General features: G+C 41.3%; 2 protein-coding genes across 5 annotated transcripts in view; one reads left to right on the top strand and one right to left on the bottom strand.

The window, feature by feature from the left end:
* The first annotated feature begins 36341 nt into the window (after positions 1-36341).
* Positions 36342-78873, top strand: rspo4 (R-spondin 4). Its single transcript, XM_088337472.1, has 5 exons — positions 36342-36403; positions 50039-50227; positions 56720-56857; positions 59265-59450; positions 76623-78873. Exons 1-5 carry the CDS (start codon positions 36358-36360, stop codon positions 76724-76726), a joined length of 663 nt encoding a protein of 220 aa, XP_088193598.1. The 5' UTR covers positions 36342-36357; the 3' UTR covers positions 76727-78873.
* Positions 78874-97699: 18826 nt separating this feature from the next.
* The window catches only part of chd6 (chromodomain helicase DNA binding protein 6), a 137533-nt gene continuing 91053 nt past the window's right edge, over positions 97700-144179 (bottom strand). For 2 of the 4 annotated variants that reach the window (XM_088337463.1, XM_088337466.1), the window contains 13 exons: positions 138755-138852; positions 138457-138681; positions 135712-136167; positions 130909-131139; positions 127898-128132; positions 121366-121998; positions 116622-116770; positions 112177-112431; positions 110836-111390; positions 107978-108232; positions 106042-106182; positions 105070-105174; positions 97700-104985 (listed from right to left, as the gene is read on the bottom strand). In XM_088337463.1, the coding sequence (XP_088193589.1) occupies positions 103939-104985; positions 105070-105174; positions 106042-106182; positions 107978-108232; positions 110836-111390; positions 112177-112431; positions 116622-116770; positions 121366-121998; positions 127898-128132; positions 130909-131139; positions 135712-136167; positions 138457-138681; positions 138755-138852 (4385 nt within the window). In that variant the 3' untranslated portion in view covers positions 97700-103938. The remainder of the gene's footprint in view (positions 104986-105069; positions 105175-106041; positions 106183-107977; positions 108233-110835; positions 111391-112176; positions 112432-116621; positions 116771-121365; positions 121999-127897; positions 128133-130908; positions 131140-135711; positions 136168-138456; positions 138682-138754; positions 138853-144179) is intronic. The other 2 variants (XM_088337464.1, XM_088337467.1) reach the window with 2 other exon arrangements.

Raw genomic sequence — 144179 nt, 5'->3', positions numbered from 1 at the left:
TACCACATGCTGTTCTGAATTCTCTGCCAATCAAGCTCTGTATTTAAGGCCCAGCCTTACAGCCTACCTGCGTCAGATCATCTGCAAAACTACGACCAGACCCTGTCTGCGCTCGCCATCCTTGTGGCTCGGTTTCCTCTTCGTTCCATCTTTCAAGCCATCTTTGTTAAAGGTTGTCCCAAATCTCCACTTCAAGATTTCTCTCCAATCAATTTCCCTATCCCTGAATAAACTTTCTTAACGTGACGCAATTGTGGTCCTCGTCTGTCTGATCTGTGGCAGTATCCAAATTAAAATGCAGACCGGACTCCAATTGAAAGGCTGTACAAACAACAACTTCCCAAAATTGTGGATGTCAATTGCGTGTTAACAAGGTGTTTAGTGAGACTTACTCAGTAGCCACATAAATGTGCACAAGCTTGTGTTCCATTACTCATCTGTTTAAATCAGGACAAACAAGCAATGTGTTAAAGTGGGAGCAATTCAATACCCACTTTCATATGGTGCATTTGTGTGTACAGTTTTCTTGCATGAATTTACGTTTGTGTGCTTGTGTGTGTCATGAGGATCCTCACCCAGCCTTTAAGTAGTGTGGAAATTGTACGTAGTTATTAACAACCGTGAAAGGGTCACAAAGTGTGAATGAATCGAATGTCTTGTTTGACGTGGCCCGACTTGCTTTGTTGTCAGCTCCATCTCAGCTAGTGGGCCTCAGCACGTGTCAGAGCCCAGACCTAAATTGCTTGGATGTGACGCACTGGATGTTCTACATTCCCTCAATCCACATGCTTAAATGAGCACACACGCACATGGTGGAAATGGTCATCCAATGGGGAAAAAAAAATGACACACTCCCTCTCAGACTTACAGGAAATTAAATTTTTAGCAATTATGTCTGAGGTACAATAAAGACAGTATGTAGTAGTCACCAACCTTTTGAAACTGTAAGCTACTTTTTGTTACTAAAAGGGCTATATTTTTATATACTGCAGGGGTGTCTAAACTTTTCAGAGAGCGGGTCGGATTTGGTTTGCTAAAGGTGTGTGAGGGCCGACTATTCAGACTGGCAGTTTTTAATTTTTTTTTATAATTCACCCTAGATGAAAGGGTTGCAGTGCTTGGCAATCACCGTCGCCATCTCGTAGGGTTATATTTTTGGACTTCTCCAGTGCCTTCAATACCATACAGCCTCTGTTACTGAGTAGAAAACTGACAGAGATGGGAGTTAGCTCACACCTTGTAGAATGGATTACGGACTACCTGACAGGCAGACCCCAGTATGTGAAACGGGGGGGCTGTACATCGAACACTGTGGTTAGCAGCACAGGATCTCCACAGGGGACCGTGCTCTCTCCGTTCCTATTCACTCTGTATACATCGGACTTTAAGTACAACTCTGAGTCCTGCCACGTGCAAAAGTTTGCTGATGACACTGCGATCCTGGGATGTATCAGAAGTGGGCAGGAGGAGGAGTACAGGAAATTGATTCAGGACTTTGTCCAACGGAGCGACGCAAACCACCTGCACCTGAACACCACCAAGACCGGGGAGATCGTGGTGGACTTCAGGAGAACTAAAACTCACCCGGTTCCTGTAACCATCAAAGGAGAATGTGTAGAATTTATTCTATGAGACAGTTGTGGCAAGCGCCCTCTTCTATGCGGCAGCGTGTTGGGGAGGCAGCGTCATGAAGAAGGATGCCTCTCGTCTTAATAAACTGGCGAGGAAAGCGAGCTCTGTTGTGGGCACAGAGCGGGACAGCCTGACAACAGTAGCTGAGAGACGGGCACTGAAAAAGCTGCAGTCAATCATGGACAATTCATCATATCCACTACACAGCATTACATCCAGACAGAAGAGCAGCTTCAGCGACAGACTGAAGAGGTTTTTTCTTCCTCATGCCATGAGGCTCTTTAACTCCAAAGTAAAGGCCCACATTAAACCACACCCCCTACATTGCATATTACCGTACTTTTATTGCAGTGTGTATTTTATGTAGCACTATTTAAATACTCTACACGACACGCTACAGTGGGTATTAGCATGTCACATTGGGTATTTGTATATTGTATTCCTTTTGCTTTATTCTTGTATTGTTCTCAGCGAAGGGATGCTGCTGGAAATGTGAATTTCCCTGCGGGGATGAATAAAGTATCTATCTAGATAAGAGTCAAAAGCACCTTTTAAATGGACAAATGGACAGTGTGTATTTTTTGACCGATAGAAGTCGCTTTATGGTGGAGTGCCAAATTACGTTTAATGCAATAAAATAATTTTGGGCCTAGGTGTGTCGAGAACTGACTCGGGTGGTGTTTGTGAAAAGTGCAGAAAAACAGATTAGTACAACAAGGGAGAATACAAACTAGAGACTAAAAGTGACCAAACTGCAACATTTTACTTTTCTCTTTTTTGCCCAGTTTCTTTTTAGGTTTTTGGGTAACGGTAGCAGCAAGATGTCGGACAAATATGTCAGCTCCTCTAGGTGAGGCTGATGGTATGTAAAATAAATGCAAATTTCTCTACCTACATTTTAACATTTTTCTTTTCATTTTTTTCTTTCACAAGCTTTTGGTGTTCTTTTTTGGGTACCCTTAGCAGATTAATCAACCTACGAATGTTTGAAAAAGACATTTATGTTGCTTATTATTTAAACCAATATTGATTTTGTTTTTATAATGAATTAACTTGTTTTGTTACCTTATAGGAGGCACTAAATAAAACAAACTGTGAACTCTAAATTTTGAAGAGAATCTTATTACTTGACGTTATTTTCGTTTTGCTGGTCATTTTGTTTTCTAAAAACATATTTACTATCTCTGGTTTGAACTGAAAAATGGTTTCTCTTCAGATGAGGATTTGTTTTTATTTGGGTCGCTGCTTGTAATGAGGGTGTGTAGTGAAGTTAAAACAGTTGAGAACGCTGCCACACCATCGAATTTGGCCCTTACCTTTGGAACACTTAACAAACCGCTGCCAGAGGATCTCAGGAACCACAAGGGCTGATATGATGAAAGCAGATTCGACAGATAAGATGGCCCACGACATTTAAAAATTAGTAAAAGCATCTTAAAAATTATCCTGAAACGCACGGACCCAGTGCAACGATTTTAAAACTGGTGTAATGTAATCACTCCCTTGGGCCCCGTGAATTTTGCATTCATTTGCAGGTAAATTGTACCCGTTTTTATACTCATTATCAAGGAGGCAATATTCTGGGGGAGGGAGATCAGAAACCAGGGCATTACAGTAATGTAAACAAGAAAATATAAAAGCATGCACCAGCAACTCTTTGTTGGTCTAAAAGAGAAATGGGTGGCTATATTATTAAGATGATAAAACTCAATTGTAGTTATATGTTTTAAATGTGGCATAAAAATAAGCTCAGTGTCAGAAACAACGCCCTGTTTTTAACACAATTTGAAGGTCTTACATTTTTGGAATAAAAGTTTTTCTCCAACTTCAGGACCGATGACTAAAAAAACCTGTTTTGTCCTGCTTCAGCTGTAGGAAGTTCTCTGCCATCCATGATTTAGTATCTAAAATGCATTTTAAAAGGCTATCTATTGGTCTTGTGTAAATCAGGGGACACGGCAATGTGATCGTCTGCGTAACTATTGAAACTGACCCTTTATCTCCCGATGACATTCCCAAGGGAAGGCATACAGATTAAAAAGTACAGGACCCAAAGTTGAACTTTGGGAACCCCACATTTAACTTCTTGTGGTCTGGAGAAATTTGCATCCATATTTACCAAAATTTTAGGTCTGTGAGATAGGAATAAAACGAGTTCAAAACAACCAAAGCAAAACCTTTCAGTGATTCCTCAGGTAAAACTGATTGTCCAGGTATTTTGAACGTTTCATTATGCCAGGCTAAAATGACGGACCTGAATCAAGTAATTTGAATCCTGGAGTGGTCAGCAAAGACCTTGCAGAGAAAAATTTTCAGCTCCAGTGAGGACTTTTAAAATCAGCTTTAGTAAAAATGTCAAAGGTTCTGTTTTTTGGTTGTTGTTTGCAATAAGATTTGAGAAGTATACTGTCCTTGTCTGTTTAAGAGTTTTATTGTAGGTTTTAACTTATTGAGGGAATGTTCCCAGTTTACTGATCCCTTAACCACGAGGGTCGTAGGGGCACCATTTCCTGTGGTGTGTCTTGGGGAATTAAGCCTGGCAGCACCCAATCCTCTCCAGGCTGTTTTATTTGGTAGTTATGATTTTCGCCCCCGACAAAAAAAAGAACTTGTTTCCCCGGTTGCCAGAGGAGCCTCCTAAACTAATTTAGATACAGCACCTTCATCATCTGGTCACTGTTGCTTTTTGGTGTAAAGCATCATTCTGCTTTTCAGAGATGAGCCAGACATTGGCATTGACAGGCAGCAGTGTCTGACAACAATGAAACAAGATCCTAAATCACAGGTGTAAAACTGTTTTGTTCTGAAGTTTGGAATATCAAACTTTACACATTGTGTCACTTGATGGTCTCAAATTTCTATTGTAAAACAAACTTCTCTTGGTGTACTGGATGATAATTTTTTTTCTTAATAGTCAAAAAAATGAATCGGTATCCTATGCATTCTCCCTTATCGGTGTCTAATATTAAAAACAGAATAGCCTTTATCAATGACCCTCTCATTTGTGTCTCATTTTTAATCCTAATCCTCACCTATTTTTTTCTCTGCTACTGCTGTTGTTGTTGTTGTTAGATTGCTTCAAGTCGTCTAAAGATGATCTTTAGGAACGACATGGAACGCTTCGGTTGTGTTACGAGTTCCGCGAATTGGCCGCTCCGAAAGCGGATGAGGTCAGCTTTGGGTAACTTGTACCGAAGCCTCTGCTACTGCTGGATCAGTTGCCCACACTTTTGTACCCAGAGCTACTGTCTCCAAGCATGTATCATTACGGGCTTCATTGCTGTCTCATAAACCTTTCCTTTCAGCCTGTCTGACTCTCTCCTATAAAACAGCACACTTGCCTCTTTCCTTCAGCTCGTCCTGCCCTGTCTTCACTTTATAAATTCTCCAACAACCTACACTGTTGACGCTAGGTACTTGAAGTCTTTCACTTTTTTTCATCTATTCCCTGTAACTCCATCATTCCCCCTGGGATCTTTCCAGACATCCTGTATGTCTCAATTTACTGCTCCACTTCTCTTTTACCAGCTCCCTGTTCATACCGCATATCACAAAGTAATCTGCAAAATACATTCCAGTGTTTTTAACTCGCATAGTCTGCCAGTCTATTCCTCATCAGGGCAAACAAAATGGGACTTAAAGCTGACCCCAGTGCAATCCCACCTTAACACCAAACTCCTCTGTCACTCTGACTGCATATCTCAGTGCTGTTCTGCATACGTCATGTGTGTCCTGGACTCTGATGACATGGATCTACAAAGACAGGATAGAGTTTTTTTATGACCCACACTGTACTTTACTAGCTGAAATGCCAACAGTACATCTGTGATATTTTTCCTTGGCATGAAGCCTTACTGCTTCTTACAAACGCATACATCGGTTTTTAATAGAGCCTCAACCAACTTCTCCCAAACATTTATCTTCCTTCCAGCATCACGATCAAATCTACCATAACGTCACCTCTCAACTTTTTGTAATTATTAAATCCTGTCCATAGCTATTCATCTAAACACCCAGTAAGGCGCAACCAATAAACCATTGGAAGCGACTGCTAGTATTTCCAATGATCACATGACTTTGATTAATTTTCAGATAATGTGCAGTTTGACAAGATAAACCACATGTATCAAACTCATGGCCCGCAGGCCAAGTGTGCCACATCATTTTATGTGGCCCGCCTTTTTGTAACATGTCTGAGCGTCTTAAATTAAAAGGGTCAAGAGTGCTTTGACCAAGACTTCTGTAGCGACTTTTTTCAAATGTAAGTGCAGTCTCTGAAACTAGTGACAAAAAGTTACCGGACACCAGGGCAGACATCTCTGAAAAGTTGCCTGCACCATTTTTCCCAACTTGAAACACAAGTTGACTAATCGCAAAAAAAAAAAAAAAACACCGTTGCAAACTATTAAGGATTGACAATCAGAATATATAACAGAACACTTTGAAATTAAGTTTATTATAAGTCTACTTGGGCAGCACGGCGGCGCAGTGGTTAGCGCGTGTGCGGCATAGTTCTGAGGTCGTGGGAACCTCCTGAGTGGGTTCAAATGCAGCTCCCGGCCTTACTGTGCGGAGTTTGTATGTTCTCGTGCTTGCGTGGGTTTCCTCCGGGCACTCCGGTTTCCTCCCACATTCCAAAGACATGCATTTCAGGTGAATTGGCCGGTCCAAATTGTCCCTAGGTGTGACTGAGCGAGTGAGTTGTCTGTCCCCGTGTGCCCTGCGATTGGCTGGCAACCAGTCCAGGGTGTCCTCTGCCCACTGCCCGATGATTGCTGGGATGGGCTCCAGCATCCCCGCAACCCTACTGAGGATAAGCGGTGCAGCTGATGAGATGAGATAAATCTACTTATAACAATCATTGTATGTATATGACATTGCTGTTTTCCATCTACCATCAGTATGTACCTGGATTTACTCATCTTGATTCATGCAATATTTGCATTGCGTCGTCTGCTACAAGCCACATGAACTCCTCTTTCCACGATGCATTTAATGTATGTTTACGTTTTGTGGCGTAAAAAATGTTGCTTTGAATCCTTTTTCTGGGGCTGAGGCTTAATTCCTAACCACTTCTCCGTTTTTCTTGTGTTCTCTGTGGTTCAACTTTGGAAAATGATATGCAAATGCTCAACTTTATAACGCTTGGGAAAGTCCGGAAGCACAAAGTTTTTCGACGCGAGCTTCTGATTGGCTGCCGAGTATACAAATTGCTAAACGAACCAAAATTCCGAAATTTCCGAACCGAACGAATATTTCGAAATCGGAATGAAGCAAACGTTTGATTTGAAAAAAAAAATTTCATTGTTTTTCTTTTTTTTTTTTTCTTGAAAAAGTTGTCGGCCACCCGGGCGGAGACGTTGTGTAAGTTGTACGCCCAACGTAACAGATGCACACCCCGGGCGTCCGGGCAGACATTATTTCAAAAACTGGTAAGTGACTTGAAAAAATAGTAAATTCAGAGATATTTTACATAAAGTAGTATTTACATTTATTTTCACATACCATTAGTTTTTGTAAGTATCTGGTAAGCCGACCAGGTTTGGAACAGGGCACAAGTGTGTCCAATCATCACACAACTTAATTATCCTCACCCTTCATAAGGGCATTTTGTGGGGAAAAGAAAGCCCTTGTCCAGGCCTGGTTTCCTGTATTGGCGGCGACTAAAAAGCCCCTCGGCTGCACCTTGGTCCTGTCTCTGCGGCAAGGAGAAAGCTTCACCGCTGCACCTGCTTCCAGTCTCGGCAGCGAGGTTAGAGCCCCTAAGCCCTGCCTGGTTTCTGTCTTGGTGGCGAGGCGCAAAGACATTCAAAATTCAAGTTCCGGCTTCTCCCCATATGGGTGCACCCATAAAACACATTTATATTTATTTATGAATTATATTACATGTGACCCTCTGTAAAAATTAGCTTGACACCTCTAGCTTAAGCGTTTCATGCATGACGTGTACAGTCACAACATACACAAAAGCTGACTGTCAGCTGACTTGCATCAATCATCTGCATATGAATTAATTTCTACTTTCTGTCTTGTGACATCATAATTGTGGTGTGCTATTTATCTAATATATTTCAAACCTTAAATAATGGTCCGACAATAGACAATAAAAATCTGTAGGTGGGTTGAGACAAGTGTTGGGTCTAACGCGTTACAAAGCGGTAACAAGTACTGTCAAGCATTATTATTGGAATGTATCTCCTGTTGTTACTATGTGGTTCCTATTTTGCTCCACTATCTGTAAAAGGCAGATCATAAATTGCACTATAATCAATTCTCTGTAAATACTCGTACCTAAACTGTATTTACAACTATAAAATAAATAACTGAAATTGTGGAGTCAGTTTATATGCGCATATTGGTTGTGTATCACCAGTAGCGAATAGTAGGCAGCGAATGGGAAGACCTGCATGACTTATACAGGAACACTTTTTATTTGTAAAATTATATTTACAATACAGCATGCCTGGAGGAAAAAGGAAAACGTCTTGGACAGTACCCAGAAGTGGGAACGATTTTCGAGCGGCTTATTGTAACCTAGAATATTTAACAAAAAGAAAGGGCTCAAGGCAGGATCATTAGAACAGGTCATTCATCATTAAAATCTCTTATCTGGGGTTTGGCTTCTCTTCCTGTTCTGCAAGCAAGTTCAAAAGCCATTGATCTACCTTGGTCCTTTCATACTTGACATAATGTGGGGAATTGTGGGGAAACATTCAATTACAGTGGAACCATTGGTCACAGTATAAATATGAGCACTGTGTATAACTCACAAGGCTGGGTATCTGGATCCTACGCATGAGCTGTTCCTGCAGTCTAAGTTGCTCAAATTTTAGGACCTTGTCAAATACAAGACTGTCAGAGCCAGAACAGATGGTAGACCCATTGTAAAGTAAGCTACTTTTAGTTAAAATACTACCATGGAAATACTTCAAAATTAAGTCTACAGTAACACTATTTCATTAACACTATAAGTCTTAGAGATGGCGCCAGATAACAATGAAATGTGGCTCTTGTCTCATTTAGAATAGAATATATAGAATGAAACAGAATATACCTTTATTGTCATTCGTACAAAATGGGTTAACATATTGTGACAACGAAATTGGGCTTGACACTCCAGTTTTACACATTCACAGTGAGGTATGAGCCAAGAAGATAAAGGAACAGAAGATAAGGTTATAAAACAAGGGGGGTAAGGCTATAGTTATAATTCACATTGTATTTACACAAAAAATGTCGGCATGTGGGATGTTACATACGGTTGTTATCGTGATACCGTTGGTATCGTAAGGGTTGTGCAATATTGCATTTGGTGCAAAGTCATCATAGTGCAAAAAAATAGTCAGCATATGCATTGGTGCAAACATAGACATCATAGTGCAGAAAAAAGAAATGGTCAGACATTGTGCAAGGTGAGCAGTAAACGTAGTGCAGGCGACATGTGCAAAAGAACATAGACATGAGTACCATTACAGGGAGTGCAGAATTATTAGGCAAGTTGTATTTTTGAGGATTAATTTTATTATTGAACAACAACCATGTTCTTAATGAACCCAAAAGTCTCATTAATATCAAAGCTGAATATTTTGGAAGTTGGAGTGGGGCTTTTTTAGTTTTAGCTATTTTAGGAGGATATCTGTGTGTGCAGGTGACTATTACTGTGCATAATTATTAGGCAACTTAACAAAAAACAAATGTATACCCATTTCAATTATTTATTTTCATCAGGGAAACCATATAACAGCTCAACATTCACAAATATACATTTCTGACATTCAAAAACAAAACAAAAACAAATCAGTGACCAATATAGCCACCTTTCTTTGCAAGGACACTCAAAAGCCTGCCATCCATGGATTCTGTCAGTGCTTTGATCTGTTCACGATCAACATTGCGTGCAGCAGCAACCATAGCCTCCCAGACACTGCTCAGAGAGGTGTACTGTTTTCCCTCCTTGTAAATCTCACATTTGATGAGGGACCACAGGTTCTCTATGGGGTTCAGATCAGGTGAACAAGGAGGCCATGTCATTAGTTTTTCTTCTTTTAGACCCTTTCTTGCCAGCCACGCTGTGGAGTACTTGGATGCGTGTGATGGAGCGTTGTCCTGCATGAAAATCATGTTTTTCTTGAAGGATGCGGACTTCTTCCTGTACCACTGCTTGAAGAAGGTGTCTTCCAGAAACTGGCAGTAGGACTGGGAGTTGAGCTTGAGTCCATCCTCAACCCGAAAAGGCCCCACAAGCTTATCTTTGATGATACCAGCCCATACCAGTACCCCACCTCCACCTTGCTGGCGTCTGTGGCGGACTGGAGCTCTCTGCCCTTTACCGATCCAGCCACGGGCCCATCCATCTGGAAAGACATGGCGGCGCATGGATACATGCTTGCGGCTCGTTCTCCAGCTAATCTTCTATTTATTGCCGTTCTCTTGCCTTTTTTGCTTTCACTTTTGGACACATGTGTGGCCAAAAATACTTACAGTAGGGACGAACTTATTCGGTTGGGTGGGCGTCTAAATTTCGACTTTTCGGGCACTTTTTATACCGCCTATGATATACCGAGCGAACTTCAAAGAGACCCGGCATCCTTGTGGACGGCTATTCCGCTTAATAAACGACGTCAACGGCGCCGTAAGGACAGAAAACAGAAGCGTGGTTGCCGTGCAGGTAGATGTGTGAAGCGTGCGAAGTCTAAGCAGCAAGATGGACGCGAGGAAGGACGCGAGGATGTAACTAATTCCACCATTCATCCCTCGCCGGACAACCCACACGAAAAGCCACAAGAGCGGCAGCTTTTGAAGATTTCGACAAAGACTACAAAGAGTTCAGCTAAGTCAAATGATTCAGCAAAGCTGAAATTTGGTCTGTTAAATATTAGATCGCTTGCTCCAAAAGCTTTACTTGTTGATAACATTATTCGTGATTATAAACTTAACTGTATGGGTCTGTGTGAAACTTGGTTACGCCCGGATGAGTACTTAGCGCTAAATTATGCTTCTCCCCCAGACTACGAGAGTAGACATATAGCACGCACGTTGAAAAGGGGTGGTGGTGTTGCGCTAATTTCTGAAAAATCGCTCAAATTTAATCCACGTACCTCTAATAATTACAAGGCGTTTGAGGCTCTTGTGATGCGGTCCTCTCTATTGTCAATTTATGTAATAACTATCTATCGTGCACCTGGGCCATACACAACTTTCTTAGACGAATTTGCTGAACTTTTGTCTGAACTAGTAACCTTTGCAGACAAAATTATAATTATGGGAGACTTTAACATTCATATGAACTCCCCACTCAATTCACTTACTATTGCGTTTAGGTCTCTAATTGATGCATTTGGCTTTAGTCAACTGGTTGATTTGCCAACCCATAAAAATGGAAACACGCTAGACTTGATTCTGACTCGAGGAGTTTTAACCTCAAACATAGTGTTAAAAAAGCTGAAGTATTTAGCGGACGCAATATAAGCACTGGCACAGTTTCTGAGCTCTTTTAACTCCTTCCTGGAGCAGTTGCGTCCTTTCCTACATACAATGGCTCGATTGACTCACTCATGAATGAGTTCAATACCACCCTGACTAGTGTGCTGGATTCAATAGCGCCCATAAAACTAAAATCACGTCCTAAAAGACGCACGCCTTGGTTTACTGATGAAACTAAAACCCTTAAACAAGAATGCAGGAAATTGGAAAGAAAATGGCGCGCTACCAAGCTTGAGGTTTTCCATCAAACCTGGTGTGACAGCTTGTTAAAGTATAAAGCGGCCCTTGCCTCTGCAAAATCGGCCTAACTTTCGAAGGTGATTGCGTCTCAAAAGAACAACCCCAAAGCCCTTTTTGACACTGTAGCATCGCTTACAAGGCAACAGACTATCGCAGATAGTTCGACACACTCTGCTCTGGACTTAATGGTCTTCTTTACTAAGAAGATTCAATGCATACAGGAAGAAATTGCTAAAGAAATTATTAATACCACACATATTAAAAGACTGAAATTTACAGATGCACGACAGGGTGGCTGCCTTGGGAAAATGGCCGGTTTTAGTGAACTGTCACTTGATGATCTCAAACAGGTGGTAAATGCGGCCAAACCGACAACTTGCCAGTTCGACCCGCTCCCAGGTTCACTTATTAAAAGTCTTTTTGGCGTCCTTGGACCTTCAGTTCTAAATATTATAAACATATCACTCTCCTCAGGTGTAGTTCCAGCAGCTTTTAAGTCCGCCGTTATTAAACCCACACTGAAACGACCCAACCTTGATCCAGAAATATTAAGTAATTACAGACCTGTGTCAAACCTACCTTTCCTCTCTAAAGTACTCGAAAAAGTAGTGGCACAGCAGCTGAATGCTTTCATATCCGAGAATAACCTTTTTGAATCCATGCAATCAGGATTCAGGGCTAACCACTCTACTGAGACAGTTCTGATCAAGGTAACAAATGATCTCCTAATGTCAATGGATTCTGGCGCTTCATCACTTTTGCTGCTGCTGGATCTTAGTGCTGCTTTTGACACAGTGCACCACAATATCCTACTAGAACGGTTGGAAAAATGGATTGGTCTCTCAGGAACCGTCCTCTCGTGGTTCAGATCCTACCTCTCAGATAGGACGCACTGTGTTAAATATGGTGAAATGACATCTGAGCCCTTTAATGTTACCTGCGGTGTTCCGCAGGGTTCAGTGCTTGGCCCCCTTCTTTTCAACATTTACATGCTTCCATTAGGTGACATTATTCGCAAGTACAATATCAGCTTCCACTGCTACGCAGACGACACTCAACTCTATCTTCCGTTGGAGGAATCTTCCACACTAAACTGTGGAAATTTGGAGGCCTGCCTCACTGAGATAAAAGAGTGGATGTCACTCAATTTCTTGCGTCTTAACTCTGAAAAGACCGAAATGTTAGTCATTGGTCCATCTAAATGCCGTGACTTATTCTCAAAAACTGCTGTGAACATTGACAAATGTCACATCACACAGAGTGACTCAGTTAAAAATTTAGGTGTCATATTTGACCCTGATCTAACCTTTGAGATGCATGTAACGAAAATTACTAGAACCGCTTTCTTCCATCTTCGTAATATTGCCAAAATCCGTACAATACTGTCTCAGTCTGATGCGGAAACTATAATTCATGCATTTGTTACCTCCCGTCTCGATTACTGTAATGCACTACTCTCCGGTCTCCCGAAGTCCAGAATCAAGTCTCTTCAGCTAGTACAAAATGCCGCAGCGAGGCTTTTAACTAGGACAAAAAAGTACGATCACATAACACCGATTTTGGCTAACTTGCACTGGCTCCCAGTTAGCCAAAGATGTGACTTCAAGGTTCTCTTAGTATTGTACAAAATCATACATGGACCTGCTCCCTCTTATCTTTCAGATCTGATCTGCCCCTATGTCCCGGTCCGAAGCCTACGATCTGAGAGTGCCGGTCTTCTGGTGATCCCGAGAGCAAAGAAGTGTTCTGCTGGTTCGAGAGCGTTCTCCATTCGGGCACCGGTGCTGTGGAATGCTCTTCCCCCTGAGATCCGATCTGCAACCTCAGTGGAAATGTTTAAATCTAAACTTAAAACTCACTTCTACTCCATTGCATATGAATAATAACCTACTCTTCTTGTCGGCTGAAAAATAGTCTGTGTAACATAGTGTACTAATCTGTGAAGCCCTTAGAGACTTATTGTGATTAAGGGCTATACAAATAAAAATGACTTGACTTGACTTGCTACGACCACTCGGGAGTGTTTATTAGCCACGACCTGCTATGTCAACAAGACCCAGCGAAGCAGAGTGGCAAGACAGCAGCGTGACTGGATGAGGAAGCGAGGTTGTTGGGCCGGGCTAACAGCTAGGCTAAAGGCTAAACCCTTCAAAACGCCTCTCCCATCCATTTTCCTCTCCAACGTTCGCTCTCTGGACAATAAACTGGACCATTTAACAACTGGAAGTGGCATCGAACCGCGAGATGACGAACTGCTGCGCTAAAATTCTGACGAAGACATGGTTAATCTTATCTATCCCGGCTGACGCTCAAGGAAACTGTGCGGGTCAGATGTATCGACATTTCATTCTGTATACACGTGTACACGAATGACAATAAAGTAAATCTGAATATATAAATAAATGAATTAGTTGTTTTTCAGGTTAAATTGAGCCATAAGGAAAAAATGTCTTAACAGGGGGGATAAAGGACATCTAATTAATATAACCTATTTTAGAAAAAAAAAATTGTAGGATCTCTCTCCCTATCCCTCTCATCCACACAGGAGACGGTGACCCCTGGTGATCTGATACTGGTAAAATGAAAAACCTAATCCAGTCCACGCTGGGACAGCCCTTACAAGGTTCTTCTCATCGCCCCCCACGGCTGTCAAAATACCTGGATTCACCAGGGCCACTGGGGGATGAAAACGAGACAATCATCGTTGCCCTAGCCGCCATGAAGAACCTCAGGAACACAATGGCCAAAGAAAAAGACGTTCAACAGGGATTGCTCGATTGGCTCTACTCTGGCAACTAGTCTCAGGTGCTGATGAAGATCCTGTCGCCATTTGCCTGTGTTTTGGTAATTTTCCTTCTCCTGTGTGGCGTATGTTCCTGCTGCGTCATGCCCGCAACTAAAAGGATGATGTCAAGAATGTTTGTTGCTCATATGTACCATTACAAATTGATTCCCGACCCACAAGACTCTGATGACGATACTGACCCAGACAGCGTTGTCTAAATGACTTATCCCTACAAGCTAAAGGGAACCCCCCTCACTGTACACACCACTGACACACGAAGATCCGAGCGGGTAAGGCCAGTCGGGCCCCTGCTTACATTGCCGCCGGCAGACGGCCAACAAAGTCACCCATTGACCACCGGGCAGGCGAAGTTCATTTTTGTAGTTTTGTTTAATTTTTAAGTTTTAATTCTTGCGGTCTCTATCAATGACCCTTATAGTTAACCATTGCTTACTACTTTGTGTTCGAAGAGATTTGTTTTTATTTTTGAGAAGAATGAACTACACTGAATTTTTTTTTTTTTTTTTTTGGTCGTTTTAGTTGTCCAATTTTTTGTCTGTTTTTTTTTTTGTTTTTGTTTCTGTTTTATCCCCTGTTTTTCCAGAAAAAGACATGCCTGGGAGGAGAGAATTTTTTTCCTTTTTGAGGGTTTTCAACTTTTCACCTTCCCATGAAATTACAGATCTGATGTTTTTTTTTAATGATGTTTAATTTGAAACCGCTGGTAATATTTTTATTGATATTCTTTGAAATTCACAACAGGGGGGAAATGTAAAGTAAGCTACTTTTAGTTATTGTGTATGAAATTAACTTGTATAGTAAGAATAGAAGGCAGCACGGCGGCGCAGTGGTTAGCGCTTGTGCGGCACAGTTCATGTCATGGGAACCTGTCATGGGTTCAAATCCAGCTCCAGACTTCCTGTGCGGAGTTTGTATGTTCTCCCCGTGCTTGCGTGGGTTTCCTCCGGGCACTCCGGTTTCCTCCCACGTTCCAAAAACATGCATTTCAGGTGAATTGGCCGGTCCAAATTGTCCCTAGGTGTGAATGAGCGAATGAGTTTTCTGTCCCCGTGTGCCCTGCGATTGGCTGGCAACCAGTTCAGGGTGTCCCCTGCCCACTGCCTGGAGATGGCTGGGATGGGCTCCAGCCCCCCCGCGACCCTAATGAGGATAAGCGGTACGGCTAATGAGAGAGAGAGAGTAAGAATAGAAAAACAGGTTAAACCAGTAATCATCACACACACACACACACACATCGTCATGTTTCAAAGATCCGTGTTTTCAGTCTATTTCCATTGTTTGTAATGTAACATGCTTGCGCGACTCCATTCATTTACTGCGCATGCGTGACCTTTCAAAAAATACGCCTACAGAACGGGATGTGGTCAGAAAGATCCGGTCAGCTGAACAAGCCTGCTGGCGGGTCGATCTCCTACATGCGCAATAGTAAAAACCCTATTTTTCCTGCCTCTACCTGAATTCTTTAGTCAGCAATGGGTTTACAGTGGGACCTTGCTACTTCGCGCTTTGACATTTGCGGATTCAGAGCTTCGCGGGCCTAAAAAAAAAATAATAATGAAATGAAATAATTATTTTTTTTTTTTTTTTTTTTTTTAAAGCATTTTTGAAGGGGCGTCGCTACTTCGCATATTTTCACTTTTCGCGGGTGGTTTTGGTCCCCATTAACCGGGTCTAAAAAAATAATAATAAAATATATAATAATAATAATAAATATTTTTTTTAAAGGTGCGCCGCTACTTCGCGGATTTTCACTTATTGAGGGTGGTTTTGGTCCCCATCAACCGTGATAACCGAGGTCCCACTGTATATCTTTATAGACTCGACACCCATACGCGTAACGTTTCACACAAAAGCCTATTGGGATATCGATGAAGTCAGGTGCGGGGAAACAAACGCCAGTGATCTGGTGCTCTCTGGACAGGGGGAGCAAGCAGCTCACGGGATCAGAGCTTGATCGGAATGCAGGAGTGAGTGGATTTTCCGGGGCTTGAGATCGGAGCATTGTCAATGGGCTAAACGGATCGATAGTCAGAGCGAAAGATAAGAGCTTGGTCGACGGGCAAAAACTGCTCACTAGCCGGAGCGGGAGATCAGAGTGTGTCGAAGGAAGGGAAAAATCAGGGAGCTGGAGATGATCGGGAAATCAGGAGCAGACGAGCTGGATATGAATGAGGACAGGACAGACGGGAGCCAGAGTCAAATTGCTTGCCTTGCGCATGCGCAGGTACGCTGACTGACTGACTGACGAGGAGTGACTGGAGTACTGAGTTCAAATAGGAGGGAAATCAATCAGTCAACGAGCAGCAGCTGGCGCCAAACGAGCAGGCACAGGTGAGGGAAATGGGTAATCATGACAAATACAGCTGTAATCTTATTTCAAATTTTTAACAAAATTTTCCCCAAAAATTTACCGAAAATTCTGAAATTCAAGAAAAGACTCATGATTTGAGAGGATATGGAGAATTTAAAATACCTAGAATCTAAACATTGCTTGACGTTTTTTGTGTGTCTGTAGGTGCCGTAAAACTTAGTTTTAGTTAAGAATTAAAACAATGCAAAAATATTCACTTGTTTAAACTAATCTGCAAACAATTGGTCTGGTCACAGTATGCACTGTAAGGGTTTTAGTGGCTTCTGTAATGTATGTTCTCTTACCATTGTTGGTATTTTGTCCTTCGCATTGTTGGTACTTATACTTCCCATTGTTGGTATATTATTGTGTTGAAATTGTAAGTTTGAATGTTAATTTTTCTTTATTGGGAGCGGTGCTGTGTTATGGTACTGTCTTCCCTGTAAGAAAGCCCTTAACATCCCCTGGCTGTCATCAAATGTGTTGAATGTCCGCAAAAAATGGCTTTGTTAGATCCAGGACAATTCAGAAAATTCAACCGTGTAAAATATTACCTCCAAAAGATGAGAAAAAATCTGCCGATGTCACGATTACCCATTGCCCTCAACTGTGCCCGCTCGTTTGGCGACAGCTGCTGCTCGTTGCCTGATTGGTTCCCCTTCTATTTAAACTTAGTGCTCTCATTCACTCCTGGCCAGTCCGTCAATGAACCTCTGCACTTGCAAGGCAAGCATTTTGACTCTGCCCCGTCCTTTCCGGTATCCTGCTCGTGTATCCGGTATCGATCCCGTCTGTCCAGTCCTTTCAGGTATCCTGCTCGTGTATCCAGTATCCGGTATCGATCCAGTCTGTCCCGTCCTTTCCGGTATGTTGCTAGTGCATCCAGTATCCGGTATCGATCCCGTCCTCACCGATATCTTGCTCGTGTATCCGGTATCGGTCTCACCTGTCCCGTCCTCACCTGTATCCTGCTCGTGTATCCAGTATTCGGTATCGATCCCGTCCGTCGCGTCCTGTCCGGTATCTTGCTCGTGTATCTGGTATCCGGTATCGATCCCGCCTGTTCCGTCCTCACCTGTATCTTGCATCCCGTATCAATCTTGTCTGTCCCGTCCTGTCCGGTATCCTATATCCAATATTGGTCGCATCTGTCCCGTCCTGTCCGGTATCCTGCTCGTCTGCCCCTGGCTTCCTGTTTTCCCACGCCTGACTTCTCTGCCCTGCTTCTTCTGCCTAGCGATTGCTGAATCGCTGGCATTTGTGTTCCCGCGCATGACTTCCCCACTGCAGTAAATAAAGCTTGGTGTGAAAACGCTACGCGTTTGGGTCTACCATCTTTTTGTTTCTGACAGCCTGGACCTATTTCAGCTTTGTTGGACGTGCTTAGTAGTAATCCGTTCGTTTCGCTCAAACTCCCCTTTAAAAATAAACAGACTCAGAAAATTATTCCCAGTATGGTCGTTGGCCTCTAATCTTTCGATTGACACCGCTCTCGGCTAATAGCAGGCTTTTTTTTCAGTCCACAGCCCGCATGAGCCTATACGGGCCTGTTTGATAAAATGGATATCCCAGTTGTAGCTCTGAATATCTTCAGCCAGTAGTAACTTATTCCAATAATGATTGACATATGAGTTCGCCAATGAAATTTCCAAAATATCCATCCATCCATGATCTGCACCGCTTATCCTCAGTAGGGTCAAGGTGGTGCTGGTTATTTCCAGGAGTGTAGACCAATCAGAGCCCAAATTAGACATGCTCAAAGCATTTAGTGATTAAATGTTACGCACCATTATTGCACGCAAGTGTGCACAATAATTTCTTTGACTTCTAGAAAAAGAAGTCAAACATTTACAGCTCTTTGACAATGTCCAAAAATGGCCAAAGTAAAATACCAATTCGCAAAGGTTTTAGTGGTCTAAACTGGCGGTCTCCAAAAAGCCACTTTTGGAAACACCAAAATCTACCCATAGATAAATGTGTAAAATACAATGTTTAGTTTTTCAGATTTTGATCAAATTTGACAAGGTACCAGGTAAGGCGAGATTGAAAACCTTCTCTTTCTGTGTGTTCTAACTTCAATTACTCAAAGTTAGTAGCACAGTGATGATTTCAGTTTGGGACAAAACGTCAGAGTGCTATCTTTCAAAACAGACCAAAGCCGCCCATATTCTCCAAATGGTTCAACAACAGTCACTTTACTTTGGGTACGTCTAAAATTTTTAGGCACATTTTACAGGAATGATAAGTTGTTAAAAGTTTCAGCTTCGGCCTACTCACTTTGGGCACATGTTTATGTATTATATTATTGTATCATACACATGTTTTTTGCAAATATTATGTACTTTCCTTATGATAATTTGATTGTTTTTTGCTTTCCCTAAATGCAGCCCCAATCAATTCATCAATCAATCAACGTCTTCTCTCCTTATTTTGAGTGTCTAATAAACTTAGCAATTAGAAAAATTAGAATGACCACAAAACACTGGTGATGCCAGGGCAAAAAACACAAACAAAAGAAGCTGGCAAAAAGTCAGGAAGAAAAACAACCCCAAAGGTCTTGCGAAAATAGCAAATTAGATAAAGTCCAACAGACGTGGAAAAGTAATACAAAGGGTGATGGCTAAAATTATTCTCACGCAAGGACTAATAAAACAAGCCGGGCAGAAGGATGACAGGATGAGGGCAAAAATTTATTGGCAGGGTCGAAGGAAATCAAATTGATTTGGAAAAATAACTTTTCAGAAATGAAACTCACTGTGCTGCATAAAAATATGTTAATCAAGATACTCTACACGTACATCACAACAAAGCTCAGGAAACAGGAAAGAAATATATAAGGAAGGCAAAACATACTGTATAAAACTGTATATATCGAAAATGGCGGATCACACTGACGTAGCGGCTCTTAGGTCTCCCATTCAGTCCTTTTTAGTGAACCGAATATGTGTTCTTCTTTGGACTGTCCACACATATTACACCACTACACCCGACAGGAGCATGCGGATATCGGCTAACGCTCCAATACAAAATCCCAGATGAATTGAGGAAACCACCGGGTGCTCTGGGGATTTCCGGCGTAAAGCAAAAGTGGGGCCGCCAGTCCGGCTTACTGTTGACTCAACTCTCACAAACAACCCAAGCTGTATCTCAAGCGCCAACTCCTTGGCCCATAAAATGGATAACGTGGAGCTACAACTCGTGGGAAACCACAACATTCATGATGAATGTATTTTAATCATCACAGAGACCAGGCTACTTAAGGATATCAGATGTTAGCGTGCAGCCAGCCAGCAGCTATCTACATCGCTTCTTGCACTGAAAAGAGAACCCTCTAATTTTGTTTTGTACAGAGACAATAACAAATATTCAGTCATCTGCAATTCTGTGTTTTTATCCGTAGACCTATAATTGTTATTATGTTATTGTACAGTCATATACTCTCAGTCAGTAAGGACGTCATCTCGAGGTAAGTTTGACGCTTGGGGGCTTGTATGAGGGGGTGTCACTTCTTTGCAATTTTCACTTTTCGCAGGGGTTTTGGTCCCCATTAATTGCAATTACCAAGGGATTACTGTACATCCAATATGGTCTCGCAGTGTCTCCAGGCTTGTGCACCTACTATGTTTTTTTTTTTAATCTCCACACATATTACACTTTTGAATACGATAAGAGCTTGTGGATATTGGCTACCGACATCGATTTAACATCGCCCATGAGTTGGCAAACTACCAGGTGCGCTGTGGTTGTAATCTGGGCCGGGAAGAGACTGAGGCGGCGTTAGGAAATGAAGCAAAAGCGGGACTGCCTGTCTGGCCTACTGCTGCGGCTATGTAGCAACTCTCACAAGCCACCCCTGCCGAACCTGTACCTCACCAACGTCAGATCCATTACCCATAAAACTGATGACCTGGAGCTACAACTAGTTGGAAACTGCTACCTTTGTGATGGTGGTATTCTAATCATCATAAAAACCAGGCTCCTTGAGGATCCTGATTGCTAGCGTGCAGCTAGCCGGCAAATCTCTACATTGCTTCTCGTACTCAAATGAGAAGCCCCCCAATTTCCTTGAACTATTATATCATGACAAAAAAGACCATTCATTAATTTATACCTGATATGTATCTATATTCATTGGACAATGTTTTTCTTTTGTTTGTCCCCCTACATAAGCCGAGTCATTTTCCATTAGCAAAGATTTTTTTTTTAAAGCACCAGGAAGCCACTACAGAGTGACGAAGAGCCACATGAGACTCTAGAGCCGCTTGTTGCTGACCCCCGTGCTAAGTAAATGAGACGTTCATCAGTTAATCTTTATTCATATTTATAAATGAGCACATAATATTGGTGGGGACAAAACAATGATTGGTTAATATTGGTGGGAAGACGACACCTTCGTACATGCCAAATCTACGCCCATGCCCAGGCATCCCTTATTGGTGGTAAGTGGATCAATCCACAAATCGATATCATAGCTACTAAGTAAGTACTTGGATCACATCGGTTCTATTGTCCTAAGATCAATACTTTACTCTTCCACCAACTTTCTCAACTTCTTTATATCGATAGCGCAGCCCTTCTCTCTCTCACCCAGCGCCACTCTTTAAGTTTATGCATGAGTGTGTGACTGACAGGCACACTTTCTGCACCTCTCCTGATCTGGCCTGCTACTGTATGCTGCCTGCGAGGCAAAAGAGAGGTTCAAATCTATGCGCCTTCCCCTAGGAATAGGTAAAAACAACAGCGGTTAGGACTTGTTACGACTACAGAAAAGGACAAAGCCAGGTGTCATTTGTGTGTTAAAGTGGTCTGCTATTGTGGCACTGAAAATTTACATGAAAACGTGACAGACCAAAGACCTGCAACCAAAATGTAAACATGTTACTGTTCTTAAACAAAACCTGTAGATCCCTTGTCACTATGGCCAATGAAAAACCATTGATATTTTATTTGCATTACTGACTTAACTTTTAAAATATTGTGCCATGGAATGCACTTAAGTTGTTTTGTTGACATCGTTATACAGTATTTGTATTTTGATCACATTTTTTGACTCTCTTGGCAGTTGGAATGGAAAATTTGCAATTTATGTATTTAGGCCTAAAAACTGTGCTGTGTTTATTGAAATTATAAATTAACACAATGTCAGAGACCAGAACAAGCACTCGGATCCAATAGCGCCAGTTTTATAATTTATTTGGACAAGGGTCGGTGGAGCAGGCTTGGAACGTCGGCTCTTGGTGGCAGAAAGTCTCTTTGGACGGAATGGCAACTCCGTGGTGAAACGCGTGACGAGTAACGTAGCAGGTAAGTCGGTGGCCGGGGCGGGAGAGTAGGTCGTAAACTTGTAACAGAAAAGGGTCAGGCAACGAGAAGCAGGCTTGGAATACACAAAGGGATCGTGGGTACCTTGAATGTTGGAGGCTCACTCATGGAAACGAGGAGTACACTCGAACGTCCATCTCTGGACGCTGACAGCTTAAGTAGAAAGCTTCCACCAATCAGGAAAGCGCGTTCAAGCACTCCAGCTGATTACCTCAGGTGGCTCCAGTTAGGTAATCACGACAGAACCCCCCCCCTCAAGGGACGGCTCCAGAAGTCCCCCAGGGAAAAAAAAAATAATAATCCAAAACACGTCACATGGAAACACCGGTAATCCAAGGGAACAAAAAGTCACAGGCCAGTTACGAATAATCCCCCAAAACCCAAAATACATCACCAATAATCCAAAATAGAGGGTCCAGAGGTCGTTCGATGAACCCCAGAAGGTCATCATCACACCAGCGATCCCCGGGGACGGATAATAAATCCGTTAGCAGCCCACAAAAAAAAATCCACAGGTAAACTGAGAACAAATAGCACAGTACCCCAGAATTCTTCCGAATGGATAGACACCCCTTCGTCCGCATCTGAAGGGGCGGTAGCGGGTGGGTCCGCAGGTGGAAGAGTAGCAGCGCCGGACCCACGACGACGACCACGGCGCGGCGCTGGTTGGTCTGGATGTAGTCGATGGAACTCTGCCACAAGAGACCTGTCCAGGATCTGCCTGCTGGGAACCCATGATCTCTCCTCCGGACCATATCCCTCCCAATCGACCAAATACTGGAAGCCCCGACCCCTGCGTCGGGAGCGGAGCAGGCGGCGCACTGTATAGATAGGCTCCCCGTCCAAGGAGCGTGGAGCCGGGGGAGGAGGTGGAATGGGTGCCAACGGGCTCTGGCTGACGGGCTTGATCCGGGAGACATGAAAAGTGGGGTGCACTCTCATAGATCTTGGTAGACGGAGACGGACTGCTGAGGAGTTGATAATTCTTACAATAGGAAACGGGCCAAGATACCGAGGAGCCAGTTTCCTCGACTCAACCTTCAGTGGTAGATCAGCGGATGCAAGCCACACCTTCTGGCCCACCTGGTAATTCGGAGCAGGGCTCCTCCGTCGATTAGCCCCGACTGAATGAGCCTTGCCTGCCCGAAGGAGTGTGGCCCGAGCACGAGCCCAGGTTCGCCGACAGCGGCGTGCGTTCGCCGTAGCTGACGGGCAGTTAACTTCCTCTTCTTGACTAGGGAACATAGGGGGTTGGTAGCCATATACGCACTGGAAGGGGGACATTCCCGTGGAGGAGCTAACCAAGGAATTGTGAGCATACTCCACCCATGCCAATTGCCGAGCCCAAGACAACGGTTCACTAGAGACCATACAACGAAGTGCCGTTTCCAGATCTTGGTTCACTCGCTCAGACTGACCGTTGGATTGAGGGTGGAAGCCCGATGAGAGGCTGACCGAGGCACCGAACAGACGACAGAACTCCTTCCAAAACGTGGACGAGAATTGGGGGCCCCGGTCAGAAACAATGTCCAGAGGGATGCCATGGAGGCGGAACACGTGTTGCTGGACTATCAATGCAGTTTCCTTGGCGGAGGGGAGCTTCGGTAGTGCCACGAAATGGACCATCTTACTGAACCGGTCCACGATAGTGAGTACAGTCGTCATCCCTCGGATACTGGCAACCCCGTCACAAAGTCCAAGGAGATGTGGGACCATGGCCGGCGGGGAACCGGGAGTGGATGTAACAGACCGGCCGGACGTTGGTGGGATGCTTTGTTCTGGGCGCACACTTGACAGGCGGAGACATATTCCCGAACGTCCTTGGCCATGGAAGGCCACCAGAAGCGTCGGGACAAGAAACTGTGAGTCCGAGCCGACCCCGGATGGCAAGAAAAGTGAGAATTGTGCCCCCATTGGAGGACCTCGGACCGTAAGGGTTCGGAGACGAGTAGTCGACCCTCGGGACAGGAGCTGGGACCCGCCTGATCGGGTAATGCCTCTCTGACTCGGGATTCGATATCCCAGGAAACTGCCGCCACCATACGGGAAGCCGGAAGGACCGTTGCGGGACCCTGAGGTATTTCATTGGAATTCTGGAATTGCCGGGAGAGCGCGTCGGGCTTCACATTACGAGATCCGGGTCTGTAGGACAGAGTAAAGTTAAAGCGGGTGAAAAACAGGGCCCAACGTGACTGGCGAGGGTTGAGCCGCTTGGCCGATCTAATATATTCTAAATTCTTGTGGTCAGTCCAAACTATGAACGGCACAGTTACCCCCTCCAACCAATGCCGCCATTCTTCCAGGGCTAGCTTGACGGCCAACAACTCACGATCCCCCACGTCGTAGTTGCGTTCGGCCGGGGACAACCGTCGGGAAAAGAAGGCGCATGGGTGCATCTTCTGGTCCTTGTCAGACCGCTGGGACAAGACGGCACCCACTCCCACATCTGAGGCGTCCACCTCCACTACCAGTTGGCGTGCGGGGTCAGGTACCTGGAGTATGGGGGCCGTAGAGAAATGATTCTTTAAACAGTTAAAAGCTGCATTAGCCTCGGAGGACCACCGGAATGGCTCTTTGGGGCTGGTGAGAAACGTGAGGGGAGCTGCCACCGAACTGTAGTTCCTGATGAACCTCCGGCAGAAGTTGGCAAAACCAAGGAATTGTTGGAGTTTTTTGCGAGACTCAGGGACAGGCCAAGAGGTGACTGCTGATACCTTGGCAGGATCCATCTGAAGGGTCCCCTCCGCCACGATGTAGCCCAGGAACGAAACTGTCTTGGCATGAAACTTGCACTTATCTGCTTTAACAAATAAAGAGTTCTCTAGGAGACGACGGAGATCCAGCTGGACATGTTTTCGGTGTTCCTCGAGGGACTTTGAGAAAATTAAAATATCGTCCAGATACACAAAAACAAAACGATTAAGCACATCTCGTAAAATGTCATTTATCAAAGATTGGAAAACGGCTGGAGCATTGGTTAATCCGAACGGCATTACCAGGTACTCGTAGTGACCGGTGGGTGTGTTGAATGCTGTCTTCCACTCATCCCCCTCCCGGATACGGACTAAGTGGTAGGCGTTGCGCAGATCAAGCTTAGTGAAGATCGTGGCCCCCTGTAGAAGTTCAAATGCAGAGGCAAGGGATAGCGATTTTTAACCGTGATTTCATTAAGGCCCCGATAATCTATACAGGGCCGGAGTGACCCGTCCTTCTTTCCCACAAAGAAGAACCCCGCCCCCGCTGGAGAAGAGGAGGGTCGAATGATACCAGCCGCCAAGGCAGGGGTGGGCAATTGATTTTTATCAGGGGCCGCATGAGAAACCTGAATTGTGTCAGAGGGCCACCAACTTTCTTTCATTGTAAAATGCTCAAATTAAATATTTTGAATAGCTGATGCTGATAATCAGAAGAATATAGCACTCTGTAAATATGTATATTGGGCTATGTGAAATTGTGGTGTATTGGTTAAATAAGAAAAACAATCATTGAACCAGTGCAATTTATTTTTAACTTGTTAATTTCCACAAACAATAACTTGTAATGTTCTCCACCTCATGTTACCTCTTCAGTGAGAATAATCCAGTCTGTTCTGGGCTTGAACAAGGGCATTGAAATCTGGCGGAATGTCTGAAGTGGCTATGCGAAGGACAGCTGAGAGGTGGTCATCAGTCATAGAGGATCTATGTTTGGATTTATTAAAATTCATAACTGAGAATGTCTGTTCACAATGATAGGTAGATCCAAAGAGGACTAGGATCCTCTGAGCATGCTTCCTCCGGTGTGGAAAGTTCTCCTCTTTGAGGGAGGAGTAAAAATCCAGCAGTGAGACTGACTTGAAGTGATCTGCCAGAAGTGTGTCAGACTGCAGATCTATGAGTTCCATCTGCACTTCACTTGGCGCATCATCCACACTGCAGTTGAAGGGAGAAGAGACCATGTGCATTTCACTCTCAAGAGTTTTGAAATCTTGAAATCGCCTTGAAAACTCTGCATGCAATGTTTCTAACATGGTTGAGTACTTTTGGAGGTGATCGCCTGATCTTTTGGCTTCCTTAAGTGTTGGCAAGTGGGTCAGAATGTTGTCCTTCACTTGGCTGGAGAGAAGCTGCAGTTTTCTCATAAAAGCCTTCACTGCACTGTACATCTCATTCACAAAAAGGCCCTTGCTCTGCAGTTTGACATTAAGTTCGTTCATTAGTGCAGTCACATCCACAGTGAATCCAAGGTCTGCCAACCAGTCTTCATCTGAAAGTTCTGAGACGTCATGACCTTTCTGAACACAGAACTCCTGAATCTGGTCTCTCATGTCCCAGACACTTTTCAGAATTTTGCCAAGGCTGAGCCACCTAACAGTGCAGTGATAGCTTATGTCACCATGTTCAGCCTCATTTTCCTCCAACAAAGCAACAAACTGTCTGTGATTTAAAGCTCTCGCTCTGATGAAGTTAACTATTTTAGTGACAGAATCAACAACATTTTTCATTTTTAACACTGTCTTACACAACACTTCCTGATGTATGATACAATGCAAAAATGTCAATTTCTGATCAGGGTTCATTTCTGTCACTTTATCCTGCATTCTCTTTAAAAGTCCAACATTTTTCCCGACAAGATTTGGACAACCATCTGTTGTCACACCTGCAAGCTTGTTCCATTTCAGTCCTAACATGTCCATACATGCATTTACCTCTCTGAACAAGTCATTACCTGTGGTTGTCCCTTTTATTGACTGCATGGCTGCCAACTCCTCCGTGATTTGAAAGTCTGCGGTTATCCCACGTAAGAAGATGAGCAGCTGGGCGGTGTCACGTACATCGCAGCTCTCATCCAAAGCCAGAGAAAAAAACTCAAAGTCGGCCGCTCTTTTCTTCAGCTGAAGCTCTAAATTTCCCGCGATGTCCTCAATCCGCCTCGTTACAGTGCGTCGGGAGAGTGAAACGTTCTCAAACGCACCCTTTTTTTCTGGGCACATCAGCTCAGCAGAGTCCAATAAACACTCCTTAATAAACTCTCCGTCGGAAAATGCCTTACTTTTTCTGGCGATTTTATGAGAAATTACATAACTTGTCCTGACGGCTGCATCTCTGGAAGTGTGAAGTTTAGTGAAAAAACCTTGTTGGGTTTGTAGTTTTGCAAGCAATGCATCAGACTCCCTTGCACGCTCTTCACCAGACAGGTTTCTGTATTCATCTTCATGCTTGGTCGTGTAGTGGCGATTCAAATTATATTCTTTAAACACAGCAACCTGTGTACCACAGACTAAGCACACTGCTTTACCTTTAATTTCTGTAAAGAAATATTTGGCAGTCCATGTCTTGTTGAAAATACGGCATTCGTTATCAACTTTTCTTTTCTTGGGGTGTGCCGACATCTTGAGGGTACCCTGGCGAACAGTATCACCTTCACTCACTCAAGTGTATACGCGCGTGAAGGCGCTACGTCTATGACGTGTATATGTAGTCAAAATAAAATTTCAAAATAAAAGTTTAAAAAAAATGTTTAATTTATGGTGTTTATGATTGGTCTTACACGGGCCGGACAGGGACGTACAAAGGGCCGGATGTGGCCCGCGGGCCGTAATTTGCCCAGGTCTGCGCCAAGGCATCGGAAATGTACTCCTCCATGGCCTTCCTCTCGGGAATGGACAGGGAGTAGAGGCGGCCCCGAGGAGGAACGGACCCTGGCAGAAGATCAATCGCGCAGTCATAAGGTCTATGAGGGGGCAGGGAAGAGGCCTTAGCTTTACTGAAGACCTCCCGTAGGTGGTGGTAACAGGCTGGGACCTTGGACAGATTGGGTGGGACCCTCGTGGAAACAGGATGATCCGGGTAAGGAGCGGCTCACAGACAGGTTTGGTGACAGTCCATGCCCCATTCTAGTATCGACCCAGTGCGCCAGTCGAAATGGGGGTTGTGTTGCACCAACCACGGATGACCCAGAACAAGGGGTTGGTTAGGGGAGTGAAGTAAATGGAATCGGATCTTCTCTCTGTGATTTCCAGACAACTGTAGTTCTATGGGTTCAGTTATTTGGGATACGGTGCCTAACAGGTGACCATCCAAAGCCCGAGCTGATACCGGATTAGGAAGGGTTTTAACAGGTATCCCCATCTGGTGTGCGAGTGACAAATCCAGGATATTTGCTTCGGCGCCAGAATCGATCAGGGCATGTAAGGGCTGAGATGAACCGGAAAGAATGAGATTTGCCCGGAGAACAGGTCTATCAGTCTTGGGGAACGAAACTAAAGCCGAGCTCATTCGGACGTCCCCTATGTCCGACGAGCGTTGGCTTTTAACGGGCAATTGACCACCCTATGTCAATGGCCGCCGCAGTAAAAACATAGCCGTTCGGAACGCCTTCGCTGGCGCTCTTCGACGGAGAGAGAGGTGCGGTCCACCTCCATCATCTCATGAGGTGTGGTAGAAGTGGTTGGGGGGGTTCGGTACCTTACTCTCGTCTTGACTTTGCCTGGTGATGAATTGGCTGGGATCTTCTCTCTCTCGGCGTCTTGCCTGGACCCTACGGTCGATCCGGGCGGTCAATTCGATAGCGTCGTCAAGGGTTACCGGAGGAGCGTGGGATACCAATTCATCCTTGAGATAACCGGACAAGCTATGGAGGTAGGCGTCGACCAGCGCCTCTTCGTTCCAGTGACTCTGGGCTGCTAGTGTGCGGAAGTCAATGGCATAGTCGGCAATGGAGCGTCTCCCCTGGCGGATGTTCAAGATTGAACGGGCAGCATCAACCGATGAGGAACCAGAATCAAATACTTTAATCATTTCCTGGCTTAGCAAACTAAAAGAGGTGCATGCTGTCGCCCCTCTTTCGTATTCTGCCGTTCCCCAAAGGCGGGCTCTTCCAGTCAAATGATTTATTACATAAGCCACCTTCGTCTTTTCGTTCACAAAGGTGCGCGGCTGTAGATCAAAAATTAGTCGGCAATTTATGAGGAAGGGGCGGATCTGGGCGGGCTCTCCACTGAATTTCTCTGGCGAACCTACTCGTGGTTCAACACTGCCGGTGCCGGCCTGATCGGAAAGAGGCGGAGCCGGATCTTGTAGTCGGGCTGCCAGGGAAGTGTCGCACTGTTGCTCGAAAAATTGTTGGTGACGTTGTACTTGCCGAACCAGTGTGGATACGTCATGGGCCATCTGTTGTACCACGCCTTCGGTGTGTAGTAAGCGCTGTAGCGCAAATTCCTGCTCGGCATTTCCGCATTTCTCGGAGGTGGGAAAAAACGTCGCTGGATCCATCTTTTGGTTCGAGTGTTCTGTCAGAGACCAGAACAAGCACTCGGATCCAATAGCGTCAGTTTTATAATTTATTTGGACAAGGGTCGGTGGAGCAGGCTTGGAACGTCGGCTCTTGGTGGCAGAAAGTCTCTTTGGATGGAATGGCAACTCCGTGGTGAAACGCGTGACGAGTAACGTAGCAGGTAAGTCGGTGGCCGGGGCGGGAGAGTAGGTCGTAAACTTGTAACAGAAAAGGGTCAGGCAACGAGAAGCAGGCTTGGAATACACAAAGGGATCGTGGGTACCTTGAATGTTGGAGGCTCACTCATGGAAACGAGGAGTACACTCGAACGTCCATCTCTGGACGCTGACAGCTTAAGTAGAAAGCTTCCACCAATCAGGAAAGCGCGTTCCAGCACTCCAGCTGATTACCTCAGGTGGCTCCAGTTAGGTAATCACGACACACAAGCGAGACAGGTTCAACTATTCAATGATCATGACCAATGTTCCCTCTAAGCTACAGCGTGCGCTGTCACGCACTGCCCACACATTTTCAGCGCACAAGAAAATCTATCCAGCGCAATGTTCCCTCTAAGCTGCGTGTGTCCGCAATTGCGCACTACCCAGAGCTTTTCTACTCACAAGAAAATTTAGCCAGCTCACAAAAATCAGGGCTCGAAATTGCAAATTAGGAAGCGAATTAAGTCAGTTACAGTGCATGAAGGTAAAAATACAAGGGTTCCCCTGACGTTGTGTTCTAAATGCGGTATTTGGAAGTCAAGGTCAAAGTAGAACGAAGTTGAGTAAAGTCAGAAGAGTTTTTCGAGAACTGGCTTCTTCGGCTCGGCTCACTAAAAGGAACCCGGCTCTTCAGGTTGTTTTTGCTTCTTTCATCCCTATATGACCAAATATTATGTAAGATTATGCCCAAAATTACTTGAAGGAAGGGGGAATAGAAAAAAAAATACCAAAATGAAAAAGTAGTGAAAAGCTGAGAAAAAAAGGAAGGAAAAATTCAGAAAAAAAGAAAAAGAAACAAAGGAAAAAATAAATAGAGAAAAAAGAAAAAAGTAACAGCTTGGGAAAAAAAACAATGAGATTTTTTTAAAGAAATTTTAAAAAATAGAGAAAAAATGGGAAAAAGAAGAAAAAGTTTGTGTTGCATTCAAATAATTTCAAATTATACCATGTCAATCTTCTTGCCAACATTGTACTTCCACTAAAAAATAATGTGATTAAATAAAGTTGTGTATCGTGAAACCGACTAAATAGACCCCAAAAATGTTAGTATTATGCGACAAAAGATACCAGGAAAAAAAAGGAAATAGAAATCTTGTGAAATAATTGTTATTAAAACAAATGACGTTTGCAGGCCATACAACCTTTGCAATAATACTTTAGTCAATTCGTTCAAAAGTGAAATTTTTTTTTGCATTGCCGGAAACTCAGCAAAATGTAACATGATGTCAAGTTTTGGACATGTTTGATAATGATTTAGTTGACACACTTGGGGTTGCTGTTGCTCACTGTTTCAAACATTGCTCACCAACTTTGTGTGAATGCTCAGACCCGTGGGAAATTAGAGGGAACATTGATCATGACATTTCCAAACAAAAGTATCAATATCGGATCTGTGTTGACCGATACTTTCCTGTATTTACTTAGATCGGATTGATACTTAACCTCCCAGAACAGTTGTCACAATCACCCGGATCGAGAACACCTGTGTTCAGGATTTGGCGCCAACAGCCAGGACAGCTGATTGGCGCTCCCTATACATTTAAATCCCCAGCTTCCGGTAACACTTTGTCCGATTGTACTCACGCTACCTGTTGCCTTCAGCTCAGTAAGCCCGTACCTCTGAATCTTTGCCTGCTCCCTGTTTTCTTCTGATTAATCTCCGTTGCCGACCCGTTTCTGTAATTGCCTACGACCTGCCCTGCCCGTCTGACTCCTGAACTCTTTTCCGAATACTACGACGCCCTTCTTCTCCAGGCCCGGCCAACAACACTACGATTACGCCTGTCCGCGACCATTCCTGCCAAGCCTTCACCCGCCTGTGAAGTTCCGTCAATCCGCCAACCAACGGATCGAAGAATCCCACCTTGTCATTTCCTTCCTTTCAATAAAACCAAGAAACGAGCGCAAGTGATCTCAGTCTTCCTCTCGTCCTGTCTGACAACATTATCATCCAACTTTATCTCTCACAGCCTGGTCACACCCAATTGTTTTTTTCCTCGCCAATATACATGTTTACACCAGAGTTAATTCTGAATTGCACTAAAAGTGCCGATGAACGGTGATAAAATAAACTTGGTTTCACACTCAGTTACTTAAAAGGCTTTTTGAAGTTTCATGTGAATGGAATCACTTATTAATGGAAAAAAAGCTCACACACAAACAAAAAACACATTTGTAACATTTTCATACCCAAAAACATCAAAATCAAAAGAGTTAAAACATGCCACAGATGTTTCACAGGCAAAAGCTTGTTTACCTTTGTAGGAACTCCTACAGATAAGGCCTGGTTTACACAGCAGAGAATTTGTCCAAATTGGCCCAAAATCTATTAAAATGGGAAGGACAATGCCAACATAAAAAATATTATCTTCAGAGATTCTCTACCAAGAGGTGTCAGACCGAAATCCAGGACACTGGGAGATGAAAGCAAGAGATTCAAACAAACCGCAACAGGGGGCATCTATTTACCAACAACAATCAAAAACCTTAGCAAGTTTAGCAGTTCAAGATATCAAACTTTGCTTTGGCCGTGGCTGCCGGTCCTTTTTTTGTGTCCAAAGCGTTTTGTTGACATGTTTGTTTTTAGAGAAACTCTAAATCATCAAAGATTTTAGCATACCTCACTGTTTTACGTGTACAACTCAGCAAGGCCATTAAAGCACAGGCAAACACAAGCAGAAAAGTGGCTGGGCGACTGTTTGACCAATCAGAACGCAGAATACAATGCATTAAGAATATCCGAAAAGTAGCGAAGCCGCGCTAAGTAAACCACGATACAGCAAGCAGATGTGATTTAATGAGCGTTCGAGTAGAAGCTAATAAGGCTATAGCCCAGAGGTCAGGAACCTTTTTTGACTTAAGCCATAATAGCAATTTATTTTGATTTTTTTTGGGGAGAGAGAGACAGGCATACAATATATTTGAAACAAAATTGCCATTTTATTTCACCTTTCAACAAATATACTACTTTAAACTTGTCTCCCTCCAGCAAATCGTTCGGGCCCATTTTGACCTTAATTTTGTTTGTAAATAATTGTTTCAAAACAAAGTACAAGCAGTTCGTTTGTAAAAATATCACTGTTAAAATATACTGTAGACAAAAAGGTTATGAATGTATTCTCCTTCAGCGCAGTGACGCGAGTAAGAGAGAGGGGAGCGTGCTATCCGTGCAGAGATCCGCCCATCCCTACCACTCACCCAATCAAATTGTTTAGTTTACTTGGCTGGTGTTTGTTCTGTAGGTTTTTATCATTAGGTGTCTCAACACTGAACATACATATTTTAATATAAATTTCATATAAAGGATTCCTTAGCCATGTACAGCCAAAACGTGGTCTGTTGGTGTGAGACCTTCACTGTAAATTGTAGTTAAATATGTACTTTTCATATACTTGACGGAACCAATAGTAATATTGGTGCTTCTTCATCTATGCCTGCACCGAACTTGATATGCATTTATCGGAATTATAATGCTACAAAGTACATTTGCACTTATAGCATCTTATTTCTGAGCCAGGTATATGGCTAGCAAGCCATACATTCCCGACCTTTGCTATAGTCCAACAGTGGCAACGGTTCCGTTTTCTATACCTGTTTTGGGACCTGCCGTGCTCCATCCACACATCATGCAAACTTTAAGCAGGTTTTTCTATAGCTTTATTTAATGCGCAACCATGCTTGGAAAAAATAATTGCAGCAGAGTACTTTGACAAAAAAGGGGCCAGCACACATCACAGCAGCTGTACTTTTCCGGTGAAGTGATTTTTGCCAGATGTTGTGAAATTGTCAGCTGCCATCAGGTTGCACAAGTTTGATATCGAGCATGGGCATGAGGAATCTTTTATTTTTGTGGTTTCGGACAGCTTCTTTGTCAGGTTAACAGGCGTGACATCATAAATTTGTTATTTATTTCTTGACCTGAATGAGTAGGCATGCTCTTTGCCAACAACAGGGCCTGAGGGAATGTGTATATGGGAAGGCAGGATAATAGGTCTTTGTAACTGAGGCACCCTGTGCATGGTGGGATTCCTCGAATAGAAAGGCTCATTCCTGTATTTATATAACCCCCAAACAGAAACAGAAGTGAGGACGTTTTCAGCATCTCATCATTGGCTTTTTTTATTGACACGATACTAGGCACTGTATGTATGATGATGTCTGCGTCGCTGCAAAGCATCCTGATGGCGTGGCAGCTTCCCCAAATAGGTGATCATGGTGTAAGTTCACAATGGAGTCTTGCAACAATAACATTTAGGGCTGTGGTTATTGACCTGTGTCCAATCATTTGTCAAACTCAATGGATGAATACTACATTTCCCATGAAGCACGTGTTTGCACACACGGGGACAAAGAACATGAGTTTGAAGTACATTTGTCCATCAATATGATTGGCCAGCTATTTCCTGCACTGCGTATATGTAGGTTTCTCGAAGTTTGTTGTTATTATTGTTAAGGAAAACTAGATCTTTATTTACAGTGTCTGATCACATTGTAATACATTTTATTAGTTTTTGGAGGCTTCCTTTCGGTTTACTAGGTTAAATGGATATTTATATTTTAGTTGAAATTTATGTTTCAATGAAGATTAGATCTGGCCTTCCGTTAATTTGACTTTGACACATGTGTCCTAAGGGTTCAGTCATTATAAGGTGAAGAGAGAGATGTATACAAAAATGAATAAAAAGATTGAGTCCTTTCTCTGGCACTCTGGAAGATGTCACCCTTGGAAAGCGTTTTGGGCTTCTGGCAAAAGCCAGCTAGAAGAAGCATAGATGATGAAAAAGCCTAATAGAACTGACAAAGACATAAAAGAAAACCACAAGGAGACACATGGAGCAATGGAGGGATAGATTTCGATTTTTTCTTTTTACATTTTATTTGGTATTTTTAGATTATGCTGTGGCATGGTTGGATCTTTACCAATGGATGCTTAAGTGGGGTCAAAAATGACACAATGGGTTTTTATTCTTCAAAATCTGTGAAAAATGTAAATAAAAAGTGAAAAATGAACATGTTAAAAATAAAATTACTCTTTTTTTTTGGAGAATGTATAATATCTAACCAAAATCAAAGAAATGTCTCAACTAAATTGCAAAAATGCATTGATTTGAATAGAAGAGTATGTACTGGTACATACACATCCAAGGGTGAGCCCTCTTGCTGCCCTTGTATTAAAATGACTCTGTTGTTTAAAACTCGGAAAAAAATCCCCTAAATCACTGTTTTGCAACTGTTGAGCCAGTGGGTTGTGGACCTGTTTTTCGTGGGTCGGGGGTATTTGCTCTTTCAAAAAAATAATTAGAAAAACAAAAAACAGAGGGTCGATTACGCTCCTTAAAAAGAGATGGTAATGATAACCTGCTCGATTTCTATTCTTCCTGTTCAGTCAATCGGCACGTTTGAGAGGGACCACATCTCATTTAAATGTGAATTTGTTGGTTTTATTTATTTTTTCTGCCCATTGAAATGGGTCCAAAGAAAGTTTGTGATAAGAAGAAAGAAAACCGGAAGACAGTGACAACAAAGGTCGCGTTGAAGAAGGAGTTTAAGCGGTGCTGGAAGGTACAGTGAATGGTTTAAAAATCTTATATTTTTTGCTTTTTACCAGAATTTCCATTTTTTTAAAGAGTTGATTAAATAATTATTGATGTTTGGGTATGGGCTTTATTAATATTTTGAATTATTTTTAGTAACCTTAACCCTATTTCCAACCCAGGAAAGCAAGATTTATGATTCTAGCATGCATGGTTCAAAAGTTATTGTCATTAATAAATGATGCCTTTTTTGAGCGTTTCAGGCGGACATAAGCTCAAAAAAGCCCTTTTCAGCCTGCAAGTCACACTTGTATGAAGGTTTGCATAACTCAAAAAGTTGAACTTTTTTCACCATCTCATCTCATCTCATTAGCCGTACCGCTTATCCTCATATCTGCACTATTTCAAATATATTTTAGGAGGTCACCTATATGCGATTGTAGGCTTACATGTTGGTAGAGATGGTACTTGAAGGAATTTTTTATTTTGAAAAAAAAAATCAATGTGTTATATTATCTCTGCCTTAAATGGCACAATCTTTTGTTTAGATTGTTTATTTTTGTTGCACTTCAAGCGTAGGACAAATCTGTTGTTGGTCAAATGCAATAAATATTACAAGGTTTTATAACACAACTACCTGTTAGTTCTTCTCTATTCAAATTACTTGGATATCCTTCCAAAAAAATTCAAATTATTTGACATACAACAACTTATTTTTATAGTAACAAAAAGACTTTCACCTTAGAGGAATTCAGTTACTAACTCAGATACTCAGTCTTTGAAAGAAGTAGTGAGTAACTGTAACTGTTTTATTTATTTATTTTTTTCCCCCCCAAAAAAACGTGCCCAACACTAGTGACAATACATTCTGCAATCCCACCTTTGGGCTCTTTGTTTTTGCCACAGACTTCATCACATCTGAGCCTGTTTGTGCTGTGCCTCATAGTAAGACCCTGTGAATTTCATTGTCCCCTTCGAGGTGTACAACTCATAGGAAATAGAATTCCAAACTACAGATAAGTACGAGTCCTCTGTTTTGGGATGCAGGAAGAATAATAAAAGTTATCTACCATGAGAAGACAATTAGGGCATTTAGTCAAGGAATTCTGCACAAATGTAACAGTAGGAGGAGGCAGAGTAGGAGGAGGCAGCCAGAGATCACGCTGAAAATATGGAAACACTTACAGGTCAGGAAAGTGTTAAAGATGAGAGGATAAAAGGGGCTTGTTTACAGAGAAAGCTGTCAGAGCTGTTGAGTTGTGAGGTTTCCCTCGCAGCGTCCGCAGAGAGGAAACCTCCATCGAGCTCCTCTCAGCGTTTACTTCTCTGGTGACTTCCAGTAAACCGACGGAAAGCCTGATCCTCTCTTCTCTGGACTTTCTCTACTCGTCTATCTTCTTCTTTGTTTAACGTACATGGTCAGAAGGTTTGGACTTTCTCTGCCGATGAGGGCATCCCGACTCTAAAGGCAAGCGCCCGCCAGGAGCCCAAATGCGTTTGGCACTTGTCACCATTGCCATGTCTTTGCTTTGCGATGCCATCAGGAGCGAGGGTCAGCTGAATGGTGAGTGTGTGAATGCATTGAATATTAATGATGCATTATTATATAAAGTATCTATCTATCTATCTATCTAAATATATGTTTTCCCTGTACCAACTCAAATATATAATTTGTATATAAAAAGAAAAAATTAACATTTATCTGCTTAAAAGGTTTGCCAGGACCTCAGCCTGGGTCATTTATCTTGAATGCTCGCTATATTAGAAATAAGAACCAGAGGACTGCATATTCTCTTTTCTCTATTTACTAGATGCCAATGCCAGACAGAATAAATACATAGCTGTGGAGACTTTTTCAGCATGACGCGGAGGAAGTCTGTTTTATCAAAGATAGTCTTATACTGTCTTGACTTATTCCCATGGGTGGGGGGGAGACTAAGACAGCCTTTCCCATGTACCTATGTGAGACTCAATGGGCGTAACGGTTCAAACTGGATGTGTGCAATGGGCAAGCATTCGTAAAATGCAGATTTTTCGTCCTATCTTATGTGTCTTTGAAAACGAGATACATTCAGTTGAAAGCGGTGAGTACCTACCATTTTTGTTCTTATTTGTCTTTCAGTACATAAAAATACTATTTTCTGATGTAGTTTTTAAGCACGGCGTGCTTGTTTGGGTTTCTTCCGGGCACTCCAGTTTCCTCCCACAGGTTATTTGACCGGTTCAAATTGTCCCTAGGTGTGAATGGGCGAGTGAGTTGTCTGTCTCTGTGTGCCCTGCAACTGGCTGGCAACCGGTTCAGGTTGTCCCCTGCCCACTGCCTGAAGATTGTTGGGATGGGCTCCAGCACCCTGCGACCCTACTGAGGATAAGCGGTGCAAATAATGGATGGATAATGGATGGACTTAGTTTTAAGCCTGGCCTGTATCTTGGTCGAAGCTTTGCAGATTTAGAGCAGAAATTTGAGTTGCACAGGCAGTCGTCCTCCAACAAAAACTATTAATGCAAACAAACGTATTATTTGAATGACCGTAACATTTTTATTTGATCTACCATACAATTTGGATCATAATTAGAACTCAATCTGCAAGACCAAGGCTAGTTGGGGACAATCCATTTTGTACTCAATGATGAAATCAAAAAGTTCAGAGCATCCCCCTTTGAAGAGACTCTGTGTGATATTTGTCCACTAGAGGTCACCAACTGAAAAAGAATGTTACACAGCACTAGGAAGAATAGAAACTACAGACTCAAAGTAAACTCATGTCTATTTGTCACAAGAAGTTTCAGAGGGCTGTAGAGACTACAGACAATTAGGATAGTAGAATGTCCTTCTGGAAAACTAAAAATGCTAAGTCAGCTTTTGGGGGGCAGTTTTCTAGGGTAAGCCAAATGACTAACAATAAAAGATGGTGTCGATAATCAATGTTGTTCTGGCCTGAGAAAGTGGAACTAATTTCTGGGGGAAAATGCTGAGTCAACAATACTAAAAGTGCTATGTCATCTTTTTGTGACGCTTTTCAAATCCGGGCTACCCCCCTGACCACCTATAAAAGATAGTATTGGTATTCAATGTTGTTCTGGTCTAGGACAGTGGAATGTCTTTCCGTGAAAAACCTCATTGAACCAAACGAAAAGTGCTGAGTCAGTTTCTTTAGGACATTTTTTACATTTGGGGAAACCTACCTGACTTCGTGTTATAGTTGGTGGTCATATCTTAATTCCCTACCCCTTGTCTTCATACAGACACACAAATAAACAGACATATATAAATGTACATTTGCCCGCAGGTGATAAATCATGTGAATCCGTCAAGGTGAGCCTCATATTATGGTGTGTTTTATCGTTATCATGAAATAACTCAAGCAGGGAGGTTTTCAATTATTCAATGATCATGAGATTTCGAAGCAAAAAATTATCGGTATAGTATCAAATCGATCTATTTGTTATCCTGTGTTAACTTGGAATGGACCAAGACCAAAATTCCCGGTATCGCCCAACCTAATTTCTGGCAACATTGTTTCCTAACATTTAATTCAGTGACAATGTACCAAATAAGATTCTGCGAAGCAAAATTTTTAACTGAACATTATGATCTGTAACAGGAAAACTAATTTCATGCTCTGTTGTTAAGGCTTCCGGATCAATTTCGTGCACGTTACACTTTGGCGCCTTAAAACGAATGTAAAAACTTCTTCATTGTCTGCTTTTACTTCTTAATAGGGTCGGGTGATTTTTTTTTTCAATGAAATACCTACATTGCAACGTCTAACAGTATAAAAAAAAATATTTCCACTATAGCCGTTTCAGAAAAAGCCAAGAGCAGGGGTGTTCAATCTTTAAAAACAGCCACAGTCTCTTGAAAAATTAGGCAGATTTTTACTTGTCCTTTGAAATGGCGGCCTTCTCAGTCAACTTTCCTTTTTTTCATTTACAGTCCCCGTGTTGTAAATGTGCTGGCCTGAGATTCGCACAGAAAGCCATGGGCAAGATTGCCAAAGGGCTACTGCCATCATCTGGTGAAATGGTGAATTTATTTTATACTGCGGTCAACATTATTTGCAGGCCACGTACTATCATTTTTTATGGCCGGAGGCCAGTAAAAATTGCATCATGGCCCCCGGGCCGGACTTTGGCATGCCTGGCCAAAAGAGTCAAACCAAAAAAGTAACAATGTAACGAAAATACAAATACTGTAAAACAATGTCTAAAGCAATAGTCGGCAACCACCGGTACCGGTCCGGGGGTTGTTTGGAACTTGGTACAGAAAGAAAAAAAAGCATTTGTTTTCGTATCGCACCAAATGAATTTGCGCTTCCTATTTGCCTCTGTCATTTTTAGCTTCTGCTAGGTGTGGATACATAAATTTGGCCCTCTTTTCTGCCTGGCAGGCAGGTTACAGCAGCAGGTCAGGTAGGAAGAGCTGCTAAAATTATGTCTTTTAGTAAAACTAAGGCATAAACTTAGATAATGGCAAAGGGCATGTGAGAGAGAAGGGCTGCACTACTTACAGTACATAGGGAAGAACCGCTTTGAGAAAATTGGTGGAGGAACAGAGAGGGTGGATTTTAGGTTGAGAGCTTTGGGGTTGCTGAGCATTCAGATCGGAGGTAGGCAAACTACGGCCCGCCAAAAAGATGGTCAAAACATATGAAGATGTAAATGTAATAGTAAATATAGTACTAGTAATAAAAAAGGGTTTTTTGGTGCCAACTTTGTCCCCTGTCTTCCCTTTGTGTGTCTGCAAAAATATACTACAAAAGTACTACAAAACTAAATGTGTCAAAACTTAATGCTTAAAACAGGGCCTAACATATTGTTTTGTCTTCATTCTTATTGGAAAAAATACTAAAGAAATACTACAAAACTACTACTGCAGTAATACTATGATACAAAAATACTATTACAGCAATACTACAACAGAAAGACCACAAAAACAGTATTAAAGTAATATAAAACCGTATTCAAAACTACCAATATACTAATATGGAAAACTGGAGATACTTTTCATAAATACTACAAAAATACCACTACAGTAACACTATATTACAAAAATACCTCTACATAAATATTATGACAGAAATACTACAAAAATATATACTTTGGAATACTACAACAATAGTACTTTAGAAATACCACCAAATCCTATAAAAGAAAAGTACAGAAATACTGTAAAATACAGAAATACGACAAGAATATACCTCAAGTAATACTGCAAAAATACTGCAGATATACTACATAGATTCTACGATGGAAAAAAAATCTGAAATAGTACAAAAAAACTTACAAAATTAAACTACAGTAATACTACAGCAATAGTAAAAAAATATGACAACAGAAATAGAATTACAGTAAAACGACAGAAAATACTACTGCAGAAATACGACTATGCGGTTGTAGGAATGAAACTGGAAACAAGGCAGTGGAGTATTTCCGATGCGGTGTTGTTCACATTTTTGTTTCGTTTTATTTTTTTTAATCTAGCATTTTTCCTGTTCTTTATTAAGGACATTTTTTTAGAGTTTTAAAAATTGTAAAAATTTTGGGGGTGCTTGGTTTGGTTATGCCCATGGATCAGAATATCGACCCCGGGACTAGCATCCAGGAATCTTATTATCGATAATATTGATATTTGGATCGATCCATCCACACAGACTTTTCAAGTCCTTTACTTCTCCAACAACAAAATGCACACCTGCTTGTGTTTTAATCCTCTCGCGAATTTGAAGGTGCCCTGGTTATCTGTAATTAGGTTCGTAGGGTCCACCTCTGATGGTGTTGAGCACTGTTTCATATGTCACATGGGCTAAGTAGCTAATGCCTAGAGTCCATGAATTGCAATTGTGTTGCGTAGGAGTCGGATTTGGGCACAACACCGGCTCGGGAGCTTTTATACCCGTGGTCCACACGAGAAAATGACGCAGAAATGACGCGATGAGGAAGCGGAACAGTCGCCGGCGTCTGTTTTGCGGGCATACCACCGATGAACAGCGGGTTGGCCAATTTTGCGCATTTTCCATCGCGGGCAACCACGGGCAAAAAAAAAACGCAAAATTTTAGCCGTGATTCAGCCGCAAACGGCTGTGTGACCCTTACGCGAGTTAATTGCTGCATTCACTTCTCAGAGGGTAGGGAATACCACCAAGTCTCTGTGCCGCTCAAAAGACATTATAATGGAAAATAGTTGGAATATACCAATTGAATATATACAGACTTTTATTTTTTAACATTTTGCATGTTTTAGAATTTATGTATCCCCAAAAGGATCTCAGGGTCTCCCTGTGTTGTGTAGTTGTAGAGTTTGGAGCCATATTCGGTCTGTCTATTTATGATCTCCTATTCTTCAGTTATGTTATTCCCTGATTCATTTTGAATGCTGCTGACTGTTGCCCGTTTTGTTTGTGTGAGGCATTTTACAATCTGGAAGGTATTCTTTGAATTGTTTTTGTACAAGCACTGTTCTAACTCAGAGCATTTGTCTTAAATCAATTTTTCTCTTTGCTTCTCTCAAGCTTTTTCCAATTTTCTAGTCGGCTGCAAAACAACTGAAATACCTTTCATTGCACAGCCCTTTAAAATAAAGTCAACAGTACAAATAAAGCATATAAATAATTTAAACAAATTTGAAATTGTTATAATGTATGTATAATCTCACAGCCCACTAACAACATTATTCTAGTGAAAGTTAAAATGTAAATATATTATTGATCTCAAGACAATTGTCATGATCCAATCAGAGTACTCTATCAGTATCAATAATAACAATATTTGGATTGATCCGCCCACTCTTACTGTCCATATATTAGGTATCAGGTATTGACGCAAAGACGTGTGGTGGCAAGAGACAAACACTTTCCAGCCACTTCAGTTTTTCATCAACATTTCAGGCACTCCTTGCGCAACTGAAAACACGTTTTGTGAAAAAATCCCCCAAATCCTTGCGATTTCAGCATAAGTGCTCTTCGTTTGACTCCATCACCGACAGTTACTATGGAAACCGAGAGGTTTTTGTATTGGGGCACCTCCTGATACCTGCTGCTGGTTAGCAACCCGTCAATAGGGCAGATGTGTCGCATGTGTCACCATGAACACTACTTACAAATCTCCATGTGAGTGGACACAAACACACGCTCTAAGCATATATATATATATATATGTGCGTGTCAATTTACTCATTTGTGACACATGATTGCTAGTTTTTGGCCACTGTATAATGCAGTGGTGGGCCGTAAGGGCCTACAACGCATTCTGTGCTGGCCTTAAAAATAACTTGTTAAAGAATTTTGAATTGTCTGTTAGCTTTCTTTCTTTGGTTCCTCCTGGTTGCACTGCTTCAGGATGTATGCTTTCATATTTAAGCATTTAACCAGTCATATTTCAGCCATTAGCTGGAGGCCTTCACAAAAAAAAATCCTAAAGGCCGTGTACACTAATACCAGTCTTTGAGAAAGCTGTTGTTTTAGTCAATCAGATTCCAAGTTGGAGAGTAAGCGCCTGCTAGGCGGCCTTGGGAAATGGCATCGGTTTTCCAAACTATGATTTGGTAGGGGGCAGTAATCCACCAAAGCAATCGCACCAACGAAGTCGGCCGAAAACATCCCTCCTTCTTCCGTATACTCGATGATAAAATGTGAAAATTCAGATTCGCTTCGGGCTTGGTCCCTCAAATCAAAGTAATCAGTCGGGCTCGAGTTGATACGGCCTACAATACCCACGGGCCCAGGTCGGGTCGGGCTGGATATTTTTAGGCCCTATCGTACCTTTAGTCACATTCACCCACGGACAAATGCAATGTCGGAGCATTACTGAAAGACAGTTATTAGTTACAGTGACTAGTTACCTAATTTAAAAAGTAGTTCAGGGACCCCCCAGATTACTGAAAAGTAGCGCGGTACTCTAAGTAACTATTCAATTAAAAATTATCGTACATACTCACATAGAAGCAGAACCCCTAAAACTGTTTCAAAATAGCCACCAAATTAAATCAATTGAAGAAAATGTGCTTGTCTGCCATCTTGCTGCTAAAGGTACCTAAACAACGACAATTACCTTAATGTGTGAATAATGAAGTTTAATGTTTGTTGGTAATAAAATATAAAAAATAATGATAAATATTTAAGTGTGTAAATAATAAAGTTTAATGTGCTGGTAATAAAGATTAAAATAAAGCTTTTGCTGTACGTTTAAGCAGCACTCTTATAATGGTAAAAATGCAATAAAACACACCAAATCACAAAAAATGAGATGTGCTTCCTCAAACTCAATAGGAAGAGACAATATCGTCTAGTGTATTGCATGAAATTTTCCATTTAATCAGTGACATCCATTAGCATAGTAATTAATGGTTTTTTGTATCCAGTAGGTAGCAGCAGATCTTTATTTTTACAATGATCTGATGAGGAGGTAGTAAGCGTTAAAACTTTTGTGAAGTTTATTTGTAGATGACATATAAGGTTAAACTGACCCTTTCCCAAAACTGACTGTCATATTTTAAGTTTTTTTTTTTTTTTTTTTTAAATATTGTTGGATCAGAAAGACCCCTCAGGTACTTAACAGCAGAGCTCTGTTTGGCAATAATTTTAAACTTGTCACTCATATGGATAATATGGACATTTTTTTGTAGTCATTGTTGTTTGTTATTTGTTGATCTTTTTGTGATCTAACACCATCATTTTTGCCATGCTTCCTGCTTCCTGCGTTTGGGTCCGCCGCAATACACAACAAAAATTACAAAAGCAACCGACAATATTTGCGCTGCAGGGTTAGCTATAAATACTGACAGCAGACGAACGGTTCTGCTGCAAAAAGTCACTTTAAAGCAAAGGTTGGCATCCACCGGCCCGCTGACTGGTTTTGGGCCGCAGGTCATTTGCTACCGGGTGACACAGAAAGAAAAAAGAAACTCACAGTTTGGGTGTGTGTTCCACTGTGGCTTTATGTTAGTTGAGCAAAGATTGATCAGTTGCTCAAACATCGTTTGTTCAAATTTAATAGATCTGACAGAGAGTGCCAAGCCATAGTTATGATTTCAATGTATCACACACGGAGCAAATAGGGCGGCCGAAACAACAGCGAGCAACTCTTTATTCCTGGAAGCCCTATAATTTCTTCCTTATTATTCACTTATCTCAAAGGACAGTAGAAAAGGGTCTCAATTATTATATACAAAGTTATATTCATTGCAACAAGGTGTCCAAAGAAGCTAACCAATTGTAGTGTTGGCGATCTATGAGGAAGTCGTCAGCCCCGTATCTAAATCAGCAGCCATTTTTGGGTACTCTAAGCAATGGTGGACAATAATGTCAGATTCATCTAGGTGCGCCTCATATTATGTAAAATAATACAAATTTCTTGGCCTATGAGTTTTTAAAAAATGCAAGTTTATATAATATTTCATGTATTTTCGCTCGATATTCAATAAATGATGTATTCACCACAAAGAGGCGCTAAAAAATACCCAATGTCCCCTTAAAGCAGTTTTAAGGAGTCAGCTTATATGCAATTGAGGCTTATATATAAGCATATACTGTCATGTCCTGCACGGTTGTCATGGCATCCAGCTAGCCCCGCCCCTTGACACCGACTGAGACGCATTGAACTGATTGTTTGTGGAGTACTTAAACGCTCCTTTTGGGACAGCCCGTTACCAGACCATTGCTTACCTTGTTGAAGACTTGTTCATGCCTGTTTGTCCTGCGTAATGCCTAGTTTGTAATTTTGATTACCTTTGAACCTGTTTTGTTTTGTCCTTGGTCCATTTGTGTGTTGGTCAACTTTTATTTCCTAATTAAAGTGACAGATCGTCTACGCACATGAGTTCCGACTTCCTGCCTCTCGGTCCGTTTCCTGACATATACACCGTTGACTTTAAAATGTCACAAGTAACCAGAAGACCTTTGCTTTTGTTAAGGAAATCCAGATGACTCCATTTGGTTTTCCTTGTAAAAAATACAAAAAAAATCTTTCTCCTGTGTGTTACTTTGAGGCTTTTTTTGAAGATGGTTGCTTGGTTAAGACAGTGTCATTCTTGTGGCAAAGTTCATGCTGCGTTTTGTTTGTTAGAGTGAATTGCTTGTTCATACTCACCAACACTACTGTTTTAAGCATGAGACCACAGCCAGGAGCGATTTTAGGTTCAAAGATTTGAGGGTGCCTTGCACACAGACTGTCTGGCTGGTTAAAAACTTGCTTTTATTTCACTTAAAGTGATATACCATCTAAAACTCAATTATCATAACATTTTCATTAAAATCTTTTTGCTAAAGGCGTTTTGTTTTAAAAGGCCTTATTTATCAATTGAATGTTCATTTAAAGACAGTATTTATTAATTTGATGTTCCTTTTTTTTAATTGAATCATTGCACTCTTGGGCTTCCATAATATCATACTCTTACCGTCATACAATGTAGCCTCCACAAATTCGGCCGCTATACCCCAAGTGACTTTACCCGAGCAAAAGAGGAACGGTGCTAGGAATACAATGGACTGAACCATTTCAAGGCAGTGGAGTACTTCTGATTTTGGTTTTGGGCTCAATTTAGCTCTGTTTTACTTTTCTATATGTTAGCTTGCATTTTTGTCATTATGTTTTTCATTAAGAAAAGAGAGTTTTAAAAATCTTATGATTTTGGGGGGTGCTTGGGTTGGCTACACCCAAGTTCCCTGCCTATTCCCATATTCCCAAAATATAAAAATGAAATGTAAACAACAACAAAATATGATTTATCAAGTCTAGTATAAAATTCCTTTAAAAAAATCTCGTTGTGTTTATTTTTTCCGAGCTGTTACTTTTTTCTTTTTTTTTCTCTGTTTACTTTTTCCTACATTTCTTTCTTTTCTTTTTTTCTGGCTTATTTCTATATTTTTCCTCCTTTTTTTCTATTCCTTTTGATTCTTTTCTTCTCAGCTTTTCACAACTTTTTAATTTTGGTATTTTTTTCTTTTTTGTTCTATTCCCCCCCTTCTTTTAAGTCATTGTGTGCATAGTTTTACATTATATTTGGTCATGTTGGGATTAAAGAAGCAAAAACAACCTGAAGAGCCGTTTAGGACCCGAAAGAGCCGGTTCCTTTTAGTTGACCAACTCTACTAACTTTACTCAACTTCGTTCGACTTCAAAGTACCGCATTTTGGACACAACGTCAGGGGAACCCGTGTATTTTTACCTTCATGCAACTATGACTTGAGTCGCTTCTTAATTAGTAATTTTGAGTCCTCATTTTTGTGCGCCGGCTAGATTTTCTTGTGCGCAGAGAATGTGCGAGCAGTGCGCAATTGCGCACGCGCGCAGCTTAGAGGGAACACTGGTTATTGCACTAATTTTATGGCACTATTACTACAATGCACTATTTTTCTTCATTACATTATCAATATTATAACCAAGCCCAGTTTTTCTAACCACTATGTTGTGATTTATTTATATTTTGCCTAATCCCCCCTGTTTTCACGTGGCAGTTGCACCACCTGACAGGCAACAGAGGCCTTAATTCAGACATACAACCTCAATGCCCTAGTTTAAGATCAGTCTGAAACGTAGTAGTCGGTAAAACAACAATAGGTAAAAGAAAAACCAATAAACTTATTTTACTTTTTGTGTGGCCCGGTACTGGTCCGAGGCCGGGTGGCTGCAAACCAATGGTCCCATATAGGGGTCGAGAACCTATGGCTCTATTAATGAGTACACATGGCCCGTAGATAAAATGGAACTTAGGCAATTATTTAATATATTACAACTTGCAGAGCGGTTGTCAACCATGCGAAGATGAGAGTGTAATATCTTGATGAGGCGTAAAACTTTGTCTTGTCTCAGGATTTATTATTTCTGGAAGGACAGCGTTCGAACAGACCACGTTCATGTCATAATCCAACCTACAGGCCTTACGGCACTTCCTTTTAATACTGACAGGTACAGGTGCCTGTAAGGTACATTCACATGACCATACTTAATAGTCAATACATACATTATTTAAATTGTATACAAATATATGACATCCTCTTTTTAAAGTTTTTTTTCATATGCTGTACTTTTTTTTTCTTTTTCACATTTCCCTTAAAATCATCAACGTGTCCACAAGAAATAGAATAGGCAATAGTCCCCATTTAGTGCAGACGAGTATTAGTTCATGAAACATAAGTTAATTGTGCTTTCATTCAGTCAATAACCACATCTGATATGTGGTTTAACCTGTCTACCAAACCTTGTATAATAATGTTGTTCAGAATACTCACCAGGTATTCGGGAGTGGTCTACAACTACTGTGTGCTCTGGTCAATCTGCTAATGTTTCATTTTTATGTCACAGTCTTGTGTCTCTGAGGCCATGTCCAAATCCTGAGTGTGAGGAAAGGTCTCCTCACTTGTTTTCCATAAATGTTTTCTGTTCCTCCTGAACTGTGTCCCATCAGCCGTACTAACAAAAAAAGCCTACATTTAAACAGTTCCACTGAGGTTGCAGATTGAATCTCAGTGGGCAGAGCATTCCACAACACCGGGGCCTGAATGGAGAACGTTCTCTTCTTGGCTCTTGGGATCACGAGTAGACCTGCATTTTCAGAGCGAAGGCTCCGGACCAAAACACAGGGGGAAAGTAAATCTGAAAGATATGAGGGAGCAAGTCCATGCATGATTTTGTATAATACCAACAGAATGTTAAAATATCCATCCATCCATTATCTGCACCGCTTATCCTCAGTAGGGTCGCAGGGGTGCTGGAGCCCATCCCAGCTATCTGTGGGCAGGGGGCACCCTGAACTGGTTGCCAGCCAATTGCAGGGCACACAGGGACAGACAATTCGCTCACTCATTCATACCTAGGGACAATTTGGACCGGCCAATTCACCTGAAATGCATGTTTTTGGAACGTGGGAGGAAACCGGAGTGCCCGGAGGAAACCCACGCAAGCACGGGGAGAACATAAACTCCACACAGGAGGTTCGATCTCATGACCTCAGAACTTTGCCGCACACGCGCTTACCACTGCGCCGTGGTGCTGCCCCCCCTTAAAATATCATCTTAAGCTAACAGGGAGCCAATGCAGGTTAGCTAAAATCAGGGTAATGTGATCAAACTTTCTTGTCTTAGTTAAAAGCCTGGCTGCAGCATTTTGTACCAGCTGCAGGCTCTTGATTTTGGACTTCGGGAGACCGGAGAGTAGTACATTACAGTAATCAAGACGGAAAGTAACAAACGCATGAATTATAATCTCCGCATCAGACTGGGACAGCATAGGACAATTTTTAGCAATGTTGCGGATCTGGAAAAAAACTGTTCTAGTAATATTCTTAATTAGTGTTTGGAATGACAGATTGGGGTCAAAATATAATGCCTAAATTTTTGACTGAGTCACTGAGGATGATATTGCATTTGTCAATATTCAGAGCAGTTTTTGAGAACCGGTCACGGCATTTAGATGGACCAATAAGTAACATTTCGGTATTTTCAGGGTTGAGGCGCAAGAAGATGAGTGACATCCATCTTTTTATCTCAGTGAGGCACGCTCTCAAATTTACACAGTTTAGTGGGGCAGATTCCTCCATCAGAATATATAGTTGAGTTTCATCTGCGTAGCAATGCAAACTAATATCATACTTGCGAATAATATCAACTAATGGAAGCATGTAGTTACTGAAAAGAAGTACTAAACCCTGTGGAACACCACAGGTAACACTAAGTGGCTTATATGTCATTTTACCGTATTTAACTGTTAGGTTCAAGTATCCAACATTTATAATAAAACGCTCTGAAATAAAAGACAAAGAGAATCGGTCATGTAGAATTGGTTATTTTATTAATCATTATCATGAGAGCCGCGGAGACAAGGCTGTTACACATCTCCTCCTCGCTCGCTCTGAACAAGTCCCCGAACCCTCCCTTCTAATATTAAGGTTCTTGGAGAAAAACAACTTGAGTTATGGCATGCACAGGTCAGGGTGCACCCACTGGAATGTGAAAGAGACAGAAACAAAAAAACAACTCATGGCCTTGAGGAACAGCTTACGGCTGAAAACTATACAAAAAGGGCTGAGAACACTTATAACATATTACTGTCAACTGTAGGATAAATATATGTATATAACTCCAACATTAACACAATGTGTCCTATCTGAGAGGTAGGATCTGAACCATAAGAGGACGGCAATTAGTCGGTTTGGCCGTACTCACCACCTGTGCAAGATTATCAATTGACAGATCACTAAATCCAGAAAAAATCCCTGGACCGCCAGCATATCGAGCATCTATCATTTTCAGACATTTGACGTGTGCCGTATTTACATGGTCTTCAGAAATCTCTTCCCGTATATGTTGAATCTTCTTATTAAAGAAGATCATAAAGTCATGTGCTGAATGGGTAGAACTATCTGGAATGATCTGTTGCCTCGTTAGCTATACTACAGTGTCGAAGAGGATTTTGGGGTTATTATTTTGTGCCGCAATCACCTTCAAAACATAGGCTGATTTTGCAGAGGCATGGGCTGCTTTATATGTTAACAAGCTGTCACACCAAACTTAGTAGAGCGCCATTTTCATTCAGCTTTCCTGCAGTCTTGTTTAAGTGATCTAGTTTTTTTTTTTTCAGTAAACCAAGGCGTGCGTCTTTTGGGTCGTGATTTAATCCAGGAATCCAGGACACTAGCCATAGCAGCATTAAATTCAATCATGAGTGAGTCAATATTACCTTTGTGTAGCGGTTTTTCCTAGCTTCAATTTTGAAAATCGTTAGGATTGAAACGAATTATTCTTTACTGCAATCAGTAAATGAATTTGCCTCTAGGTGTTGCTGGCTATTTAGGACAATAATGACAATCAAAATTATTCTTAAGTAACTGCAGAAGGGAGATACATTTAAAGTGGTATATTGATATTGATATGGGACACAGGTTCTAGCATCAATATTAATAGATACAATTTATCAAATCATCAAATGTCACACAGTGAATTCAAATGTGCTGAAGAATTAGATTTTGTCTGGAGAGTGGGTTTGGTGGCCTTGCTTCAATTTGTCTTAAAATAGATGGTGTGGCTTTCTCCCAAAATATACATATATTTTTGCTTTGATGGTTTTGGGCTCAAAAAGGTTCCAAGCACCTGATGCAAGTTGCCTGAAATGTAGACATGGAAGGATGTGCTCAAATCACCGTCATACTCGTCATCTGAACACATCTTTGTACCTCTTTCTGTTTTCATGTTTGTGACGGGCCCAGTCGAGCGAGACTTTTTGGGGAACTGCACCAACTGCAAGGAGTGTTCTGTGGAGAACGGCTGCGTCCGCTGCGCCGATCGCCTTTTCCTGCTTCTGCGGCGATTCGGGACGTCCCAACGCGGAATCTGCCTGCATGCCTGCCCCAAAGGTTACTTCGGACAGAGGGGACGCCACGTCAACCGCTGCCTGAGTATGCATGTGTAGCAGTAACAATATTTTGGGGACAAATGTTAGCATTATCATAGGTTACACAACAAACTCAACAGTTCAGTTGGTCATAATGCGCCCACAAACAGATCGAAGAAAATAAATAGTCGGATTCAAAAAGTACTTCTGGCTGAGACATTTTTTTCCCCATCAGGTCCAATCCTTGACGTGAGCGGGGTTCATTCTAATACACTCAAAGCCAAAACAATGCTGAAATCTACCTTGGTACGGTCCACTACATATAGTAAATTTTTAACTACAGTTGTCAGGTCTCACACCAACAGACCCCGTTTTGGCTGTACGTAGCTAAGGAATCCCTTATGAGGAAGCTTATTAAATAATTCATGTGTACTGTACTGCTGAGACACTTTAGAATGAAAACCCACAGAGAAAATGTTAAATATTTAAAAACACCACTGAAAGCACACAAAAAATTTGATTGGGTGAGCAGTAGGAATGGGTGTAGCTATACAAAAAAACGTAAGCACTCCATTTTGTCTCTAGCGCAGTGCTGTCAGAGCCAAAGGTAAACACATCGTTTGCAGAATTTGGGGACATTTTTAGAAAATAACTTTGCTCGCACCTTGAAACTATTATTTATGACAAAACTGACGGTCAAAATGAGCCTTGAAACTCTTAAGTAACTACGTGAAGAAGACAAATTTTAAGTGCTATATTTACCGTATTTTCCGCACTATAAGGCGCACCGGGTTATAGGGCGCACCCCGAAAAAAACGTTTTTGGTCCTATTTTTAACATACATAAGACGCACCGGATTATAAGGCGCTACAATGGGAACGTCGACAAAACAGTCAGATAGTTCAGTCAAACTTATTACCCCCTTAACATTTCCAAAGCTTGCAAATACGTGTCGAGAACACGTGCAGATGCGGTGTCCGTACGATGTCACTCAAATGCATCGTTCCATCATTCGGAAGGTTAAAGTCTTGGGATTCAAGATGCCACACATTCCTTAGTTTCTATTTTCTTTTTCGCTCACAACTTTACCGTGCATATGACAATAAACACTTGGAATTGAGTTGAATTTAAAAATAGACACTCCATTCCATCCATTATCTGCACCGCTTATCACAGAAACATCGAGTTCAGTCTGAAACAAGATACAGGGACAATATAAAACCCGGAGTAGCTCACCGAATTCGTTGTGTTCATAATAATGTGCAGCCAATGTCCTCTTATATCCGTGAGTGCAGTAAATCCAGGAGAATAAAATATTTACGAATACAGAATAGAAAAAAATGCTTTCTGTGTGCCGTCAGCCACGTGCTATATGCATTCATCTTTTTCGGCAAATTGCAGGCTTTGTTTTGCTGTTTAAGCCAATGCCAGCCTGTAAATGATAAAAAGGATCCGCCCCTTGACCTCCGAATAACTTTAGCCAATAGTGATCGATTCAAATGATGATTGACACATTGGTTAGCCAATGAAACGCCGATAAATAAATCCCAGCATACACCGCGTACTACTTGGCGTTCGGGGGAAAATCTAGTCGGCGGCTGCAAGTTAGTTGGAAAACTTAATGTTGATCCATAAATAAGGCGCACTGTATTATAAGGCGCATGGTCAGCTTTTGAAAAAAATAAAGGCTTTTAGGTGCGCCTTATAGTGCGTAAAATACGGTAGTCAAAATCAAACAAATCAGGCCAAAAATAAAACAGGATCAAACGCAGGCAAATTCACAGAACTTAGTCACTTCACAGAGTTTAACAGGAGTCTTGCAGAAGTTTCACAGACGCTCAGACAACTAACGGCTCAAAGCACCGCGTTTAAGTACTCCCAAGGAGCAATCAGTCAACGCGTCTCAGCCGGTGTCCATGGGCAGGGCCAACTGGGCGCCATGGCAACCGTGACAGTTTTAGGGGGTCGCTTATATGTAATGTAGGCTTATAAGCGATTATATACGGTACTTGAATTTTGGATTTTTTCTAAGGTGAAAAAAAGGTGAATATATTATACTATCTCTGCTTAAACCTGCACTTTTTTTTGGATACATTTCCAAAATTTCTCTTTGATTTGGGTCGCAGCTTTTCATTTGGGTTGAATGTGATTAATGCTAGAATTAAACTCACTTTATATTGTTTATTATTGACTTTTGTTGTGGGGAAAATATTTTAAGTTCAGTTGCCAATGTCTACTTGACCAATTGTCTCGGGTTTTGGGAGTTAGATTTAATATTAAACTTGCTTTATATTATATACTTCTAACTATTATTTCATTATATTGTATACTGTTTTATGTTTTTGTTGCACTTCAAGCGTAGGATAAATGTCTTGCTGGTGAAGTGCAAAAAATACTAAGACTTGCCAATGCAATCCAATCTTTTTTCGTCATCTTCCCTTGCTGAAAACTGGAGACTAAAGCCAGAGCAGCTTATATAGTGCAAGGTGAAGTTGTGATTAAATAATTGTGTCATGTGTCAGGGCACATTCAGGGGCTAGTGGGAATGTGGGAAAAACACAATTGGGTATTTTAACCCTGGTTACACTCGTACGCCACAAATGCAAAACACAATTTGGCAGTATGAGTTGTTATTCCGTTTACAAAATAATTTATTTAATGAAATTAGAAGTCTATGGCTGTTATTTATCCATCCATCCATCCACTATCTGCATCGCTTATCCTCAGTAGGGTCACGCGGGTGCTGGAGCCCATCCCAGCTATCTTCGGGCAGGGGACACCCTGAACTGGTTGCCAGCCAATTGCAGGTCACACAGGGACATACAATTCGCTCGCTCATTCAACACCTAGGGACTGTCCAATTAACCTAACATGCATGTTTTGGGAATTTTGGAGGAGAACATGCAAAGTCTGCGCAGGAAGGTTCGATCTCATGACCTCAGAACTGTACCGCAAACGCCATAAGGCTGTTATTTATGTGACCTATAATTAAAGAAGTTTGTTTTGTTTCTTTAAAAGTACTAAGGATGTAAAATGCAATAATGTGACACTTTGACTTCAGTGGGATTATGGTTTGAATCAGTGCAGGCTTTTGTTGAATTTAGTGAATTTGCAGCAGCTTTTAAATTCAAATATATGTCACTGAGTTTGAGTTTACTGAATCCAGAAACGTATTCTTATCCCAAGCATGCTGATGTTTAAGTTCGGACCAACCGGCAGTGTTGGGCTTGTAAATGAAAAACTAATGAGTTACGGTTACTAGTTACTGCATTTAGAAAGTAATTCAGTACCCCGTCAGATTACTGAAAATTAAAAGTAGTTACTTTGAAACTAAGTAGTTAAAAAATATGAAATGTACTATACTGTATGTATTTGCATTGACGCTGACCCCCTAAAACTGCTATAAAATAGGCGCATAATAAAATGAATAGTAGACTGACCTGTGAAAAGCAGTGAAGCTTTCATATTTTTGGCTTTTACAATATTGCAAACGAACACATAGCCGAGAAACTCCATATCCATTTTGTCTCTCGGTTAACAACTTAGAGGTGTCCTTCTTCGTTCCTGGGTATTGTCCAAGACGTTTTCTTTTTTTCTCCAGGCATGGTGTATTTCAAAAAATAATTTTAAAAATAAGAAGACCAAAACTCAGCACACTTTTACAATGACACACAACCACATATTTGCATAGAGGCTGACTGCCTGATTTCAGTATTCTTTTCTATTGGATGTAAATGCGATCTGGATGCAAGTATGTACCATAGGAAGAATATCTGAATGAGGAGAAACTTGATATGGTGCGGCTATAACTGTATTTCCGTGTACTTTGTAGGTAAATCAAAACATGCCCACCCGTCAGAGAATGTTGCCAGTGGATCGAGGGTTGTGAGTGACAATGTAAATGGTGCAGGAGTTTTTAGCAGAGGACACTGTAATTCATGATCTGCATTTACAGAGGAACAGCGAAACGCACAATGTAGTGGCAACGGTAGAGTTGCAAGATTCTTAAAGTAACAAATTCCTATGTAACGCGTAAGTCCCAACACTGCCAATTGCATAGCTAGATTGTGCTAGGTGCATCTCTGCCCCCCCCCTCTCTTAAACATGTCAAGTGTTTACATACACGCGTGTGAAATGCTTCGACACACATCGGCTCAAAGTCTTCTGTACAAGCCATTTGTGTTTATACAAACGAGAGCGATAGCTAAAAGCATTGCTTCCTAACTCAAATTCTGGAAAGGAAACTCACTGTGTTTAGACTAGTAGAGGCGAATACAATATCATTTTGTTGGGAGATTCTTCTGTTAACAGATTTTGTAGGGATGACCCTATTTTGTTCAACCTGCTTTATAATAGTGTCTGAAACTCATGACAAAAAGTTAGAAACCAGGGTAGACAACTCTGAAAAGTTGCTTGCCCAGCCATAAACTTTGCCTGCCCCATTTTTCACCACTTGAAACACAATAAGACGACTAATTGCAAAAACAAAAAACATTGTTGCAAAATATTTCAGATTGATAATCAGAAGATATAACAAAACAACACTTTAAAATTATTATAAATCTACTTATAACATTCATTGCATGTATATGACATCTCTGTTCCATCTGCCATCAGTATATACCTGTATTTACTCATCTTTTTTCATGCATATTTGTGTTGCGTCGTCTGCTACAAGCCACATAAACACTTTTCACGATGCTTTTAATGTACGTTTAAGTTTTGTAGCGTCATAAATTTTGTTAGCTTCTTTTGAATCTTCTGGGGCTGAGGTTTCGGTTTGATTCCTAACCACTTATCCATTTTTCTTGTGTTCTCTGTGCGTCTACTTTGGAAAATGATATGTAAATGCACGACTTGATAACGCACAGGAAAGTCCAGAAGCACGAAGTTATTCGATGCAGGCTTCTGATTGGCTGCAGAGTATGCAAATTGCCAAACGAAACGAAATTTCCTAACCGAACGAAGATTTCGAAATCGGAATAAAGCACGGTTGATTTGGGAAAAAAAACAAAAAAAAAACATTTTTTTTGTTTTTGTTTTTTTTTAATTGAAAAAGTTGTCGGCCAACCGGGCAGAGACGTTTTGTAAGTTGTACGCCCAACATAAAAGAAGCAGCGTCCGGACAGAAGTTATTTCAGACACTGTGTATAAGTAATAAGTTTTGATACATTTTAAATTATTTTATAGACATGGCAGCATGGCAGCTGAGTGGCTAACACGTCCGCGGCTCAGTTCCGAGGTTATGGGTTCAAATCCAGCTACCAGTCTCCCTGTGCAGAGTTTTCATGTTTTCCCCGTGCTTGCGTGAGTTTTCTCCGGGCACTCCGGTTTCCTTCCACATTCCAAAAACATGCATGTCAGGTTAATTGGCCAGTCTAAATTGTCCCTAGGTGTGAATGAGCGAGCGAATTTTCTGTCCCTGTGTTCCCTGCAACTGGCTGGCAACCAGTTCAGGGTGTCTCCTGCCAACTGCCTGAAGATAGCTGGGATGGGCTCCATCACCCCCCACGGCCCTACTGAGGATAAGCGGTGATGAAAATGGATGGATGGATATACAGACATGGACGGTTTTTCCTTTTCCTTCAAAACTCTTAAAAGGGATTCTCAACCTCAGTATTAGAGTCACTGCAAACAACTAATAAAAAACATTTGTAAATAATTATAGCCATAGTTAAAGATTTTGCCGAGTGTCAGAAAGTTGTTCTTGTCTCCTTTGATTTGTCCTCAATTTCCTTTTTTGTGGGGTGAAATTCAGTTTTCTTGATTTTATTTGGAATGTCTTCCCTGCAAGGAAAAAATAAATAGGAATGAGCACTTAAAAGCTTCACCCTACTCCAGTGGTGCCAAACATACGATCCGGGGGCCGGATCAGGCCTGCCATGGGATTTAATCCGGCTTGCAGAACAACGCTGTGAGATGCACAAGAGAAAAAAGACTTGAAGTTGGAAATATGTCCACTGGATGTCATCAAAGCCCACACTCACAAAGCAAATTGTAGTTCTTTGTCTCTCTGCTCTTTTTTGTCTCTCATTCTGTCTCTCTCCATTTCTTCTATTTTTCTCCCTCTCCTTCATTTTTTTCACTGTCCTTTTTTCTCTCTCTCTTGTCTATTTATGTCTCTCTCTGTCTTCCTCTCTCTCACTATGTCTATTTCTTTTGTTCATTCTTCCTTTTTCTCTTTCTCTTTCTACTAGTCTGGCCCCTGTGAAATTTATTTTTCTACCATGTGCCCCTCAAGCTCAAATAAGTTTGACACCCCTGGTATTCTCCCTTTGAGCTTATGTTTATGTATTATATTGTACAGCTGTTTTTGTGTGCATAGGTATTGTTGTTTCCTTTTGTTAATTAGTCTATTAAAATGTCAAACAGATCTACTATGTCAAAACAAATCCCACTCAATTGAACCAAATAAAATCTTTATTTTCAATGGAACTGTCCTGAAATCCATTCACAATTTACATATCAACAACAGTTTGAAATGGCCATTTGTGGAGCGATTCCAGAAACCTACACTGCAAGAAAATGGCATTGTGACCTGCTGTGTTTGTTGCAGAGTGTCGCTCTTCGAATTGTGAGCACTGCTTCGGTCGGGACTTTTGTACGCAATGCAAGTCGGGCTTTCGGCTCTACAACGGTAGCTGCATGAACGTCTGTCCCGCCGGAACTTTCACGCAAAACGACCAATGCCTCGGTGAGAAAGACGAACACTCATTACTGATTCAAAAAACATCTCTGCATTTGATGGATTACCAACAAATATTTTTTGCACTAGAAGGTGTACCGGATTATAAGGCGCACCCCCAAATATAATATTTTGTGATACTTTTTTCCATATCTAAGGTACACTTGACTAAAAGATGCATAGAATTAAAATAACTGCAATGGCTAGGGTTTCACTAGAAAAAAAGATAGTATCCGCGCTTTGATTGATCGACTGCAGTACATCACCTGATAACAATTGCCTACAACTTCATAGAATTGCATAACATTTTGGGATACAATGGGAATGCAAACAAGATTGTGGCGTGAAGTGGGCCAGATCCTGTCCACCAGGCTAATAGGTGTTAGGGTTTTGCAAGACAGGATCCACGTGCGGACACAAGTGGAGTTCTGGTGGGGAATGGAGGTTGAACATAAGGCGCTCAGAAGAGGAAGAAAGTAGGAAGCCAGTAGCAAAAAACAAAGTCTATTCAAGTCTATTGCAACGTCTTACATGCAACACAAGGCATTGCTAGTATTTCTTATATTAGGTGGACGCTAAATGTTTGTCACAGCTGCCTTTAAATACTCAATGAGCACAAGGTGTGCCCAATTAGCTAATCAGTACCATGGTTCCCTCTGGCTGGTATTGGTGTGCTGATACCTCACAATAGGGATACCAACAACAAACGAAAAGGCATTAAGTCATATTTCATCATCACACCATTTCTAGTCACAGTACCAAATACTTGTTGTCCTTATTAGCCACGAGAATATTGAGCGACATCAAACTGGTCTGTTGTACAGCTGACTCGCAAAGTCATGAAGAAGCCAGCAGATTCTGAACTGACTGATGATAAGGGCATTGTGGAAGTAATCCAGTCATTCTGAACTGGATGAAAAGAATGGCATAATGGAAAGTAATTCAGTAGTCCTGGAATATATAAATAAACGCATGGTCACACGTATTCAAAGAGTTTGCCCCTTTAGTGCTTAATTTGAGCTGAGAAAAAGTAAATATATATATTTATGTGTGTGTGTGTGTGTGATTAAATAATATGCGTATGCCTCTCATGTGACATTTGTATTTGTAGCTGTCTAGTGGATAGAATTTAGCGCTCCCCCCATCGCAATTCAGGTTTGATTTCCATTGCATTGTAGACAACCATACATAAACTGTTGTTAGAAATCCGTGCTCTTACCATTGCTGTCCAGTTTGTGCACCCTTCCTACCGTACCTAATATAAAGTGGAGTCAGCGATGATATTTAACTCTGATGTGACTGCACAAATAAGGTAGCGCGTTTCGAATTTCATTCGCATGTAAGACGCACCGGATTGTAATGTAGACGTTCAAATTTCTGGTCAACTTGGGGTTTTGGGTTTGCCTTGTAAACTGGAAAATGAAGAATTGTTAATAATTTGTAAATTGTGCGCAAGATTATATGATACTATCACAATATGACTGTGATCCCTATAGAATTAGTTTTTCAAAAGAATTTTTTTTTTGTTTGAAAATAAAACTTGTTTGAAAATAAATCAATCTGAAGGTACGTTTGTCAATTACAGCCAATTATAAGGACTAGCTTACCCAGTACTATATGTCTTTTGGATGTTGGGTTTGGGGTTTATCCTAATCAGGTCTGTTTTAAACTTTAGTTAAAAAAAGGACTCTTAAATTGTGTTTAGCTTGTCCATATGGTCATACCTTTGTCCTAAATAGTTGTTTTAAGATTTCTTCTCAGCTTTGCACATAGGATTTGGGTTTAAATCAAATTGGGTCTATTTCAAACTTTAGTCTCAAAATTAAATCGTGTTTAGCTGATCCAATTTGGTCCAAATTTTGTGCAAAAATCGTCATTGTCCTATTTACCTAATCCACTATGGTCCAAATTGATTTCCAAATACTTATTCTAAGACGTATTTTCAACTTTTCAATCAAATATAGACGTGTTAATGAAAAATAAAGCACTAATTCTTGACGCTTAAGGTATAATGCTACGTCCATTACTTACGATGTAAATTGTTAGAGTTAAAACAACAGACAAACATGTAAACTAAAGAGGTTATGTGTTGAAATGAGTCAGTGTGAACCACTCTTCTCGAATCCATTAACTGATCTGATGTGGGTAAAGCACACCTGTGAACAGATTTGTCTCAAAGGTTCCTACCCCAATGACAACACACTGCATCACGACCATTTCAACCATGCAGATAAATACATAAAACAATATAAATTGTTGACCTTTTCAAAATAGAATAATGTTCTCCCACTCATTCATGAGGGTATTACATTTTCAACATCCTTTTCACCAGATTTTGCTGGGTAGTCCTTTAGCCTCTTCGTTTGTTCTATGGCAAATCCCTAACGCAGACTAATCGCGATTACTGACGTTTCAGACGAGTGCCATCTGGCCCCACTGACCGAATGGAGCATATGGAGCATTTGTCTCCAAGGTGGCGCGCCCTGCGGCTTCAGGTGGGGAACGCAGAGTCGGACGCGGGGCAGCGCAGAGCCTGACCGGACTCCATGCCCCGTGCAAAGCGAGACCAGGAGGTGCAGGATGAAGAGGAGGTGTTCATTAGGTCAGATGTTTTCTCAATTACACTCCCATTCATTTACGGGGTATCAGCATCAGTGACTGTTTTTTTGTTGTTGGTTCCCGGTTAGCTTGTCTGCTCACTGCATGCTTTTTGGTTAGTCAACCTTGCAAATTTCTGCCAACGCTTTAGCCGTCTTTCGTTGATTGTTCCAGGTTAGCCCCTGTTAGCGCTATGTGTGTTTTTTCCCACCTAGTTCATTTTTGGCTGCTTGGCCTCTGTTGTACCATTACTGCATCAACCTGCGACACGACGCCTAGGAAGTTTCCTCAAAAATGACCAAGACTTTGCTTGAAACACGCGTAACCTTATCAACAAATTAACACTTGAACCATTATGGTGACTGGGTTAATAGGGTGCTGTTGTTCTTCACATGACGTTACTGCTCAGGAAGTCAAAGACGAGACTGGCTGTCTTCAAAATGCAATATATCGGAAAATAAATGGAATATACTGATAAATTGTATTATAACTGTTTTATAATTTGAAATCGTTTTGTAATTTGAGAATACATTTATCTTTTTTTTATATTTCCCTAATGCTGAGGTTTTGAGTTTTTCCTTGTCCTTATGCAGGATTAAGATCAGGGGATGGTCTAAAAATAGTCTGTAACGGTCTGTGGTCTGTGCAGCCCTTTGAGACTTCTTGTCTAAGGGCTATACAAACAAATATGTCTTGACCTGACTTTAAGAACAAATATGAAATTACAAAAAAATGAAACAAAGAATTTGGCATAGGCTGCACAGGCTTTTGTATTCCAGATGAACACAGCTGTGCTCATAAAACCATTCCAGAGTTGTGACAAAAGATCACGCGAGATTCCAAAGGAGCAACACGCGGGTTTCCACACTTAATAACAACGTGTGGAAATTCCCGCTGGTTCCTCAGCAGTCACATGACTTTTAGGCAATGGTCCTGTTCCACATCCTAGGGGCGCTTGTTGGAATGGCGACAATACGAGACAAAAACACGTGGGGCAAATTACTTGCCTTGTCTCGTACCAAACTAGAGCAGGCTCGTCACATTTTTCTCGATTTCACATTCAGCCAGTGAAACCAACAGTCCTCAATGGTACTTCATGTCTGAGATTTGGACTTGTCCATTACCAGTACATAATGAATGAATGAATGAAAACTTTATTCGAACATAAAATAAAAAACAGAACAAAACAATAACTCAAAAACAAAATAATGTTACGTAATATGTTCGAAAAGGGGTAAGAAGCAAATGCTTGTATTCCCTAACCCATCATCCTCCCTATTAAATACACCAATGATATAACAACAATAGTAATAATATCAATAATAACAGTTATGGTATAACAACAGCAACAATAACACAAAGTTAATTATAGTTCTAGACGCACTATTCCCAATCTCTCGTGTCACCCATTTTCTTCATCTCTGTATTCCGCCAGTAATGTTTTTTTTGTATTTAAATTTAAACACGTGAATATTTGGACATTGTTTGATCTTGTCTTGTAAATATGTCCAAAGATTGACTCCACACACAGACACACACATACTTTTCCTGGTGGTTCTCACCTTTGGGACTATGAATAATAATAGATGAATAGTTATGATTTCTTGCTTTTGTGTTAAATGACAACAAGGAAATGCCAAAAGCCAAGGAAGCATCAAACTCCAGGACAGGCTGGAAAGGTCAACACAGGGAATCGTGCTGTGACGGGCCGTGCATTTCACACCTAGGCTATCAGTAGTGCTGTGTCTGAATCAACCCAACCCTTAATAAAATGTTGATGGCTATTGAACATTTACTGCCGCTACAGCTGCTATATATTTGGGTGATTCTTAGTTTGCAGCAATAACTTGATGTAATGATTTTTGGAGAAAAAAAATCCTATGTTTCATTACAACACTAATATGTTTAACACTAAGCAATACATAGTGGCCAAGTTCAGGGATGGATGCGATTATGATATCAGCTTGTTTTCTTAAACAGTGTCTCTGAATATTTTCCACCCTGTTAAGGGCATTTACATGTAGACCACAAAAAATTAAACATGTAAATATTTATTTATAATGACTTTTTTTAAAAAGAAGGAGTATGTCCCTTTAGTAATGACAATATGTTTTATTCTTGAAACTGTAAAAGATTATTTGGTTAAGAAAAGCATATGTCTGTATTATAATATACTAAACCCAGCATAACAGAAAGCATGAAAAATAATGGCATTTTAAAACACTGGCATCAATGAGTGCATTTAATGTTCTTCTCTTCTCAACATGACACGAAACATATTTGCAGTTCAATGTTTTTGTTAATCTATATTCTAAAAATAAATCTTACCAAACAGAGTGGAGCTGACAATAACAGGGTTGAACAGACAAAAACAGGGTGGAAAATATTTTTTTCTGACGGCCTAATATAAATGAAAAGCACTGTTTTAACCAACTTATCAAGAGCAAGTGCATTAAAATGGGAAAATTGGTTGGGGCACAAAAACATCTCATTTCCCCATATTGTATATATTTTTGATCTTTTCAATTTGTTTACTGTGTATAACAATTTTTCGATGAGAAAATAATATTTGTTAAAATGTTTGTTTTTGTCAGACTGATCTTGTTTTGCCCATTTCGGCTCTAATCTGGATCGTCTCAGTCACTGATAGCAGTCGACAACATCATCGTAATTTGCTAATATCGTCGCGGTTTTCTATAATAGTGAGTCTTGCCAAGAGTAAATCGGTGCCGTGCTGTGTTTGTCAGGTTTTTTATCAGTTAATTATGGTAATTGCAATTGACAGGTTGACAGGTACGGTATGCAAACAGAATATAGGTAAGACCTTAAGCCCAACCTGTGTCCGAACCTGACAGGGATTTTGGTCTGGTTGGGCCCAAAATGTCAATCATTACATTCAGGTTGGGCAGGGCATCTCTTTCACTGATTTTTTTTTTTTCCTAGCTAAAAACAAAAGTGCGGTGTGTTGTTTGGAGGCCGTGAGTTGTTTGGGCCACAAGAGAATGTGCTCCACAAAAAAACAGAAGTCGTATCATGACAACATGTACTGTACTAAACTCTTGCAATGTCAATTCATAGTACTCCTCCCTGTTTCTAATCTACCTGACATTGTTATTTTTTGTGTCTTAATCTTTTACTCTCTTAGAGTGGTAGATTCTTAAGCACACACTGCTGTTGTGGGTTATGGCCCAATTTTTAACCTATCAAAATGAAAGACGACCTTAAAATGTTCCGGTCAAATTGTAATAAAAATCTTTCAATAATGGAAAATTGTCGGAACTCTGCAGAGAAAGAAATCTAAAAGATGCAAATGTTTATACGGTATGGTTTAACATTGATTTTGCTACAAAAGACGGGCTTACATTTTAAAAAATTTTTATTTCTGCATTGAAAGTGCTTTAACCAGTCACTGAGGACCTCCAAAGTGCTTTACAATGCACTTCACACTTAACCTATACACACACACTCACACATCGATAGTAGAGTCAGCCATGCAAGGCCCCTACCTCCATGTTAGAGGCAATAGGAGTTCCGTGTCTTGCCCAAGAACACTTCGACGTTTAACTCTGAAAAGCCAGGAATCGAACCTGCGAACTCTCTGGTTACTGCCGCCTTGTTATCATAAATCATCTTTACTCTTACCGAGTCCTTACAAATAAAATATGAAAGTTCAGGTTTGCTTTGGGTTTGGTCCTGCAAATCACGTTAATTTGTCGTGTTCAGGCTGAAAAAAGCAAAACGCAGGGGGAAAAGACGTAAAAAGTTAAGGAAAGGAGAAAGGGAAGTAAAGTATAATAAATAGGGAAACTAGAGAAAAAAAGAAGAAAGGCAAGAAAAAAAACAATATAAAGGCTAGGAAAAAGAAGAAAAAAATTTAAGAAGAAAGGGTGAAAAAAATGAAGAAGAAAAAAGGAAAAAGTACGTTTTGTGGGGTATCTTAAAAGTAATCTTAAAAATGACTTGACTTGACTTGACTTTGTAACGTTCAAATAGCTTGCAAATTATTTGAATGTAACTGTCAATGTTTTTGCCAACATTGTACTTCCACTAAAAAGTGTGATTAAATACAGTTTTGTTTAGTACAACCAATTAAATAAATCCATAAAACGTTAGTATTATTTTAAAAACTGAAATCTCATGTAATAGTTGTTGTAAAAACAACTGAAGTGCGTGGGCCATGAGACTTTTCAAGTCAACTCAAGTCATGTTCGTTTGTATAGCCCTTAATCACAAAGAGTCTCAAAGGGCTGCACAGACCACAGTATATTGCAAACTACAGACTATTATGACACCATCCGCTGATCTTAAACCTACATAAGGGTAAATAATACACAGATATTGTCACGATAAAAAATATGTTATTCACATGTTATAGAATAGAAGTGTGTTTTAAGCTTGGATTTAAGCATTTCCACTGATGTTGCAGATCGAATCTCAGGGGGAAGAGCATTCAACAGCACCGGGGCCCGAATGTAGAACGCTCTCGAACCTGCGGACCTCTTCTTGACTCTTGCGATCACTAGTAGACCAGCATTTTCAGAGCGAAGGCTCTGGACCGGAACATAGTGGGAAATTAAATCTGAAAAATATGAGGGAGCAAGTCTATGGACGATTTTGTATACGACCAACAGAACCTTAAAATCACATATTAAGCTAACAGGGAGCCAATGCAGGTTAGCTGAAATCGGGGTAATGTGATCAAACTTTCTTGTCTTAGTTAAAAGCCTCGCTGCAGCATTTTGTACCAGCTAAAGGCTCTTGATTTTGGACTTCGGGAGACCGGAGAGTAGTACATTACAGTAATCGAGGTGGGAGGTAACAAACGCATGAATTATAATCGCCGCATCCGACTGAGACAGCATGGGGCGAATTTTAGCAATGTTGCGAAGATGGAGAAAAGCTGTTCGAGTAATATTCTTAACGTGTGTTTGAAAGGACAGATCAGGGTCAAATATGAAACCTAATTTTTTGACTGAGTCACTGTGGGTGATATAATGTTCAGAGCAGGTTTTGAGAACAAGTCACTGCATTTAGATGGACCAATAACTAACATTTCGGTCTTTTCAGAGTTAAGGCGCAGGAAGTTGAGAGACAGCTATTCTTTTATCTCAGTGAGGCAGGCCTCCAAATCTCCACAGTTTAGTATGGCAGATTCCTCCATCGGAAGACATAGTTGAGTGTCATCTGCGTAGCAATGGAAATTGATATTATACTTGCGAATGATATAACCTAATGGAAGCATGTAAATGCTGAAAAGAAGGGGGTACTGAACTCTGCAGAACATCACAGGTAACAGTAAAAGGCTCAGATGTCATTTCACCATATTTAACACAGTGCGTCCTATCTGAGAGGTAGGATCTGAACCATAAGAGGACGGTTCCTAAGAGACCAATCCATTTTTCCGACCGTTCTAGTAAGATATTACGGTCCACAGCACTAAGGTCCAGCCGCAGCAAGAGTTACCAGTAGAAGATCATTGGTTACCTTAATCAGGGCTGTCTCAGGAGAGTGGTTAGCCCTTTTCCAATATTACATGAGTGAATTCATAAAAAAAATAAAAATAACTATTGTGCTGGAAAATCAGCAAATGTACAGTAACTTGATTTGAGGTCAGATTTTGGACATATTTGCTAATGATTTAGTGGCAACGTGCAGGGTTGATGTTGCTCAGACTTTGTGTGATTGCTCAGACTCGTGGAAGCTTACATGGGACATTGGTCATGGTCATAAAGTGCAATACGGATGAAATCAAATGTGCTTTCAAACGGGCATTCCAGGAACTGAGGGAGACAATCTATGACGCACAAGCAGCATCCTCGGTCTATGTGCCGTTTTGTAGCCGTATGAAAATCGCTGGTGTGGTTTTGTCTGCTCACAACCAGTCACGAAAAGAAGACATCTGGCACGCTTTGGCTTTTTTGAGGCCATTGAAGTTGCAGTGCGATGCTCCCACCCCCCAGGGAGAGGGACTTTGCCACGTATTTGCTTTGAATGCCCTTACAGAGGACATGTGAGGTCTGCTTGCCATCTTGGACTTTTTCCTTCAACAATTGAAGTTTAGCACTACCTGGAACAGTGTTGGGTAGTTTGTGACAGTTACTAGTCACTTCATTCAAAAATTAATTCAGTTACCTTCCAGGTTACTGGCACCAGAAAATTAGTGCATTTTCAGAAAGCTACTGTGATGTTTGCAAAGGCGGACCCAAATGCGTCAAAGCTTGAAAAGAGGCAGATGTGCTCAACAATGGATGTTTTTTTACTAGCAAAAACGGACACATAAAAAAACAAAAATAAACCAGACATACAATTAATCGATGCAACATTTTTTTAAAAAACACATTTTTTATTTTCTCCTCTTTATTCCAATATTGCAGTCAGGGCCCGGTCACACAGCCGTTTGCGTCTGTATCGCGAGTAAAATTTTGCGTTTTTTTTTTTTTGCCCGTGGTTGCCCGCGATGGAAAAAGCGCAAAATTGGCCAACCCGCTGTTCATCGGTGGTATGCCCGCAAAACAGACGCCGGCGACTGTTCCGCTTCCTCATCGCGTCATTTCCGCGTCATTTTCTCGTGTGGACCACGGGTATAAAAGCTGCCGAGCCGGCGTTATGCCGAGAAATGCATCCTTGCCGAGATTTGCATCCCCTCGCCACTACAACCACTTTTACCTCATTTTATCTCACTTTTATATCACTTTTAGGGAATTTAATGGCGAACATATAACCAAAACCACTTCGTTTTGCATTTGTTTTGAATGTAATACAACTTAAACCATTCCGTCTTTGTATTTGTTGTGAATGTAATCGAACGGTAATGCACGCCGTATACAAATCACTTTTGAGCAGGTAACATGTTTATTTTGCCTTTTTCTATTCAAATCGCTCGTATTGAAACTGTTATGCACTCTACCATAAAGCTTATTTCTGCATAATAAGCTTTACGGTAGAGTGCATAACAGTTCTCAAAAGTGATTTATATACGGTGTGCATTACCGTTCGATTACGTTCACAACAAAAACAAAGACGGAATGGTTTATGTTGTATTACATTCCCAACAAATGCAAGACGAAGTGGATTTGGTTATATGTTCACCATTACATTCCCTAAAAGTGAGATAAAACGAGGTAAAAGTGGTTGTAGTAGCGAGGGGATGCAAATCTCGGCAGGGATGCATTTCTTGGCATAACACCGGGCTGTAGAAATCATAACCGCTCAAGACACAGTCCCGTGAAGATCAAGATTTCAAGCTATGGCACCGAAGAAGCCAATATGTTATTATTGTAATAGTTTTTCATTTTTATTTTATTATCTTGTTATGAAATGAAAAGAAATGTCAAGAAATAAAAATGGATTAAGACGAGGTCACTACGTTGACGGGGATCCATGTCCACCCCTTGACGTCTCGAGCACAACGGACGTGTGCTCTGCAAATCGCGCTGTATATACGCGGAGAAAGGCGTTTGACCGTCACACGCGTAACACGCTAATTTCACGTAATAACGCCGCGATACAGGCGCAGAACATGCTATGACCGTGCTCCACCCACGATTACGCGCTGAAATTTCGCGTCCTACCCATGTGTAACCACGCCCTGGCCGCGGCCAGAGCACGTCGTTCCGCGTCATTTCCGCGTCATTACCTCGTGTGCCGCCCGCGGTTAACACGTGGTCTAAAGTTTTGAGCAGCGCAAAACTTTTTCGCGCGGCCAACCGCATGTGAATTTCCGACCGCGTGTAAAGCACTGCTGTATCTCGTCTATATGGCGATCTCAAAGCGTCCAACATCGTCTGCTTCACGGGCAGAAATTTCTGGCCGTGATTCAGCCTCGATACGCCCGTGAAAGGCTTGGTGACCGGGCCCTTAGGGACAGATGAGAAAATACTGCACAAAACAACAGAATATTCTATAATACAAAAAAATAAAAAAACAAGTGTTTGTTAAAAAAATTATAACAATAAACAAAAATAAATATGCTTGCAGACCTTCAAATATGTAAGATACCATTTTCCAACCAACTTATCCAGAGATCATATTAAATTTGGACTTATCATCCAAAGCAAAAACTAATAAATAAAAAAAAACTCTTCATTTCATTTTATGTGTAGCATGATTTTCATCTGCCAAAAATATCAAAAATGTATACCAACATCTTTACCAATTTTTTATTTTTATTTTTTTTGGGTCGAATCTTTAAATATAATGAACATTTCAAATGTGAAAATTATATACGTTTAAGAATCTGCCCCATGTGTCTAGTTAAACATGTCATCGTTCTTATTTCTTGTTTTAATTTATTTATTTTATTAGTTTATTTTCAGTTTTGCTATATGTATTTTTGCAGCACTTTCTGTTCCTTTAATAATTGTTAATTTTGTAGTTTATGACAAATTCTTGCCATTTTTGTTTTTAATGATCCAATGTACGATAAAAAAGATTTTCAAAAATGCAAGATACTTGTATACAACCCTGAGCGTCACTTTTGCATTGATTTAACATCTTAGAAGCTTATAAATCGCACGACACAATGAATCGATGAATAAATTAGTTGCCAAGGCTTTTAATAATCAATTTTAATCGATTGTATTGATTAGTTGTTGCAGCCCTGCATAAAACAATTCTGGATAGAAGTGGCCTGTGAATGGCAATAATCCCACCCAGTGTGCTGTCCAAACAGTCATTATAAAGACTATGGGTAATCCACGTCAGTCAAAGGGAAAATGGACACACACGTGCCCAGTGCCAAACCTGGTTGGAGCCCTCTGTGGGAAGGTGACGTGCCAAATCATTACAGTATTTTCTAGTTACAAAGCTGACCCCCTAAAACTGCTTTAAAATAGCCACATATTTAAAGAAATAGAATAATACGTGTACACCAACCTGTGGATACAGTGAAGCCTTCAAAATTCTTGGCTTGAGCAATTTTGAGAGCTTGCAATTGAACACTTAGCCGAGACACTCCATAGCCATTTTGTCTTCAAACCACTCGAATATTTCCTCTCCCTATCTGGGTACTGTCCACGACATTTTGTTTTCTCAAGGGTTGACATATTGTAAAAAATAAAATTACGGATAAAAAGACCAAATTTGAGGACACTTTTACCATAAATTATGTTGGAACGTTTGCCTCATATTTTTCCAGTTGGTTGGTTGTTCCTGTATAATCCACCCCCTCCTCCCCATGCATTGCCTAACATCCGCTACTGGTGACACACAACCGATTATGCGCATTTATACTGAACCCCTAATTTCAATATTTTATTTTATAGTTGTAAATATTGCTTGGATGCAAGTGTAAACGGTAAGGAGAATATCAATAGGGAGAAATTACATGATCTTGTTCTCTGTTCTAAAGACTGTTACTGTAACTGTGCTCAGTTGTATTTTGTAGGCAGATATAAACAGCCTTACCAAAATGATGTGTTTAACATTGTGCTGTTGCCGAATGACGGTTTTATGTTACTCAAGAGGAAAAAACTGCCAAGTTGCAGTAGACGTGATTTACGATCCTCTTTTTGTTAGTAACCATTAGAGAAAAGTATTCGAAGAAACACGTTACAAAAGAACACATTACTCCCAACACCGCTGAAAAGAAACTGTTAAAAGAGTTAAGAAGGGGAAAGAAATGAAATTAAAATGGACAGAGAATAACAAGTCAATAGAAAAACAAAATCAAAGACAAGGCGACATGAAAAGCAATAAAACAACAAAGAAATGGTGACGTCAAAATTAGAGGGAGCAGACAAAAGTCTCGAGTTCACATTCGAAACGCATCAGTGGGAGAGTAATTAGTAGTTAGCATTAATTACATTGTATTACTGCTTTGGTAGTTGATACTAGCTTGTATTTAATTGCATTGAATCGTCTTTATTGTTATTTGATAACAAGATAGTAAACGTAGTTTGCAATGAGATTAGACATGCCACTCCAGGATAAACACAAAATATTTACACAAAACAGAAAAATAAGATAAACCATAATGGCTGCGCGCTATTAGAGCATCACCTGCGTTGAGAAGCGAATTCATTTTTGGGTTGCATTTCCCCTTTTCGCTGGGTCACTCACCTCATGATTGATCTGATTGCTTGTAAAGGATTGTGATACTCGGCAAACCTGTTCTGGCCCGAGAAAGAAGAATGCCTTTCTTGGAAAGCTGCTGAGACAGCAAAAAACAAAAATGCTGAGTCAGCTTTTTTGTACAGTTTTTACGTATGGGATAAACTACCTTATTTTCCGCACTATAAGGCGCACCTAAAAGCCTTTATTTTTTTCAAAAGCTGACCATGCGCCTTATAGAACAGTGCGCCTTATTTATGGATCAACATTAAGTCGCAAAGTCTTCCAACTAACTTGCAGCCGCCGACTAGATTTTCCCCCGAACGCCAAGTAGTCCGCGGTGTATGCTGGGATTTATTTAACGGCGTTTCATTGGCTAACCAATGTGTCAATCATCATTTGAATCGATCACTATTGGCTAAAGTTTTTCGGAGGTCAAGGGGCGGATCCTTTTTATCATTTACAGGCTGGCATAGGCTTGAACGGCAAAACAAAGCCTGTAATTGGCCGAAAAGGATGTGTCAATCATCAGTTGAATCGATCACCATTGGCTAAAGTTATTCGGAGGTCAAGGGGCCGATCCTTTTTATCATTTACAGGCTGGCATAGGCTTAGACGGCAAAACAAAGCCTGCAATTGGCCGAAAAAGATGAATGTGTATAGCACGTGGTTGATGGCATACAGAATGCATTTTTTACTATTCTGTATTTTTAAATATTTTATTCTCCTGGATTTACTGCACTCACGGATATAAGAGGACATTGGCTGCACATTATTATGAACACAACGACTTCGGCTATTTATTATCCCTGTATCTTGTTTCAGACTGAACTCGATGTTTCTGTGATAAGCGGTGCAGATAATGGATGGAATGGAGTGTCTATTTTTAAATTAAACTCAATTCCAAGTGTTTATTGTCATATGCACAGTAAAGTTGCGAGCGAAAAAGAAAATAGAAACTAAGGAATGGTTGCCATTTCTTGAATCCCAAGACTTTAACCTTCCGAATGATGGAACGATGCATTTGAGTGACATCGTACGGACACCGCATCCGCACGTGTTCTCGACACGTATTTGCGTCTTTGCAAGCTTTCGAAATGTTAAGGGGGTAATAAATTTGACTGAACTATCTGACTGTTTTGTCGACGTTCCCATTGTAACGCCTTATAATCCGGTGCGTCTTATGTATGTCAAAAATAGGACCAAAAACTATTTTTTCGGGGTGCGCCCTATAACCCGGTGCGCCTTATATTGCGGAAAATACGGTAATTGATTGCCTGTAAAAGATGGCATTGTTATTCAATGTCATTCCTGAGAAAAAAATGCTGTGACCAAAAGCCTACCTAAATGTACTTTTTAGGCATTTTTCACATCAACCCTTCTAATTGTCTGCAAACACTGTGTTAAAATTGTGTGTAGTGTTAGCCTGTAAGAAGAAAACATCTTTTAGAAAAAACTGCTGAGTCAGTAAAGCCAAAAGTGCTGAGTCCATTTTTGGGGGGTATCTTTACCTGTAGAGTGACCTACCTGATTGCTTGTGATTGATTCCGATCCTGGCCAAAGTTGTTCTGGCCTGGGAGAATAGAGTGTTTTTATAGGAAAGCTCCTGAGTCCGAAAAACGAAAAATGCAGAGTCTACTTTTTAAGTTAGCCGGTATGTAAGGGTCCGACTTTGCCTACCGGGGTTTCCCCATTAATCTTTTAGCCGTCTTGATGGAAGACTCTGTTTCCCCATTGCTTTGGGGGTATGTGGGCGATGATCTTACATATTCAAATTCCCAAGACTGGCTGAATCTCTTAAACTCCTGTGAGCTATAGTGTGGGCCATTCTCTGAAAACATCACATCAGGCACTCCATGGCGAGCAAAATGTGCCTTTAATTTGTGGATGACTGTGGTGAACTTGGTATCGGACAGATAATCAACTTCCAAAAATTTGAGAAATAGTCCACAGTCACTAAATAGTCTTTATTATTAAAGGTGAAAATGTCAGTGCCCACTTTTGCCCATGGCCTCAATGGGAAGTCATGGCTCTGTAATGGTTCTTTCTGTTGTCGTCTGCCTGGAGGGCCTGGTCCCGTTCCGTCTCAGCTTGGATTTTCTGTCATCTCTCCTCTGAAATGGGTATCTTATTAATCATATCAACAATTACAATTTCAGCTTCAACAGAACTCAACTGCATATTCCGGTGGGTATGCTCTGCTAAGGGAATCTGCAACAAGCATCAGCCTGCCTTGAACAAACACTTCGTCCACGTCATATTCCTGAAGCCTCAATAGCATTCTTTGTAGCCTCTTTCTATTCTATTGGGTGGGCGTCTAAATTTCGACTCTTCGGGCACCTTTTATACCACCCATGATATCCCGAACGAGCTTCAAAGGGACTCAGGTTCTCCGTGGCTAGCCACTCTACCTATGAAAAGACGAAGACGGCGCAAAGACAGAAAGCAGAAGCGGGGCTGTCGTGGAGGGAAGCGCCGGTCTTCTGGTGATCCCAAGAGCCAAGAAGTGTTCCGCTGGTTCGAGAGCGTTCTCCATCCGCGCACCGGTGTTGTGGAATGCTCTTCCCCCTGAGATCCGATCTGCGACCTCAGTGGAAATGTTTAAATCTAAGCTTAAAACTCACTTCTACTCTATAGCATATAATTAACCTAAACTGCTCATGCGTAATAACCTGTGAAGCCCTTTGAGACTATTTGTGATTAAGGGCTATACGATAAAAATGACTTGACATGACTCTTTTTTGGGCATTAAGCAGAGGCTTCTCTGCGATGGTTTCAAGTGGTTTATGGTCAGAGTGTATCACTACCTTTCTGCCATATGTGTATTGGTGAAAATTTTCCATTCCAAATAGAATGGTGAGGCACTCCTTTTCTATTTGTGCATATCCTCTCTCTGTAGAAGTGAGTGACCTACTGGCGTACGCTATAGGTTGGCCTTCCTGCAAAAGTGCTGCGCCCAGCCCAGTTTTGGATGAATCACATTGGAGAGTGAGTTCCTCTGTAGGATTGTAATACTTCCATACTGGTACTGTGGCCATCATCTCTTTTATTGTCCCAAAGGCAGATTGCTGTGTGTTAGTCCATTCCCAGATCACATCTTTGTGTGTCAGTTTACTCAAGATCTCACAGATATCCGATAGGTGTGGGCAGAATTTTGCAAGATAGTTCACCATTCCGAGCAATCTCTGTTGGCCCTTGATGTTGATGAGTTTAGGCATTTCCTGTCCGGCGCGTACCTTCTCAGGGTCAATTTACAAGCCCTCAGATGTCACCCTGTGACCAATGTACGGCACCTATTACTGCCTCAGCTTCATTTTGTCAAAATTCAGTTTGATGTTGTATGTTCTTTTCAGTTTCTTGTCATGTCTCTTACTGCCATGTCCTGATTTTCTCCTTCGCCAATGATCAGGATATCGTTAGCTATTATGCGTGCCCCTGGTAGCCGCTCAAGCACCTGTTTCAGCCTGTGCTGAAACACCTCAGGAGCTGGGCTGATCCCCATTGGCCTTCTCCTCCACCTAAACCTTCTGAATGGCGTTGTAAATGTTGTCATGTAGCTAGAGCGCTCTGTCAGTTTTACATGCCTGAATCCATTTTTTACATCACAAACCTGAATACCCTGGCCAGGTCGGGCAGGACATCCTCAATGGTTGGTAATGGAAAGTGCTGTCTTTTCAGTGCTCTGTTTCGAGGTTTGGGATCAATACAGATCCTCGGCTTTCCTGATGGTTTCCTAACCAGGACCATGTTACTGATCCAATCTGTGCTCTTTTCACCTGGTGTAATTATCTCTTTTGCCACCAGGCTTGTCAGTTCCTTTGGCGGGTTCATCTGAGCCACTGGAACTCTCCGCTTTGGTAGTTTCACTGTTGCTATGCTTGGTTCCACTTCGAGCTCATATGTCCCAGACAAACAGCCATCACCCTCAAACACCTGTGGGTATAGCTCCCTGATCTGCTCTTTCTAGCGTGTTTGTCCTTTGCTGTCTGCTTGTTGAACGATGTCTTCAATGGCCATGGTATTTTCTTTCTGTATCCTCACTAGAACCATGCCCTGCACTGCCCTGTTCTCCAGCAATGGCACGGATGCCTGACCGTTAATCACCATGAAATCAAGTTTGTACAGTTTCCTGTTTCTCTGATTTCTTATTTTTATCCTGCATTTGCCCAAAGGCTTCAGAGTGCTTTTATTGTACATGACAAGGACCTGTTGCGTCTCCTCCAATTTCGTGTCAGGATTCAGCAGATGTGATGAAAGAATATCACAACTTGCCCCACAGTACAATTGAAACTTTATGAGACAGTTGTCTCCCCTGTGCGTTCGCCTGTCCCACTGCTTGAAGGCTCATAATTTCCTCATACTTCTTCTTGGTTTCTGGCACACTGTGTATTTGTTTAGTTTGTGTATCTGACGTTTTGCATTAGGAAGCAAAGTGGTTGGTTGTGTTTCTTGCATTTGCTGCAGATTTTCCCATAAGCAAGACAGGTCTCTTTATTCCACTCATGTTGTTTCCCACCGTACCTGCAGTTCTTAATTACCTTCGACCTCGCCCCCTGCGCTTCGGTCAATTTTTAACTGCATGCACCTCTTCGCCTACTTGTCCCTCGATTGTTTTCATATTTTCCTTAGATAGATCCGCTGTTCTGCATATTTTGATGCTTCTTTCCAATGTCAGATCTGCCTCGCGCAGCAAGCGCTCTCACGTGCGAATTGTGGATTACGTACACAAGTTTAGCCCTAATCAATGAGTCTTTTGCACTCCCAAATTTGCAAGTGTCCAGAAGTAGTCTTAAGTCAGTAAAATACTTGTCAATCGTTTCATTAGCGTTGTAGTTTCTGGAGAAAAACCTGTATAAAAAAAAAAAAATATATATATATATATATATATATATATATCTCATTAGCTGTACCGCTTATCCTTATTAGGGTTGCGGGGGGGGGGGCTGGAGCCCATCCCAGCTATCTCCGGGAAGTGGGCAGGGGACACCCTGAACTGGTTGCCAGCCAATCGCAGGGCACACGTGGACAGACAACTCACTCGCTCAGTCACACCTAGGGACAATTTGGACCGGCCAATTCACCTGAAATGCATGTCTTTCGAATGTGGGAGGAAGCCGGAGTGCCCGGAGGAAACCTACGCAAGCACGGGGAGAACATACAAACTCCGCACAGTAAGGCCGGTAGCTGGATTTGAACCCACGTAGGAAGTTCCCACGACCTCAGAACTGTGCCGCAAACGCGCTAACCACTGCGCTGCCGTGCTGCCCCCCATATATATATATATATATATATATATGGGGGGCAGCATACTTCCACCCGCAGGTACTTAAGAGTGTTGAAGCTAATTTTTGTCCTAAATAATGGTTTCAAAACAAGGTGCGAGCAAACAAATATTATTATTTTTTTTTAAACGTCAAGAAATAACTGCAAACAAGGATACCAACGTATATACCTTTAGTGCAGACAGTGCTGGGCACATGAGAAAGATTGTGTGCACCCTGTGTAAAGCTTTGCCCATTCCTACTGCTCACCCAATCTAATTGCTTTAGGTGCTTTGCTAGAGCTCTGGGTAAAACCTTTGTTTTTGGTTGAAGTTTGTTCTGTGGCTTTTCATGATAAAGTTTCTAAACAATGAACATGTATGGTTTAATGAGCTCCCATTTAAAGGATTGTTTAGCGGTTTACAAATAGGTACCCTGCCTGATATGTCGTAACAATATAATTCATCCATCCATCATCTGCACTGCTTACCCTCAGTAGGGTCGTGGGGGTGCTGGACACCATCCCAGCTATCTTCGGGCAGTGGGGAGGGGAGACCCTGGACCGGTTACCAGCCAGTCGCAGGGCATACAGGGACAGACAATTTGCTTGCTCATTCACATCTAGGGACAATTTGGACCGGCCAATTAGCCTAACATGCATGTTTTTGGAATGTGGGAGGAAACCGGAGTGTCCGGAGGAAACCCACACAAGCATGGGGATAACATGCAAACTCCATACAGGAGGTTCGATCTCATGACTTCAGAACTGTGCCGCACACGCGCTATCCACTGAGCCCGCCGCCGTGTTGCCCAACAATATAATTTAAAAATTCAAAACATTGAAAAACAGATGTAGAAAATAATAGCTGGCTAGGCTTGCTATCTTTGGGAATGACCGTTTAACATTCTAATGCCAAGGAGACAAATCTGTCTGGTTAGCCCATCATATTTCCGTCTCAGCGACTGTATATTAAAATAAGAAAAGGTGATTATGAGGGCCGTCGCTTCCAGGAGAGGTGGAAATTGGAGTCATTTTTTCTGAAAACAGAAACAACTGCCTAATTTGACATATGACTTTGGCTGTTTTCAAAGAATATGTTATCATGAGGCACTGTCAGACAAAATATGCTAAATACAACAAGCTAACTGGAAATGAATGCTATTAGAAGTTGAAGCTACTGGAAGCTGTTTTAAAGGCACAAAAGGACTTTTTCACAAATGAAAATGCTCAGTAGCCGAGATGGGAGGGCGCCGCTCCGAGACTGGCGGGTCGCTGGTTCAGGCCTCAGGCGAGTCATACCTAAGACTTACAACATTGGTACTCATTGCCTCCCTGCTTGGCGCTCAGCATTAGAGGTTGGAATTGGGGGGTTTGGTCACCTAATGACTCCCAACACAGCAATTGGATCTAAAATGGCGCCGCCCTGTTTGGCTGCAGCTGCATCGGCTCGTTACAGTTTAACTGTACGGGTCAAGTGTATCAACATTTTGTTCTGTGTGCATGGTTACAAAGAATGACAATAACAGTAAATTCTAATTCTGATTCTATTCAATGGTTAGCTATGAGGTTGCAACGTTGATCGCCAAGCACTATAATCTTTTCACGGAAAGGTAATTTAATACAGACTGTTCAAAGATACCATGCTGAATGTTCGGGCCTCACACATTTTTATTCTACCAAACGTGACCCACTTTCTGAAAAGTTTGGACTCCCCGGCCCTAAGGGGATCGATATGGTAAATCTAAATCTAATCTTTTCTATTCCCCTCATTTTGAGTGATTACTAAACGACATACTTATCAACCCACAAATGGATTTGATTAATTGTCTCTAAAAGGAGGATTTTTTTTATTTCTTGTCTCTAGGCAGCAGAAGGTCGAGAAAGCGAGAGCGGGGTCACAAGCTTCAGAAGAAACCGCTTTGGATGCTGGCCACCAGCAACACCAGCAACATCCGCAGCATCTTCTGAGGGCATACCCTGCTAATGGCATGCAACAATCGGCCAAGAGAGCCAACAAGGACCACCAAGTTCACACACATAATCATAAAAAAGATCAAAATCTCACCAAAATCAAAAACAACGTTAAGTCGAAATACTTGCCGGGCAAAGAAAATGGTTGAATCCCATGCAGCTCCCATTGCAGTATCCAATTGACATACATTTACAGAGTTTGAAGTTAACCCTCATTGTGACACGCTCATATTTTGGCATGCGTATGGCTACGCATAGCCTGCAAAAAATATACTGGGTGAGCTTCTGCAGGGGTTTGGAACCTATGGCTGTTCTTATCGGTAGTTATGGCTTGGAGATCAAATTCTTATCTTCTAAATTTATTCTCAAGCGTTCCAATTTTGATAAGCGTAGAGTTGACTTCGGGGTGTGCATAGCCGACGTAACACAAGTAATGTGTAGGGTTCAGCCCAGTATACCGTATTTTTACGACCTTAAAGCCCACATAAAAGTCCCAGATTTTCTTAAAATTGTGCGGTTTGTCCTATCGTGCGATGCGCCCTGTGTGTGCTGTTGAGCAACGGACGAGCTGCTGACACTATGAGGCTGCCGTTCACATTGCAGAGCTTAATGCTCAATTCCGATTTTTGGTTAAAATCCTGTTTTTGTGAGATCGTTCACATTTCTAACTAAATGTGACTTGTATGCGTCTGCTTTGTGAACGCAACAAGTGTCTTGCTTGCACAGAAAAGAACACGTGACGTCTCAGGCAATGCATCCATTGTTTGTTGAAGTACTCATGGATACTATCGCCGTAGCATATTTAGCATTTGGAAGTTATTGTACTACCTGAGGCTGAACAGAGTTTTTCCCCCAAAACATTAATTAAATTCAAAAGCTCACTTTCCCCCTATTTAAAGCTTTCCGTGTTTTCGGCAGCCATGTGTATTGATTTCAAGGCTACGCGGAGGAACATGGAAACAGAGTATCCACAAGACAATTGAAGTTTAATCAATCAATGGTTTGTAAGCGGAGGGAGCTGAACTCTGACAAGTTTTTTATCTGTGTCTTCTACTTCGTAATCAATACTTAATTAACCGCAACCAAATGCAGTTTTGCTCCGCTGCATTTTTAAATATGCATGCTTTGTATGCTTGTCTGTGTTGTCGTAAAGCGGCAGCAGCAGAAGGCACCCACCGAGTGTGTGTGTTAAATACAGTGGGACCTCGCTACTTCACGGTTCCACGTTCGCGGGTTCAGAGCTTTGCGGGTTTAAAAAATTCAATAATAATAAAATAAAATAATTTAAAAATATATATATATATTTTTTGGTTTGTTTTTTAAGCATTTTTGAAGGGGCGTCACTACTTTGTGGATTTTCACTTTTCGCGGGTGGTTTTGGACCCCATTAACCGCGATAACCGAGGGATTACTGTACAGAAATAGAACCAGCTACAAAGACTGGGCCTATTAACACAGTGCGCCTTATGTTTGTGAAAGTTTGGTATATAGGGCACATTTTTCACTACAGTTTACAGTCCAGGTGTCACACCAACACACCCCGTTTTGGTTGTACATGGCTAAGGAGTCCTTTGTATGTAAACTCATCGTAAAAAACATTTTCAAGGTTGATACACTTCATGATGAAAACTCACAGACCAAACTGTAAACACCCAGAACGACCAGCCAAGCACACAGATCAATTCAATTCCAACAAAAACAAATTTGCATACTTTTCTGTAAAAGCAATATTTAACGTTGTCAAATGTCTTCTTAAAACATTTTCAGTGCATTTATGTGTTTGTGCGCGTGATATATCTGCAAAGATGAAGTGAAAGTGCTGTGTTATTTAATATAATTATTTTGAAATGTAGATTGTACTTAATAAACGCCATTGCCTGAACAAATGACTTAAGGTTTTTTGACCAAGTAGAGCATACACCGGGGCTGGGCAATTTTTTTTAAGTCACACAATGTATTGGGTTAAAAAAAATTGCCGAAGGTCCGGTGGTAAATGATTGATTGATTCATAGTACTGACTGCTTGTGATACGGTAGCAGAGCAGTTAACATAACATAAAAGATTCATCCCTCCTGGCCACCACCTCTTTGACCTGTTCCGCTTTGGTAGTCGCTACAGGTTCCCTAAAACAAGGATGCTGAGACAGTTTTTCCCCAGGGCTATGACCACCCTAAACAAGCACGTAAGACTGTAAAAATAGACATTTTACGACTATGGGAATTGTTATTGCACCTTTTCATTCAAATATTGTCTCGATAGACTATTCTTCATTGAACATTTTTTACAACTTAGGCCAGTCTCCAGGCCGGCATTCGGTAACCCACAGCAAAGTGGCTCCCTGGCCCTTTTCAAAAAATGCTTAATGATTGAGAAAGATGGGGGAGTGAAATGTATTTTCTTTAAATGGTTTCTACTGTAGGACAAACATGACTCAAACACTTATAACGTTTCCAATTTTGTAATAAGAGGTAGAATACATACTACCTTTCAACTAGGGTTGTAAATATGAGGTGGTATGAACGCAGTTCTTCTTCGCTTTTTTTTCTTCTCCAATGTCCTTTATGTGAGAGCCGACCTTTTAAAGGGGCAGTGTCCTGTGTGTGATTTGCCATGGACCCCAAAGGTAAAAAGAGAAAAATAACTGCACATAAATCAAACTTAAACTGTACTTATGCGATTTTATTAACTTCACAGTTTTCAAAAGGTTGTTATTTTATTTGGGTGGCCAACCCCTGGGGTTGCTTTTTGTTCCTTCTACACAGCCCATTAAAAAAGTACTGAGGCTCTAAATGTGCTACTTGTGGTTAATTTATTTCTGTGATTTATAGTCCTTTAAATTTATCATTTTTTTTAAAGTACCCTAATTTACCTTGATTATTTTAATCTACTTTTTAATTAAATATAATTTATTGTTGATGAGTTTAATTAGATAATCTGATTAATTTGGTTGTTCTTTAAAAAACAAAAACAGTAACATTTTAATTTTACTGAAGTAATTATTTCAATGACTAGTTTTTACTTCGAATTGAGTTAAATTATTCTGAAGTTATAGTGATTTACTTGAATATCCTTTTGGGCTACTCTTCCCACCTCTGGAGTGGCCATACAAAAATCATTTCTTGGTAAAAGGAACATGGAAGCCTGACTGGAGTTGGGCAGGCCAAGCTATCAAAGAAGTGGTTTCAGGATAACTCAGTGTCCGTGATAGGCCCAGTAAGAGTACTGACTTGAATCTTTACAGAGATCGAAAAAAATCTGTGCAGCGACCAGATCCAACTAAGTGGCAACTTAAGCCCCAGTGGCTATTAGGGGCCCCCGAGGCCAGCTAACTTGTATAAATTTAAACATAAAAAAAAAAAAAAAATTCTCGTGTGTAAATGATGATTATTGAAATATTATCCTTCCATCCATCCATTATCTGCACCGCTTATCCTCAGTAGGGTCGCGGGGGGTTCTGGAGCCCGTCCCAGCTATCTTCGGGCAGTGGGCAGGGGACCCCCTGAACTGGTTGCCAGCCAGTCACAGGGCACACAAAGACAGACAACCATCCACTCGTTCATTCACACCTAGGGACAATTCGGGCCGGCCAATTAACCTGACATGCATGTTTTTGGAAACCGGAGTGCCCGGATGAAACCCACGCAAGCACGGGGAGAACATGCAAACTCCACACAGGGGGTTCGATCTCATGACCTCAGAACTGTGCCGCACAAGCGCTAACCACTGCTCCACCGTGCTGCCCATTGAAATATTAAATACTATCAATTATATCTTAATTTACAAAGAATAATGCCTGTTGTGGTCTAAACATTAAATCTTGTTTATTGGGGTTTCTTGCAGACCCTAAATTCACAGCTCTGGGCTAATTCAGACTTGGGAGCGCCCTGACACCAAACCTAGCAAAAACACTCTCAGAGGCCTAAAGTATAACTGTGTAAATTTTCACAAGAAATGCCTTCAGACATTGATCATTGGATTGAATCATTGGATCAGATATGCATCTTGCTGTTTTTGTTTTTAAAATAAAGTATAATAATAGACAAAAATTGAGTTCTCTTTATTCAACAGTTTCCACATTCAGAGAACAGCATATGGCATTAAGCCAAAATACGCTGGGCCTTTTTTGGGAATTCCTCTGATGTCTTTATAAATGTCTCTTTGTCACTCTCGCTAGAGAGGTTCCCAAGACCTTAGAACTGTGCCGCACACGCGCTAACCACAGCACCGCCGTTCTGCCATATATATATGTCAAATATAAAAAAATTGTGAATATGCTTGATGGCTGTGTTTTGCTGCTGTTGGTGTCAGTGGATTTGTTCATACCGAGGACAATCGACTTTGGCCTGGACGGATCTATTGACACTAACAAAGATGTTATATAATGAAATTGTGAATATGTTTGATTTTCGAGAAGGTTTGTTCAAACTTCACTTTGTGTTTGCTGTTAAAAACGTAATATTGGAATATAATATTGTGAATGTGCTTAATTGCTGTTGAGATTGTCATGATTGTTTTCTGTTTTTAGTGTCAATAAATTTGTTCAAACCAAAAAAAAAAAAATATATATATATATATATATATATATAGCCGGATGTGAAATTCCAACTGTTTCAGCAATACCATGATCATGAAGGTGGTTCATTTTATGTTGCTATGATGGTGGACGCATCAGGTTAGCACTGCTCGTTCTATGCGTTTATACTGTCATTGGCGTCGGTTTTAAGAGTATTGTTAATTATTAATTTTACAATTCTAACCATTTTAACATAGTTAGAAGTAAAGCAGCCGAGTCCTGCCATGGGCATTATACCGGCGGGCGGAGACGTATCTGCGTAAGATTCTTGCTCAAAGATGTTGTGGCAATTTCGGAGGGAATGTCAAGGCTGGATTTTATTAACAAGTTTGTTGAAAAGATTCTGAAGTTTACAAAGGAGAAGGTACATGCTGTCATAAAAATGCCTTCTGGCAAGGGCTTTGATGTAAGTTTTGAAATGGCGGCTCTTTATCAAGAGTTTTGGAATCGCTTTGAGGGGGTGAGGTCCCAGTTTTCTGGATTTACAGTGGAGAAGCTGACTGATAATGCTAACAAGATTGTCATTGTTAGAATGTTTAGTGAAATAATCAGTGCTGATGACGTCTGTTATTGGTTGAGTAGATACTGCTCAGTGAAAGGCCAGGCTATGAAGGTGAGGGGTGAGAAAGGCTATTGGACTGGTGCCTGAAATCATCAATTTCCGGTTCCGGGTTATCGAGTGGCGGGAATTTAGTGTTGCTCACGTCGTCGCGTCTACGAGATTGTTTCAGATTCCTACTATAGCAGAATTCTGGATTGAGACTTTTTATCTTGAACAGTTGAAAAGTTTCGGGTAAGCATCTCGGACGATTGGCGCAAGGTAAGTGCCGCGCACAATTGTTTTACAGTTGGAAGCTGCTGCTGATCGTTGTTGAAGGGCATCCCCTCCCACGGCTGCTAAGACGCTCTTTGGCATCCGATGCTTACAAGTGAGTATGGGTTGCTGTAAAGGTTGCCCCCGTGTCCGTAGGCAGGTAGCCCTTCTAGAGGGACGTGTCCGTGAGCTAGAGCAGTTTAAAAGGAAAATGTTAGGTGCCTCGGACACCACTGCTAGCGTGGGTTGTAGCGAACCTACTAGTCCGGTTAGCATTAGCCCTAAAAGGCCTGCTAATCGCGGTGAGCCAATTCAGACGCATAACAAGTTCAGCCCCCTAGCTAGTCCCACTCCACCCCGGTCTACTGGCTCCCGCACCCTAGTTATAGGTGACTCCATCACCCGTAACATAAAGCTTAGCACCCCAGCCACGGTTATGTGTATTTCTGGGGCCAGAGCACCCGACATTGAGGCTAATTTGAGGGAGCTGACGAGCAAACCTAGACACCAGGACAGGGCTAGCTACACCGATATAGTCATTCACGTCGGCTCGAATGATACTAGAATGAGACAATCTGAGATTACAAAGAAAAATATTGCTAGGACCTGTAATCTCGCCAGAAAGATGAGTCGGCATCGAGTAATTGTCTCTGGCCCCTTGCCTGCGAGAGGCAATGATGAGAGGTTTAGCAGACTAGTCTCGCTAAACCGGTGGCTGGCAAGTTTTTGCAATCAGAAGGGATTTAGGTTTGTGGATAACTGGCCTGCTTTCTGGGGCCGACCTGACCTGCTGAGGAGAGACAGCCTTCACCCTAACTGGGAAGGTGCTCTCACTCTTTCTAAAAATATAGATTACTGTTTAAGCCTTCCATGACAGGGTACACTAGTGCAGGCCAGGTCACAGGTGATTAGCGAACCTGTAACCATGGGTGTGGAGTCTGTAACGCTAGAGCTAACTAGCGCTATGCTAGATTCATGCAATTCACATAGTTTTTGTAGTTTAGAGCGTTCTACTGACTGCACCATACACCCTGATTTATACTCTTCTATAGCATCTTCTTCTGTGCTTCTTACCTCTGTTTCTCCCTTGTTAGGCGAGGAGGGAGAAGAAATAACATTATTTTCTACCAATAGTCATCCTGCTACTCCACCTGTCAACAATATTTCTGTGGTATGGAATTCGGGCCGCGTCTGCCGTCATGCAAGGCACAAGACCCGGGACCGGCAGTCTAATCCTGTGGTGGTTACCACTAAGGTTGCCATTAAGGTTCAAAATTCGCGAAAGGTTTCAGCTGAGTCCACAGTGCTGAAGCTTGGCCTTCTTAATATTAGATCACTAGCCTCCAAAGCTTTACTTGTCAATGATCTTATTAATGAACACAATCTTAACCTTATTGGCCTTTGTGAGACCTTGTTAAAACCAAATGAGTTTGTAGTGTTAAATGAGGCTTCTCCCCCTAACTTTGTGAGTTCGCACTTGGCACGACCATGCAAAAAAGGTGGAGGTGTTGCTCTTATATCGGAAGATAGGTTGAAATTTACTTCTAATACCCCTACTAGTTTTAAAACGTTTGAAGCACTTGTTATGAGGTCCTTAATGTCAACACCAATTTATTTAGTTGTTGTGTATCGCCCACCTGGACCATACTCAAATTTTTTGGAAGAATTTTCGGAACTGTTAACAGACTTAGTAACTTATGCGGACAATGTTGTAATTATTGGTGATTTTAATGTTCACATAAACTCCCCATCAAATTCACTTGCAATTGCATTTAAGTCACTGATTGATACATTTGGTTTCAATCCAATAGTTGATGTGCCCACTCATAAAGATGGGAACACTCTAGATCTCGTCCTGACCCGTGGCGTAGTAGCCTCAAATGTTACAGTGTTACCGTATCCTAATGCCATCTCTGATCACTATTTTGTTAAATGTGAGGTGCTGTTTAATGTTTACTGTGATAAGGAAAATTTAGGCTTTAGCAGTCGCAATATCAGCCCTAAAACGGTGTTAGCCTTAAAAGAATTATTACCTACGGTAACTGCAGCCTTCCCTTCGTACACTGGGTCTGTTGACTCACTTACAAACAACTTCAATACTGCTTTGGTTAATGTTCTTGATTCTGTGGCGCCCCTAAAGTATAAATTCCGACCCAAGAAGAATACACCTTGGTTTACTGAAGAAACTAGGTTACTCAAACAAAGTTGCAGAAAAATTGAACGAAAATGGCGCACTACTAAGCTGGAGGTTTTTCGACTGGCCTGGTGTGACAGTTTGCTGAAATATAAAGTAGCTCTTGCCTCAGCTAAAGCGTCGTATTTCTCTAAGATTATTGTTGAACATAAGAATAATCCGAAATTTTTGTTTGACACAGTGGCGAAACTTACCAGACAACAACTTAACCCAAATGGTTGCACTTATTCTGCTGAAGACATTATGGAATTTTTCAATAAAAAGATTCAACTAATCAGGAATGAAATTTTAAAAGAACGCTCTGTTTCCTCCTCCTATATCAAAGATATGGAGGTGTTAGGTATGGACTGTGTCAGCGGTTGTTCAGAAACATTCTCCAGTTTCAATGATTTGTCCCTTGATAATCTAACACAGATGGTCAGTAGGGCCAAACAAACTACGTGCCTGCTTGATCCGTTTCCAGCTTCACTGGTGAAGGATCTGTTTGGGATCTTAGGACTATCAGTTTTAAATATTATTAATATATCGCTATCCTCGGGTATTGTTCCTGTAGCCTTCAAGTCTGCCGTCATTAAACCCACGCTTAAGCGACCTAACCTTGACCCAGAAAGCCTAGGTAATTATAGGCCAGTGTCAAATCTGCCATTTTTTGCGAAATTACTTGAAAAGGTCGTTGCACAGCAGTTAAATGACTTCATGTCAGAAAATAACCTTTTTGAAACTGTCCAGTCAGCATTTAGGGTAAATCATTCTACTGAGACAGCCCTTGCTAAAGTAACCAATGATCTCCTTTTAACACCTTTTAACAATAGATTCTGGTGCCTCATCAATGTTACTGCTGCTGGATCTCAGCGCTGCTTTTGATACGGTCGACCACAACATATTATTGGTTCGTCTAGAACGCATTGGTATCTCAGGAACTGTACTCTCGTGGTTTAGGTCCTACCTGTCAGACAGGATGCAATGTGTTAACTATGGCAATCTGACCTCTAAACAATCTAATGTCCCTTGTGGTGTTCCTCAAGGCTCTGTACTTGGCCCCCTTCTTTTTAGTATTTATATGATCCCGCTTGGTGACATTATCCGGAAGTATAATATTAGCTTCCATTGCTATGCAGATGACACTCAACTGTATGTGCCACTGGAAAAAACTGGACATTTAAGTTTTAGAAATCTGGAGGCTTGCCTTACTGAGATTCAAAGATGGATGTCAAATAATTTTTTACGCCTTAACCCAGAAAAAAATGAAATGTTGATTATTGGTCCAGCTCACTGTCGTCAGTTGTTTTCAAACACTACCCTGAACCTAGACAAATGTAATATCACCCATAGTGACTCGGTCAAAAATCTAGGTGTTATATTTGATCCTAATCTGTCGTTTCAGTTACACGTGAAAAATATTACTAGAATAGCTTTCTACCACCTCTGTAATATTGCGAAGATTCGTTCGATGCTGTCCCAATCAGATGCAGAGATTTTAATTCATGCGTTTATTACTTCTCGGCTTGATTACTGTAATGTATTGCTCTCTGGTCTCCCGATGTCTAGCATTAAAAGTTTGCAGCTGGTTCAGAATGCGGCAGCTAGACTTTTGACTAGGACCAAAAAGTTTGAGCATATTACTCCTATATTGGCCAACTTGCACTGGCTCCCAGTCCACTTAAGATGTGACTTTAAGGTTCTCTTATTAACATATAAATGTTTGCATGGGCTTGCACCCTCTTATCTCTCCGATTTGATTTCCCCCTATGTTCCTGCACGGAGTCTGCGCTCGGAAAATGCCGGTCTACTCGTGACTCCGAGAGCCAAGAAGTCTGCGGGCTCGAGAGCATTCTCCATCCGGGCCCCGGTGTTATGGAACGCCCTGCCGCTGGAGATAAGATCTGCAACCTCAACGGAAGTTTTTAAATCGAGGCTTAAGACACACTACTATTCCAAAGCATATGATTGATGCCCACCTCATATTCTGTTTTGTCCTGTCTTTTTCCGACGCCTGCCTGGCTGATACGAAGGAGAAGGATGATTTGGGATGGGTCAGCGGACCGGCGTCTGACCTGCAGCATGTCAACTCCTACATTTACCAGCTGGCAGAGACGGGAGGCAGCGTCATGGCCGTCATAGACTTTCTGGACTGGTTTGCAGGCTGGGGGCGTCGTTGATGTCATGCACTTTCCGGACATTTTCAACATCTTACCTAATGTTTACTGTTATGTGTACAGTAATGCTAATTGTAATTCACCCTGGTCAATCCTGGAAGGGGGATTACCACATGTGAGGTCCTTTCTCAAGGTTTCTCTTTTCTCCTCACACTGAGGTTTTTGAGTTTTTCCTTGCCCGCATGCTGGTTTAAGATCAGGTAATTGTGTAATTTTGTAACTGTAATCCTGTGCAGTCCTTTGAGACATTTTTGTGATTAAGGGCTATATAAATAAATTTGACTTGACTTGACTACCCGTCCAACTACGGCAAGATCCTCGGGGCTTTCAGGGACTGAAACAACTCCCGTCGACTATATTCCTGGGGGAAAACCGTGGCCACTATCAAGGGCAACCGAAACTCTGTCGCAAATGTGGTGAGCAAGGGCATCTGGCTGAGGTATGTGATCGAATTTTTTGTGGAAAGTGCAGAACAATTGGACATTCCTTTGAGGAATGTATCAATAGCAGAAAATGCAATCTCTGTGGAGAAACGAATCACCTCTATAGAAACTGCCCGAATTCGTTTGCTAACAAATTGAAAGCTAGGAAGGCAGTTAACAAAGACAACAAAGACAATGAAATGATGTCAGACAACATAGATAATGAAATGAATAAAGATAACAAAGACAATGGAATGAATAAAGATAACAAAGACAATGAAATTAATAAAGTTATGGAAATACAAAATGAAAATGAACAAGAAATGAATGAAGTTATAGAAATACCCAATGAAGATGAACAGGAAATGAATAAGGTTATGGAAATACCCAATGAATTTGATCAAGAAATGCACAAAGAAATTGGACAAGACAAACAAATTGAAAATACAGATGTCCCTACCAAAACCCCTGGAGGAGAGACCAGAGAATCAAATTTGAATCAGGAAAGACCTGGAAATTCTAATTCGATTTCTCATAAAATACCTGAATTTGGACAAGACACACAAATAGAAAAGGCAACTGCCACTCCAAAAACATATATTAATCAGGAAGGGCCTGGAAGAGAGTCCAAATTAGCAAATTTGTTTGCTACGCCACTGCCGAGATTTGGAGAAGACAAACAAATCGAAAAGGCGAACGACTCTCCAAAAACCCATACGGACACTGGAAAGAGGGGTAAAAGTAAGACAAAATTGGGGGTGGTGAAAACACCGGAAACAAAGAGAAGAGATTTAGAAGAAAGACGATTGCCGATGAAAAAGCCCACAAGGGAACTGTATGAAGTTGAGCCGGAGGAAGTCGGGGAGGGAAAAAATCTGACCCTTTGTGGGCAGGGAAGTAAGAGACCCCTCGATAGGTCCTCTGGCTCACCCCCTAACCCAGAAAAAAGGGGAAGACCTGGAACCACAGACAGAGAGTCAGAGGATTCCAGAGTTTTCCCCGGTGAGTCTCCAAATGAGGTACTGCTCTTAAGTGATGTGTCTGACACAGGTGACACTCTCGATGATCACCAAAGAATGGACTCGGATGCCCCGGTTTTGTCTAAGTAGTTTAAATACTTTAACAACAATTATGAACATTACATTCTCTACTATCAATGTGAGAAATGTGAGATCAAAGGTTAAGGCTCACAGCGTTTTATCGTTCTTAAAATCTATCAGAACGGATGTGTTTTTACTACAAGAATGCTGCATCCCCTTTCTAAAAAATTATAAACAGTGGGAAGAGATTTGGCCATATCCGTCATTATGGAGTGGCTCGAATGAAAACCGTAACGATGGGGTAGCCATTTTAATAAACAACCCTCAACTCATCATAAAAGGGAGTACTGTGATGAGAGACAGACGCGCAATCTTAGCAAGACTTTCTTATATAGGGAATGATTTTAACCTCATTAACATATACGGCCATGCCGACAGACAACTCAGGTACGAACTCTTAGAGGACATCCAGTCGCATATGCTAGGCCATCAACCACTAATCATGGGAGGAGATTTTAATTGCATCCTAAGTAGGAAGGATAGAAAGAGGACCGATGAGGAGCTTAAAGTAGATAAAACATCAACTTTATTACGAGACATGTGCCGGACATTTAAACTGGAGGACTGTTTCAAATCTATGCATCCAGGAGAGGAGGGCTTCACCTGGTTCAGCAGTGACAATGCCAGAGCCTCTCGAATAGACTACATATTTACAAGGGGTTTAGCACTGATGCAAGATTAATTCCTGTTTATTTTTCGGATCACTTGCTACTGTCCTGCTCTCTCTCATTTCCTTCAGGTATGACTGTTGGGAAGGGTCTGTGGAAGTTAAACTGCTCCCTGCTGGAGGATGAGGCTCTAGCCGCACAATACAGGGAGCTATACAAAGACTGGGAGACCCTTCAAGACTCGTATGATTTACTAGCACAATGGTGGGAAATGACAAAGAAACGAACACAGACCTTTTTTAAAAATGAAGGGGAAAAACAAGAAACTTAAAGAGATGAAACACATGTCGGGACTACAAAGAAGACTCCAACGCTATTTCATCCTAACAGAAAAGGGGATGGACTTTAATGATGAAATCAAAGAGACCAAACAAGAACTAAACGCTTTGGCGGAAATAAAGAGCAAAGGCATCATAATAAGAAGCAGAGAAAGAGAAATAGAAGAAGGGGAAAAATGTACACGCTACTTTTTAAAAAAAATTATGAGCAAAAATGAGGGGCTTTTTAAACTTCAAAACGAAAACAGGTAAATAACAATGGAAAGTAGTGAAATAACCAAATTAGTTGAAGACTACTACAAAAAGTTATATGAAAAGAAAGAAACACATGAGAATGAAATGGGGCATGTATTAGATCATATTTAAAGATCAGTGCGTCAAGACCCCTTTTTAACATCGGACTTTACCCAAGACCAACTGAATGATTGCATAAAGACTATGAAAAAAGGCAAATCACCCGGGGAGGACAGGCTCAACCTCGAATTTTAGCGGACTTTTTGGGATATTTTAGCACCAGATCTGATTACTGTTTTTAATGAATTTTCCAGTCGAGACAACATGCCAGACAGTTTCAGAATAGGGATAGTTACTCTATTGCACAAAAAAGGAGACAAAATTGACTTAAAAAACTGGCGACCCATAACGCTTTTAAACGTGGACTGTAAAATTTTCAGCAAGCTTCTAGCAACCTGAATGTCTGTAGTCTTGGGAGACTTGGTTGATCCGGATCAAACCTGTGCCATCGTGGGAAGGAAGATCAGCGACAGTCTCATGCTGATCCGTGACACCATTTGTTATGCGAGAGACAGAAACATGCGACTAGCGGTCCTAAACCTAGACTTTGAAAAAGCCTTTGATCGAGTCTCGCACCAATACCTCTTCAGGGTATTGCAAAAATGGGGTTTTCCCCAAAAATACATCAAGTGGGTGGGACTGCTATACCGAGACATCTACAGCAAATTCATGATTAACTGGAATTTATCGGAAGCGATCGAGATCAACTGCGGTGTACGTCAAGGTTGCCCTAAGTCTCCCCTTCTCTATGTTCTTTGCATTGAACCTTTGGCACAAATGTTAAGAAAAGATAGATTTGTCGAAGGGATCAATATCCCAGGAAGTGGGGGCCAAATTACCAAGTGTGTTTTGTACATGGATGATTTTAATATTTTATGTACTGAACGCGCATCTGTTGGAAGAGCCCTTGACTTGACTGACCTGTTTGGGAGGGCGTCTGGGTCAAGGCTAAATAGAGAAAAATCACAAGTGAAGTTTTATGGCACGTGGAAAGAGACAGAAAAGGCAGGACTCCCACTGACAGTGTTAAAGACAGACCAGAAAATCCTAGGGATAATATTCAATGCGGATGGAGGAGGCGAGACCAACAGGGATGACGTGACAAGGAAAGTTAAGCAAAGACTTGTTTTTTGGTCACTAAGAAAACTGACAATAGAGGGGAAGGTCCTAATCATCAAAGCGATCATCCTCCCACTGCTTTTGTCAATCAGTTTAGTTTTTATGCCCAAAAGAAACGTGCTGTTACAACTGGACCGAGCCATCTTTCGCTTTGTCTGGGGCTCAAAGTGGGAAAGGATAAAAAGAGATACAATGAAAAAGAAAAATGAAAAAGGAGAGAAAGGAGTGCCTGACCTCCAGCTTTTCCTGGGAAGCAAATATGTCTCTCTCCACTTCCAAAACGCTGAGGGCCCACCCAACAACCCGAAAAGTCAAGCGATGACCCGGTTTTGGATGGGCTCATATTTGCGGAAGCCAAAGCTTGAACCAAACAATCGTTTGATTCCAGTTTCATTTAACTTGCCACCAACACATCTCTTTATTCGGGATTTTTTAAAGAAGTTTGATTTGGAAACACAAGAATGTCACATTTTACAAAACCACAGGGCCCTTATTGCTATTGTGCAATTCCAGTTTCATTTAACTTGCCACCAACACATCTCTTTATTCGGGATTTTTTAAAGAAGTTTGATTTGGGAACCACAAGAATGTCACACTTTATAAAACCACAGGGCCCTTATTGCTATTGTGCAAGAGCGTGCAACAGTAAGCCCTGTGCGGGGGCTTGCGTTTGGCGAACCTACAACGGTTTGGAGCAACGTGAATCATCCTGCCCTCCCAAACAGACTACGAGACTTGTCATAGATGGTGGCTCATGAAGTTCTCCCAGTCAGAGCCGTAATGCACCACGGAGGAATGTCAGCGACTTCGACGTGCCCTCGACCTGGCTGTGGCGCCCAGGAGTCGGTGAGGCACCTTTTTTTTGAGTGCAGCGCTGCCGAGGTCTTGTGGACAATGGCCGACCAACTAGGAAAGTTCCCGGACTTGCCAGCAGGGGAGGTCCCTGATGCACAGTACGTGCTTTACGGGGTGAGTCGGTCGAGGAGGTTGAGATTGTCGTGTTTGTTTTGCTGCTGTTGGTGTCGGTGGATTTGTTCAGACCAAAAACAATCGACTTTGGCCTGGATGGATATTTTGACACTAACAAAGATGTTATATAATGAAATTGTGAATATGATTGATTGCTATTAAGATTTTCGAGAAGGGTTGTTCAAACCTCACATTGTGTTTGCTGTTAAACGTCATATTGAAATATAATATTGTGAATGTGCTTAATTGCTGTTGAGATTGTCATGATTGTTTTCTGTTATTAGTGTCAATAAATTTGTTCAAACCCCCCCAAAAAAAAAAAAATATATATATATATATATATATATATATATATATGTGTATCTATGGGCAGCACGGCGGCGCAGTGGTTAGCGCATGTGCGGCACAGTTCATGTCTTGGGAACCTCCTGCGTGGGTTCAAATTTAGCTCCAGACTTCCTGTGCGGAGTTTGTATGTTCTCCCCGTGCTTGCGTGGGTTTCCTCTGGGCACTCTGGTTTCCTCCCACATTCCAAAAACATGCATTTCAGGTGAATTGGCCGGTCCAAATTGTCCCTAGGTGTGAATGAGTGAGTGAGTTGTCTGTCCCCGTGTGCCCTGCGATTGGCTGGCAACCAGTTCAGGGTGTCCCCTGCCAACTGCCCGATGATTGCTGGGATGGGCTCCAGCACCCCCGCGACCCTACTGAGGATAAGCGGTGTAGCTAATGAGATGAGATGTGTATATATATATGTGTATATATATATATATATATATACATAAAACGGTTGCATGGCGGTGAGTGGTTAGCGCATCTGCAGCACAGCTGAGGTCATGGGATTAAATCTAGCGACCAGCTTTCCTGTGCGGAGTGGGTATGTTCTCCCTGTGCTTGATGGGTTTCCTCGGGGCACTCCGGTTTCCTCCCACATTCCAAAGACATGCATGTCAGGTTAATTGGCCGGTCCCCAAATTTTCCCTAGGTATAAATGAGCGAGTGAGTTGTCTATCTCTGTGTGCCCTGTGACTGCAGCCAGTTCAGGCTGTCCCCTGCCCACTGTTTGAAGAAAGGTAGGAAGGGCTCCAGCAACTCCGCGACCCTAGTGAGGATAATTGGTACAGATAATAAATTAATATATATATATATATATATATATATATATATATATATATATATATATATATGTACTGTGAAGCTAATGTTACCATTTTCATTCAGCGGGCTGGATTGAAAAAACAGATAGGACCCACGTGGTCCAAGGTTTGCCTAAATCTGCTTTAAAGGGACATATTTAGTGCTTCCTTGTGGTACAAAAAAACTCTCATCCAGTAAAAACAATGCATTGATTTGGATACCAGGCAAAAATACATGAATTATCATAAAAATGGTTATGTTGTCTGAATGATATTAAGTTGTCGGAATGATATTTAGCTACTTTTACTACAAATCAGTAGCATTATAGAGTAATTAAATGGGTAAAACTAATAATTAATCCGGTAATATAACTTTTACTATGATGATGATTATTATTATAACTGTTATGTGACTTTTTGTATTATTATTAGTATTATCGGTATGCAAAGAATGTCAGAGAGCAGAACCCTTTACAGTAAAACAGTAAATAGAAGCGTCAAGCTATTATTAAGCTTGTTATAATAATAATAATGATAATAACAACTACCATGACTATATTTTTGTTGTTATTATCATTATTGTTGTTATTATTATGAACTATACTACTATTCTTGTTTTGTTGCTATTTTGCTGTCACCAATATATTAAGAAAATGTATCATCGTATGGATCTTTATTTATATATGTATATATGAAAACGGAACAATAAATAAATGGGGAATACATACACATAATCCATTTTAATAACAACACAAAACAAAAATGTTCTGCACTACTCATAGTCAGGGCAGACAAGTGGGAGCTTTATGCTGGAGTCACCTGGCTCAAGCTCCCATGTCTTTGTCATTTTAATGCACAGTTTAGAACACTTAGACATGGATTGTCCTGCTGCCTGGAGGCATACCCCCTCTGTGCTCTATGCTGTGCCGTGTATAACTGACCCTCGCTCGTATCAGACAACAAAGTGCCGTCTAGTGGTCAATTATTACACATTGGGCTTTAAAATAACAAAATGTGAAAAAAGAAGAATACTCTTTGGATGCACTGCATGTACAGCACGTTCTTCACATCGTTTTACTAACAGATGCAAAATACTTATGAACAAAGTGGGACTTTATTTATCCTCAAGAACAATTTAAGATAGATCTGAATTTCCAAAACTGGATTCTTACATTCAACACACTTGTAGTCTTTGAGTTGTTTTATATACATTGACATTTATTTAAAGACTCTTTCCTTTTTATACATGCCCTGAAATGTTGGACACAAAGGACACTATCTCTTTGCTTTGATTTCCCCCTATGTTCCTGCACGGAGCCTCTGCTCGGAAAATGCCGGTCTACTTGTGACTCCAAGGGCCAGGAAAAAACCTGCAGGCTCAACTGAGTTCTTCATCAAGCCCCTAGTGCTGTGGAATGCTCTGCAAGATCTGCAACCACAGTGGAAGATTTTAAATCTAGATTTAACACACATTTCTATTCTATGGTTTATGGTTGATGCCGACTCCATAATTTTTTTTTCCTGTCCCTTCTGGCTGCCTGGTTGGTGGTGAAGGGAAAAGGACGTATCGAGATGAGTCAGCAGACCGGTACCTGGACCTGAAGCATGACATTATCTGCATTGACCAGCCGGTTGAGATGGGAAGCTGCATTAAAGTCTTGGACTTCTTGAACAATTTTACATATCACCTATATTTATTGTTGATGTTGATTTTGTTTTGTGTACAGCCTGGTCATCCTGGAAGGGGGATTACCTCTTGTGTGGCCCAATCTCAAGGTTTCAGATTTTCCTCATGCTGAGGGTTTTCGCATGTTGGTTTCAGATCAGATGATAGTGTAATGTGGTCAGTGTAGTTCTTTTAGATATTTTCTGATTAAGGCTATACAAATAAAAGTGACTTGATGTTTGGCATTCAACACTATGTTGTGGAAGAACTTCCCTACAAAGCAGTGTTTTTGGCTATTGTTGAGTAATGATAAGGTAAAAGTAGAACCTAAAGTTAGAAGTGGAAACAATTATTTACGAGAATATTCGACCGACACAGATGCAGGGATTATAAATCAAGCGTTTATTACTTCGGGACTTAATAACTGTAATTTATTGCTCTCTGGTCTCCCGGCGGCTAGCACCATAAGTTTGTAGCTAGTTTAAAATGCAGCAGAGATTTTTGACTAAGAAAAGAAGGTTTGACCATTTTACTCCAATTTTAGCTAACTTGCACTTGCTCCCTGTCCATTCAAGATGTAACTTTAAAGTTATACTACAAACATACAAACTTTGCATTCGGTGGCTGGGGAATTGTTTTTGAATGGACTTGCCCCTGCTTATCTCTCTGACTTAATTTCCTCCCGTTTTCCTGCTAGGAGCCTCCTCTTAGAAAATGCTGGTCTACTTGTGATGGTTTTTACAAAAAGAAATCTGCAGGCCTGAGAGTGTTCTCCATCCAGTGCCGTCATTCACCAGGGGGCGCTGGAGAATTACCACACCTGCTGCCCGTTATCCACACCAACCACTCATCAGGGGCTTTATATAAATAGATCGCACTGAAAATCTTAGTTTTTTTGCAAGTAGAGCCGTTTCTGCCTGCTAACGTGCCCACTCCCTGTCACCTGTGCTGTGCCCCCGAATGATTTATATTATTTCTGCAGCTCTGAGTTGTTCAGACTGTGTTTTTTGTTTGTTTTTCCCTTCCTCCCTGTGCGGGTCCCTTCACGTTAAAATCCACCCCTCCAAAATAAAACTGTCAATGCCGTTCGTGTGTCCGCGTTTGGGTTCAACTGCCATCACAATGAAATTTGGATTTAACACAGACTTATATTCCATCACTTCAGATTGATGCCGACCTCATACTTTTCATTTTCTGTCCTTTCCGGCTGCCTGGCTGGTGGCGAAATGACGGAGGACAGCCCTGGATGAGTTAACAGACCCACACCTGGACCAGGAGCATGTCATCATCTTTATTGACCAACAGGCTTCTTAAATGATTTTACATACAGTATTAACAATTTTTATTGCCTATGTAGACTACATTTGTGTATTGTTACCCAATGCAAGATCTATTGCAGCCTGGTCATCTTAGAAAGGGGATTACAACTTGTGTGGCTCGTTCACAAGAATGTTTATTTTCCTTGCTTGCATGTCGGTTTTAGATTAGGTGATTGAGTCATTGTGGCCTATAGAGTCCTTTGAGACATTTTGTGGTTAAGGATTATACGAATAAATGTGACTTGACTGACTTAAAGAACAAATCTCATTAAGCCTCAATAACCTTAACTTCACTGGACACCAGATAAATGTTCCCATTCGAAAGGCCGAGGAAGGACTTGCGATATCTGAGCTTCCCTTTCGTAAGAGTCAATAAAAATGAATTTGGAAAACGCTCTTGATTTTTCAATCATTAATTCAGCCCAATCCGAGACTGGAGAATGGTCTTGGTTTTGCCAGCACGCAGCAAACAGAGGATTTGTAAAGAGAAAATCCATCAGATCATGTGATGCATTTCAAATTATTGTTGCGGAACAAAAACAACTTTTGCCTGAGGATGGAAGATCAAAGTGCAATATTTAGAAAATATTTTTTGAAGCACAATTAAAATTTGTTTTATCAGAAACAAATGACAGCACCAAAAATTGAAGAACATTTGATTATTTTTCTTAAATTATTCCCAAACATATTTAATAATGTATACAATTAATACCAAATGTATTCGTTTACACGGCACATTTTTCCTCCTAAAATAAAAATGTTTAGCGTATTTGTATATAACTGTATTTGTGCAATGATTGATCGGTCGAAAAATCAGACCACCAGTGATAAAGATGACAAACGAAAACGCATTCTATTTTATCTCATTATCACAGTAGCTTTATTCGGTGTACAAGAGTGTTAAATAATACAATAAAATAATAAATGAATGGAAAAAACACGACTAGGGAAACAACTCTTTGGTGTATCTGATAATAATTTGGACTTTGAAGCACATTATATGGGACATATATGGTATGTCTTGTGTTTGTATTGTGATCATAATGTATATTTACACCAATAAATTATTTTAATAATGGCCACACATTCAAAAACGTTCGTAATTTACATGCTTAGTTTGAGCTGAAAAAAGGGAACTAAAATTTTACAAAGATTTATGCAGATTTTTAATAAAAAAAAAATAGGATTGCCCGTTATTCACCAATTAATATGGTAATTGAATCAATTAATTTGTGTAAACAGTCACCAACATCAGTCCAACCTGGAAGTAGCTCGCCAATCATATTCCAGGGTAGACGTACAGCAATTTTAAAATATTAGCATGTGAATTTTGAGCTATGTCTAACTCAGAGATTCCCAAAGTGGGGTCCCCAGGACCCCAAGGGCAAGAAATGTCTTTCCAGGGGTCCTCAGACATCAGACAGAGTAATGATAAAATAGTTTCCTGAAGAAAATAATAAAAATATTTTTTTTATCTGTCTCGCCATATCCCACATCCTATCGATCCTATTTTGAGCCCAACCACTAGTTTAGGGAGAGAGATGGGGCATGGCACAACAAGAAGGAATGGACCTGATTCATGGCTTCGAGATCCTTTTGGCTTCAATCTTGACAACGTCAACAGAAATGTAGAACTTAATGAACTCCGTATAATTATATATATATATATATCCATTATCTGCACTGCTTATCCTCACTAGGGTCGCGGGGGTGCTGGAGCCCATCCCAGCCATCTTCGGGAGTGGGCAGGGGACACCCTGGACTGGTTGCCCGCCAGTGGCAGGGCACACAGGGACAGATGATTCGCTCGCTCATTCACACCTAGGGACAATTTGGACCAGCCAATTAACCTGACATGCATGTTTTTGGAATGTGGAAGGAAACCGGAGTGCCTGGAGTAAACCCACATAAGCACGGGGAGAACATGCAAACTCCACACAGGAGGTTCGATCTCATGACCTCAGAACTGTGCCACACACGCGACATGTATATATACACATATATAAATATAATGTATGTGTGTGTGTTTGTGTGTGCGCGCTTGTGTAACTAACTCACCATCATGTCAGGTGGTCAAAACAAAATTAATGTCAGTGATGGCCATATTTGGTCAAACATAAAATGTTTGTAGTCATGTACAAGCTCCCATATTTACAGCATCAGCCAGCCAGCTCAAAGTACTGAATAGATGTACCCAACTTTTAAGACAAAATTCCAACCAGACACTAATTAACGCCATCACATATTCAAGAAAAAAAAGGCAAATCAGGCTTTTTTTATATTTTCTTTTACTTGGATTAATAAGATAAAAGAATATTTGGCCAAAGCAAAAAGTATAATAATAACTTATAGGGCACCACAGCAGGTTGTGGCAAGGCAAAATCTACCAAGTGTTTCCCGCTCTTTTTTTTTTAAATTTATCTTTTTCCATTTTCCCAAACACACAACAACAAGGACTTTGTGCAAAACTCATGTTATTTTTTTCAATGTCATAAAAAAGTGACCCTGTTGGATGTTTACTTCTTTCTGTTCACATGTACACAGCAAGTCAGTCAACGAGATGCAAGCAGAAAGCCCAAAAAACAATAAAATGGAATATACAGCACCTTGCATGAGGATATTTAGTTATATACATACATACATACAATAAGGTTGTATACACAATTGTTAATTTTCCCTAGTAATACCGTCCTCATTAGAAAACATTTTGTGCTCTTTCAAGTTCGTGCCATGTATGAGAAGCCATTTGAGAAGTAAATCATACTTGCTCACATTTAATGTAGTACTCTCACACATGCACAACTATACATTCATATCGATAAACAAACACGACTATACTCTCTATATACTATTATACTCCTATACAAACACACACACACACACACTACTATACACACACACTATACTAGTCTCACAAACACTATTATACTTACTCCTACACACTACTATATTTTTCTCCCACACACTACTATACTTCCTCTCACGCACCACTATACTACTATACTCCCTACAACCATCTCCCCACACACCTATACACTATTATACTCTTACACACAATACTATGCTTTCACACACATTCTACTATACTCCCACGCACACGTACTACTATATTCCCACACACACACACATACTATACTCACTCATTCACTCACACAGACACGCACGCACACTACTATAAACTCTCATTAACTGTTATACTCTAAAAAACATTACAGTATCATTCTTTCTCACACACCATTTAAATTGCAATACTATAGGGTCTTTTTCACATCTAGTGTAATGATCACCTAACCTCTCAGTGTTTTTTGCTCAGAGTGCCTTTGGTAACCATTGCGATGCACACTGACCTGTGAGTAAGCCAATCACTTAAAGTGTCTTCCTGTTAGATCAAACTAACTTCTGGTTTAGTACCGCACATTATAATTGTCCATGAGATTATAGTGGTAGGTAAGAGATATAATAGTAATGGGTGGCATAGTACATAAGTGTGAGTTTGAGAGTATTAGTGGTATGTGCTTGACAGTACATTACTGTAGTGTGTGAAGACCACTGTAATGTGTGTATGAGAGTACAGTAATATGAGTCAGAAAATATAGTGTGTGTATAAGAGCAAAGTAATATGCACGAGAGAGTAAAATACTGTGTCTATAAGAGTACAGTAGTGTGTGTGTAAGTATAATAGTGTGCCTAATGGTATAGTGTTATGAGTGAGAGTACAGTGGGACCTCGCTACTTCGCGGTTCGACGTTCGCGGCTTCAGAGCTTCGCGGTCTGTAATGGTTAAAAATAAATAATTTTTTATTTTTTTTTGAAGGGGCGTCGCTACTTCGCAGATTTTCACTTTTTGTGGGTTTTTTCGGCGGAGCGTCAGCGGACGCGGGATAAGGCGGCTGGCTGGATGGGACTGGTCCGGGGGCGGGGGTCACTCCCGGGCCACGCGACGGAGCGAGTTCGGCGGATGCAGCGTCACACGGCGCGACGCGAGAAAAGACTGTGGGCGTGATCGGGCTACCCCCGTAACTGGGGGGAGCCCGCTCGTCCGCCGACCCCAGTAGCGGCGCGACGACAGGCGGCCGTCCGCGCGGCGGGCGAAAGGCGGCGGACGTGCGTGGGACGCCCGTAACTGTGTCTGTGTTGTGCGTATCGCGCCCGAAAGTACCCGCGCCGCGGGTTAGGGGCTCGCTCCATGAGCGACCGAACGGCACCCGCGGTGCGGCGCAAGTATAAACCCTGTCGTGAATTTGTCTCCGATCGTCCCGGGCGGACGTAAAATCGCCCAGCTGTACGACTCTTAGCGGTGGATCACTCGATGAAGAACGCAGCTCGCTGCGAGAACTAATGTGATTTGCAGCTGCGATTGGCTGGCAACCAGTTCAGGGTGTCCTCTAAACCAGCCTCCCCGCGACCCTAATAAGGATAAGCGGTGCAGATAATGAGATGAGATTTTTTTTCCTTTTTGAAGGGTCATCTACTTCGCGGATTTTCACTTATCGCGGGTGGTTTTGGTCCCCATTAACCGCGATAACCGAGGTCCCACTGTATATTGGTGTGTGAGACTATAGTGGGATGTGTGTGACAGCGTAGTAGTGCGTGTATAACAGTATAGTAGTGTTTGTGTGAAGAGCATTGTGGTGGGGGTATGAGAGTACAGTAATATGTGTGAGAGTATAGTAGTGTTTGTATAAGAGTGTAGTAGTAAGTGTGAGGGAGAATAGTAGTGAGAATGAGAGGATAGAAGTATGCGTGACGGAGCGTAGGTATGTTTAAGGATGGCTATGACTGTGTCTGTATGGGAGTGCAGTTGGCATTTTAAGTCTATTATTTCATATGAGTGAGCAAGTATGATTTCTCAAACAGCCTCTGATAGCCAGGGCCCATTTGCATTGTAAAAAGCAAGGTTTAGAGAATGTTGGTGTATTGGATACAGCTCGATGTGATAAGAATTTAATTCAAAAACGTAAAAGGAGTGTTGTGGTGCCATTCTGAGAAATGATGTACGGTACAGTCATATTATTTCCTTTTTTTTCAGGATTTAGCGCAGGGTACTGGCCTGGTTAACATACTTTACAAAATATGTACATATACACGCTGGTCACGAAGAATTCTGAGGGTAAATTCCTGATTTCACCGCGGCGTCATTTTTAGTATATAGTGCCATTTCAGCATGGCAACCTTCACCCAAAAAAAGTCAAATATTCAATGTTTTTAACATTTCACCTGAAAGTGGGACTTTAAAACTTTAAGAGAAATGTATTGCTCCAGCCCAGGATATAATTTTGTAACGTTTTTCAATCAATTTCTTTACAGACGACATAGGCCAAATGTTTCACCTCTTACAGTGCATAACAGTAACAGGGGGAAAATTCTATGCTTGAGTTAGCCATTAATACTAATGTGATGAAATATAAGCTAGTACACGATGATTACTGTATACTATCAAAATACCAAAAAATTATTGGTTCCCACAATCAATAAGCGTAGCGGGTTCACATTGGGAACATATCTTAGATAATTAAAACATCTAACTGTACTAATAACTAAAATGAAAATGAAGTGAGAAATATTACCATTAAAGCAATACACAAGGACAATTACACACTTATATTTGAAACAGAATTCAATCAAACATTACTGGGGACATAGCATTTTAGTGTACTTGTACAAGAATCAAAGTAATTTATTTAAAATTTATACTGCATACATATCAGTGTGTCCTATGGTAGAGGGCGGTTAAGCACACAAGGAAGTATTTTAAAAAATAAGTATAAGCCAATTTTTACACGAAATATTCCATTTTATCTCACTATGACTCAAATAGCACCAAATAACAGGAATGACCCCGTTGCATTTAAACCCAATTTAGCCTATGAATAGGAAAGGGTCTAAATCATGTCAAACGTAAGGCCCGTGGGCCGGGATGTTTCCCGTCGCGATGATTTAGTCCAGCCCGCCATTAAATTTTTAGTATGTCAAAAAATAAGTGAGTATCTAGGTCAGTGAGGTTCATTATGTTAATCACGATCTACTGGTAGATGCCAGAGGAAGCTGTATTTTGTGCTTTGTGTTTATAGGAATGCAGCATGACAGCTTTACAGTGTTAGTTATTATTTATTTGCGACACCATTGGCATTGACACCTTTTGCTATTAGATTGTTGTTTTATTTTGGGTAAACAAATTTGATTTATTTCGGCTTACATTGAGAAATATTGTCAACATTCAATTACACAATTCAGTCAGTTATTTTACAATGGAGACTGCCACTAAATCTTTATTTGTTTAGTTAGATTTTAGTTTCATAAAAGTATGTGAATAAAATTCTTAAGGCCTTCCAGTGTATTTAGATGTTTTACAGTTTTCGCGGCGGGTAAATCTTTTTGACGGCTCACTTTTAAGTAGCTTATATGCAATGAATGTATGAGTACTTCTGAACAAGTTCTTTTTTTTTATCAAAAGTTAGGATAAGAAAAAAAAATACAGACCAAATTATCTCTTCAGCCGCTAGAGGGCAGTGTTGAGTTTCTATAGCGCCATGAGTTGGTTAAGGTGTAAAACTGCATTCACCCAACTGTTTGAATAAACCAGATAAAGCATACAATGCCAAACTTTATATATATTTATAAATATTTTTCCACGTTGATTGTGAACATACATGCTATCCTCTAGACATTAAAAATTGGTCAATTTTATCACACACTCTCAGTTTGAACTGAAAATAATGAACAAACTTTTTTCCGGTAAAGATAACCATAATCCTAATCAAATATGCTACATTAGAAATAGGAAGTGGATTTTTTTGTGGGTTTTGGGGTTATTTCACAGGGAGCCTCCGTTTTGTGTGTGGTGGGGGGTTTAGGTAGGAACTTTGCTCAAAAGCCAATGATGCACAATTTTGGTACATGCTCCGGACTTGACCTAATTCAAGAAATATTTTGGCAACAGTGCTCGTCAACGGGTGTAAGTACATACTTTATATGTAAAGAAATACCATATTTACCGAACTATAAGGTGAATCTAAAACCCCTAAATTGGCCAGGCATTTAAAAAGTGCGGCCTTATAATCGGGTCTAACTCATATACCGGAAAATATGGCAGATAAAATTAGAAATGCATAGTTACAATTAAATAATACCGCACACTGTAACTCTTCTGCTTCTGTGGCTTTTAACTGTACAAGCATGCTTTTTACATTTCAACCAATAATAAAAGGGGTTCTTAAAACAACCAAAATGTAACAATTGTACTTATTGGCTATATCCAATTTTCAGGGCTTTATCAGTTTTATTTTATTTTAGAGCTTTAGATTGTGTCTGAAGAACAACATTTTTTTTTCCAAATTATTGCCTAGTCTTTCAGGTTTTTGGAGTACCCTAGCAGCAAGGTGGCAAACAGTTATGTCAGCTCCCTTTAAGTCAAACAAGTACAAATTCTTTGACCATCGAGTATTTAAAGCACCAATGTTTATTTCATATTTGACGACTAGATGGAACGGTGTGGTCTGGTAGGAGCGACGACAAGTGTTACGCGAAAGCGCGTGGTCGCAGGATGGCGGCAAACATTGGGGCCACCTAAGTGGGGATTCCACTGTGTAAAAGAAATACAACTATCTCGAGTTATTTGTTTTTTTAAATAGAAATTAACATTGGTATGATAGTTTATAGATTGTTTTTTGTTTTTACTGAGTTAAAGTTTTTTGTACCACATTAAAGTTTTTTGAGGCACTAAATATTACACACTTTCCCTAAAACATGGCACGCTTACTAAAAATAGTGTGATAATGACAAAACAACAAACCTAGTGCCTTTTTGTGTGTGGTCTGTATCCCTATTAGTCTAGCAAAAATGCGCTCACTCACGGTGATCCAGGCTCACTCACGGTGATCCAGGTTTGATTCCCTTTGAATCCAATTTGGCAATTCCAATCAGAGATGTTTTGACTGACACACACACACACACAGAGCACAAATATGGGACTAGATTATTATTAGGGAAACTCAAGACCTTACTGTAGTTTAAATTATATGTGCCTTGTAATCCAGTGAGGCTTATATATGGTAAAAGTATCACAAAGGACACATTTCTGGAGGCGCGCCTTATAATCCGGTGTACCTTATAGTGCAGAAAACAGTTGTGGCTCTGACACTTGTAAAAAGTATGAAAGTGACGGCGTGTACGTTTTTTAAAGCATATATCACGATCCTCTCAGTCACAAAATGAAAAACAAAAGCAACATATGTATGGTCATGATTGTTCTCAGCTTCGCCTTTCGTACAACAGGGTCAAGATTTTGAAAGATGACTTGGAATTTGTAAGCACGTTTGAATGTGAACACTTTACAGGGGCTAAACACACAACAAAACCAGAGAGCAAAAAAGTGTCTCCAAAATAGGGCCTTACATTGCAAGCTGGGGTATGTGAAGTCATTGTCTTCGTCAGAAGAAAGAAATATTCAATTTCACTGACTGACCTGGCAGGCAGATATAACACAAATGTTCCTTCCTCCCGCTTTACAAATCCTCCTCGTCCTCATTTTCGAGGTTTCTTTCTTCACTTTGAGGGTTCTGTGGCACCACTGCAGGCTGCTGATGGCAGTCCGAGGCTAGTGAGGGCTCAGACAAGGAAAGGTCAAAAGTATTTTGGCTCTGCTTGGCCTCCTCCAACTCACGGCAATGTTCTTGGTCTTGTTTAGGCTCCTTGCGCCAATCCAGGATCTCACAATGAACCGCCTTGTGATGCTTTGACTCCAGAGGACAATCCGCTACATCCTGATGTTCCAACTCCTGGCATTGTTCCAGATCCTTGTGCAAATCAGGCTCCTGACCCTCAAGAACTTGTTCCGACTCTTCCCGCTCTCGCCGCTGCCTCCTCTTGGTGCTTCCGTGGGAGGTTTCCTTTGCCGATGTACTGGGCGGCACAGCCGGGACCGCCATAATGCCACCATGTGGCAGAAACATGTGTGGGTACAGGAGGCCGTGCGCCATGCCAGGTATTAAGAAAGGGTTGAAGGTGAGATGACTTCCGTGATGGGGATCACACTTATTCTGGCCACCAGACTGGACAATGACAGGCTCGGGCGATGTACCCTCCGCCTTGGATGCCTCAGACGTGACTTTAGTAGAAGCCGTCGAAGAAGCGGAGGAGGTGGCATGTAGCGGCATGACAGTGCCCACGCTGAAGAGGGTGTGCTGCGGGACGGTGGTTCCGTGAGGCGGTAAGCCGTGCAACATCATGGGTAACATACTTAAACCGTTCTTAGCATCTTCCGCTGGTGAACCACTGACACCTGCTGGGAAAACTTGAGGGAACCCTGCCGCCATGATACCAGAGATGGGGATACCTGGTATTCCAGCACGGAGGTTTTGCATGGCCACCATGGAGTCAACGCCACCCATGAGGGCGCCGTTCATGAAGATGGGCGGCGCCAGGCCTGAAGCGTCCGACAGAAGAGGCTTGGGCATCTCGTTGCGAGGGCGGCGGCCACGGCGTCTTGACAAGGGGTCTTTGTTGACTGGTTCTGTTAGGATACGGGAGAACTTTTCCTCTGGGAGGAACCCCTGTGTATAGGTAGACAAGACCAGAGTCAGATGGCATGAGTACCAGCACCAGCCGGAAAGACCTGATAAGCGTATGTCACTCACAGAGTGTTTGACTACATCAGCCCAGTCTGGAGCCACAAAGTATTCCGAGTTGGCGTCCAACCACAGGGACAGTTCCTTGATGGCGGGAGCCATTGCACCACCCAACTATAAGTGTTTTACATAGAATTTTGTGAGATAAGGTATATATATCGGAAACTTTTTTGACCCAAAGAGACACAAAGGTAAAAATATTTGAAAACCAAATTGAGAAAAAATTCTAGAAAACTGCCAAAACGGCTCACAAAAGGTAATTGTTAAGCACATTTTATTTCCCTGAGTGACGTTTGATGATTTGATGAAATCTATTAAATAATAATAATGCCAGAGCCGGTGTCCCATATCAATATGAATATACCACCTAAAATGCGTCTTCCTCCAGCAGTTATTTAAGAGTGTTGAGGTTCATTTTGACCTTCCTTTTATCTTATACAATAGTTTCACAACCAAGTGCAAGCAGTTCTTAGGTAAAAATACACAAAATACTGCAAACAAGGATATTGATGTATTTATCTACAGTGCAGACGGCACTGGGCAAGAAGTAGTAGTGCGCACGTATATAGGTTCGCCCAGTCGTACCGCTCACCCATTTAAAATGCTCTAGGTGCCTTGCGAGAGCTTCTAGGTATTTAACATTTGTTGTGCTTTCAAATGTAAAGTGTCTAATAAATCAACACAGAATGCGGAGTCAGCTTCCATAAACAGGAATATCTAGCGATTTACAGCCAAAACGAGGTCTGTTGGTGTGACACCTTGACTGTCAACTGTAGTAAAATATTTTGTCCTATATATACAGGAATGAACCCAGCATGAGGTTATCAGTAAAGTTTTGGGTTTACATGTCCAGTAACTCTACATTGAATGATTACGCAAGTTCTAATTTGCCATATGTACTCATAAAAATAATATAAAACTGAATAATTAAACACTTACACCCCGCTTAAAGTGAAAACGATAAAAACAGCAGGCACATACCCTGCGTCCAGTCCCACGATGCACAACAGGCACGCGCTCTTCTCCTGTTAAAGAGTTGACATCCAGCTTGCTAGGATCTTTGCAACGATGACGCCGCTGCTTAGGTCGCTCCACCAAACCATGCAGCACCCCTGCACCAACCTGACAAAAAGTGGAAAACTTCTTCATTACCAGCTTGAATCATACTGATTAACGGCAAATCCAACTACTGTAAACTCCGGGCTATAAGTCACAGTTTTTCATAGTTTGGCCGGGGGTGCGACTTACACTCCAGTGAGACTTATTTCATGAAATCATTAACACATTATTGCTGGGTATATAAGTTCACATTTTTGCTTTCCTACACAAAACTGCAAGAGGGCTCTCTAGGCCTGTGCTGATCATTTTAACCTTGCCGAAAATACTTCATTTGCGCACACGTCTCTAAAATGACTTTGTATCTCATTTTGGGGAGAAATGTAATAGAAAAGTAACGCACAGAGGACTTGCACCTTGTACTGAAATCACTTTTAAGTTGGAAAAAAATAACTTTGGCGGAATGACTCTTCTTACCAATCGGGACCTTAAAAATCATAAGATAAAGCATTGTTTCGTTAGAGTAAATATTTTCAACTTGCTCAAAAGGTATTTACATACAAGGTGCAAAATGCTCTGTGCGTTACCATTTTATTACGTTTCTCAAAAAATAAATACAAAGTCGTTTTAATGACGTTTGCGCTAGCGGCGTATGCTTGCTCCTGTTAGGAGGGACATTTCACATGGGAGGACATTTTTCGGCAGGACACCAGTTATCCATAAAAACAACTGAACAAAAATCTAACCGGAAATTATATTCTTCAGACAACAAGCAGCAAATAGTGAAATATGCAGCCGAAAAGAAGAAAGCGGAGGTGACAATGAGCCCAACGTAAGCAGATGATTGCTAACATTAAATATATCATAAAATAATGAAAACACTTAAAAAGTAAACCTAAAAAAACAAAAAAATAAAAAAAATAAAAACGGGAACAAAGTCAGATATTGGGCCAAAAGCCAAGTGATAAAAAAGAGTAGTTTTAAAAATTGACAGTAAGGGAGCATGTCTGATGTGCAAGGGCAAATTGTTACAAAAATTGACAGCATCAAATTAGGCTCTATCCCCTATGAGATAAAAGACAACTTGGAGATGAGTCTAAAATTAGCAAAAACAGTTTTGTCCAGACCAGGTTTTTTAAGAAGTGGTTGCACTACTGCATGTTTAAAACTAGTGGGGAGAACACCCAAAAAAGAATGCTATTAATAATGGCCAGAACTGACTGCCCGATACTGAGAAAAACCTCTTTCAAACAATGAGAAGGGCTAAAATCGTGAGGGAAACCTGAAGGCTTCATATGGCCAAGAACATCATCTAAAAATGAGAATATCACAGGCTCAAACCTATCAAGCACGGCTGTGCAATCAACAGAAACAAAGAGGTCAGTGGCAGGAGCTGAATTGAGGGCCCTTGTGTTAATTACATATTCCAGTTGATTCTTCCAAGCAGACAGGCCTTGGGGCATTAAGAACAGAGCCAATAGTTTTAAAAAGCACACGTGAGTTGTGGCGATTAGACACAATAGTATCTTATTTCTTTTGGTCTTTTATCAGGACTATGTTGGTTGATGAAAAAAAAAAAATCAAGGAGTTCAAACTGATATGGTAATAATAAAGCTTACAGCCAATGGTGAAACTATATGGATATGTTTGGAAATCAGTTTGAAGTTGAATTTGAACTGGCAACTTCTTTTTTTTCAATAGGCAAATTTGCTGATATAAACTGACATTTACTGGATTACACACTTCTGCCTTAACAATGCGCAGACAGCTTGGTTATGTGACACTTGTGTATAAACAAGAGAAATAAACGCATCTTTTGCTATACATGATTTTGAAAAATGCAAACTCTAAAATAACATACATGGGCGAAAGGAAGGTCCAAGCTATAGCCCGGTTTATGCCGCAACCACTCCATCAAGCCTTTGCCGGTAGCCACCCCCCGCTCAATGGTCGATGGTTCCGGGTGAGGCTGGGTAGGCTCTGAAGCGGGTGTGGATGAATGTGTGGAGGACGCCACCGATGAGAATGTTGAGGGCACCACCTTACATTCTGAGGATGAAGGGGACGGCGACGTGGAGGACAATAGTGACGACTGGCTCAGAGTCTCCATGCGACCCTGAAGAGAAATACAGTTATCTTAGATGCTTGGCGCATGTTTGGTGGTTATCAGAAGTACAAAAGAGTCTGCACCATCTTTGTGACATTAACCCTTTGGAACTTAACATAAACACTATGCAAGACAACATTTTTTTTTTTTTAACGGTCACAGAGTTATGGTAATTTAAAAAGTGCTTGTTAAACAGGGGGCCGGCACCCCCCTAAGGTAATAAGGGGGTTAAAAAAAATCAAGACCGTCCATTTCAAACTCATTTCTAGTTGAAATGTTAAGACATATCTGAAGAAAAAAAAAATAACTTTTACAGGGTTCAAATGACAAAACAATGTATTTTCCGGACTATGAGCCCACCTAAAAACCCCAAATTGGCCAAAAATTTCAAAGTGCGCCTTACGTGCTGCAAATTATGGTGGATACGGTTGGGAACACATAGAGCAGAGGTTTTCAACATGGCTCCCCCTGAGGACAGCTAAGGTGCCTGAGGCGTGTTCAGGAGAGTGAGTGATTGCTATCGCGAGCTATCGCTAGCTTCTGAACGGCCAGTGATTATTGAGCGCTCGCGTGCCCGAGTAATCACGGGAGAAAGACCGCTTACTTTGATTTCCAACATGGCGTCGACAGTGCAGAAGATGGAGGATCTCACCCTGACGAGTGCTGTTGGCAATGTAATATATCGTCTTACATTGCCTGGTAATGTTTGTGAACAATGCAAGACAGGTATGACCCTTCCACTGCGTTTAGGATAACCTTAACTGTGTCAATATGCGAACTGTCGCTCATATCAGCCAACTCGCTCAAAGCAAGCTGTAGAACGAAATCCATTGTACTGTCGTCGGCCATTTTGGATCAGTAAGGCAATCACAGTGAGCGATTACAAAACGTTCAGCAGTGCGCGGCAAGCGATTATCAAGAGACTACATGTCTGATCACTCTCCTGAACACGCCTCTGGTCTTAAAAAAGCTCACCAGTGCTGGGTAATTGGGATTTTCTACCACCACTTTTTTTTCGTGGTCGACTGAGTCAATTTAACACTACTTCCTACTTTCTCTTCTTCTTTCTTTCTCTTTCTCTCATTTCCTTTCTTTCTCTTGTTCTTTCGCTCTTGTTCTCTTTCTCTCTCTCAATCCCTTTTCTCTTCTTTCTTCCTCTCGCTCCTTTCCTCTCTCTCTCTTTATCGCTCTTTCTTTAACTTTCATTCTCGCTTCTTTCTACTTCCAACCATTAATTTCATTAATAACATAGTAAGTAGTAAATGAAAATCAAACTATGTGCCCTCTACAGAAAGAAGCTCTCCGCTTGAAACGGGTTGGAAATATTACAACAGAAATAATATAACTACAGTGATATTACAAAAAAACTACGGAAGTACTGTACTACAAAATACTTCCATGGAAATGCTTCAAAAATACATCTACAGAAATGCTACAAAAATACCACTACAATACTATGGTATAAAATAAACAGAAACTAATTGAGAAGCACCGCTTTAATATGTGGAGAATTCAAATTTTGTGGCCAACAGAAAAGCCTTCCTCTGCCTTTTGGTGTTTTTTGTGGGTCCAGAGCATTTTGTTGACATGATGGCTTTTAGGGAATTCCAAAATAAATATTTGCGCGTACGTAATGTAGGTTAGTTAAGCTGTTTTACGTTCGTGTACGACAAATATTGCAACATTATTGACACACGGGCAACCCAAAAGGTTAAAAGAGCTATTTTGGACCATAAGAACAAAAAACACATTTTTCGGGAGTTGTAAATTGAAAGCCTTATACAAGCGTTAAGATGAACATAACACCTGGTCGATATATTTGTATTAGTCTACTATCAAAATGAAAGTTGAACACAGCAGATACTGTTGAGAACAAAGCACCAGGTGACTACCGTGTTGTAAAGATATCGCCTCAACTTTGTTAATACAATTAATGAATAAAGTATGTTTAATTGTTTTGATTACAGAAAAGAAATGCCATTAAGAAAACCAATTTTTTAATTTACTTGTACTTTGGGGATTGGAAAAAAAACAAAAATAAGCAACACAAAGAGTGCAATAATACACAGCATGCATTTATAAAAATAAAATAACAAACTTTAGAAAAGGTTAGGAAAATAAAATCACATTAATACAATTTAAGCTCAATTTCTGTGCAGGTTTTTTCCTTCTTTTTACTTTTGGGGAACACACACAGGACGTGGCCGAGTTGAAATGAAAAATGTATTCAACGTATTTTTACCGAATTTGAAAACGCCTAAGCTGTTTGTATCATGTTTGTCTTCCTACAGAAAACATATATTTTTTTAAATCTACATATATATATATATATATATATATATATATATATATATATATATATATGTATATATATATCCCATCTTTTTCAATTTGTTCACATTTTTAGAAAACCGCCAGAGAGCGTCTTGCTTGCCTAAAGGGTCACATGTGGCTCCTGAGCCGCGGGTTACCAACACCTGATTCATGGTGCATAACCCAATGCACGAAGAAAATCCACAAAATATCAAAACTACCAAAAAAAAAAAAAAAAACACGATACAGCGAAGAATTACAGTAAAACTGTTTTGATGTCAATGTGTAGAATGACCCACCTGTTTTGTGTCAGTTAGGTTCATGGCTTGAGTTTTGGTAAATTCCGAGTACACCGCCTCAACGTTTCTCCTTCGTCCTCGTCTCCTCCTCAGGCAGTCATCCACCCTCAGATTGCCATTGACAATTTGTCCAGTAACAGGGTGGATGAGTCCAGCCTGTAAAATGCCCGCCATATCCATTCCCACTGAGCCCAGCAGGGGCGCCGTAATAGGAGGCGTAGGGGGTAGCTTCCGTACAGATTCCCCTGACTCGGAAGTGGCTGAGTCGTTTGGTGACTTGCTCAAGTCAATGGCGGCCTCCTGCCAACCGTTCATCAAAAGAGCACTGGCCCGTTGATTGGCTTGTAGATCTCCTTTTGGGCTCCTATCTGAGGACGCTCCGACAGCCTTCCCCAGAACCATAGCGGCTGCCAATGCTGTGGCTTCAAAGTCGAGAGAGTGACGCCCTGCAGAGCGCTTAAGTTCAGGGAGGAACACCGGAGCCACCAGTTTCTCCTGTAAGAGAGGGAGGGAAGAGAGGCGCCAAGCCCCGCGGCCACCGCCCCGACCAGAATACTGCCAGGATGGACAAGACACACAAAAATTATGAGCTGGTTAAAAAAACAAAATGATAACACCGACAAGTATTATGGCATTCGTCTTTAGAGTCAGATGTTGAATCCAAGGTTCATAAACCTTTTTCATAGCCAAATTCAAGCACTTTAAAATAACTTTAAAAGCCAATTTACTATTTTTTCCAGTACCATTAAAAAGGAATCCCATGCCTATCAAAAGGACGATAACCTATACCCTAGTTTCAAACCCTAACTCTAGCCCCAATCCTATTTTGGAGCCCTAAAATCGGATTAATACCCTAACTTGCAGCCCAAGCCTTTGATCCTAGCTCTTGACCTACACCTGACCCTAGCTCCTAACCCTATCCATACATCTAACCCAAGCTGTGACCCGAGCCCGGTTTCAAACCTAAACTCTAGCCCTAAATTTTGGAAACCTACATTCAGTTTAGAACCCTAATATCGAGCTCAATTACTAGTTCCTAACCCTAAACCTACACCTGAACTAACTGTAACCCTAACCCCAACCATATTTCAGAAATAAATCCTAAATTCAGACTAAGACCAAACCCTAGTTCCTAACCTTTACTCGAGACCTAACCTAAGAAGCATGGAAACAATTTCAAATGTTTCACCTAAAATTCAAGTACTTTTAATTCCTTGAATTTTCAAGGATTTTAAGCACCCGTACAAACCCTGTAAATCACATTCTCACAAAGAATAACAGTCAAAAAAACGCACGCACGGCAGGATGTAAAGGAAAAAACGCTGGGTAACTAAATCTCACCTTGGGCAGCCTGGTAAGAGGAGGTGGTATGATAGGGAAAGCCAGGCTCTGATTCTTGGCATGGCCAGGGGAGGATGAGGAAGAAGAGGTGCACGCTGTGGTGCTGGGGAGAGAAACAGTCCGCTGAAGGTGTTGTTGGGCCAAGTGGTTGGCATTGATTGAAGGCACTGAGTTATACTGGTCACTGGACGAAGGCCATTTCCCTTTGAGGATGGCCTGGCAGATATTGTCCAGACGACTTATGATAACACGGTCCTGCCAGAACCAAACATAAAAGTGGGAATCAGTGTTGAGTGGTTTTTAACTGCAAGGGAAGCTGAACTTTCACTGAAACGTTACCCTACTCCAGTGCTTCTTAATTATTTTCTGTCACCACCCCCCCTGGAAGATAAATAACTGCACAGAAATTAAACTGTATTATGTGATTTTATTTTTATAATGAATGTTGCTTTTTATTGCACTCTTTTTGTTGCAGAGTAGTCAGATGAGCTGCATCCAACTTAGTCATTTTGAGAGTATGCCTAAATACAGTAGCTACAGCATGTGTTGCATTCATTATAAGGCTTATACAGCGTTTTTTTTGCGTCTCAAAGCAAATATTTTTGGAGGGTCCAAAATGGCTCTTTCAACATTTTGGGTTACCGACCCCTGGCCTAAGTAATACGTAGAGCATCCAGCAGTGAAGAATCTTTGTTTCTCTAAAATAACAGTTAGTTAACTTGGGTTCCATCCATCCATTTTCTGCACCGCTGGGGTGCTGGAGCCCGTGAGCCCATCCCAGCTATCTTCGGGCAGTGGACACCCTGACTGAACTGGTTGCCAGCTAGTCGCAGGGCACGCAGGGACAGACAATTCGCTCGCTCATTCACACCTTGGGACAATTTGGACCGGCCAATTAACCTAACATGCATGTTTTTGGAATGTGGGAGGATACCGGAGTGCCCGGAGGAAACCCACGCAAGCACGGGGAGAACATGCAAACTCCACACAGGAGGTTCAGTCTCATGACCTCAGAACTGTGCTAACCACTGCACCACCGTGCTGATTTGGGTTAAAAACTTTAAACGAATAAGTCAAGTCAAGTCAAGTCATTTTTATTTGTATAGCCCTTAATCACAATAAGTCTCTAAGGGCTTCACAGATTAGTATACTATGTTACACAGACTATTTTTCAGTCGACAAGAAGAGTAGGTTATTATTCATAAGCAATGGAGTAGAAGTGAGTTTTAAGTTTAGATTTAAACATTTCCACTGAGGTTGCGGATCGGATCTCAGGGGGAAGAGCATTCCACAGCACCGGTGCCCGAATGGAGAACGCTCTCGAGGGCACCTGAGTCTGATGCGGACGCTGATTGGCTGCTAATCCCTTTCTAAACCCCCGCCTTCCCGTCAACGATTGTCAGTTCGTCTGCAAACCTCAGCTACACGCTAGGCAAGGGTTAGGGTTAGGGTTATCCTGCCCTGTTTCCCGTCTGATTCCCTCTTTTCTGAACCAGTTTTACGTTTTTTCTCCTCCGTCCCGGCCATCGACCTGTTTTTTTCCTCGCTCTCGACACTGCCTTTGCTCGTTAGGAAGTGCCACTTCCACGTTCCAAGCGATCTGATACCCGTGACCACCGACGATCACCGGATCGTGGGTGCAAGCCCTTTCCTCCTTCTAAATAAAGCTGAGTAACGAACGCAAATTGGGTCCCGTCTCCGTTTCTGGTCCATGACAGTACGAACTGTCCAGCAAAAGGACCCAGCGAACGCCCTCACAAGTGCCGATCGAAGAAAGACGGAGACTCCGTCTGCCATGCAGCAGTTCCGCCGGAGTGACGGGGAGGTCCGATGAATGTCTGCCATTCTTCGGCTTGTTCGGCAGCAACAACAGTTGCTTCAGGGCCAGCAACAATGGCTTGACGTGCTCCCGGAGGTGCTTGCCAGTCTGCCCCGCCCCCTGGAATCCTCCTCCTGCCGTGCCGTCACACATCCCACCCGTCCCGCTCACAAACGCGTCAGCCGTCAGAGCGGCAGAGCCACGAGTAGGCGCTCCAGAGAAGTTTTGTGGCAATCCCGCTCAGGTACGCACATTCCTCGTAAACTGCCGTTTCATTTTCGACATGCAACACCGAAACTTCGCATCCGAAGCGGCCCAGGTGGCCTTTATCATCAACTACTTGTCCGAGAGGGCTAGACTCTGGGGAACGGCAGAATTTGAACGGGGATTGCCTGCGTGTTCCTCATTCGATCTCCTGGCCCAGGAGATTCTCAAGGTGTTCGACACGGGATCCGTCAAGATCTCTGAGAAACATGCGGCAGGAAAAGCGCACGATCACCGATTTTTCGATTGACTTACGGACCTTAGCAAGCCAGAGTAACTGGAAAGCAGAGGCGTTAGATGATGCCTACCTCCACAGCTTGGCAGACTATATGAAGGACGAGTTGGGTGTTCCACGCTCCGCCAACCAGTCTCGACGAGGCCATCGCGGTCACGGCTCGGATTGATCGCTGGGTCTAGGGACGACGCAGTGAGAGGGGTCGCCACAGTCACGCACTTTCCTGCTCGCCCGAAAGGATTGGTACCACTTCTGATTTCCAGCTAAAACCCGCGATCCTACTAGACCCACCAGAGGCTATGGAAGTGAATCACTGTCCGTAGAGGAGCGTCAGCGGCGATTATCCGAGGGCCTCTGTCTGAACTGTTTCGGACAAGGACACCAGGTATCATCCTGCCCGTCAAAAGGGGGATCTCACCGGAGGGTTGGAGTCGTCCGATTGAGTTCCGTCCATACCCTAATTTCCCGGACCGGAAGGCCAATGCTCCAGGTCCACCTTCAGAGTCCCGGGTCCACCCAGCGTCCGCCCTTGTGGACTCGGGCGCGGAGGTCAACATCATGGACACGGCCTTAGCCCGGCGAATGGGGTTAAAGTTTGTTCCCCTTCCAACCCCAGTTCCTGCCAAAGCTCTGGACGGTCATCTATAGGGCACGGTAACACGAATTACAGAGACGGTGGAAATGAGACTGTCCGGGAACCACCGCGAGCAGATAGTGTTTCCACCTGCTACCTTCCCCCGGTCAACCGCTCGTCCTGGGACACCCGTGGATGGTTGAGCACAACCCTCGCTTCAACTGGCAGGACGGGGGCGGTTCTGGAGTGGGGGGCTGAATGCCACCGGATTTGCTTACACACAGCCTCTCATTCTATACACTGCAGGCCTACTCCCGAAACGCCAGATCCGTCCGAGGTTCCTGTCTACTTGCCTGATTTGCCTGTCTGCCTGTCAGACTCGTCCGTCCGCATGGCTGCCATGCCCGTCTGTCCGCCTGCCATGCCTGTTTGTCCGCTTGCCCGACTCATTGTCCGTTCCCCTGCCCGACTCATCGTCCGTCTGCCTGCCTGACTCGTCCGTCTGCCTGCCTGACTCGTCCGTCTGGTCGCCTGGAACGTCTGTCCGCCTGCCTGGTTTGCCCGCCTGTGTGCCTGCCTGCCCAGATCGCCCGCTGGCTTGTCTCGACGCCGGTCTGTCCCGATGACGCCCGTCTGCGACATCCGGCTGCGACACCTGCCGGTCCGCCCAGTCTCCTGCGGATCCTGCTTCTGCCACGCCCCTGATGCTGATGATGGGGCTTCGGTCCATTCAATGGAATAGTTTTTTTTATTTTTCCTTTTTGGTTTTTGTGTTTCTGTTTCTGTTTTTTGGACTCATGGAGCTGCCCTCTGATGATATTGATGGGGCATCGCCTCTCTTGGTGGATTAGTTTTGTTTTTGGTGTTTTTTTTGTTCGTGTTGAACTCCTGGAGCCGCCACCTGATGATGTTATGGGGCGTCGACTCACACGGTGGATTACTTTTGTTTTTTGGTGTTGTTACTTTTTTGTTTTTGGGCTTCTGAGCCATCCCTTGAGGGGGGGTTCCGTCATGATTACTGATGCGGGCCACTTGAGTCTGATCCGTTGGCGCCAATGGCCACGGACGCTGATTGGCCGCTGATTGGCCGCTGATCCCTTTTCAAACGCCCGCCTTCCTGTCAACGATTGTCAGTTCGTCTCAAACCTCAGCTACACGCTAAGCAAGCCCTTTTTGACTCCTGACTCAATCCTGCCCTGTTTCCCGTCTGATTCCAGGTGCCGACCTCTTTTCTGGACCCGTTTTACGTTTTTACTACTCTGTCCCGGCCATCGACCTGTTTTTTCCTCGCTTTCGACACTGCCTTCGCTTGACACGGAAGTGTCTGATACCCGTGACCGACGATCACCGGATCGTGGGTACAAGCCCTTTCTTCCTTCTAAATAAAGCTGAGTAACGAACGCAATTGGGTCCTGTCTCTGTTTCTCGTCAGTGACAGAATAATGGTCGGTACGGTTGTGATTTTAAAATAAAAACATGCTTATCTACGTACCGTGAATTTGTTAACTAATATTCATCTAAAATGTTTACAATGAATGAAGGGAGCAGAGTACCTTAGGCCAGTCCGAATAGGAGTAAAGTGCTTTCTCCTGGAGTAGCTGAGCAATGGTAGGCTCCCGGGAATCATGGATTTCGGGAAGATCACTCACAGTGAATGGAGGTGTGAAGCTGGGACTTCCAGGAAAATCCTCTACAGTCTCTACTACAACAAATAGTCAATTAAATAAACAAAACAACAAGTTATGGTAATGTGAGGAAAATAATTAGCAAGCACCACCTTGATTGAGGATTATAGTCAGGTTCACACTGCAGGAGAATCAACCTAATTTTGGCTAACCCTGATAATTTCAAAGCTATGTCGAGTAGTTGAGTTACAGCGAATTAAAACCATTATGGACCAACAATGTGTCTTATTGTTAAAACAATGACCCGCAATAATTTCCTTTTTGTAACCCACAACTTACTTTAATTCACGCATTATCTACAATGCAGAGGTGGGTAGTAACAAGTTATATTTAATCCATTACATTTACTTGAGAAAGTTTTCGGACATTTTGTACTAGTACGAGTATTTTTAAATAACTCTGCTTTTTACTTTTACTTGAGTAGATTTGTAAGAAGGAACTGTACTCCTACTCCACTATATTAAGCTACCCTGAACACGTTACTTAAATCCCCTCCACGTAAGGGGCCGGTCACACAGACATTTGCGGCTGAATCACGGCCAGAAATTTCTGCCTTTGAGGCGGACGCCATTGGACGCATTAAGATCGCTATTCAGACGAGATACAGCGGTGCTTAACACGAGGTCGGAAATTCACGCGCGGGTAGCAGCACGAAACTGTTTGGCGCTGCTCAATTCATCAGAGCGCGGGTACACAGTCTTTCACGAACATATTGAGGCTGAACCACGGCCAGAAATTTCTGACCGTGAAGCAGATGCTGTTGGGCGCTGTTGGACGATTAGAGACCGTCATATAGACGAGATAGAGCAGTGCTTTACTCGTGGTCGGAAATTTTCACGTGGTTGGCCGCGTTCAAAACTTTTGAGCTGCTCAAAAGTTCGTGTTAAACCGCGTGCCGCACACGTGGTCAACACGAGGAAATGACGCGGAAATGACGCGGAAATGACGCGGAACGACGTGCTCCGCGGCCAGGGCGTGCTTACACATGGGTAGGATGGGAAATTTCAGCGGGTAATCGTGGGTGGAGCATGGTAATAGCATGTTCTGCGCCTGTATCGCGGTGTTATTACGTGAAATTAGCGTGTTACGCGTGTGACAGTCAAACGCCTTTCTCCGCATATAAACAGCGCGAATGCCGAGCACACGTCAGTTGTGCTCGTGACGTCAAGGGGGTGAACATGGATTCCCGTCAGCGTAGTTTCTCTTCATTCCGAATAAATCTTTCGGTGCATTCGCGATGGTTGAAGCAAGGCTTTAATGCTAGGACCTTAGCTTTACCTTTTGGCTGAAAGTAAGAGTCCCGGCTCCTAAGCTTTGTAGCGTATTATGAACTGATCGATAATGGATAATGTATAAAGAAAATAGGCCAATAAACCATTAAACTCCCCCCCAATGCAAATTGTTTTGCATTTATTTATTTTTTTGTACACGTGTGAATTTCCCTGCGGGGATGAATAAATCTATCTATCTATCTGTAAATATTTTTTCCCTGTGTTTTACTTTTAATGTGTTTTACAAAACAAATGTTTACAAAAAAGTTTATTCTTGAAATATATAGTTTATTTGTTGTTGTTTAATTGAGCTGCTTAGAGTTGACAACTTAACAAGTTGCTTAGTAATAAAAAGTTCCAAGATTAAATAAGTTACACAACACAGTGACATCTTGTGGTAGAGTCGAAAAATAAATGCTACTATTGTATAACTCAGTAGATTAATAGATTTTTTTAAAATTATCAATTATTTTTGTACATGTTACACTATTATTGGTAACATATTGATTGAGGGGTCCACCAAAAACTTTTTGAGTTTTCGCTTTTTTAATTGTAGCTGTTTTCTTCTTAGTTCACTTTTTATCACAGAGATTGAAACCCACAGACATATAAACACAAGGTTGTTGGCTGCCTGGAAATCCTTTTAATGAAATTGCTGGGGCTGTGAATGTGCTTCTTGTGCTTATTTTTTTTCTATTGATATTTTTTTGTTTAACAAAATATTTGAATTAACCTTGATTATTTTAATCTATTTTCAATTCAGAAGTAATTTATTGTTGGTTGGATGGTCTTTGATTATTTGATTATCTAAATCATAGGTGTCAAACTCACGGCCCGCGGGCCACATCCTGCCCGTCGTACAATCATAACCATTTTACATACATCTACGATATTGAAAGGCTCATAACTTTAAACTACAAATCCCACAATGCAGCTCTTCTGCTGCGCCACAAGACCGAAAATGTTCTTGCATCAATCCAGTTAGCTGTAGCCAGACGAGCGCAGACACTTTTAAAACTATCTACTGACAAACAACACGTCGGCCAGTTGAAAAACAAGAGACAAGTGCATTAACAGTGAGTCTTTAGTGTCAGGAAGCGGAGACGTAACGTCCAGGGACGAACTCCTTTTACTTCTACTTATATTTCTATTATCTTTTACAATGTAACAGAAGGCTAAACAGAGAAAAACAGGGTGGTGTTTCTGTTGCTGTGGATTACGCTGATGCTAAACCCTCACAAGGGCCGGTCAAAAAGTTGTTTCAGAAAACGGAGCCTTTCAAAACCGAGGAGCGGCTGAATATTTGTTTACTAACATTGCCGGTTAACCCGTGTGTCTTCTTTGTGGAGCTAACGTGGCCGTAATGAAGGAATTTATTGTAAAACGAAAAACAGCACTACAAGACAAAACATCAGAGTAAAAAGTGAAAAACCTGAATGCAGAGCAGAAGATAAGAAAGTTGACGAGTTAAAGAAGAATATGAAGACCCATCATATGCTTTTTCCCAGAAGCAAAATTCCCAAAGTAAAAAGCACAATTTTTACTCATATTTTCTTTTTTTTCGTATTTTGAATTTGTATAGTTTTGACGCGGGAGATATTTTTATTGAGGAGTTTTTTACACTATTTCATGTTTGAGGTTGTTTATTCTGGAATACTATTCCTGTCTGTTTTTAACTCATATTTATGTTTAAAAAAAAAAAAGTCAACTTTTAGTGTATTTTATAATTTGTCCTGTTGGGCCCCGTGACCAAAGGTGTGGTTTGAGTTTTGGTCCTCTGTGGAATTGAGTTTTACACCCCTCATATAAATGTTATTGTAGGACTAATTGTTGTTTTAAAAAATCATTAATTGAGATGTTGCTACAGAAACTCAGTACTTGAGTGTTTTCTTTACTTTTACTCAAGTAATTATTTTGATGACTACTTTTACTTTTTTACTTCAGAGTAATATTATTATGAAGTGAGAGTACTTTCATTTGAGTAAAATCTTTGGCTACCCTAACCACCTATGCTACAATGTTCTTATAACCTTTTCATGTCTATTTTGACTTCAAAAGTCAGAGGACTACTTCCTGGTGGTACAAAACACCTTTCAGTAAAAAAATAATAATAAATTGATTTGAATATTAAGCAAAAATTCACGAACTATCACACCAAAGGTAATTTTTATAACAATTCACAGGTCAAGAAATTTGTATTTCTTTTATACAGTGGAATCCCCCATTTATGTAGCCGCCATGTTTGTCCGGCTTCCTGCTGGCATCTAGTGGTCAAATGGTACACAATGGGGTGTCAGGGACTTTCAAAGCCAATTTTCAAATGTTTGGCTAGCTTATTTTTCTTTACAGGGCCCATGCTTAATGGTCATAATTGATACATAATTCTTACATTAATACACATTCATAGTGACTGGTGTGGCATACACCTGTTCTATTGGGTACGACCAGTAGGGTGCAAAGCCGCTTCATAGAACAATGCCAATTTCAAACCCTTTATAAGAACTTCACCGAAAATCTTTTCACGTTAAAATTCAACTTTCAAGGATTTCAAGCACCTGTATGAACCCAGTATCTAAGCCGGTGTTGATGGCGCTGTGTGGGTGCACACTACACACAACACATTTACATTCCCTTGATTTGTCCTACTGAGGTTTGTTGAGTTTAGCAGTCAACCTACAATTTCGAGATCTTTACTTAAACCCTAAACGCTCCTGGAAAAATCGCCTAAAATTCCATACCAAGACATACCCAAATTTATTTGAATGCTGTTCTTGAACCATTTGGAGAATGTGGACGGATTTGGTTTATTTTAAAAGGCAACACTTTAAAGTTAAAAACTGAAATATCACTGCATGTGTTACCAGCATTGAGTAATCGGAGTTGGAACACACCGAAATAGGTTTTTGTCCTTGCCTGTTTTTTTTTCTTTGCAATCAAATGCCTGCAGATGAGTGCTATATGATAATTCTAGCTGGAAAACAGGTAAGACAACAGCTTGAAGCCTTACCTGGTACCTTTTCAAATTTGATCACAATCTGAAAAGCTAAACAATGTATTTTACATATTGTTCTAAGGGGGGTTTAGGCTTTTCCAACAGTCGCCATTTGGAGACGACAAGTTTACAGCTATAAAACCTCTGAACCTGTGTATTTTACTTTGGTCAATTTTTTAGACATTTTGAAACAGTTGTTAATGTTTGACTTGGCTCACTACATATTTCTGGTGACATTGTACAGACACGTATTTGTTTCGAAATTTCTTTAAGGGCTTAAACCAGTGTTTCAGAAAGAAAACATTGAAGATATATTTTGATCACAGAGTACAAACAAAATTGGTTTTACCTGGCGAAGAGAATGGGTCCTCTTCCTTTGACTGACCTCTGAGCTCCACAGCAAAGTCTGCTTGCTCTGTCTTGGCATCCAAAATATCTTGCCCACTGTCGGTCTTGACAGCACTCTGGCACGGGCCATTCATTTTCGTTTCTTCAGATGTCGGCCGGAGAATTTCCTGTTTTACGTATTGACTCCCTGCCTCTGCTGTTGAACATTTGAAGTCAGCTGCTGACTCGGTGACAACATCTTCAGACTTGATGACATTTGTCTTGGGGTCATGGTCTATTGTCTTGTTCTGGAGCATTGAATTCTCCTCTGAAGGTGGACCTTCTGTTTGTTCCTGACTATTGTCTGCTCTGTCTAGAATACAGATGCTGTCTGCAATTTGGTTTGCATCGCGCTTTTTTTTGTGACGGCTGTTTTCTTGCAGAAGCTCTCCAGGAGCTTCAGCCATCAAATCAGTCACATTTGTTCGCTCGTCTTCGTCTTCATCCTCTGCAAACATTAATTTGTCTACCTCCTCCATTGGACAAATGAGGTCTGGACAAAGTTGGTTAGGGACTTCCATGCTGTCCGAAGATGGGGGCTCGCCAGCATCAATGTGCTCCATTTCTAAAGGCAAGCGTAGACTCGGAAGAGCAGCTGCAATGCCACAGATACAAACATTCAGTCATAAGGCCGACATAAAAATTACATTTCAAATTTAAGCTAAACATAAAACACTAAAGGTTGCTTAAAAGTTCAAGTTGTACTGTATACATTTTCCTCATATCGATCGATCTATATACCAAAGCCAAATCCCCCTAGTGGAAGGTGGCTAGAGTCAATAACACTCACATTCACCAAACATTCAATCCCCTTCGCTCATCCAAACCTGACAACGAACAATAAGCCACAGCACAAGTCAAGTCAAGTCATTTTTATTTGTATAGCCCTAAATCACTAAGAGTCTCAAACGGATTTACAGATTTTTACACTATATTACACAGACTATTTTTCAGACGACGAGAAGAGTAGGTTATTCATATGGTATGGAGTAGAAGTGAGTTTTAAGCTTAGATTTAAACATTTCCACTGAGGTTGCAGATCGGATCTCAGGGGGAAGAGCATTCCACAGCACCGGTGCCCAAGTGGTGAGATGCTGTGCCAGGCAACCTTTCATCAGCAGAGAAGCCCGACAGCATACACTGGTTTACAATATCAGTCATTCTTAACTATCCTTCGCCATTCACATCTATCCCTTGCACTCACTAGGACCCCAAGTGTTAGGGTGGTTGAGGGCACCCCTCTTCCACCCACTGCACGGTCTTGACTCTTTTTCATATACAGACATAAAAATGGGTCAAGGCTTAAAAAGGTGAGAGGGTTGTGGAGGAAAAAAAATATTTGTGTATGACGTGCAACCATAGTTATTGATAAAAAATTGGGATAACATTTTGTTTGACTTTTTCTCAGCTCAAACTAAGCATTGAAAGTGACAAATACTAAATACATAGGCGAAAATTAAAATCATTTATCGACAACCATTAACACAATACCAACATAATGTACATTTGTCTCTGATTCCATGAAAAATAAAAGTGTGATGAGATAAAATTAGGGCTGCAACAACAAATCGATAAAGACGATTTAAATCGATTATTTTAAGTGTTGGCAACTCGGGCTGGATTTTTTTCAATCTTTTCACTCATTTAACCTTTAAACCTCTATACTAATATACTGTTTATACTTTAATACTTCAACAAATTTATATCAACAATACAGAGTACATGGAAAAACTGCACACAGACCAATCACAAGGGTAAAAAAAACGTTTGGAAGGGAGCTGTCTGTCTATTGTTTATATAATAAAACCTTAACAAGCTGCTGCTGAATGTGCTGTTAGTTATGTTTGACATGCATTAATTCTGTGTAAAAAATAGGGGGGTATAATAGTTTAAAATACAGTATATTTTGATGCACACCAGGCAATTTTAGAGCAAAATCCTTTTTTTTTGTAGAGCACTTTCCAGATACAGAAATTCAACTAAAATTGCTTTATAAAAACATTCAATGTACAATATGCAGATATTGCTGTTAAAAAGGTAAATTTGACTGAAAAACTTTCATATACTACACAGTTAATTAATTTGCCTTACTTATGTTATTGTATAGAGATTTAGTGAAATATGTATAAGAACAATATTGAAATGTATATTCACTAAGATGAAAAAAGCTATTAGAATTATGCATAACGCTGGGTATGAAGAACATACAAACAAACTGTTTATAAAATCCAACATGTTAAAATTTGAATATGTCTTTCCCGCTAGAAAAAAATGGAAAAGGGGTAGGCACTTAAAAGCTTTGGCTTCAGACTTTGTGAACATGTTTGAGTACTGTATTATTGTAATAAATAAAATGCGGGAGAAGTACTTGCATTCCCCTCTGATGTTGCCTCTCATTTTTTAGGACTTTATAAAAATGTATCTTACATATTTACAGCAGTAAATTTGTATTTTTTGTTTGTTGTCAAACCATTTGCAAACACTTGGATTTTTTATTGTTTTGTACTACAGAATACTCTGTGGTTTTGAGTGCTATTTTTTATCCGTCTAAACTTCAGTATTTGAATAAAGAAAATAAAAATGTGTTTTTTTAAATTCCAATTTATCGATTAAGCCGGAAAAAAAAAGATGCAGCAATTATTAAAATAATCAAATAATCATTAGTTGCAGTCTTAGACTAAATCTAATGCGGGGATAAATACAGCACTCCTGCCTGTGTAAAATACATTGATTTTAATGCAAAAGCACCCCCTTCAAACGCCCGATTCACTCTGGGAAAGGTCACAATGCCCCGTACAACCTCAAAACATTTTCCCCTGGGATTAATACAATGCACGTAGGTCCCCCATTTTTCTTAAAAATGGTTAATTACTCCTAAAGGTGAGAATCAATGCCTGCATATACAGTATAAGGCGCGGCGGTTTAAAAGGCGCATAAAATTAAAATACATTAAGGGCTAGAGTTGCACAACGTATTTGTGCATAAATTCCTCAGACGAAATACATTGCTGTTTAAAGTTGGAAAACATTGGATAAAACAGGATTTGAACCCATATCATGGTGGGGAGAGTGCCGTATTTTAACCACCAGACTTAAAGAGTTATAGACAACACACGAAAAGGCATTACTGTTTTTTCTCACCACACTGCTTTTAGTCACGTATTACATTAGAGAACGGAAAAAATAAAGTCGTCCTGAATGATATGAATAAATGCAAAAAAAAAAAGCAAAAAAAGAATCAACTCAGGGGTCAGCAACCTTTTCTGTGTGGAGTGCCACATTCAAATTTCTGTGACATAAATATGTCAGCACAGTGATTTTGAAGAGCTTCAGAACGTTTCTCATAATATTATTAATAATGATAATAATAATAATAATAGTAATAAAACAAACTAGATTTGTCGAACAACTATTCAGTAACACATCACAAAGTGGAGGTATGCCTCTGTAGTTGGATCCCAAAGCCAAAAAAAAAAAAAAACATAATAGGTTTTAAGTGTGTCTTACTTTGCAAACAGTATAGGTAGGGAAGTCTGATTTTAAATGAAAAAAACAAAACAAAAACGATTTGTTTACACTGCGGGATCCAATGCAACCAGGGTTTCATTCACAATAAAATACATTACATATGGCTATTATAGTACATCAAATCAAGGCTATTTGTGTACAATTACCGTAATTTCCGCACTATAAGGCGCACCGTGTTATAAGGCGCACCTTCAATGAATAATATATTTTTAAACTTTTGCCATACATAAGACTTACCCCATTATAAGGCGCTATAAGTGCATGCTGGTTTAAGATCAGGTAATTGTGCAATTTTGTAATTGTAATCCTGTGCAGTCATTCGAGACATTTTTGTGATTAAGGGCTATTTACGGTAAATAAATGTGACTTGACTACAGTAGAGGATGTAGTTACGTTATGCAACCTCTAGATGGTGCCGCGCTAAAGGGAATGTCAACAAAACAGTCAAAAAGGTCAGTCAAACTTTATTGATAACAAACAAGCTTTCCACAACTCCATTCACTCCCAAAATAAATAAACAGCCGTTTTATTATTTTCTCTGAGGTAAAGCATTTTCGTGACACATCTTTAACATCTTTGAACAACATCAAGGCATATCATTTTACTTTTCCTCAATTTAGTCAACACGCAAAAAAAAAAACGTCTGATACTGTTATTTTAAATGAAACGTAATGTGCAAAAACAACAAGTGCAAAACAATAACAATAAAGCAATAACATAATAACTGTAAAATGTAAAACGTAAACACACAAAAGAAAAACAAAGATCACTCTATAAGCCCCTCATCGACGAATCCCTCGAATTCTTCTTCTGCCGTGTTCAAATTGACCATCTCAGTGAATGGACCATCCAACACATCCGGCTCCGTTTCATCAAGGTAGTCATTAATCGAGTCAGTGTCTCTGTTGTTGTCTGGCTGTTCGGGGACAATTCCCGTCTTCTTGAAAGCTCGGACCACAGTTGAGACTGATATATCAGCCCATGCATTTACGATCCACTAACAGATGGTGGCGTATGTCGCCCGGCGCTGTCTCCCCGTCTTGGTGAACGTGTGTTCGCCTTCTTTCATCCACTGCTCCCACGCAGTACCCAGTCTGGCTTTGAATGCCCTGTTGACACCAACATCTAGCAGCTGGAGTTCTTTTGTCAATCCACCCGGAATGACAGCAAGCACTGAATTAGTGTGCTTCACTTGGTTTTTTACACTATCGGTGATATGTGAGCGCATGGAGTCGTAGATCAATAGGGACGGAGCTGTGTGAAAAAAGCCACCCGGTCTCTTCGCATAAATTTCTCTCAACCATTCAATCATCTTTTCTTCATCCATCCATCCCTTCGAGTTAGCCTTGATGACTATGCCGGCTGGAAAATTTTCTTTTGGCAAAGTTTTCCTCTTGAAAATCACCATGGGTGGAAGTTTCTGGCCATCAGCGTGGCAGGCGAGAACTACAGTGAAGGAGGATTTCTCATTCCCTGTGGTGCGTACATTCACTGTACGTACTCCCGTTTTATCCACTGTGCGGTTCACAGGAATATCAAATTATATATTTATGATATGCTCTGGCCGGATCTTTTCTTCAGCAATCTTGTTTAAGCAGTATGTGCGGAAAGTGGCCAGCTTTTCCTCGAAGTCAGCTGGCAGTTGCTGTGAAACAGTAGTTCGAGTACGGATGAATAGATTGCATCTTTTCATAAAACGAAAGCACCAAGTAGGACCACCCCTGAATTCTTTAATATTAAGTTCCCGTACAAATGCACGTATGAAAGAGAATCGTTGTTTAATATTTCCCAGTATGCACAGCGCACTTCTTCTTCTACGCGAAAAATGGAGTCGGCGGCTGTTTCTCGTAGTTGCGAGACCTTGCAATTCAATATTGATCCATATATAAGGTGCACCGGGTTATAAGGCGCACAGTCAGCTTTTTAAAAAAAAATCTGATTTTATGTGCGCCTTATAGTGCGGAAAATACGGTAGTTGTGATCGTGGATATCATAGCGTACAATGATTCGTCTCCTGTGTTGGTGACTTTTTCTTCCGCGTTAACAAACGCTTTATTATTTTAATAAACGCGTTATATGGACTATGATCGCTTAATTGTTTTAATTAGCTCGCTTTATTGTTTTAATAAACTTGTTATATAGAATGCGATCGCTTTTGTCGGAAGCGTAGTGCGCGTTCACGCAAGGGGGGGAGTCGAATTTAGGCACGACACCGTACCTGGACACAGCGCGTTTTAATGTATGCGCCTTTTCAGACTCGTCCTTGAATTCATGTTCATGTTTCGTCTCGCAATGACGTTTAATACTTGACGTGCGAGGTACAATGCTCTCGAGGCATAATGCACAAACAGCACGGTCATTTTTTGCACAAAGCCCCATTCGTCTGTCCACGCTGGCTGGAAAGAACGAGATTTTTCCGCTCGAGGAGCAATCATGATTTGGCTGTTGTGATTCGTTCATTTATCGCGCGCCGGTGTTTCCTGTGGGAGGGTTAAAACACGGATCTCTCCTCCTCTGCGAGGCACCGCACAGACACACGGTCACTGTAAAGCCGCTAAACAATGAAAGCGGGCAATGAAAATGTCTAAATTTCAGGTAAAAATGCGCATTTAAAAAAAAAATCATAATTACTTTGCCGTGCGCTCGCGTGCCACTGGTTAACCCCTCGCGTGCCGACCCCTGCTTTAGAGTATCAGATGATAAATATACAAAATAAAATACATATAAAATACATTTCTAAAATCTTTAAATCCAACAGATCTCTTTAACTCTGCATGTTTCCTGACACTCTGTCAGAAGCCATGCACAGGCATACAGGATGGTGAGGAGCGCTTAACTGAGTAAGGACAGCCTTAAAGGCTAACGGGCTAAATAACTGCTGCCAAAAGCTGTCTTTCTTAGAAAAAAATCGTACTTTTTGATAAAGTAACCACTTGGACAAGCCATGTAAAGGTGTAGTGTTTATACCTTCATGTTCATCACATTGGTCTTCTAGTAGAAGGCAGCCATCTTCCATGCCAACATTTTGGCTTTTGACATCCAACTTAAAGTTGCCTTCCTCTGTGTTCTCTTCAATGGTATCCTCCTGATGCTGTGTGATGTTAGAGGGAGACAGTGGGGGCTGCGGTGGAATATAGGGCGGTAGAGGACTCGCCGACAGGTCGCTTTGGTCAACAGCAGCTTCTTCGTTCACACTAATATCCTGATCAAAAGCAGACGAATGAACTTCTCAACATCAATAGGGATCATAATTAGTGAACAATCTACAAACAATTGAATAATTCATAAAAAATGCCACCTTCAAACCTCAACAGTTTAAGGATATTTGGTTGTGTCTTAACAATGCTAGTACAACACTTTTTCACAAAATGAATTAGGCATTTCAACAAAAAACCTGTATTTTGCCATACATGCACTCATCAAAATGAGAGTACCCTTTCAGGTGCCTCCCACTTAATGGTGCTAATCTAGCACATGGTGCTAATTTCCTCGACTATCGGTCTCACAATGTCCTCGGACGCCCGCGATCCTCCCCAAGAAAGCCCTGGATATCAGAGAGGACACTAAACATCATAGACCAGCGGCGTGAGGCCCGGCTCCGAGGCGACCTCACGGAGTATCGGAGACTGAACCGCCTGCGCAATGTGGCCATTGCTGAAGATAGGGAGAGGTTTTGGCAGGCAGAAGCCAACCAGCTTGAGTCCGCGGCCAACAACAACAACATGGGCCGCGTATTCAGTCTACTACGCCAAGCCCGTAGCGGCCCACACATAAAGACAGCCCTGGTAAAAGACTCAGACGGCAACCTCATCATGACAGAAGCCAACTGCCTCGCGCGCTGGAAGGAGCACTTTAGCCTCCTCTTGCAGCACAGCACCATCCCAGCTGATCCCACCCTCCCAGTGGCTGCAAACACAGCACCTCCTAGCGACACCTGCTGCACAGACCCTGTAACACCCAAGGAATTGAGAGCTGCTCTGAAGAAGCTGAACACCAAGAAAGCCCCCGGCATCTGTGCCATTACCAGCGAGATGCTCAAGGCCGGCGGTGATGGCATGTGGAGTGGCTAACCTGCCTATTCAACCAGGTGTGGGAATCAGAGCAGCTGATCACCGACTGGACCAGAGGAGTCATCATGCCCTTCTGGAAATGAAAGGGTGACAGGCTTGTCTGTGGAAACCACAGAGGTATAACCTTACTCTCCATCCCGGGCAAGGTCTTTACGAGGATCTTGCTCAGCCGTGCCCTTCCAGCAATCAGAAGCTGCCGCCGTCCCCAGCAGGCTGGCTTTATGCCCAACCGCTCCACAACGGACCACATCTCTGCCGTCCGTTTGCTGATAGAGAAGACCCGTGAATTCCGTAAAGATCGCCATCTATATATCGGATTCATTGATCTGAAAGCCGCCTTTGACACCGTCTGCCACTCTTCACTGTGGAACATCCTCCAAGCTCTCGGAGCACCACCCAAGATCATAGCCCTGTTCAAGCTGCTCTACAGCAACGCAGAGAGCTGTGTCCGTATCAACGGCATTGACTCCGACTGGTTTACTATCTCCAGCGGCGTTCTCCAAGGCTGCGTGGCTGCTCCCGACCTTTTTAATTGCATCATTGACCATCTGATGTTCAGGGTTAGTGAGCGCATCCCCGGAGTGTCTTTCGGCAACTACCACCTGACTGATCTGGAGTATGCTGACGACACCATCATGCTCAGCACTTCCTACAGCCAGCTGAGAGACGCTCTGGGCATTTACAGCGAAGAGGCAGCGCGGCTTGGCCTCCAAGTGAGTTGGACGAAAACCAAGTTCATGTATGTCGGTGATGGACCAGATCCACCTCCCATCCAAATTGGTAGCGACATCGTAGAGCCTGTCAAGAGCTTTGTGTATCTGGGGTCCATGGTGACAGACAATGGGGACCTAAAACCAGAGATTCTCCGCAGAAGAGCCCTGGCAGCATCTGCTCTGCAGTCTCTCTGGAAACCACTCTGGCGGCACCAGACCATCGCACGCAGGACGAAGCTCCACATTTACAACCTCACCGTACTCTCTATCCTGCTTTATGGCTCAGAAACATGGCCCCTGAACGACACCCTGGCCACAAGAATCGACGGTTTTGATAGCAGGGCTCTCAGAACTATCGAGAACATCAGGTGGCCCCAGCGAGTCTCTAATAAAGAGCTCAGAGCCCGCACGTGCCAGCCCCGAGCATCTTCCTTGGTCGCACAACGCCGCAGCCGCTGGTTTGGCCATGTCCTTCGTCTACCACCAGACCATCCGACACGAGCCATTCTCCAGTTTGACCCAAAGGCCGCAGGCTGGAGACGACCACGAGGGAAACCCCGCACTCGATGGCTCGACGTCGTTGCGGGCGACCTCCAACAACACGGAGTTGCTGTAGAGGATTCAGAACAGCTGGCACAAGACTGCCAGCATTGGAAAAACCTGGTTCATCTGGTCGGCTCAACGCACAGGGACGGGACCCCCCCGACCTTCGCTGGAGCAATAATCAATCAATCAATCAATCGGTCGGCCCCTATTTAACTGGCATTCTAACTGCCAGTTTCACTGACTTTGCAAGAGAGTGGGCTGTTCTAAAGTGACTAAAAGCCTCTGGCAGCAGGTCCAGATGAAATTGAAAGGGATTGTTTTTCCCCATGCCAAAGTCAGTGTTGTTCTCAAATTTTGATCTGTGCGTTTTCTTGGGGGAACCCTCTTACTACAGATTTGCTTCTATGTTTTTACATACTCAGAAATTTATGGCGGGCTGGATCAAATCATCCTGTGGGCTGGATGTTTGCCATGCCTGCTGTAATGGGACTGAATTGGACAATATTAACAATGGGAAAGTATTGAAAACAAATGCAAACAAATCAATAATCGTTTCGTAAACGGAGTTCCCCACTTTTATAGAGTCAACACTACCAAGTGATCCGCAAAATCCACTTTTTGAAATAGACTTCTGGTAAGAAGGACAAACCTTAAAAAGCATGAAGCTGGACGACTCCACAGAGTCTGCAGCTGAAGGGTGAGAAGGGGAGGATGAGGTTGGAAGGCCCAGACACTCCTGAATCGTGTCCATGCCATCATCACCCCCCTGTGGAGCCTCCTCATCTTCCTCCTCCAGGAAGCCCGTCGGTCCCAATATAGGGTCGGACTCATTGAACATATGCTGACCCGGGCTGGAGTGATCAGTTCCGTCCCAGGGTTCCTGCGCAGATTTTTTTTTTAGTACTCAGAGACACAAGGTGGCCTTCTGAAGATGGCTGCTGCGGGTGGTTGCTGGTAGTGGTGTATAATTGAGCTTAACACTGTTGCTAGCCACCCCGCACTGTAAGTTTATTACTGATGACTGGTGGTTCAGCTTGCGTACTTTCAATGCAGGGAGTAGTCAGATTAGGATCAGTATATTGGGGTTTTGTAGGGACATGTAAACGTGAACAGGAATCCATAACTGTTCATATGTGCATTGCTAATCCTTTAAAAAAAAACATTCAAATTACCAAATGATTCATGCGCATGTTTGAATTTTTTTAGGCTACTTTGTTCTTCCTTATTAGTGCAGCAAAGGAGCATGGTTTTGTAGTGCAGAAAGTAAGCATCAAGTAAAGTGGTTGATTTTTCTGCATCATTTTCATTTTCACTCCCTACGGCGAAAATGCCACCTTTATATCTATCGACATATGAATGCTTCTAGTAAAAACACCTTTGAAACGACAACCTAAACTATAGTACTCTATAGACTGTGGTAAGTTACATGAATAAAATCGTCTTTATTTAAATGTAAAATTCAAATGCACGAACAATGTTTACTGCAAAATGATGTTCCTGGTGTTTTGTCCTTTATTATTGATTATTCCGAAATGCAAAGTATACAGTGCCCAAGATCGTACCTCTATTTGGGTGTGACTGTCTTTGTGCGCTACTGTAACAGACTTGTGTATGCTGTCAATCAAACAGTGTCATTTTGTTCGCACACATCCTAACCACCCATAGCCCCTCAAAAAAAAGAAAACTGCAGTGCTCGGCTAAAGCTGAGCAAGTATGTAAGCGGCACGTTACATTGAAAATAAATTTATTAAATTGGACTCAGAGGAAAGTTAGAAAAACGCAACAAAATGGTGATCACCAGCAAGAGCTCCGTGGATTTTTATCGTGTTCAAGAAGCAAATGGGTTGCGCCGGTCAGAAGGCTGCTGGTCCGACCTAATGCTACGGCCAGGATAAACAAATCTCCTAAGCATCTGCAGCGGACTGGTGTAAAATTACAGCTCTGTTGGATCTAAAAAAAATTGTTGTGCGAGTCATTAATCCTGGTATGGCACAATGATTTACAAGGAAATTTGAAAGTGGCACTCCACACCAAAAAGGTTGCTGACCCCTGATCTGTACTAATGTCATTTCAAGTAAGTTCACCCTTTAGAAGCTTTTATGAAGGTGCAACCCTCCTTTGCGGATTTTCACTTTTTGCGGGTGGTTCTGGTCCCCGTCAACCGTAAAACTGACAAATCTATATATTAAAAAAAACATCTGATTTCTGTCCAACTATCCCCTGCAGGTAAACATACCTGATGCTGGATCTTAGGTAATATGCTTTTATGACGATGGTACTCAGGGTCCGCACACCTTTTTCATTGCCAGTTGCAATTAATTACGAAAAAAGAATACATGCAATGGCAAACCGAAGTCACCAAAGAGCAGTGTTGGGTAATTTATAAGCAGACATTGTGAGAAACATGGAAATAATTCCAGGCTTTAACAAGCACTTCACCCACAATACAATATTTTTTCCATCCTTGAAAACACAACATTTGAATTAAAAAATCTTTAAGGATTTCAATGACACGTATGAACTCTGAGTCGAGGGAGGGCAAGAAGTCGAGCACATCCCTGACTATTTATACATTTTATTGTCCGGGATTTTGGTCCCAAAGTCAGTGATTGTTTGGCATTACTACACACCACTGCCCTGCTGGTAAAAAGTGCTGTCACAGCCAGTCTGTGTACAGATTATGGTGGTCAGTCAGTGTTGGGAACAATGCCATTATAAATAATGCCGTTACATAATGCAGGGATCAGAATTTTCCGCAGATTTCCGCTGTTTTTGAACCCCAAAGGTCATTCCCGTAAATCGTCTAAATTCGATGTGAAAATATTTTGGGGGGGTGAGGTATGACACGTGACTGTTTCATCACCCCAAGTTAGCATTTAGACCATTGGTCGATAGGTTCGCTGATAACCAATCAGCGGAGCTTTTGTTCAGCGCATTGGCTTTCTCAAACATGGCGCTCCTTCCGGTCTTTTCAAACGGTGAAATGAGTGTTTGAAAAAGTAAATATGAAAATACTAAGAAAAGAAGACGAGGCTTTTGTCTCCGAGATTGATAAAGGAATCAAGAATAAATTTAAGTGGTCATGGCTGGAGAAGACTGTCACAGTAAACGTTAAAATCGGCGCAAAGATCGAGGAAGTTACAGAAACTTTGAGCAAGTTCATCGCAAAGTGTGATGTTCCAGGGAAAGCAAAGTGTCTATACTGTGTCGATCTGATCAATTATGGTACGCGAGGTTGTGTTGCACTGATCGATCATGCTAAAATGAACAAGCACAAAGCAAAAATAGCTTGCCGGCGATCAAATTATGCACTCGGATCCGCATTTAAAATCGGCAGCCACCGGTTCAACATTATTGGCCGTTTCAAATCCTTCCACTTCAAATACTAGCAGCAGTCAACCACTGGTTCCCCTGTGTGACAGAAAATCCCAATCTGAGGTATTTATAAATCTATTTATTTATGAAATGATTTTATCTTTTGTGTTTATACAATATTTAGAACAGGATAAACAAAATTTAAAATTTGTTATAAACATGATTAAAATAGATTATTTTGTATCATCATGATCATGTTCAATATTACAAATGCTTTTAATGTCAATATATTATTATTTTTTTAATTTATATATATATATATATATATATATATATATATATATATATAAAATACATGGTTTCTGTTTTGTTGGATTTAATTCATTCTAGTGCAATTTTCACATAGCAAATAAGATAAATGCTGTTGACTTCAGGGGGGCTTCGCCCCCCTGAGCCCCCCACCGGGCTCCGCCCTGGACCCTGGCTATTTCAGCTGAAAATGAAAATCTCCATTCTGATCCCTGATAATGGCGTTATTTTTTCAGTGCTGGGGTAATCTGACTACTCATTTTTTTCCGCAGTTCCAACACTGTTCCCTTACTGACGGTCAAAAGTGGTGCATTACGTACGTTTTTGTGCGTGTTCAGGAACGTTTTCATGCGTGTGTCTTTGTACGTTTTGTGTGTGTTTACATACGTTTGATGTGATTACATACAATTATATGCATGTTTACATACGTTTTTGTGTGTGTTTAGGTACATTTAAGACTAAGATGTGTTTTTGTGCTTGTTTACAGACGTTCTTGTGCTTGTTTACAGAAGTTATTGTGCGTGTTTACGCATGTATTTGTGCTTGCGTACGGATGATTTTGTAAGTGTGTAAGTAGATACTGATTGTTATTTTATTATATTGTTCACTGTTTATTTTGTTGCACTTCAAGTTAGGGATAAAGCTGCTGGCGAGATGCAATAAATGTTATTAGGTTCAATAACACAACTACCTGACAGTTTTTCTTTGTTTAACTGACTCAAATACTGCTCAGAAAATTTCAAACTCGAAATATAGGTAGTTACTTTTACTTTAGAGTAATTCAGTTATTAACACAATTACTTTTTGGAAGAATTAGTGAGTAAGGAGTAACTATAACTAATTACTTTTTTAAAGTAACGTGTCTCCGTTAAGCAGTGGTGGGCTGTCAGGGCCTGCAAAGCCTTCACTGCTGACCTTAAACATATGTGAATCATGTGTTTTGATATATTTTGTTATATTTGATAAATTCAAATTGATCGTCAGCTTCCGTTAAGTGTATTTCCTCCGGTTGCGCTGCTTTCAGATATGTTTTTATATTTAAGCATTTAACCAATTACATTTCTTCCATTACCAAATGACGGCATCAGAAATCTACCTGGAGGCCTTCACAATCAGCTCTACAGGCCCTCTTGCGTTAAAGAAGCGGTTAACCACACACATTTCTAGTTGGCGACATCAGGGCCTTCTAGCGTGTATAGGGAAACGTTCCCCAGTAACCGCAATAACAGAGAGATTACTGTATTGCAATTTTCTGAGGTTATTATTGATGCTTTTTTTATATACAGTATGTGTTACAGCTGTAGCTACAGTAAAGGTTTTATAACCATCAAAATAGTTATTGAGAATTGGATTTATACAGACGTAGCTCTACTAGAGGCTTAGGTGTAAAATGCACGGCCTCAAACTTTTTCATGGCCAAATTCAATCACTTTTCAATTCAAGCACTTTCAAAGCCAATTTTTATTTTTTTAGTACTTTCAAGGAAAGAAATCAAGCACAAATCAAAAGAAGTTTTTTTTTTGCTAACTAAAATAAGGTCGCTATCTTGCTGCATATACTTTGTGCTATTTTGCACTGTCTCTATCTATGATCTTTTTGTGTCAATGGACTACTATAAGAACAATTGTTTTATTTATTCTTTCATTTAATGTGTGGTCTATTGAGACTGCCAGGAAATGTGGCAATGGCAAGAATTTCAAGCATTTTCAAGCACTTCACCCAAAGTTCAAGTATTTCCCTGACATTAAAAAAACAACATTAAAATTTAGGCATTTTTAAGGATTCCAAGCACCAAGCGTTTAGTAGTGAGCGAAGCAAAATTGTTTACTTGCAGCTGTCCCAGCTCCACAGATGGCGCCAGCAACCCAGTCTCCTCAGACGATTCTTGTTCGCCACCCAGTACGTCACTCCTCAGTTCAGAGTGGAGGTCAGCCGCTCCCAGTTGGCCGTAAGAGTTTAGCATGCTCTGACCGCCAGCGGCAGAGTTGAAAGGGAAACCATTAAGGGTATCCTTAGAGGTCTTTCCCCCGTGCAAAGCCTCTGCAGACATAGGGTCTAGATCAGCTAGGCTCTCATCCAACGGGGGGCAGTCCAAGAAGTCTCGAGGGGCAGAAACCATTCCAAGGCCTGGCGAGGTGGCCTCCTCCAGAGGGGGTGGACGTGGCGCCTGAAGCTGTAAATAGTAAGAGGATGAAGATGAGGGAGCAGCAGCCTGCTGGAAAGTCTGCTCGCGATATTCTGGATGCTGGGGGGAGTTGTAAAGACAGCAGTGGAAGGGTGGCAGCTGAAGAAAAGAGCAGATGGATTTAGAGACTTAATGAATTATTAATAACCGACGGACTGCCAAATGAATGCATTAGTCTTAGTGGTAGTACGGTAAATATGAAAAACATCCACACTCAGGTGACTTTACACCAGGAGTGTCAAACTCATTTTCACTAAAAGCCACATCAACGTAATAGCTCTACTCAAGTCACTTATAAATGCACATGTCATTGAAAGGTATGTACAATAAATATGTATTCCTTAATGCAAAATAACTTGGAATTTATAACGTATTCAATTCACAAACATTACAGTTGCATTGAATAGAATGAAAGTGTGTGTGTGTGTGTGTGTGTAAAGCATAGTATTGTGTGTATGAGAGTATAGTGGTATGTGTGAAAAGCATAGTAGTGTGCCTATGGGAGTATCGTAATATGTGTGAGAGAGTATCGTTGTGTTTTTATAAAAGCATAGTATTATGTGTAAAATTGGGCCTAAAAGGTCCAGGCCACCTGACCAGGGCTTGCAAGTATATAGCCTGAACCAGCCAAAGTTGATTTGAAGGACCGGGCCAAAAGCAAAACTGAATTTTCATATTTTATTTGTGAGGCCTCTATTTTGGGTGAAATTTTTTCAAAAGTCAGCGGGAGAGAAGCCCGGCCAGAACCCGAACATAATGAATAACATTTAAGACCTAACCCAACTTAAATTTTGGTTCATCCTCAAGATCTTGCCTCTGGTAAGAGTATAATAGTATGTATGAGATTGAGGTAGACCAATTAATCATCAGGCGGGCCAATTATCGGCACAATATTTGAAAATTTCACAGATATCTGTATCAGCATTTTTATTGATTTGATGGGCCAATTGTTTAGGCTCAAATGCAGCCAAGCCTCTCTCTCCTGCTTTTAGCTCTCCGTTCCCCATCTTGCTACCCACTCTTGCCTTCTGATTGGTTAAGCGTCATAAGTCGGAGCCACTGGGACACTCCAGACCGGAATCAAGCAAGTGACGATATTGAGATTTCAAAATCTGTTGTAGAAAACGAGTGTGTGTTTAGGAAATACAGTGGAACCTCGGCTCTCGACCACAATCCGTTCCAGAACCCGGATCGAAAACTGATTTGTTCGATCACCGAAATCATTTTTCCCATTAAAAATAATGGAAATCGTTTTAATCCGTTCCAACAACCTGAATTGTTACCTTAAATGTTTAACGTAAAGCTAACCCAGGCTAATCGTACGTTCGCGTTATCGTAATGTTCCGTACGAAAGATTACGCTAACATGAATGTGTAAAAATAAAAAAAAGGATAAAGAAAAGATTTATGAATAGGATTACTTACCTTTGTGGTGGTCAGCAGAAGGCGCAGGTGGACGGTGTGGAGAGGAAAATCATCAAAAAATTTTCAACCTCTTCCAAAACTTGCGGCCGTTGCTTGCTCATAGCACTCACTCCCTTAGCCACATCACTAGATTTCACAGCCTCCTTATTCTTTAGTATCGTACTGATCGTAGATTTAGCCATGCTGTATTGCCTAGCAAGATCAGACACTCGCACACCTCTTTCATATTTTGCTATTATTTCTTTCTTAAATACAATAGTTGTACGCACTACTTTTCTTTTTTTACCTGTAGCAACTTTGCTGCTTGCACTGACTTTCTTCGGAGGCATAATAAGGGGCTAAAACACCCGTACGCCGCTCAGCATCGCACCCTAGCGTACGCACTCACGCATTACTGGCGTTCGAACTACGATTTTTTGACCCAACAGCGAAGCCAGAATTTCTCGAAATTTTTGGTTGGACTCCGATTTGTTCGAACTGAGAGGCATTCGAAAACCGAGGTTCCACTGTAGCGTAAAAAGTGTAGTTAACTTGTTTAAGGGAAGAACGTTCAGGTGGAGACTGTTTAACCTAATTTTATTTCCTGCACTGTTAGTTTTTGGTTTAATTAAAAAATAAGTCATGTTGGTTGTGTTTAAATTCTTATTTATTTAAACTAAAAAGGTTTCAGAGAGCTATGAAAGTTGTATTTAAATATGTAACAAATGTTCTTTGTTCCTTTTTGCATTATTAATTTGCATTACACCCAAATATCTGTTATTGAGATCCTCTTAATACTAATAATCGTATCTGTATGCACCCTGAAAAACCCATATCAGTCAATCCCTAGTATGAGAGATTATAGTAGTGATTGTGCCAAGTATGACTGTGTCGGTAAGAAAGTGTAGTTGTGCATGTGTGAAATTATGATATTAATCGTGTTAATGAGTATGAATTACTTCTCAAACTGCCACTTATAACATACCCTGTGCAGATGCGAAGGGTGATGTCCCCTCACGTAGTTGTGGTGGGCCTCCAGAAAGCTGAGTTGCGGGTCGTTGAGGATGTAGAAGTCAGTGCGACTTAGGCCGTGTCGCGCTGCCCCCACTAAGAGGTCTCGGTCATGCTTGCCCGACTCCCACCACACAGGAAGGTAGAGCGATGGCCGACAAAGCTGCAGGCGAGCCGACAGCATCGGGTGGCGGAGGACCTGATGGCAACCAGGACACTGGCTTTGGGCATCTTTCTTAATGGCATTCCAAATTACAGAGTCGTTTACCCACCTGCTCACGTATCTTGCGAAGAAGCTCGATGCGGTACAAAGTCCGAGCGGCTCGCTCCTCTGTCAATGGCTCCACATTAATGGCACTATCTGGCAAGCCTTATATAGAGAAACATAATCATCAGGAACAGCCAAGGATTTTGACAGTCTTGCTCGTTGGGGTTCGGGATTTTTCAAGCCAAGCACTTGTGTAAATGGTTACTAACCTGTTAACGTTCCTGTAAAATTCACCTAAAATCCCAATCCATGATGTACCCAAAGTAAAGTGAATGTAGTTCTTGAAGTGTTTGGTGAATATGAACGGTTTTGGTCACTTTAGAAAGATAACATACTAAAGTTTTGTCCCAAACTGAAATAATCACTGTGAGTGCTACTAACATTAAGTAATTTGAGTTGGAAGACACAGAAATAGAACGTTTTTATTTATTACTGATTTTTTTGCAGTCAAAAGCCTGCAGATGAGTACAACATGGGTATTTTACCTGGAAAACAGGTGATATAATAGCTTGAAGCCTTATCTGTAACATGTCAAATTTGATCACAATCTGAAAAACTAAAAATTGTATTTTACACACTTTTCTAAGGGTAGGTCTAGGCATTTCCAAAAGTGGCCATTTTGAAACGACCAGATTACAGCACTAACACTTTGCAGTGTATTTTATTTTGGCCAATTTTTTTAGACATTTTGAAATAGTTGTAAATATTTGACTTCTCTTTCCGGAAGTCAATCAATGATTGTGCACACTTGTGCATAATAATGGTGCGTAAATATGAATTACTAGTGGCGTTACGTTTATTTTGGGGGTCAAATACACTCAAAGCATCTGCGAATCATTCTTTACAGAATTTCATTAGCTAACCAATGTGTCAGTCATCATATAAATACAGTGAAGAAAATAAGTATGTGTGAATACCTTGCTATTTTGCTATTTCTCACACTTAGAATTCATGGAGGGGTCTGAATTCTTTATTGTAGGTGCATGCCCACTGTGACAAACTGAAAAGAAAAATCCAGAAATCACAATATTTTAATGATTTATTTGTGTGATACAGCTGCCAATAAGTCTTTGAACACTTGAGAAAATGAATGTTAATATTTGGTACATTAGCCTTTGTTTGATGTTACAGAGGTCAAACGTTTGCTGTAGTCTTTCACCAGGTTTGCACACTCTGCAGGAGGGATCTTTGCCCACTCCTCCACACATATCTTCTCTAGATCAGTCAAGTTTCTGGGCTGTGGCTGAGAAACAAGGAGTTTGAGCTCCCTTCAAATATTTTTGATTGGGTTCAGGTCTGGAGACTGGCTGGGCCATGCTAGAGCCTTGATATGCTACTTACGGGGCCACTCCTTGGTTTTCCTGGCTGTGTGCTTCGGGTCGTTTTTGTGTTAAAAGACCCAGCCACAACCCATGTGGAATGTTCTGACTGAGGGAAGGAGGTTGTTCCCTTAATTCGCATAATACACGGCCCCAGTCATCCTCTTTTTAATGCAGTGCACTCGTCCTGTCCCTTGTGCAGAAAATCACTAACCTGATGCTACCACCCACACACTTCAAAGTAGGGATGGTGTTCTTTGGATTGTACTCTTCATTCTTCTTCCTCCAAACACGCTTTGTGGAATTATGACCAAAAGGTTCTAGTTTGGTCCCATCTGACCACAAAACATTCTCCCATGACTCCTCTGTATCATTCAAATGGTCATGTGCAAACTTAAGACGGGCCTTGACATGTGCTGGTTTAAGCAGGGGAACCTTTCGTGCCATGCATGATTTCAAACCATGATGTCTTAGTGTATGACAGTAACCTTGCAAACGGTGGTCCCAGCTCTTTGACCAACTCCTGTCGTGTAGTTCCGGGTTGATTCCTCACCTTACTTAGAATCATTGAGACCCCACAAAGTTATATCTTGCATGGGGCTCCACTCCGATTGAGATTGACCGTCATGTTTAGCTTCAGGGATTTCCTAATGATTGCTCCAACAGTGGACCTTTTTTCACCAAGCTGCTTGGTAATTGCTACGTAGCCTTTTCTAGCCTTATGGAGATGTACAATTTAGTCTCTGGTGTCTTTGGACAGCTCTTTGGTCTTTGCCATGTTCCAAGTTAAAGTCTTACTGATTGATTCTATGGGGTGGACATATATCTTTATGCAGCTAACGACCTCAGACAGGATGATACATGGAGTGCAGGTAGACTTCTAATGGGCAGACTAACAGGTCTTTCAGGGTCAGAGATCTAGATGACACACAGGTGTTTAAAAACTTATTTGCAGCTGTATCACACAAATAAATTGTTAAAAAAAATCATGCATTACAATTTCTGGATTTTTCTTTTTAATTTACCTCTCTCACAGTGGACATGCACCAACGGTGAAAATTTCAGACCCCTTCATTATTTCTAAGTGGGAGAAATAGCAAAATAGCAGGGTGTTCAAGTACTTATTTTATTCACTGTAGGTCATTTTTGGCTAAAGATGTTCGGAGCTAGAGTAGGCGATGTAGGTTTTAATAATATAGGCCCCCTTAGGCTTATGCGGGCTGCGGACCGTGAAAAAAAAACCTGCAGTTGGCCGAGAGTGATGTCAGAGGCTAAAAGCCATATTAGAAATGATCTTACGGATTTGTTTACTTGTAAAAGTAAATTATGGAGCGAAAACGACATGACAAAAAGGATCGTTAAATGAGAGTTTATTAAGAACATTTACTATGGAGGTACTTGGGTTACCGTTACGAAAGTGTGTGTGTGGTGCGCAGGTGCGGGAGTTGCGTGAGAAGTGACAGCGCACGACTTTTGATGATCCATAAGCACTTAAAGTTATTGTAACTTTTAATGAAATTGGAAACTAACTTTTTTATCAGCACAATTTTGTTTTTGGGCTGTTTTAGTTTTAATTAATCACTTTCTTTTGCCCTCTTATCTGGACTCACAACGCTATCACTTTCTATTGGTCTTTTAAAAAAGAGGGAATTTGTCGATGCTTCCCTTTCAAAATGTTGCGGAAATGTGTAAGCGAGCTGTCGCATGACCAGTTGCCATTTCTGCTGGATTTTTTTTCCCCAAAAAAGCTGCAACTTTCTCCTACTTAGGCAGAACCTCTTTAATCTCCTTTGTGGACGCCAAGATTTTACTCATTGGCTTGTACATTCACCAAAACATCATGCTCATGTTTTTCTATTTTTTTTTTACTTTGTTTCAATTGTCGTCATCCACCTTTTTTATCCTCAACCACCTTAGCCTCTCCCTTTCATGGATAAGTTCACAAAAAGTCACAAAAGGAAGATGCTATGAAACGTGATAAAAGAAATGCCATCAAAACAAACATGCTGCAGAATACGGGTATTCTACAGGTAAAACCAAGGGCACGGATTCATGTGCCTTATGGTGGGAGACACATTCACAAACTGGACCGAGCTAATGGTGGTGAGTGGTCACAAGTGGTCTCTAGGGGTAGCCTCTTGATTTCCCGTCCTACAGCAGGCAAAAAAACGTGTGTATCGAAATTCTCCTTTGTGGACGTGCTTGTATAAAGAGGTACCGCTGTACTATAATTTACAGACATGTCTACATTTGCATGCAATGACAGCATGATACAAGCATGCAAATTTGAACCTTCAATCTAACAACATTTTTCTGTCAGTGAAATAAAATGCTATCTATCTATCTACCTTGGTCATATCCCTCAAGAGGGGTGACTGACAGCAAGACAAATACTACAAAATACCACTACAGTATAACTATAATACAAAAATACTACTACATAAATATTATGACAGACATACAACAAAAACGACAGAATTACAACATACAGCTACAATAATACTAAAAAATAATACCGTTATACTGCAAAATTCTACTCCAGAAAAAATGCAAGGATACTGCTGTAGTAATATTACACAAATACTACTGCAGAAATAAAAATAAATAAATAAATAAACCTACAGTAATCAGGGTTCCCACAGCTTAACATAAGCTACACTCAATTTTAATTGCTTTTGAAACCAAATTTGAGATTGAGTTGAACAAAAATAAAACAACAATATAAACAAATAAAATAGAAATAAAAAAAACACAAATATTTCATGCTCACAATACATTCTGCACATTACCTGGCACAGTTTTTAGCCATGTCAAAAACGTTTGTCGGACCGCCACTTCTCATTAAATTTACACTTTCCCATGGTCCAAAAGAATGTTTCTGTCGGTAGATCAAAGACATGGGACTGCAGTGAAAGCCCGACTGAAACCACATACCGTTTTGATAGTTCCGTTATTGTGGTCATGCAAGGTTGCCACGAAAGTAAATCGGTGAATTATTAAAAAAGACAGTTGATAAATATAACTGGGAGAAAGGCCTCTAAGGATACCCTTAATGGTTTCCCTTTCAACTCTGCCGCTGGCGGTCAGAGCATGCTAAACTCTTACGGCCAACTGGGAGCGGCTGACCTCCACTCTGAACTGAGGAGTGACGTACTGGAGGGCGAACAAGAATCGTCTGAGGAGACTGGGTTGCTAAATGGTTTTAGTTCAAACAAATATAAGTCTTATTAATGTGATCACACTTTTAAAACTTTAGAAAAATTGCATAAAATACATTTTAATGCGGGCAGCACGGCGGCGCAGTGGTTAGCGCTTGTGCGGCACAGTTCATGTCTCGGGAACCTGTTGTGGGTTCAAATCCAGCTCCAGACTTCCTGTGCGGAGTTTGTATGTTCTCCCCGTGCTTGCGTGGGTTTCCCCCGGGCACTCCGGTTTCCTCCCACATTCCAAAAACATGCATTTCAGGTGAATTGGCCGGTCTAAATTGTCCCTAGGTGTGAATGAGCGAATGAGCTGTCTGTCCCTGTGTGCCCTGTGACTGGCTGGCAACCAGTTCAGGGTGTCCCCTGCCCACTGCCTGGAGATGGCTGGGATGGGCTCCAGCCCCCCCGCGACCCTAATGAGGCTAAGCGGTATGGCTAATGAGATGAGATGAGACATTTTAATGCCAAATAAGGCCTTATTTTCAAAATAATGAATTCAATGTCTTTTCAAGGACCAACGGGAACCCTGAGTAATACTACAAAAATACTCAAGAAATAATACAAAAATATGACAGCAGAAATACTACAAAAAAAACAAAAGAATACAATTACAGTACTGCGACAGGCTAGCAACCAGTTCAGGGTGTCCCCTGCCTACTGCTCGAAAATAGTTAGGATGGGCTCCAGCACCTCCGCGACCCTACTGAGGATAAGCGGTGCAGATAATGGATGGGTGGACAACTACAGAAATACTAAAAAAAATAGATATCAAATTAAGTGCCTAAAATGGGGACCTAATAAATCATTTTGCTTTAATTGTTAATGTTTTGGAAACAATTTAATGAAACTAATCTATTTAAAAATAAATATAATCTGCATGTATATTTATTCATAAATTAAAAAAATG

Source organism: Urocampus carinirostris, chromosome 6 (assembly GCF_059441175.1).
Source record: "Urocampus carinirostris isolate Australia breed hairy pipefish chromosome 6, RoL_Ucar_1.0, whole genome shotgun sequence".
NCBI classification, from domain to species: Eukaryota; Metazoa; Chordata; class Actinopteri; order Syngnathiformes; family Syngnathidae; genus Urocampus; species Urocampus carinirostris.
This window is presented reverse-complemented; position numbering and strand designations above follow the sequence as displayed.

Excerpts from the sequence above, each read along its gene's own strand:
- rspo4 (XM_088337472.1), top strand. The coding sequence starts at position 36,358 with ATGTCTTTGCTTTGCGATGCCATCAGGAGCGAGGGTCAGCTGAATG. Across the intron at positions 50,228-56,719 it reads CCACGTCAACCGCTGCCTGA|AGTGTCGCTCTTCGAATTGT; the intron begins GTATGCATGTGT and ends TGTTTGTTGCAG. Across the intron at positions 59,451-76,622 it reads GAAGAGGAGGTGTTCATTAG|GCAGCAGAAGGTCGAGAAAG; the intron begins GTCAGATGTTTT and ends TCTTGTCTCTAG.